This window comes from Elaeis guineensis, chromosome 2, assembly GCF_000442705.2.
Source record: "Elaeis guineensis isolate ETL-2024a chromosome 2, EG11, whole genome shotgun sequence".
In the NCBI taxonomy this organism is placed as follows: domain Eukaryota; kingdom Viridiplantae; phylum Streptophyta; class Magnoliopsida; order Arecales; family Arecaceae; genus Elaeis; species Elaeis guineensis.
This window is the reverse complement of record NC_025994.2, coordinates 81,069,958-81,214,136: the sequence shown is the minus strand read 5'-3', so window position 1 is coordinate 81,214,136 and position 144,179 is coordinate 81,069,958. Positions and strand designations below refer to the sequence as shown.

The 144,179-nt window shown below is 38.3% G+C and overlaps 8 protein-coding genes across 16 annotated transcripts; 3 read left to right on the top strand and 5 right to left on the bottom strand.

Moving 5' to 3' along the window:
• Positions 1-11,970: 11,970 nt before the first annotated feature.
• On the bottom strand, positions 11,971-15,831 carry LOC105057578 (PI-PLC X domain-containing protein At5g67130). Its single transcript, XM_019848760.2, has 5 exons — positions 15,602-15,831; positions 15,363-15,485; positions 13,079-13,216; positions 12,879-12,977; positions 11,971-12,490 (listed from the first exon to the last, which is right to left on the bottom strand). Exons 1-5 carry the CDS (start codon positions 15,671-15,673, stop codon positions 12,104-12,106), a joined length of 819 nt encoding a protein of 272 aa, XP_019704319.2. The 5' UTR covers positions 15,674-15,831; the 3' UTR covers positions 11,971-12,103.
• Positions 15,832-31,480: 15,649 nt separating this feature from the next.
• On the top strand, positions 31,481-36,779 carry LOC105057106 (cytochrome b5). The gene is made up of 3 exons (XM_010939573.3): positions 31,481-31,738; positions 36,190-36,256; positions 36,421-36,779. Exons 1-3 carry the CDS (start codon positions 31,652-31,654, stop codon positions 36,666-36,668), a joined length of 402 nt encoding a protein of 133 aa, XP_010937875.1. The 5' UTR covers positions 31,481-31,651; the 3' UTR covers positions 36,669-36,779.
• On the bottom strand, positions 36,666-39,782 carry LOC105057112 (uncharacterized). Its single transcript, XM_010939584.3, has 3 exons — positions 39,634-39,782; positions 39,405-39,493; positions 36,666-37,018 (listed from the first exon to the last, which is right to left on the bottom strand). The coding sequence occupies exons 1-3, from the start codon at positions 39,655-39,657 to the stop codon at positions 36,868-36,870; spliced, it is 264 nt and encodes an 87-aa protein (XP_010937886.1). The 5' UTR covers positions 39,658-39,782; the 3' UTR covers positions 36,666-36,867.
• A 19,715-nt stretch (positions 39,783-59,497) lies between these two features.
• LOC105057101 (uncharacterized) lies at positions 59,498-62,081 on the top strand. 2 transcript variants are annotated; one of them, XM_010939560.4, is made up of 3 exons: positions 59,498-59,666; positions 59,795-60,058; positions 61,634-62,081. In XM_010939560.4, the coding sequence occupies exons 1-3, from the start codon at positions 59,513-59,515 to the stop codon at positions 61,849-61,851; spliced, it is 636 nt and encodes a 211-aa protein (XP_010937862.2). In that variant the 5' UTR covers positions 59,498-59,512; the 3' UTR covers positions 61,852-62,081. The 2 variants fall into 2 exon arrangements, with proteins under 2 accessions (XP_010937862.2, XP_073108051.1); XM_073251950.1 differs by having other exon boundaries at positions 59,588-59,666; positions 59,769-60,058.
• Positions 62,082-63,779: 1,698 nt separating this feature from the next.
• Positions 63,780-68,536, bottom strand: LOC105057090 (COBRA-like protein 1). The gene is made up of 6 exons (XM_010939548.4): positions 68,154-68,536; positions 66,600-66,679; positions 65,843-66,299; positions 65,004-65,163; positions 64,643-64,920; positions 63,780-64,446 (listed from the first exon to the last, which is right to left on the bottom strand). Exons 1-6 carry the CDS (start codon positions 68,266-68,268, stop codon positions 64,154-64,156), a joined length of 1,383 nt encoding a protein of 460 aa, XP_010937850.1. The 5' UTR covers positions 68,269-68,536; the 3' UTR covers positions 63,780-64,153.
• Positions 68,537-71,332: 2,796 nt separating this feature from the next.
• Positions 71,333-74,925, bottom strand: LOC105057066 (folate synthesis bifunctional protein, mitochondrial). Of its 5 annotated transcripts, none has more exons than XM_073251949.1 (5): positions 74,840-74,925; positions 74,622-74,749; positions 73,721-73,808; positions 73,406-73,636; positions 71,333-73,325 (listed from the first exon to the last, which is right to left on the bottom strand). In XM_073251949.1, the coding sequence occupies exons 4-5, from the start codon at positions 73,488-73,490 to the stop codon at positions 71,797-71,799; spliced, it is 1,614 nt and encodes a 537-aa protein (XP_073108050.1). In that variant the 5' UTR covers positions 73,491-73,636; positions 73,721-73,808; positions 74,622-74,749; positions 74,840-74,925; the 3' UTR covers positions 71,333-71,796. The 5 variants fall into 5 exon arrangements, with proteins under 5 accessions (XP_073108050.1, XP_010937823.1, XP_010937840.1 ...); XM_010939521.4 differs by having other exon boundaries at positions 73,742-73,808; XM_010939538.4 differs by having other exon boundaries at positions 71,333-73,316; positions 73,742-73,808.
• Positions 74,926-75,060: 135 nt separating this feature from the next.
• Positions 75,061-94,814, top strand: LOC105057042 (fructokinase-like 2, chloroplastic). Of its 2 annotated transcripts, XR_012138611.1 has the most exons (6): positions 75,061-75,237; positions 76,495-76,820; positions 77,010-77,641; positions 92,894-93,365; positions 93,677-94,056; positions 94,680-94,814. XR_012138611.1 is itself a non-coding variant. In XM_010939485.3 (5 exons), exons 1-5 carry the CDS (start codon positions 75,197-75,199, stop codon positions 93,883-93,885), a joined length of 1,680 nt encoding a protein of 559 aa, XP_010937787.1. In that variant the 5' UTR covers positions 75,061-75,196; the 3' UTR covers positions 93,886-94,152. The 2 variants fall into 2 exon arrangements, 1 of the variants encoding a protein (XP_010937787.1); XM_010939485.3 differs by lacking the exon at positions 94,680-94,814 and having other exon boundaries at positions 93,677-94,152.
• LOC105057053 (probable 6-phosphogluconolactonase 2) lies at positions 94,496-102,256 on the bottom strand. 3 transcript variants are annotated; one of them, XM_073251947.1, is made up of 5 exons: positions 102,057-102,256; positions 101,745-101,898; positions 99,536-99,748; positions 99,312-99,447; positions 94,496-95,372 (listed from the first exon to the last, which is right to left on the bottom strand). In XM_073251947.1, the coding sequence occupies exons 3-5, from the start codon at positions 99,709-99,711 to the stop codon at positions 94,863-94,865; spliced, it is 822 nt and encodes a 273-aa protein (XP_073108048.1). In that variant the 5' UTR covers positions 99,712-99,748; positions 101,745-101,898; positions 102,057-102,256; the 3' UTR covers positions 94,496-94,862. The 3 variants fall into 3 exon arrangements, with proteins under 3 accessions (XP_073108048.1, XP_010937798.1, XP_073108049.1); XM_010939496.4 differs by lacking the exon at positions 101,745-101,898 and having other exon boundaries at positions 102,057-102,255; XM_073251948.1 differs by lacking the exons at positions 101,745-101,898; positions 102,057-102,256 and adding an exon at positions 101,353-101,702.
• Between the last annotated feature and the right edge of the window lie 41,923 nt (positions 102,257-144,179).

Here is a 144,179-nt window from a genome sequence, read left to right as displayed (position 1 = left end):
TAAAACGTTTACTGTAGAAGTTTAAATTTCAAATTTAAATGTATGCTATATATATCATATTTAGATCTTTATGTAGGATTAATATATATTAATTAATTAGATTAATTAATAATTTTTACAATAAAATTATAATTTTAAAAAAGTTTTAAAATTATCGTTTTACCCCTGTACTGAAATTCACTACATGAAGAAGGATCAGAACAGTACTAGCATACTGTGCTATTTTCTGGACCAAGACTTTTGATCGTGATTCGTGGGCTCATGTGGATGACTCCTAGAGGTCGGATGTGTGTGCGGCTCACAACATCATCCTCAAGCCCGGATCAGCAAGGTAATAGATCTGATCTATTATATTTTATATACATTAGATGTAGTATAGAAACATATTGATATGATCAACATGTAGTTCTTGCTCTTTATATTTTAATTTTTGATTTAATATCATGTAATAATCATATAATAGGATCTTAGATCTAGGGATTCTCTGATTTTATAAGATAAATTTTGATTTATTTTAGTCTTTCGTTACCTGATGTTGAAAAAGTTTCAAGATCTAACCCTGAAACCCTAGATTTGGTTCCTTCAATTGGTATTAGAGCCTAGGTTGTTTATTACATGATTATTTATACATGCTTAGATTATTTCTTAGATTAGATCTAATTTATAATCTGATTATTAAATCTAAAATTAAAATTTTTAGATCAATCACGAACTATAGGTTGTCCTATTGTAAGGTTTACCCCTTATAGTGTGAAGATTGTCCTAGTTCGTATAGATATATCTTTAATCATAAATTTGTTAGATGTGATCTAGATTAAATTTATGATTTATTAGATTTAAAATATGTTTAAATCTAAAATAAGATCTCTTTGTTAATAATTCCCACGCAAAGAACCATCATATATTTGTCTAAAAAATTTGTGCAGTTTAAAGTTGAAATTATTTTAATTATATGAACCTGTTTAGATTAGATCTAAAGTAGTTTCATGCTTATTTCACTTGTATTTTGATTATGAATCAAATATGCAACTTGGTTGGTGGAACCATATTGTAAAAATATTTTACAAATATGAAAATTATTTTCGAAAAGCCGAATCCCAACCCTCAGCCCAAAACTTAATTGAGAATTATGAAGTTGTTTGATTAGGTTCTAAGATTGTGAATTGAAGAACTTAAGACACAAACCATAACACATTGGGTTAATGGATTAGTGAGAATTAGGTCCATTAATTGGGTTAGACCTAAGGTTAGATTAAAGATGGACTTAATTAGAGAATTGACTAAATCTAATCAATTGTTGTCTTAGATTAGGTCAAGGATTCTCTAGATCAATTATAATAGTTATAGTTGGTCAAGTCCATGTCTTTAATGAGAACCAAATGGACTTGATTCTTAGCTAAGCGGTCTAGCACGAACTGTTAGATTGATCTAATTGAAACTAATTAAACCAGTTGGTGACTAAGGTAAACCAGATCGGTGGTTTTTAATTAGCAGTCCGCTTACTTGGCCATATCTGATGGTGTCTAAGGCAAGCTTTGGCAGATCCTCCCATCGATCGAACTTATCTGATCTCTTGATGAAATTATATTTTGATCGGATCACTTGACTATTCGAGCTGACTCATGTCGACTAGGTAAATCAGTGTGACTGATTTAGGTGCTCCTAGACCAGCCCTTTTAATGGTCTCCCTTAAGTTGACTTGGTAAAGCCAGTAGGAGGATCATGATAAGCTGGTTCATCTGACCTCTTCCTCTAAATCAATTAAATCTTCTAAAATTATTAGATTCTTAAAATAAAATAGTTATGGTGATAACTAGAACATAGCCTTCCATTAAGTAGATGATAATGGGTCTATCAGTTGGATAATCATTGGAGGCCCAAAGGCCTGGTGCTTATCGGCTGATGGAATTGTCATTCATAATATGATTTCTTGACTGTATCTTTCTAAATGGTGGTTAGCTTAGCCAACCAAAATTGGGCCTAATCATTCATTGGCTAGATGGGCCAAGTATGGTTATGTTAATGGTTGGACCTAACTACACCTTTTCAGTGGAGGCCAAAGCCTACTGATTAGGGACTGGGGCAAAATTAAAATTACTAAAAATTATTTAGAAAAATAATTGGTTATGAACCTATCCTTAGATGTACATGGGTTGGCCAACCAAAGTTGGGCTTGTGTGCAATCTAAGTGGATTCTAGTACCCTCTAAGGAATTAGGGTAATTCTTCGAATTGGAGGTAGAGGCTACCAATTCGAATAAAATAGTGGGAGAAACCTTTTGATTAAAGTTCAAATATTTAGATTTAATGAATCAATTACTAATTAGGTTATGATTTTTCTTTGTGCAGATATGGCCACTTTTCTATCGCTCCGATCATTGTTGGACAATGATAAGTTGGTGGGACCCAACTTCGGTAGCTGGTACCGAAAGTTGAAGATAGTCCTGGAGCATGAACGGATCCTATATGTGATAACGGATCCTGCACTTGAAGAGCCAGCTGCCAATACACGTGGAATAGTCAGAGACACTTACCAGAAGTATCTCAGTGATCAAATCATGGTGCACTGCATCTTGCTGGCTGCCATGAGCAACGAGTTCAATCACAGATTTGAGACGGCTCAGCCAAAGGACATGCTTCAAGTGTTGGAGGATGCCTTTGGCACACCCGATGATATGGAGAGGCACAAGACTAGTTGTGCCATCTTCAATACTAAAATGCGGGATGGTACCTCTGTCACTGATCATGTATTGTACATGATCGAGCTGATGGAGCATTTGAGCAAGCTCGACTTTCTCTTACATGAGTAGCTTGGAAAAGATGCAATACTGAACTTGCTGCCGCCCAAGTCTTATCTCCCATTCCTCACTCATTATAGAACGACAAAGCCTAAAGTAAACTTTCATAGGTTACTGGGGTTGCTTTAGAACTTTGAGAAGGATCACCAACTCCACAAGGAGTCGGTGAACTTAGTGGGAGGTTCATCTTCTGATTCTCGACCCTTTAAGAAAGAGAAGAAGAACAAGAAGAAAAAAGTGAAGAAGGTGCAAGTTCAGGCTGGGACATCAGTGCAGGGTCAGACTAGAAAGATCAAGTCCGATAAGAGTCAAGCTGAATGCTTCTTTTGTAAGAAGCGGGGACACTGGAAGAGGAACTGTCCTCAGTACATTGCCTCTTTGGATCCGAACAGGCAGAGAAAGAAGCAAGCTGTTGCTGGGCAAGGTATTTATATGATAACTCCTTATAATTTCTCTATTTGTGATATAACTGACTGGATATTGGATACCGATAGTTCTTACCATATCTGCAATTCGTTGCAGGGGTTGCAGGTTAGTAGGAGATTTGAGCAAGATGAGAGGTTCCTAAACGTTGGAGATGGAAGACCAGTTCCAGATCTAGCATTAAGAATCTTGAAACTTGTATTTGAGTTCCATACCGTTGTTCTTAATGATTGTCATTTCTGTTCTAATTTTTTTTTTAAATGTTATTTCTGTAGGCCTTCTGGCCAAAAATGATTATGAAATTTTAATAAAGAAATAAGTTTGTAATATCATTATGAATGGTGTTACTATTTTTTGTGGACATTTGAGCAATGGTGTGTATATGTTATCACAACTTGTTAATGTAGTCTATTCTACTGGCAAGCACCCTACATTAGATAGTGTATCAGATATCTACTTATGGCACTATAGGCTAGGTCATATAAACAAGAACAGGATAAACAGGTTGACTCAAGAGGAAATCCTCGAAGTCAGTAATTGTGAATCACTTCCAACCTGTGAGTCCAGTCTTCTTGGTAAAATGACCAAGTCACCTTTTACTGAAAAAGATGAGAGAGCTACTGAGCTCTTGTGCCTAGTACATACTGATGTATGCAGGTCCATGAGCACAAGTGCTAGAGGTGGATATTTCTACTTCATCACTTTCATGGATGATCTATCCAGATATGGATATGTCTATCTGATGAAACATAAGTCGGATTCATTTGAAATATTCAAACGATTCTGAAGTGAAGTAGAAAAATAAACTGGAAAGAGTATTGAAACTCTTCGGTCTAACCGAGGAGGAGAATACCTTTCTGATGAGTTTCTCACATATCTAGGAGAGAATGAGATTCTCTCTCAATGAACTCCTCCAGGAACACTACAACATAATGGTGTGTCTAAAAGAAGAAATCAGACTCTATTAGACATGGTCCGATCCATGATGGATTTTGCTAGCTTGCCAATATCCTTCTGGGGATATGCACTCGAATCAACCTATTATCTGTTAAATAGGGTTCCAAGTAAGTCTGTAATTAAGATTTCATATGAGATATGGATAGGGCATAAGCCAGCACTTTCACACCTTAGGGTCTGGGGGTACTCGACCTATGTCAAATGGTTAGTTATAGATAAACTTGGACTTAGGTCTGATAAATACACATTCATAGGATACTCCAAAGAGACCAAAGGATATTTTTTCTACCATACTGATGAATAAAAGGTGTTCGTCAACCTTAAGGTAATCTTTTTAAAAAAGGAGTTCCTTGGTGAAGGAATTGTTGCCTCTAAGGTTGAACTTGATGAAGTTCAACAGGTAGAAGGATCGACACCAATAGCTGAACCTAGGTCAGATTTGATTAGATCAGATCTGGAGCCCAATGTACCTACACCATTAAGGCGATCCAATAGAATATCGTGTCAGTCGAACAGATACTATAATTTTTTGGTTCGGAACGGTGATCCCATCGAACTCGATGAGAACGATGAGGATCTGATCACCTATATGGATGCAATGCAGAGATCTGATTTCAAGAAATGGCTTGAAGCCATGAAATCCGAAATGGAGTCCATGAAGGTCAACGATGTATGGACATTAGTTGATCCACCTGAAGGGGTTAAACCCATTGGGTGTAAATGGGTCTTCAAAAGGAAGAGGGGCGCAAATGAAAAGATGGAGACCTATAAAGTCTGTTTAGTTGTCAAGGGGTATCGTCAACATTATGGTATTGACTATAATGAGACGTTCTCCCCTGTGGCAATGCTCAAATCTATTTGGATGATACTTGCAATAGCTGTCCATCTGAATTATGAGATCTGACAGATGGATGTAAAGACAACTTTCCTGAATGGAGAACTGACCGAAGATGTGTATATGATACAACCTGAGGGGTTTACATCCACAGATGAGTTCAAGGTGTGCAAGCTTCAGAGATCCATTTATAGATTGAAGCAAGCTTCTCGGAGTTGGAACATGCATTTTGATAAGGTGATCGAAACGTATGGCTTCGTTAAGAACAGAGAGAGCCTTGCATCTATAAATGGGTAAATGGTCTAGTTGTGGTATTTCTTATCTTGTACGTGGATGACATTCTCTTAATCGGAAATGATATCCCCGCACTATAGAAAATAAAAATTTGATTGTCATCATAGTTCTCTATGAAGGACTTGGGTGAAGCATCCTACATCCTAGGGATGAAGATCTATAGGGATAGATCTAAAAAGATGCTTGGATTATCCAAGTCCATGTACATAGACACTGTGCTGAAAAGGTTCAGCATGAAGAATTTCAAGAAGGGCTATCTACTGATAGGCTATGAAATTTCTCTCTCTAAGAAAGATTGTCCGACAACTCCTGAAGAGAGAGAACGTATGAGTAGAGTCCCATATGCTTCGATTGTGGGATCTATCATATATGCCATGACATGTACAAGGCTAGATGTGACATACTCACTAGGAGTAGTGAGTAGATACCAATCTGATCCTGAAAAAAATCATTAAAAAGTGGTTAAAGCCATCCTTAAGTATTTGAAAAATACTAAAGATCAATGGTTGGTTTATGACGAGTTAGATCTGAAACTTGTGGGGTTCACAGACTCCAGCTTTCAATCTGACCATGATGACAGCAGAAGTATGTCGGATTATATCTTTACTCTGAATGGTGGAGCCATCTACTAAAAGAGTTTCAAGCAGCATACTGTGGTAGACTCTGTTTGTGAGGCAGAGTACATCGCAGTATCAGATGCCACGAAGAAAGCCATGTGGCTGAGAAAATTCATCACCAAGCTCGAAGTATCACCCTCCCTCGATGGTCTGGTCCTGCTCTACTGCGACAGCACTGGTGCCGTAGCCCACTCTTTCTTATTTTGTGTGACAAAATCTTCTCTCCTAGGCCTTTACACATGTCCAAAACTTTTCACTCTTTCTCTCTTACATGGAATGTGGTTGTGGACCAAGTCAAAGTAGGAATTAGTTTGGATTTCAAATTTTATGAGATAGAATTTTAAGAAACCAAAACTCTTTCCTTATGGTACTGATTTTATCCAGATTTTTTTTGAAATTTTCATGAGTTTTATGGCACATATTGTGCGCCCTTTGCTGGTGGTCCATGGTAGAAAAAGAAGAAGGGGGCACCCAAGAGTTGGGCATCACTTGTCTTGCTCTGTTTGGATTTTTCTTGACTAGGTATTTGACCTAGACAAAGATTCTTCATATCTCTTTATTTAAGATAAATTTTTTATTGAGATTTTTGTAAATTATAGAGCATTGAGAGACTTTTGGGGCATGTGAAAATTAGAAAGAAAGAGTGTTGGGGCGTGGAGATATAATAGACACAAAACTAAGTGTCTGGGTTAGAGCAAAGAGAAGAAAAAGAGGGTCTTCTTCTAGGGTTGCTGAGTTCACCTTTTTTCTTCCTCCATCTGTGAGTTTTCTGAGAGTATCTCATATCTAAAACTCCTTCTACTTCTCATCTTTGGAAGAGTCCAAATCAAGAAGAAGGAGGCATCTGATCGATCATCGAAGAAGGATCAGCACAGTACTAGCATATTATGCTGATTTCCTGGACCATAACTTCTGATTGTGATTCATGGGCTCGTGTGGATGACTTCTAGAGGTCAGACGTATGTACGGCTTGCAACATCATCCTCAAGTTCGGATCAGCAAAGTTAGAATGTCTAACTTGCAAGGTAATAGATCTGATCTATTATATTTTACATACATTAGATGTAGTATAGAAGCATGTTGATATGATCAACATGTAGTTCTTGCTTTTTATATTTTAATTTTTGATTTAATGCCATGTAATAATCATGTAATAGGATCTTAGATCTAGGGATTCTCTGATTTTATAAGATAAATTTTGATTTATTTTAGTCTTCCACTGCCTGATCTTGAAAAAATTTCAAACCCTGAAATCCTAGATCTGGTTCCTTCATGACACGGTTCATATCTCTGAATGAGGTCAGCTGCATCTTTCTTTATGGTGGACCAATAATATCCTGATCGTTAAACTTTATAAGCCAATGATTTGCCCTCCAAGTGATTTTCGCAAATCTCATCATAAACTTCTCGGAGAGCATAGTCGGTGTCTGTAGGTCTCAAACATTTCAGTAGTGAAAGGTGTTATGATCCAAGTGGTGTGCCCAAGGCCCAGGAGACCAAGGCTAAGGCCAAGGTCCATCATTCATGAGGGCTTCATGGAGGCTCTAGGGCTAGTTGGGCCCTAGGTTGAAAGGCTGTGGGCCTTTTAGATTCTTGAGGTCTAGGTTATGTGGGCCTCAAGGGACCAACTCTTTATGGGATAGGTCTGGGCCCAGGATAGGTGAGATTAGGTCGAGTCATGGGTGTACATGGGCTTGGGTTAACCTAATCTTCCATAGAGTTGGTCAAGGAAGTTTTGGGTTTGGGTCACTTGACCCGGTGTTTATATATACATATACATGTATAGGTTTGATCAAGCCAAGAAAATACAAGACTCTTTCTCCCAAGTCTCTCTCTCTCTTCTCCCTCACTCTCCAGCAATTCTCCATGCCCCAGGAGCAAGAAACCCTAGGGTTTCTTGCCGCCAGTCCATAAAAGGAAAGAGAAGAAGGGGAGGCGCTAGCCCCTTCCCCCTTGCAGCCGCCTATCAGATCTGCTCTCCCCCTCTTGCAGGCACCCAAACACTAGGTCCAGAACCTAGAATCTCTTGAGAAGAGGTTGGTACAAGTCTCTCTCAGATCTGGAGTTGATCTGAGGTCGTTTGAGGCGTGGGTGAGATCTCCATCAACAGATCTACAAGAAAGACTGCAGCAGGACAGATCTGTGAGGTCTATCTCCATCTATCTTTTTCTCTATCTAAAATACCCTGATTTGAGATCTATGAATTGGAGGACCTCGATCCAGGTCTGATCTGGTTGGGTACCAGATCTTGGATTTTTTAGAGGTAGTTTCAGAGGCATTCTTCATCTGGAACGAAAGGCTGACGAAGAAGACAGCAACCAGGCTGATTTCGTCAAGGGCCTTGGATCGTATCCAGACGACTCCAGATCTATTCGTTGCTGATTTTGCTACACCCAAGGTCCGTGGGAGGAACCAAGATCATGCTCCAATAGTTGGTATTAGAGCTACGATGGTGAGGAAGCGGTTTCAAGCACGAGAAGTTGAAGATCCCAAGTGTTAAAAATTTTCAGTAAGGTACCATCAAGGTATATTCTATACTTCTTGATTTTATATTGCTTGTTTGGCTTGGATCCAGTCATGGACAGCAATATGAAGGTCTATTTTGATAAGTTTGATGGCAAAGAGAATTTTTCCATGTGAAAAATCTGGGTGGAGGATCTTCTGGTGCAAGCAGATCTGGATCAGGCTTTGGATGAGAAGCCTGAGGGAATGACAGATAGACAGTGGGCATTGTTGGAGAAGAAAGCATGCTCGATGATCAGAGGATGTTTGGCGGATGCGGTATTGTATTCGGTGCTGGAAGAAAAGACCCCGAAGGGCCTTTGGTCGAAGTTGCACACCATGTATATGGGGAAGAATATGTGCAACAAGCTGATGCTGAAGAAGAGGTTGTACAGTCTTCGGATGTAGGAGGGATCTGATGTGATTGGCCACATTCAGAGGTTCGACCAGTTGTGCATGGAGTTGGTGAATATCGGGGTAAAGCTGGATGAGGAGGACAAGTCCCTGTTGCTTTTGTGTTCGCTGTCAAGATCATATGATTCTTTGGTGACTACACTGCTCTACGGCAAGGAGACTCTGGAATATGAGGACATGGTCTCAGTGCCGAGGTTTAATGAGCAGAGAAAAAAGTTGACCAGAGATCGGGCTCTCCAAGAGGGTTTGGCAGTAGGGGAGAGGACAGGTAGAGGCAGAGGCAGAAGCAAGTCCAGGGGGCAGTCCAAGTCCAGGAAGGGAAAGAAAGAGGTGAAATGCTTCAAGTGCAACGAGTTCGGGCACTTCAAGCGAGAATGTCCACTATGGAAGAGCAAGAAGGGAGAAAGAAGTGGCTCAGAATCAGTGACTGCAGTTGCTGGGCAGCAGGTGGAGGATGATCTACTTGTGGTATCAGATGGTCATAGGCAGTACATAGATGAGTGGACACTAGACTCTACGTGCTCACATCACTACACACCACACAGGTCTTGATTTGCTACATACATCAAGACAGATGAGGGATCAGTGACTCTAGGCGACAATCATCCTTACAAGGTGGCTGGGATAGGGACAGTCAGGGTGAGGATGTTTGATGGGATTGTGAGGACATTGACAAATATAAAGCACATCCCGGAGCTGGAAAAGAATCTGGTGTCACTTGGCTACTTGGAGCGCAGTGGATACAGCTTCAGCAGTAGAGCTAGAAGCGGAGTACTGAACATCTCCAATGGAGCTATGATGGTAATGAGAGGCAGGAGGTTGGACAATAACCTTTATCGCATGGAGGGATCTGTGGTGACCAGAGAGTCTGATGCAGCAGCTGCAGCACAGGACCAGGATGGGGCTTACAGGATGTGGCACTACCGCCTAGGCCACATGGGTGACATGGGGCTGAGAGAGTTGAGCAGGAGAGGACTCATCTCTAATCTGGAGGATGGGGCTACAGGAGAGATCTGTGAGCCTTGCTAGATGGGAAAGCAGAGGAGAGTTCAGTTCACCATCAGTACAGCCCACAGTGCAGCCCCTCTGGAGTTAGTACCCATGGATGTGTGGGGACCAACCCCAGTTTTAGCTAGGAATGGGCCCAGATACTTCATGACCCTGATTGATGATTTCTCAAGGAAACTCTGGATTTACTTCATGAGAGAGAAGTCAGAGATATTCACCAAGTTCAAGATCTAGAAAGCTGAGGTGGAGAAGGAGCAGGGGAGGAGTGTGAAGTGTCTGAGGTCAGACAATGACGAGGAGTATACCAGCAGAGAGTTTCAGGATTATTGTGAGGAGTGTGGGATCAGGAGACACTTCTCAGTTAAGGAGACTCCACAGCAGAATGGGGTGGCCGAGAGGATGAACAGAACACTTTTGGAAAAGGCACGGTGCATGAGGCTGCAAGCAGGGCTTCCAAAGGAGTTTTGGGTTGACACAGTTGACGCAGCAGGTTACTTGGTCAATCGGTCACTTTACACCAGGTTGGATGGCAGGCTTCCAGAGGAAGTATGGTCTGGGAGGACAGTTGGGCTGGGCCATCTACGGGTATTTGGGTGCACGGCCTATGTGCACATTGGAGCTGGTGAGCGGAGCAAGCTAGATGCTAGATCACTCAAGACGGTGTTTCTAGGCTATCCGCGAGGAGTCAAGGGATACAGGCTATGGGATCCCTTAGAAAAGAAGGTCATCATTAGTCGGGATGTGACTTTTGATGAGGAGTCAGTCCTACGGAGACGAGCAGACATGGAGGAGCAGTAGGAGCAGGAGGAGGTACAGCAGGGCGCTGCTGGACAACTTACCTCTTTTATTTTGCCTCTTGCAGGTACTACGGGAGGATATGACATTCAGGTGGAGAACCTACCTAAGGTGTCTTCACAGGTGGAGAGGACTCGAATGGATGATCGAGGCGGAGAGGTCCAGCAGGAGCGAACTGGACCAAGAACTGATATCGGTGTTGCCCTACACAAGCCCAAGAGGACCATCAGGCAACCGGACCGATATGGCTTCGAGGAGATGCTGTCATATGCCCTGGTGATAGCAAACGGAGATCCATATATGTATCAGGAGGCTATTGAGAGCCAGGACAGAGAGTGGTGGGTCCAGGCGATGTCCGAAGAGATGCAGTCTCTCCACAAGAATCAAACGTGGCGATTGGTGCAGTTGCCACAGGGGAAGAGGCCCATTGGCTGTAAATGGGTCTACAGTCGCAAGGAAGGGCCTTCAGAACAGGGAGGTATCAGATTCAAGGCGAGGTTAGTGGCCAAGGGATACTCCCAGAAGGAAGGCATCGACTTCAGCGAGGTCTTCTCTCCCGTCATCAGACATACTTCCATCAGAGTGTTGCTGAGCATTGTAGCAACTCAGGATTTAGAGCTGGAGCAGATGGATGTCAAGACGGCATTCCTCCATGGGCATTTGGAGGAGATGATTTATATGGAGCAGCCATCCGATTTTAGGGATCCAAGATCAGAGGAAAAGGTTTGTCTGTTGCAGAAGTCGCTGTACGGGCTGAAGCAGTCGCCGAGGCAATGGTATAAGCGGTTCGACTCCTATGTGCGTAGTATTGGACTTTTCAGGTACGAGTTTGATCCCTGTGTTTATGTTCAGTCTCTTGAGGATGGTTCTAGATTGTTTCTACTCTTGTATGTGGATGACATGCTTATAGCATGCAAGAGTAGGAAGGTTGTGCAGGATCTGAAGGCATCCTTATCTCGGGAGTTTGAGATGAAGGATTTGGGCCCTGCAAGGAAGATCCTAGGTATGGAGATTTTCAGAGATCGAGCCTGGAAGGTGCTGCATCTATCTCAGGGGGGCTACATACAGAAGGTCTTAGAGAGGTTCGGGATGAAGGGAGCAAAGCCGGCGGAGCTGCCACTTGCCGGTCACTTCAGACTCTCGAAGACCATGGTGCCACAGACTGAGGTGGAGGCTCAGGAGATGGAGAAGGTTCCTTATGCTTCAGGAGTTGGGAGCTTGATGTATGTGATGGTCTGTTGTAGGCCAGACATCGCTCATGCAGTGAGTCAGGTTAGAAGGTCATTTGAAACACCAGTAACAACCTTTGGATTTTTGCCAACTGAGAGTTTGGGCAGTGGTGCCATTATAAGATGATACACCCTAGTAGCAGGTCACCCTAACTCATCAAAAAAAATATTTTTGATTAAGTGTATTGACCTTTCGACTGGAGGTCCTATTCCATGAGTATTGAAGAACTATCTACATGACAAAATGTGCACTATATGGCACTACTGACACAAGAGAACATGCATCAAAGAAGAGGAGGATTTTTTTTTGCTTACACTGGTTTTCAACCATGTAGTTCCATTGATAGGCAATCCCTTCTGTATCTTGTTTGGATTTGATAGATGTGAAGACGATAAGGCGGTGGTTGTTAGAAACCATGTCACGTACAAGGGGCCAGTCCTCACCATTCTGGGGCATGTTTGAGACTGGAAACCAGTACTCTAACAAACCTGATTCATTGAAGACCTTTGTTAATCCATTTGGAGCCTGAACATAATCTTCTAAGATCAATGTGACAATCTCAGAAGGATTTGTAGATAGGAACGCTTCAATCTCCTTCATAGTATCAATGGCTGGTTCCTAACATATTAGATCACTTCAGTTGGCTGACAAAATGAAGTAGCTATGCTCTTTATTACTTAACTATCCAAGTAAGAAAAATTACTTAATAGCTAATAAAGGAGGTAGTAGAACAAATAAATAATGCAATGATGAATTAAGAAAGCAAAAGGCATTTAACAAGGCAATACTTTGGTGGGAACAGAACAATGAATCATCCTGAAAATTTCTTCTGACAACATAGGCATATGATGACAGCCTAATTTATTAGCAAGCCAGCTACTGAAGATGACAAACCAGATTTACTATCTACAAATGGAGTTGAATATATGGAAAAATAAAAATAAAAAAAATTTAAGATAAGTTAAATACATATGATAGAGAACTGTATATGTAAGAGTATACTCACGAATGCTGTTATGTCATAGCATTTCCCTCCACTTGAGTGGCACAACCACACATCATCTTTTAAGTCATAAGTATCCAGCATCAGGGCTCGGACACCATTCTAGACATCAAAGAATTAAACAAGAGAATGATGCTTTTCTTTTGAAAACAAACTTTAACAAAAAAAAAAAAAAAAAAATTGCATATGAGAGAAGGAACTACATTTAATTGCTGGGTAACAGTGTCCTCTTGGTTTGTGATAGTTACTCGCGGAACTCCAGTATGAGATGGTTCCCCATCAATTGCAAAAGAGTTGTGTGTGGTGAGATATGCATACTTATTGAAAGGCAATGAGTTATTCTGCGGCAAAGATACAGAAAGAACATAACTGTCACCATGTGGGGACATGATAAAATTATGAACCAAATTCTCTAAGGCAGACAAAAATAAAGATGAAAGTCCTTCTTTTAGCATGTAAGATTGCAATTGGAGATTTGATATGAACAATGGTGAGATGAAAGGATATTTCATCATCTGATGGGAGGATCCAGTACCATGACTGAGCACATTGGGGTATGACTAATCATAAAGGTTTTTATGAAAATTCATGCATAACATAATATTTGCAAACAAGTTTATTGGAAACAGAGTCTTTGTTCCATAGGAAATGAAATGAATATCTGATTCAGACTTTTGTCTAATAAATGCAAGAAATTGAGCATAAAAAAGAGTCTAGCTAATATACCTAAGAAGGTCCTTTGAGATTATGAAAAGGAGCAAGGGGCGATCATATTGTTACATAATGGAATTATATGCTCTCTAATTATCTAATGGCCACAATAAAAGAGAGAGAGAGAGATTGAGATGTGGCTACCAAATTGGCATGACAAAGTCATTCGATAGGGTTCAAGGGAGATTACTTCCATTAGTTTAAGAGATAATTTCTTGCCCAGTTAAGGTCCTACCTTTTGTCATCAATACGGTTACTGGTCCTAGAGAATGGAAAGCCAATGTTTATCTTTTAGCAAACAAAAATTTTGTCGGCAGATTTTACAGCCAATACTCAATGGTGAAAAAAATTGTGGTTCTTTCATTAGGGAACAGCACACCTTGCTAAACTTTTACCTCTCATATTTACCGGTACTAAACATGCAAAATTAGCTTGTGGTGGAGATTCATGGGAACATTCTGACAGAATTGCTTCTTTCTTTCCTACCAGAATAATTCTTTTTTGGGGAAATACTTCTCAATCTATGAAACACAAAAAGCTTCCACATCAGGGGGGCTTCTAGTCCAAAAAAACAGGCAGATTTAGATTATTCTTATATGGTTGTCTGGGAAAATATTGAAAAAAGGGGTTGAACAGGAATTACAGGAAATTTTCTCGTACTATGGGATTTTTTTTCGGAGAAGGCACTGCAGAGGAAACAAGACCAACCGACGATGAGAAAAAGTTAAATATAACTGTCAGAGGAATTGAATATGAATAAAACAAACTTACAGAAGTTGACATGATATTAGAAAGTATGGACTGCCTTTCTTACACTGAGATTCAAAAGGGAGCCGGATTGAATTGCAGAAGCCTTAAAAAACTGACAGAAATGAACAAGGTTTCATACATTCAACAAAATGGTTGGTGGCAGTTCTTTGTATGTGCGCATGTACGAGGATGTGCATGAGAAAGAAGAGGGGGGAGGAGAGAGAGAGACATGTAGAGAAATCATCGAAGGTAATTTCATATATAACATCAAATCAAAATTTAAGATACAAGCAACAAGGCTACAGTGCAATCTGATGACATACTAGAAGGATCAGTAATTCAAACCCCATGCGGCTCGCAACCTTGATTTGGTTGCATGTTGTGTAATCCTAAAGAAAGTCCATGGCATCAATTGTATTTGTAAGAGGAATAGAAATCTGTGCAACCTTTTGTCAGCAAAAAGTAGTAAAAAAGTAGCAGAATCAAGATGTGATACAATTTGTTTAGAGTAAGTTGCATTCTTGTTTGCTAACCATGCATACCAAGACAGACAATCCAACCCCATTCGTTTGTTTGCCCTAAGTTGATAAGTCAAATAAAATCCAATCGTTCTTCAAATTATGACCTAAATCTGCGGTAACAATACTAACATAAGATAGTAGGAGAAATATCACAAGTACCTGAGGCGAAATTTTCCAATGATGCACCCATATGAAATTAAGATATTGAAAAATCATTTTTAAGCGAAAAAAAAACTTTAGCAAACTCAAAACTATATACGTTTAGTTGCATAGAAAGGAAACCAAGGTTAAAAGGACAACTTCAAACATCTAGAATATGATATCCTTTTCTAATACTCATTCTGACATAATCATCATATTCTTATACTATAAAGATCATCACACATCAAATTCTCATTCACTTTGCGACAGGCAATCAAAGGAGGAAGAAAGTTTACTTTGTTTGAGACAAGAAACAAGGAAGAGATAAGCAGAATTAAGCTACATGAGTGGGAAAAAAGAGTACCAATAACTTGAATTGGTCTGTGATTGCTGACCGAACACACCTTGAACCTGAGAACCCTTGGGAGCAGGAGAAGCAATACAATCCAGCTTCACAATCACTGTCTGAAGAGCACTCATCAAGAAGCTACATAATGGAATTTTTCTTCAAGATCAACAAAAATATTGCAGCAACTTCCTTCTTAAGATCCAGAGGCAAGCAAGTATTAGTGTATTACAACTGAAATGCTAAGGAATTCTAACCTTGCACTCTCCATTGAAGCAGCCAAGAAAAGCCACCAACATGAGTACAAACATGCTCTTGAGAAGATCCATCTGAGAAGTGGGAGAAACTCCAGGATGCTGCAGGAAATATGGAGCCAAAGCGGCAGGACGTAAATCTTATATCAAATGCCGGCGGAGAAGCCAAGCCAAATACCATGTGACGTGCCGTGGTACCATGGATGGTATCTTTTCTTTCTCTTTACATCCAACAATTATTGGCCTACCATGTATGGTGAAAAATTGGCAACATATTAAAATCGAAAGAGGAGGATGGATGGGGCCATGAGAAGGGGATAGATAGAATTGAATGGATGAATTATCTTCATCTATTATTTAATTTAAAAAAAAATTAAAAATAATAATTGAAAAGAATGGATTGTCTATCCATCTAAATCCATCAATTTATATTTTGAGAGATGTAAAAAAAGAATAGATAGAGCACATTAGGAATAAATTTCTGCACTAACAGTATTATCTCTCATTGATTTGCTAACAAAACTATAATATTTTTTTACCCTTTCATTCATTCGTTATATATATATATATATATATATATATATATATATATATATATATATATATATATATATATATATATATATATATATATATAATTTTATCTATATCATCAATCCTATACTAATAAATTTTATTATTAGTTATTCTAACTTCAATACATAATTTTTATAATTATAATTTAATTATTAGATTATTTTTTATTTTTCATTTATATTTACAATTTTTAGTTAACTATTTGTATAAATTTAATTAACTATTTGAATTAAATTATAAATTAATTAATTATTTTATATATAATTAATTAATCCATATAATTAATTTATAAAATCATCTATTAAAGTTCATTAAATTAAAATTAGATATTTATATAATGTTTCTAGAATTATAAATTAAAAGATTATAAGTTTATATATTGTATTATTTTTATAATATAAATAAGTATTATAAATTAGTAATAATATTTTTAATCAAAAAATAGTTTAGTAAAAATGTTTCACAATTATTAGCCATCTTTTCTTTCATTCTTCTTATGTCTAAAAAAGAAAGAAATTATTTTCATTAATGCTTCAATATTTTATCAAATACATAAGATCTATTCATTTTCTTCTTTGTTCATCTTTTCTCTTCTATCTATCCTTTCTATAATCCATCTTTCATCTTTTATATCAGATAGAAAGTTGTTCTCTCTATTAAAATTTTGGCTCCATGGACTAAAGAACAAACACATCGATCCAGTCCCTCGAAATGGACAGGGCCTACTGGTCCACAAATGTGGAGCAGAGTAGAAGGTAAGGAGGGGTTCAATGTTAATCTTGAATTTTTCTAGAGGCTGGGACCCATGACTTGCTCCTCTTCAGGAAATAAGGAAGAGAAGGGAAAAATGTGGGAAGGCGAAGGTCTCACATGATCTTGGGGAGTAGTTGCTAGATATTTTACATAGAGCAGGTACGGGCAGAAGTGGGAAGAAAATGACAGCAGATTTGTTTTTAATATGCGCATCAAACAAGTGATTGGCGGTCTCTTATGATACGGTTTAACATTGATAATAATACACTAGGCTTAATATTTGCAAATATTATGTCTCAATGAAGATTTTTTTTTTTTGATAAAATAGGGAGATTCTCCATCCAAAGAGTTTATTAATGTATTAAATTGTCATACGTATGGTAGCCATATTATAGACCATGGAACTTGATCAATGGAGATAACAAACTTTATTTAGCAAAAATTATATTTAGAATTAATCGAAATCATATATATATATATATATATATATATATATATATATATTAAAATGGTGCAAACTGCATTTCTGTCCGCCATGGGTGAGGGCTTGCAAATATTCGAAACTAAAAAGAAAAAAAACAAGCAATGAAGAGGCGAAGGTTGTCGCTTGCCGGATTCGAGATATATCGGGAATAGGAAAGATGCTGGATTGGGACTGCATGGCTTAGCTGATCTGAAGTTTGAGAAAAATGAAGGTTGTGGTGGCATGAGCCGCAAAGGGAGGAAGCGGAGAGGGGCGGTTGGGAGGGAGGGACTGGAGCTCTTGCATGGAAGAAAAATTGCCCACCCACGGAGATCGAAGGGGTTTTTTAGGTTTCGATTGGGATTTTTTCTGAGCATACAGGTTTTTGTACGCATTGTGGAGATGTGAGCGGTAGAGGGAGCAAGCCGAGGGGGGTGGTTGGGAGGGAGGTGTCGGTGTTTGGAGGATTTGAGGTGGAGGTCAGTGGCAACGATGGAGGTGGTGCAGGTTCGGGCCTAGGAGAGAGAGGCAAGGGCGTGGGCATCCTCATTCATAGTGGAGAGAGGTGGAGACAGTGGTGGGTTCGATCGTGGCTTCAGTCGGGGCAGCGGCAACTGTGGCCGCGGTGATCATTGCGGTAGCCGTCGGGGAGGATGGCGTGATGAGGAAGAGAAGTTGGTTCCCGTGAAGAAGAAGAAAGAAAAGAGTTAGGTGGGTTCGGCTGTAGCTTCAGATGGGGTAGCAGCGTCTGCAGTTACGGCGATCGTTGCGATGGCTGTTGGGGCAGGCGGCACGATGAGGCAGAGAAGTGGTTCCCGTAAAGAAGAAGGAAGAAAGAAAATGAAAGACAAAAAAAAAAGAGAAAAGAGAAGAAAAGAAAGGAATTTTTTTTTTTTAAAAAGAAAAAGAGAAAAGATAAGAGAAAACAAAAGAAAGGAAAGAAAAAAAGATTAAAAAAATAAAAGAAAAAAAAAAAGAAAAAAAGATTTCATGAGGTCCTTGATTATTCTAAAAAAGAGGATATGGATTATTATCAAGAAAAGAAAGAAAGAAATAAAAAAGTAAAAAAATAAGAAAAAAGATTTTAAAAGTTTAAATTTTTATTTTTTTTAAATGAAAGATTTTTAAAATTTAGATCTTCAAAATTTCAATACCAAACAAATAATTTTTTTTTCTATTTCTAAAATTTAAATATCTTGCTAGCCATCAGTTGGTAACTAAATTCTTTTTTGCATATTGAAGTAGATGAGGATGAAATTCTTGATATTGATATGACTATGAAAAAAAAAGATGTGCATGGGATGCAAATAATTATGATGAGGATTTGAAATAACTGATGTTAAAAATCATGGAGCAAACATATTCATGTGTCTCCATCTGTCACGTGGGCATGTCTCTATCTGCCATGTAGAAGAGAAAAAACTCGGGAGGAGGTGGGTGAGGGCTCGTGAATGTTTGAAACTAAAAAGAACAAAAACAAATAATGGAGAGGTGGAGGCCACCGCCCGTTGGATCCGAGATATGCCAGGAACGATGAAGGTGCTGGGCCGGGGCTGCATAGCTTGGGTGATCTGAAGTTTGAGGAAAATGAGGGTTGTGGCAGCATGAGCAACAGAGGGAGGAAGCGGAGGGGGGCGGCTGAGAGGGAGGTGCAGGAGCTCTCATGCGGAAGAAAAATCGCCCATCCACAGAGATCGGAGAGATTTTCTGAGGTTTCGATTGGCATTTTTTCTGAGCATATAGGTTTTTGTGCTAATTGTGGTGGTGTGAGCGGCAAAGGGAGGGAGCCGAGGGGGGCGGCGGGGAGGGATGTGCTGGAGTTTGGAGGACTTTAGATGGAGGTCGGCGGCAACGATGGAGGCAGTGCGGGTTCGGACCTAGGAGAGAGAGGCAAGGGCGTAGACATTTCTCATTCATGGTAGAGAGAGGCGGAGATAGGAATGGGTTCGGTCACGGCTTCAGCTGGGGCAACAGTGACCATGGCCGTGGTGATCATTGCGGTGGCCGTCGGGGAGGGTGGTGCAACGAGGAGGAGAAGTCGGTGCCCTTGAAGAAGAAGGAAGAAAGAAAAGAGTTGGATGGGTTTGGTTGTGGCTTTAGGTGGGGTAGCAACAACCGCAATTGTGGCGATTGTTGCTGTGATTGTCGGGACGGGCGGCGCAATGAGAAGGAGAAGTGGGTTCTCGTGAAGAAGGAAGAAGAAAAAAAAATAAAAGAAAAAAGAAAAAGAGAAAAGAGAAAATAAAAGAAAGGAAAGGAAAGGAAAAATGATTTTTAAAAAAAGTAAAGAGAAAAAAAAGAAAAAAAAGATTTCATGAGATCCTTGATTATTCTAAAAAAGAGGATATAGATCGTTATGAAGAAAAAAAGAAGAAAGAAAAAAAATAAGAAAAAAATTTTAAAAATTTAAATTTTTATTTTTGTAAATGAAAAGTTTTTAAAGTTTAGATCTTCAAAATTTTAATATAAAAAAATAATTTTTTTTTATTTTTAAAATTTAAATATCTTGTCAGCCACCCATTGATAACTAAATTCTTTTTTATAGATTGAAATAGATGAGAATGAAATTTTTAATATTGATACGACTATGAAAAAAAGAGATATGCATGGGATGCTAATGAGAATTTCGAAACAACTGATGCTAAAAATATTGATTCAAGCAATGATTTCTCTGTTAGTAAAAGATAAAAATGATTATGTTACTTCTTACTATTATATTATTTAAACAATCTGACTTTATATTTCTATTTAGAATATTTGATATCATTTATGATATTTTTATATTATATTAAATTTTTAATTTATAAAAATATTATTTTAAACTATCTGATTTTATATTTCTATTTAGAATATTTGATATCACCCATAATGTCTTTTATATTATATTAAATTTTTAATTTATAAAAATATTATTTAAAAAAAATAATTACATATCGTGCATCATACGGGATTCTAAATCAATTGATAATATAATACACTAGACTATCAAGGCTATTTTTTTAAGATATGATGATTTATGTAATATATAATGTATTCTTATTGTTCTATATATTTTATCAAAAAGATAATTTTTAAAAATTTTGAAATATTCCTGTTGGGTATAAAATACCCCCCGGCCGAAGTTTGTAAAAGATCGATCCTTCCAGGGCTCTTCCGGCTCCCGACCTTACATGTGGTGTCTCTCCAAACCTCCTCGACCGTCTGGACTTTTTCGACAATGAACTTCTGCACTCATCCACTGGGCCACCCCAAAGGCCCTTTGGGCCCCACTGTTAGCCGACTTTCTACAGCAACCAACAATTTTCTGAACTTCTTCCGGACTTCGTCTGCATCCGAGCTTCCCTGACAGCGAGATTTCTACGGTAACCAGACTCCATCTAAGTTTCTACGGCGGTTGACCGCCTTCCGGATCCCGATCGAGCTCCCATAAGAGCCGAACTTCTACTACGAACGGTCTACTCCGAACTCCTACAGTGGGCTGTCTATCCCAGACATCTACTGTAAGCAAATTTCATTCAAGCCTCTACTGTAAACGAATTTCCTCCGAACTTCTATTACAGGTAGACTTCAGCCGAGCTACTTCTCCGGCGGATGGGTTCCGAACGAGTTCCAGCAGCTAGGTCCCTATGATAGCCGATTGCCTCCGATGTCTGCCGAGCCTCTCTAGCGCTATCCGAAATCCATCGCCGGCTGACCTCTTACCAGGCTTCCCATAAAACTGGACTTCCCCGACGGACGATCTTCGGATGAGCTTCCACATTAGATAAATCCCAGATGGACTTCTCTAGCGATCAGACTTCCCCGGACTTCGTCAACAGAAAATCTCCATCCGAGCTCCTACAGCAGGTGACTCCCGCCTGAGATGTCAGCACCCGAAGCATCCGACAATAGTAGATTCGTCAGCGACCTTAGAACATCCGAGCCTCTCCTAGAACGACGAAGTAAAGGGCCATTCTGCTCCATCAGGCATCCCAGCCGAGCTTCAGCCGACGGGTCCAAGCTCTCTAGCAAGCCACAACAAGGGCCACTACCTTGCTCCACTCGCTACAACGGATTCCACGTGGCTCCACCACTTTCTGACAAGCCATGACAAGAACCGCCACCCTGCTCCACTCTCTGCAATGAATTCCATGCAGCTCCACCACTCCCTGGCAAGTCACGACAACAGATACCACTCCACTCTCCGCAACAAGCTCCACGTGGCCCTGAACGACCTCTGACGCCACTACTCTCCGTAACAAACTCCGCACGGTTTTAAACGGCCCACTACCAAACGGTTACAGACGTCGCTGTCAGTCAGTTGCGCTCTCCATCTATAAATAAGGATCTCCAGATACCTTCTTTTCTAAGCTCAAAAATTCTATCTCGAAACTCTGCCAAAATTTCTGCTCGAGCACTCTATTTCTGTTGAAGCAGAGTACTGACTTGAGCATCGGAGGATCTTGCCGGAGCATCCCCAACTCTGATTTAGACTTTTCTTACAGGTCCCGACGGCGGCCACGGTCTTCTCGACTCCAGCAACTCCGGCTTCGGCAAAATTCTGCACCAACAGAATTGGAGCTAGAGGAAGGGGCCTGTGTCTTCGCAGTACCCTTGTTCTAAAAGGAGTGCTCAATGGGACTGATTTCGATCATCTTCTCCGACATCCTCTTCTCCTTCTCCTACTAGATCTTCACCCGATGCCTCCCCGCAAAGCATCCACCAGGCGATCCACGGCATCCGCGGTCAGATCTCAGGCTTCGGCCTCACCTTCAGTTTCCCAGGCTCCCCCTCCTCCTCCGGCAACGGCGGTCGGTGCGGAGCAATTCGACCTGCTGGTTCAGTAAGTCAGAGGCCTCACTGAAGCGGTGCAGGCCATGCAACAGCAACAACAGCTGCAGGCGTCAGTGCGGTTGGAGAGAATGTCGTCGGAATTCCAAAATTCAGTGGTAGGGCGGGCCACTTGGGCCAGTCGCTCCGTTTTTTATTAAAAGACAAATCCGAGGGTGGAGAGCCCTCAGTCCGATCACGATTCTACTCCCGGAGGATCTCTACCTCCATTCTGTCCAAAGACCCTCAAGACCCGCAGTCGAGAGGACTTCCTGGATCGAAGGCTCGAGGAGATGCATCGGTGGATCGAAGACTCCGTCATGCTCCCCCTGCTTATAGTGAGGACATCTGTACTGACCCACCCTTCTCTCAAATGATCATGTAGGAACCGATCCCGTCTAACTTCAAGCTCCCCCAATTTGAAAGCTATGACGGGACCTCGGACCCGGTTGACCACCTGGAGGCCTTCCAGACAATAATGCTGCTCCATGGAGCACCAGACGCCATTCTGTGCCGAGCTTTTTCATCCACCCTGAAGGGAGCAGCAAGGAACTGGTATTCGGCGTTGAAGCTGGGTACCATCTTTTCCTTTGACCAGATGAGCCATCAGTTTGTGGCTCATTTTGGTAGCAGCCGGTATCTCCGGAGAGGTTCGGAGTCCCTCATCAACATCAAGTAAAGGGAGGGGGAATCCATCCGGGCTTACGTCAACCATTTCAACGTCGTTGTGTTGGAGGTCCGAAACTTGGACCAATCGGTCACAATGGCCACTCTGAAAGGCGGCCTTCAGAAGAATGACCTTCTGTTCTCTTTGGAAAAGAAGTACCCCAGAGATTTTATCGATTTGCTGGCTCGGGCCGAAGGATATGCCTGAGCAAAAGAAGCCTTCAAGATGAAAGACGAGGAGACTGCGAGAGAGTGGCAGGCGGGAGACTCGAGCAAGCCCGCAGTTGAAAAAGGGCCGAGTGAAGCTCGGCCGCATTCTCGAACCCCTCCCGGACATAGGCACGTCCGGACTCCTCCCCGAGCTCGTAAGCAGAGAAGCCCAGACCGTCGAGTTCGGTGAGGCTCTCCTCTCGGAAGGTTCCACAGCTACGTCCCTCTCAACACCTCGAAAGCTCAAGTGCTGATGGAGGTTAGGGAGCAGCTCCCAAGGCCGGAGAGGATGTGCTCGCATCTTGGGAAGTGCAACCCAAACAAATTCTGCCTCTATCATCGTGACCATGGCCACGATACGGATGAGTATATTCAGCTCCGAGACGAGATCGAGGAGCTCATTAAACGAGGTCGGCTCGATAGATTCATTCGATGCTGACCTGAAGGAAGGGAAGATCGGTCTAGGGCCCTACCGCAGCCGGAACCGCCAAGGAGGGAGGAGCAGCCTGAAGATCGACCTCTGATTGGGATTATCAACTCCATCTCAGGGGGACCCCGACGGGGAGCAGACCTTCCGCGGTTATAAGGTTCAAAAAATCTACGAATGTATTACCGATAACTTTGTCCTGAATAAAAATTCTTTTCATATTCGCGCATTTTTCTTTTGGTATGAGCTTATAATGATAGGAGATAACTCCTCCATACAAACGGAATTAAGCGCGTTAGGAACAGGAGGAGAACCTCGTCCTAACATGAGCAAAGTCGAAGGCCCGATTTCTTAAAGACCGGATGGAGGGAGAGGCCCTTACAACGGCCCTTATGTGCCCCCACAGCCTTGTTTGGAACAGGAGGAGAACCTCATCCTAGCATGAGCAAAGTCGAAGGCCCGATTTTCTAAAGATCGGATGGGAGGAGAGGTCCTTACAACGGCCCTTATGTGCTCCCACAGTCTTGTTAGAAACAAGAGGAGAACCTCGTCCTAGCATGAGCAAAGTCGAAGGTCTGATTTTCTAAAGACCGGATGGGGGGAGAGGTTCTTACAATGGCCCTTATGTGCCCCCACAGTCTTGTTAGGAACAGGAGGAGAACCTCGTCCTAGCATGAGCAAAGTCGAAGGCCCAGTTTTCTAAAGACCGGATGGGGGGAGAGGCCCTTACAACGGCCCTTATGTGCCCCCACAGTCTTGTTAGGAACAGGAGGAGAATCTCGTCCTAACATGAGCAAAGTTGAAGGCCCAATTTTCTAAAGATCGGATAGGGGGAGAGGCCCTCACAACGGCCCTTGTGTGCCTCCACAGCCTTGTTAGGAATAGGAGGAGAATCTCGTCCTAATATGAGCTGAAACCGACTATCGGGAATAAGGGGAGGACCTCATCCCGATGCAAACAAAGACTCGATTGATCGACAAGGAGGAAAGCTTCCTCAGTGACTCCTCTACACTCTCACGACCCCGTCAAGAGCAGAGGGAAGATCCTCACTCGAACATAGAAGAAAAAGGGAGATGAAAAAGAAAAGGGACGAACTACACCGACGATAGGTGAAAAACAAACTACATCAAAGGCACCAAGGACCTCGTCTCGACGAGAGAGAATACCCTTGGCGAAAATCTCCAGTCCCTAAGGACGAATCGACACGGCGACGGCCAGAAACCTTCAGACAACTTTGGCGTCGAACAAGACGGAAGACAAATAGAGTTTGGTAAACAACCATTTAATACCAGAATGGACAAGGTAATAGACAATTTTATTTCATTTCGTTGGTGAAGTACACGTTACAAAGCCTTAAAGGCCAAAAACAAAAAGAAAAAAAAAAGAGAAGAAGAGGAGGCTCTAAGGAAGCCCAGTTTCTTCTGACTTTGAGCTCTCAGTTTCGGCCCTTACTATGGATCGCCTTAAATTTTCGACTTCCTCTTCTAGTTCCATCTTTTTCAGCAGCATATCCTGGTACATCCGGTGGAACCGTCGGTGCTTGTCCTCCGACTCTCGAAGCCTCCTCCTCAAGACCTCGGACTCTGCCTCGGCAACCTTGACTGCCTGCTGCTCGTGGACCAACTGAACTTTCAGCCACCGTAATTTGACTTCCTTCTGCCTAAGGGCTACAGACAGTTTCGCCATAGTCCCCCTCAAGGAGCAAAGCTCGTCAGAACCTTGTGCAGAGACAGGCTGGACTCGCTCGGACAGCCGCCTCTGAAGGCGGGCAACTTCGTCAGTCGCCGTCTGGAGCCTCCTTCGGTAGTCCTCTACTTGTCTGCTCCAACCGACTCGGTAGGCGTCGTAATTCGTCTCGACGTCCTGCAGCTGCTTTTGAAAGTCAGAGAACTTCTTCGACCAGTCTTGGTCGCAGTCAGTCTGTAAGCTGGGACGAGCTCCCTTCCAGCCGGCCAATCTTCTCCCGTGCGGCCGCCAGCTCGACTTTAAGGGAGCTGATCTTGGAAGCCTGAGTCCAAGACCGGTCGCTGGCACGTTTCTGGAGTTCGTCAAGCTTCGTAATGAAGTCGGCTTTCCTTTTGGTGTATTCCATGAAACTTTTCTTGTGGAGGTCCCGAAAGCGAGTAGCCTCCGCGGTGATCTCTGAATGGCTCTCCTTCAGCCGGTGAAGTTCGTCTTCCAGCTTCTTGGATTTTCTTGTCAACTGACGAACTTCCCTTTGAAGGTTTTGTATCATCGACTTCAAGGGAATACCCTCCGACAGGGGCAGAGCTTCGGTAGGATACTGTCGTTGGAGGACAAGAGCGCCACGACTCAAATTAATGCAAGAAGACAAAAAGAAGGAAAAGAATACAAAAAACAAAGGGAGACCCTCCGTAAAGACGAATCTGACTTCATTGATCAAATAAATTTCAAGTATAAGAGAATAAGAAAAAAATCACCACAAAAGAAAAATATAAAACTAGAGGTTTCGGACCTCTTGGGCAAAAGTAGAGGGGGTCGGCGTCCCCGGAAGATCGTCAGTGGCGGCCACGGCAGTCGACGAGGTCTCGATTGGAAGAGGATCGGCAGCGACTTCAGATGGTCCGGCTTCATCATCGGACGCCTCGTTCAGGAAGCCGAGATCTAATTCGGGAAACCTCCCAGCCACCTTCTCTTGGTAGAGCTCAAACCCCTTGATGAAGGCATCTTGACCAAACTGGACCTTTAGATCCTCCATCTCGGAGGAGGCTTTGAACTCCTACACTGCTTGAGCCCTTGCCTCCGAGACCAGAGATGGAATCCGCACTTTCAGCTCGAAAATCTGCTCCTTCAACTTGGAAGCCTGCTCCTTCCACTCAGAAACCTGTGCCCTTAATGCGGAGACCTCGGCCTCAGCCTTCCCTCTCTCCTCCTCCAAGATGGTCCTCAGATCGGATGAGGTTTGTCCCTCCTTTTCCAACGCCTTCTGGAGACTTAAGACCTCGGCAATTTTCTCCTCAAGGCGGGCGGCCCCAGCTAGGCGACCTTCTTCTGCCCGAGCTGCCTCCCTCTTGGCGATCTTCGTCGCCTAGACGTTGGTGACGAGCTGGTGCCCAATCTGCAAGAAAGGTCGGAGAGTCGACATAAGGGCTGAAGAATAAATTAAAGAAGCGGGAAGGAGGAAAAGGATGAGTTAACCTACTTCGAGGAAAGATCCCAGAGAGTCCCAGACCCGCAGCTCGGGATCGGCGAGGACGATCTTCTCGACTACCTCGGGCAGAATGCACCCTTCGACCAGCCTCTTTATTAAGTCCCTGTTCTTGAAGGAATTTTTCCCCAGATCTTCCTCGGAGCCGCCGGCCCCCTCGGCGGCAGCCCTGCGACTGCGACTCCTCCGGGCCAGGGTCTTCTTTCTCCTCCTCCCTTCGGCCTCGGGTGCCCCGTCGGGACGAACATCTGAAATAGGACCCTCAGCCGGGGGGCTCTGTGAAGGGGCTTAGGGGACTTCAGATTCGGCGTCAGAAGGGGCTTCGACGGCGATGGGCATCGGAGTAGGCGCGGCCGAGCTTGTCCCTTCTGTCCTGGCTTTCTTCATCGACCCCGAAGTTGAGGCGTCTTTTCTCTTGTGGGTCTTGAGACCCTGGGCTAACCTCCGAGCCACGCTTGCGTCCATGTCTGCGATAAAAGAAAATCAGCATGGCTCCAAATTAGAGCAAGAAGAAGTGGAAGCAAAAAAAAAAAAAAGAGAGAGGGAGAGATACCGGCAGGGTTAAGGGGGCTTAAGCCGATGTTGAATAAAAGTTGTTCTCTCAGAAGTTCGGGAGGAGGGGGGCTCGATAGGCCTCGAGCTTTTTTGAGGCTTCGAGGTCGTCCCTTTTCAGGCTAGAGGCCCGACAGGCGGATTCCCTCAGAGAACCCCAAGGGGGTAATCCTAGCTCTAAGGTTGGGCATCGGACGTAGAAGAACTTCTCCTTCTAGTTATGGACAGAAGAGGGGGCACCTTTCAACAACCCCTTTCTACCGAACTGGGGGGAGAAGTACCACCAATCCTTTATCGAGGGATGGCGCTTGAAGGTGTAAAAGTTTCTAAACAAAGAAAGAGTCGGACGAACTTCGGCTAAACTACAAAGAGAAAGAAATCCTATTAAGAACCTAAAGGAGTTCGGCACGACGAAAACTAGAGAAATATTCAGAAAACGAAAGAGAGCAACGACAAAGGACGGCAGTGGAAGCCAAAGTCCGGCACGGAAGGCCTTCTGGTACAGACAGAAGCAGTCGGGAGGAGGGGCGCTAGCCCGGTCAGATGGCCCGGGAAGCTCCAGCTCGTACTCCAGAGGAACTCCATACTGAATCCTTATCAGTGAGAGTTCATCCGGAGTCAAGGAGCCGGGGATGGTGTCCGGCGCAAAGGCCAGACAAGGTTCGGTCCTAGCTACAGATTCATCTACGGTACTAGTACTGTGGGGAATCGAGGCTGACAAACTCCTAGAACTGCTAGAAGAGGAGATATCAGAGGACATTTTGGATCAAATGGAAGCCACAAAAATCTTGAAAAATCAGAAAAAATAGCAAACAGGCCCCCGAGAAAGCTAAATAAACAAAATACGAAGAAGAAAGGATGGAAAAATGACAGGAAGTTCCGAAACTAACCTAGATTGACCCCAGGAGTATAGGGAGATGGCGAGGACGATGGAGGTCGACCCGGAGGACGCCTAAGGCCGGAAAGGATGCTAGAGGAAGCCGGAGCTCTCGGAAAAGAGGAGGGGAACCGAGGGATTCTCTCAAGCAAAGTGAAACCCTTGAAGGAGGAGAATATGTTTAAATAGACCCCGGAATCCGACGCAATAATGATTGTGGATCTCTTCTAGCCGGTCTGCATTCGCCGCGTGTCCCACCCACCTTGACAGACTGTTGGAAACGGCAAGCAGCTGACAAAGCCATTATCACGCCGTACCTAGAGCCACGCCCTGGCGGGAATTCCGAAAAGAAGAAATCTTTTCCGAAAAGGCTCCGGTACCAGCGTGCCGGACGTCAAAATATCTGGCAATCGCCGAGTGCGGAAATCGAGGGGAGCAGCTTCAGCCGTGAGAATTTCTCTGTACTTCATTTGAAACCCGAACTCGGAAGTAGGGGGACTGGTGGTGGGTATAAAATATCCCCCGATCGAAGTTTGTAAAGACCGATCCTTCCAGGGCTCTTCCGGCTCTCGACCTTACGTGTGGCGTCTCTCTGAACCCCCTCGACCGTTCGGACTTCTCCGACAATGAACTTCTGCACTCATCCACTGGGCCACCCCAAAGGCCCTCTGGGCCCCACTGTTAGCCGACCTTCTACAGCAACCAACTATTTTCTGAACTTCTTTCGGACTTCGTCTGCATCCGAGCTTCCCCGACAGCGAGATTTCTACAGTAACCAGACTCCATCCAAGTTTCCACGACGGTCGACCGCCTTCCGGATCCCGATTGAGCTCCCACGAGAGCCGAACTTCTACTATGAACGGTCTACTCCGAACTCCTACAGCGGGCTGTCTATCCCAGACATCTACTGTAAGCAAATTCCATTCAAGCCTCTACTGTAAACGAATTCCCTCCGAACTTCTATTACAGGTAGACTTCAGTCGAGCTACTTCTCCGGCAGATGGGTTCCGGACGAGCTCCAGCAGCTGGGTCCTTGCGATAGTCGATTGCCTTCGATGTTTGCCGAGCCTCCCCAGCGCTATCCGAAGTCCATCGCCGGCCGACCTCCTATCAGGCTTCCCATAAAATCGGACTTCTCCGACGGACGATCTTCGGATGAGCTTCCACATCAGATAAATCCCAGACGGACTTCTCTAGCGATCGAACTTCCCCGGACTTCACCAACAGAAAATCTCCGTCCGAGCTCCTACAGCAGGTGACTCCCGCCTGAGATGTCAGCACCCGAAGCGTCCGACAACAGTAGATTCGTCAGCGATCTCGAAACATCTGAGCCTTTCCTAGAACGACGATGTAAAGGGCCATTCTGCTCCATCAGGCATCCCAGCTGAGCTTCAGCCGACGGGTCCAAGCTCTCTAGCAAGCCACAATAAGGGCCACTACCTTGCTCCACTCGCTGCAACGAATTCCACGCGGCTCCACCACTTTCTGACAAGCCACGACAAGAACCGCCACCCTGTTTCACTCTCTGCAATGGATTCCATGCAGCTCCACCACTCCCTGACAAGTCACGACAACAGACACCACTCCACTCTCCGCAACAAGCTTCACGTGGCCCTGAACGACCTCTGACGCCACTACTCTCCGTAACAAACTCCGTACGGCTCTGAACGTACCACTACCAGATGGTTACAGACGTCGTTGTCAGTCAGTTGTGCTCTCCGTTTATAAATAAGGATCCCCAGATATGTTCTTTTTTAAGCTCAAAAACTCTATCTCGAAATTCTGTCAAAATTTTCGCTCGAGCACTCCATTTCTGTTGAAGCAGAGTACTGACTTGAGCGTCGGAGGGTCTTGTCGGAGCACCCCCAACTCCGGTTTAGACTTTCCTTGCAGGTCCCGATGGCGGCCACGGTCTTCTCGACTCCAGCAACTCCGACTTCGACGGAATTTTGCACCAACAATTTCATTTCTCACGGACCTGTAGAAAAATCATAAATGATACTTTAAAGATATCATTAATAAAATATTTTTATGGATATCAAAAAATATTTTTTATGCTATAAAGAGATTTTATTTTCCTTAACAAAAAGCAGTGGACTTGGACTGAACCCATATGGTACCCGATACAAACATGACAAGGATCAAGTAAAATAATGAGATTTGGCGCGTTTGAATCAGACCCCATGTTCAAATGGGACTTGAACTGGGCAATTGCCCTGCCAGGGTATGATTTCCAATAGCTAGAAACCATGCTTTAATAGCCGTGCCCAGCCCCAAAAAATGGCCAAATCTATTGGATGATTCGCGGCTCTGGTGCCCAGTAAACCCAAATCTAATGAGAGATCACGGCCGCGTTGAGTTGGATCGGATATTAAGATTTTTTTTTTAAATATATATTTTTTTAATATTTATTTTGTAATTTATCTATTTTTAAAAAAAAAAATTATAAAAATAATTTTTTTTTGACTCATAACCGATGTGCGACTATTGATGCTTTCTACGTTATTAGAACCACAACAAGTACGTTGAACATACTGTTTTTGTTTGAAGCTGCATATTGAACAGAAATCGCATGTTCAATATGCGGCTTCAGATAAGATGGATAAAAAATTTAAAATTTAAATTTAATTATAAAATTTAAAATTAAAACTGCACGTTGAACACGTGATATCATTTTTTCGAATGAAATCTCATCTTCAAGATACGGTTTTTTTTTTTTTTTTTCCATTCCTATCTCCTTATTATTATTATTTTTTCATATCCAGAGACGTGGATGGGAGCTTCATCCGGACCTTATTATTTATTACTAAACAAAAAATAATATTTTTATTAATTAAATAATAATATTTTTATTAATAAAATAATAATATTTATTATGAATTAAATATTTAAATATTAATAAAATAATAATAATTTATTATTAATCAAATAATAATAAAGAGCCTCCATCTCCTCCTTCAGAAATGAAAAAAAAAGAGTATGAAAAAAAAAAATTTAAAATATAATTTAAATATAATTTTATTCGAAAAAAATAACATGCTGAACATGCGGTTTTAATTTTAAATTTATATTTAAATTTAAATTTTAAAATTTTTATTTATTTTATCTAAAATTATATATTAAACATACGATTTCAAACAAAAATTATACGTTCAGTATGCGATTTCGTCGCGTCTGCATCGTCTTATCTAAACTACAATATTTTGGGTTTGAAACTGCATATTTAGCATGCGGTTTTGCAACGCACGCACCATCCTATCCAAGCTATGGTATTTTGAAAAATAAATTAGGAAGGGAGTAGATTGGAAAATAAGTATTAAAAAAATAATATTAAAAAAAAAAATCCCGGCTCTTAGAGTCCACGGTCTGACTGGGGGCCGGGGCGCAGCCCTAGGCGGTTCCTCGACCTTTTAAGCTCTGGTGGCTGCACCAGACTTTTCTTCCTCCGAGACGAGAAAGGGAGAAACTTCTTGTCATCTCACCTCGTGTTGCTTGGGTTGTTTGGGAGGAGAACTTCTCACGGGTTCGGGAAGAGAGAAGAAATCGAAGCGATGCCGACCATCACGAAGCTTTACTCGATGAAAGAAGCCTCCCAGCACAACACCCAGGAGGATTGCTGGGTCGTCATCGACGGCAAGGTACCCTCTTTCTCTCTCGCTCTCTACCTTATTAGATGCGTAATCCGTTCTTTTTTGGATGAATATGATGTTTTTTTGTTCTTTTTTTTTTGATGAACCCGGGACTGTAACCTTTTCTGCTTGCTATTGATCGCAAAAGGGAGCTTTTTGCATCTTTTTGATATCCGTATGTTACCTTTTCTTGATGGGCAACGGCGTTGGATTTCTTTTTTAGCTGTTGATGTTTTTAATCCAATCAGGGGAGGGCCATGAACTCTTATTGTTGTCAGTTTGCTATCATCTCTCTCGTCCTTTTTGTTCTATTATATATTTGTTTGCTTTGTTCTTGATGAGCTGACGTTAAATTTTAACCATGATCAGATTGCGAGTTTTTTCCTTCTTGTGAGAATTTCAGCTTATATTGAGATTATTGTTTCCTTTGTCCTTTCCCTTGTTTCTTTCTGAAATCAAAAACATGAGGTGAGAGTCGTGTGGATTTGCTTATTTTAATTGTCGTTAGAAAGTTTGAGGTGTACCATGTAATCGGTGTTGTCTGGCTAAGATTGGCGATATTTGAGCAAATGGCTAGATTTTAGGGTAGTGAGAAATCTTAGATTGTGGAATGTGGAAACCACAGCTTACAAGTTTTTAAGGTTCAAAGATGTGATTTTGGATCAATTGATGGATGATTTAAATGGTTAAGATAACAGCTAATTTGCAGGTTAGTGACATCTGACGGGTATGTGGATGTATATTATAGTATAAACAACAGATTTTATTGTGGTATAATATACATGGTGGTGGCATATTCCGGCTCCCAGTCATTGGTCCGGTGATATTGGAGGGCATGGAGGTAATTGTTTAGGGGTTTGCCTGAATGGAGAGCTTTTGTATAAAACAATGAAAGCAAATCGTCAGAATTTGAGTTTTGTTATAGGTTCGCTGACAAGTCTGTAGTGGACAGGGGTGCAAAAATAAAGTGCAGAGAGATGCTCTGTGTATTTGAATGTCTTTGTTCTTTGTTTATTTTACTGAAGTGTATCTTTATCTCAAGGAGAATCCAATGGTAAAAAATTTCTTATTTCTTTCATTTTACAACTGCCATATTGAACTAGTTAATGCAGTTAAGAACCTAGAAAAAGGGGCATCCATTGATTTAACGCTTCTGGTTGTAATGCTTCTTTTTTTTTTTTAGGCTTAATTACTTCTAAAATCTTAAACTTTTTGGGGGTTTTCATTTTTATCCTAAACTTTGATTCATTACAATTAGATCCTTAAATTTTTATAATGTTCGAATTTCTCCCCTTGAGTGCTATTTCCGTCCGACGACTATGACAGAAATGTCATGTGCTATTACATGATACGTAATGAAAACTGATGTAGAATCCTACACGCCTTCTTTCTTGTTTCTTCCTTTTAGCTAGGGTTTCTACTTTCAATTTCATCACTTTCTCTCTATCGCTATCTCTTCTAAAACTCCACCACCTCCTACACCACCATCAGCACCTCCGTCTGTACCATCACTATCTCTAAACCCTTCTCCATAGAGGTCAACCACTACCAAGACTGCTTCCATCACCATTCTTTTTATCAAGTGTTGAAAATTTGAACTTTGAGGTCACAAAAATCTTAGTTGTCTCCTTTTTTTTTTTTTTGTTATTTACATTTGCTTGGGAAATTATGTGATTAATGGAGTTTCTGGGGTTATAATGATTCGAATTATTGGTTCGTTTAATCTTTAGCTAATCTTATAAACTTACAAAGCTAACCTTGAAGAACCCAAATTTCAAAAGAAGCTAAGAAGAAGATGAGAACAACCAATCCTAATCCTCCATGCTTTATTCTTCCATCTTCTTCTTACGTCAGTCATGCTCGAAAAAGATAGAGGAGAAATTATGAAATGGAAAGTAAAAACCATAGCTAGAAGGAAGAAATGGGGAAAAAAAGAAGTTTAGGGTTCTACGTCAGTTAATTCTATGCCACATCAACTTTCACTGTGTCGCATGATAGCACATGATATTTTCGTCATAGTTGTCAGATAGAAATAGCACTCGGAGAGATTGCAACATGATAAAAGTCTGAGGATCTGATTACGAATCAAAGTTCAAGATAAAAATAAAAACCTCCAAAAAATTTAAGATTTTAAAATAATTAAACTTTTTTTTTTAAATTCATTTAAACGGTTTGTTGAGTATTGCAAAAAAAACCAGTTGGAGTCTAGTTCGTCGGATATTTGGGGAACCTACTGTATTTCTCAAAAAAATGCTTTCTCGAATACCTACATTATCCCAATCAGATATTGGTAATGCATTGTGTCTGATATAGTGTTTTGGTAAAAACCGCATGTTTTTTGATTGGCTTTGTAAGACATGCTATGGTAGACTGTTGTCAATGTACTTCATTGGTTCAAAACTTCAACATTAAAATGCTTGATTAGATTAACTTAACACTATTTGAAATTACTGTAGACAATCCTAATAAGGCCTGCTAGTTAGCATGTCTTATGACAAATTCAATGTATCATTAACCAGAGTGAGTAGTGTAGTAAGGCAACAGGGAAACATATTCCAACTAGCTTGGGATTCTTACCTAAGAGGGAAGGAGAACCAAGCATTCTTGGGCTAAAGAAAGAATTAAATTCTTGCAAATGGCTGTAGGTTTAAGCAGCTAAAATGATAGTTTTTGGATAGAGGTTATTCATGGTTATGGATTAGAGATAGGTGAGCAAGAGTCTAGGAAAAATAGCAAAGGTTTACAGTTTAATGTTGTAGTTACATCTGTTAGTCTAATCTCTTTTAAGTTTTTCTTCCCATCTTGTGGAAGGAGTGGTGGGGGCATGCACGCATGCACACACTCGCACGGGAAGGGTCATACCAATTCAAGTATATCCATGATTTTCATGATGAATAGATTGAGGAGCAAGATTGTTGGATGAGTAGCAAATATAAAGAATCTAACCTTTGGAATTGCATCTACTAACCTCCTAAATTATTCCAAATTGGTGATTGACAGAGAGAAAGCTGCTTTGAGAAGGCTAGTTAATTGGGATTCTAAGATGTTAAAAAGAATAATTTTCATGTCATTCTATCATAATTTTTTTTTTTAAATATAAATGATTCTGTCAACACTTGAACTATCTTAGTGACAAAAGGAAGAAAAACTTGGTCTCATTATGAGTTACATACCACTCTTTTATTTCTTCATTCTGTTTCAATATGGAGTGATCTGTCTAAAGCTTGCTTTGCAGAGACTATTTTTATTGCTTCAATATGGAGAAGTATCTATAAGTTGTTTGAGTGAACACCATTAGAATGGATTTTTCCCTCTCCTCGGACAGCAGTGACTCCAACAGTGAATAACTCTGATATGCTTCAAAAGCAAAATAGCTAAAAATGTTTGAAGTTATCATCCAACTTATGGCACACACATGAAGAGGTTTTGGGAATCTTCTTTCTCATTTATTTTTCCCCCAGTCAGGCGGATAACATAGTGCATAATGACTGTTACCAAAGCTTGCATATACCATATAAAGGATAGGGGTAACTTGAATAAGGTAACATCCTTGAAAAATTGTGCAAAGCATGCTCTGTTGCAGTCTTTGGCCTTTTATAGATGATTTTGTAGTTGTTTTTTACCATGCATTTTGGCCTTCAATAGTTGCGAGCAAGCAAAGCTACTAGAAGTTGATGCAAGTTTTGAGAGAACCTAGACACAATGTTCCAGTGTCAAATGAGTAGTTATCCAGATGCGTTGCTATCTTATTGCTAGGGGCCCAAATCCCAAACAAAAACTCTGAAAGCTTCTTTATAAATGAGAATTTTCAGAAGCTTCTTACCCATCTATTTGTTGATTTGATTGTGTCCATCGCTACCTTCAAGTCACTAGAAACCATATTTTTGTAGATAAATCTGGCATACATGGTAGAAAACATTCTGATTAAAATTGTTTCGGCTATAGTAACGATCACCAGATTCATCGGCAAAGGACAGACCATAATGATGTTTATTTAACTATTTTCCAGGAAGTCAATTGCATAGCAGATGATGTATGTAGAGAGAAATCAATATTTGCCACCTTGTTGCGATTTTATAACCCTTGGTTCTCCTCTTTGATCAGTAAAATTTACTACTTTGGAAGAAGGGTTCCTTTTTTTTTGGGGGGGGGTGGTTTTTGTTGGGGGGTGGGGGGGGGGGTTGTGGTTGCAGGGTGGGGGGTGTTCTTCTTCTTCTTCTTCCTCCTCCTCCTTTAGTATATAGGTTGCACAGACTTGCATAATTTATCTGTACCTTCATTGCAAAAAGAGAACATCACATTAACAAAAAAAAAAAAGAAAAAAAAATAAAAATCAAGTATCAAGGATGAGAGCTGGATAAGAAACCTATCTTTTTCTTTTCCACAATCTCTATTATGAAAATTCACAAAGGCAGTTCGTTATCCAAGCTTTGTATTTATATCTTTGTGGTTTACGGCAGGTATACGACGTGACAAAGTATTTGGACGACCACCCTGGAGGAGATGATGTTCTCCTATCAGCAGCTGGTATTCTGATCTCTTCTGAATGTCAAGTTTTCTTTAATATAAAATTAGATGAAATTATATCCAAGTCTCCCCATTATTGCTGTTGGTAGCATGGCATACATACAACTTCAAATTAAATTAATGCCTTATTGCCAAATCTTATGCTCTTCAACTTTGTTTTAAAGGGAAGAACTCAACTGAAGAGTTCGAAGATGCAGGCCACAGCAAAAGTGCTAGAGAGCTCATGCAAGATTATTGTATTGGAGAATTAGATCCAACACCTGCTATCCCAGAGCTCGAAATCGTTAGGAAGGACCAACCTTCCAACCTCATTACCAAGCTTTCAAGCAAGACATTGCAGTATTGGGCTGTCCCAGCAACCATCATTGGGATCTCAGTAGTGACTGCCATTTTGTACTCACGCAAGAAGTAACACGGTCAAAAAAATTACCACCTTATCTTATTCAACTTCTGAAATTCAAACACACCATTCCTTTATTCTAAAATGGATGCATCATCCTAATACAAACTCTGAATTGAGAGAGATTCTGTCTTCAAAGTTCATGCATCATTCTTGATAAAACATGAGTATTCATACCGATATATAACAGACATTGCATTGGTGAATTGCTTTATTTGTCACTGTCGGTGGATAAGCCATCGAAAGATGGCAGGACTGAAGGACGGAGCCGGTAGAGGAACTTGCGGAAGCTGTGTTGGCTGTACATTTCCCCCTCCTCTGCATTGTCAAGGATTGCAGTCGATCGGCGAGTCTTGTTGATTCTGCAAGGGGAAGGTCGTTCTTGTTAAGTTGTACTCTTTTATACACAGGATCATCTACATAATTATCAAGTCCACCATCTACTTAGCATGCGAAACATCACAGTTTAACTTTTTCTGAACTGCTATTCTCTGATTTGAATTGATGATCTTTCCATTTCTTAGAGATCCCTTGGGCTCTGAAATTTGATTTGGAGCAGCAGGCCTTTGAGACCACATTGGAAATTATCTTCAGGTGAAGAAAGGGAATGATAAAATTGCTGTGTATTTTACTGGGTTAAAGTGGAACAAATAGGATAAAGGGATCTCTATTCTATTTTAAGTCTGAAGTGAACACAACTTATAAGAAAAGGGAGGAGGTGCTGCTGCCAGCTTCATGCCTGGTTCAAACCCAGTAACAATCTCATGTCGATAGAGATGCCAACTAGCCAAGTGTGGTCGATGCTTTTGTAGAAAGCTAGTGACCTTTTTTTCTATTTGTTTGTTGCAATATTAGCATATTTTTTATTTACTTATTTTTTCTATCAACTAAATTTTTCTAGTTTTGACCAGCAATAGTGATATAGCCAAAATCTTATCGAGTTCCTAACAAGGTTTTAAATTTGGCGGCATGATATGTAAAGTATGGGCATTAAATTTTGTCCATACAAAATATCACTTGATATGATGTAAATATTGGCTGAATTTTCTTTGGTTTTATTTTGCAATCTAATTGTGGTTTTTTGATAACAAGAAATTTAAATTAACGTATGTCACTGCAGTGTTCAAGCCTGGTTAAACCTAGAACCGTTTTTACATAGATAGACATGCCAACGAGCTAAGCTAAGTTTTGTTGGTGCTCTTGCATGAAACTAGTCACTATTTTTGTTTGTCACAGTATTAGAACAATTTTTTTAGTTATTTATTTTATTTTCAAAAAGTGTTTCAACTCTCCTCCTAGAACCTTCCTCCAATCCCATGGACAATTATGTATTGTTTCTTGCATCCAACCAGCCAGCCTACTGATTTTTGATTATTTTGGGTTGATGCGACAAAAATCTGATCGAGATCTTAACTCGGTTTTCATCTCACAAACATAGCATAGAAAAAATTAGCAACAAATTTTGTCCATTCTAAATGTCACCTGATATGATGTAACTATATCGGCTGAATTTTCTTTGATCTTATTTTGCAATCTAATTATGGGTTTAAATTATAGAAATTTAAATTGACATGTGACACTGCCAGGTTGACACCTATTTAAAACCCAAGGCCACTCTTATATGGATAAAGATGCCAACTAGCTGAGCTAAGCTTGGTCTGTGCTTTTCTATATGGCTGCTCAATCTAATTATAGGTTTTCAATAACCAGAAATTTAAATTAATGTATGCCACTGCCAGTTCATGCCTACTTCGAACCCAAGTTCACTTTTTTTTTTAAATGAATAAAGAAGTTACCTAGCTAGGTTAACTTTGGTCACTTTTCTATGAAGCTAGTCACGGTTTTTTTTTTTTTTTTTTTTTTTTTTTTTTTTTTATCAAAATGTGAGCATGATTTTTTTATTTATTTATTTGATTTATGAAAATGTTTCCACTCCTCTCTTCAAAGCTTCCTCCAACCGCATAGCTAATCATCTATTTTCTCACATCCAACCAGCCAAAATATGGATTTTTCAGTTTTGTCAAGCAATAGTGATGCAACAAAAATCTAATTATTTTTAATTTGATTTTTTTCATCTCACATACATAGTCTATCAATATATAATTATGTCCATCTCAAATATACCATCTGAATTTTCTTTGTCTAGTTTTCTCATCTAATTACAGATTTTTCACAATAAAAAAAAATTAAATTGATGATGTAGATATTTCTAGCCATCATGTTGGCAAGACATCTAGATATCTCGATTTTTGTCAAAAATTTCTTTGTCTAGATTGTGATGCATGTATCATAATACATCAAGGTGTCAATCATCCACCATCTTGATTTTAAGATTTTTGATAAGTTGATTTTTTTTTTTTCCGAGTAATACTAAGGAATTGAATGGAACCTTTTGAAGGGCAAGCACTTGGGTATAAGGTGCCAACAAACTATGCTAGCAGTTATTGACCTCAACCTTTTTACCTGTCAGTTAGATTGAAAAGCTGAAGCTTTTTAATCTAATGATTGGTAAGAGACGATTTTCTTACTTTTTAATTAAAAATTTCATGTCCTCCCTTAAAGAACCAAGAAAACTATATTAAAAAAAAAAAAACCTCAGCTTTGAGTTCACGTACGAATAAAACTAAGCACATAAACAAACACCCAAAAACACACCCAAAAAAAAAAAAAAAAAAAATCCATGAACTGATACAGCAAGGAACTTCCATCACGTAAACATCCTTTATAGAAGAAGAGACGGCATCTCACCTGACATCAGGATTCAAGATCATGTTCCTTGTCAGCTGGAACACGCACATCCCTGTCACCAAGGTCATGGCTGCCATCAGCGGGTACACCTGATAGACGCCATGCACAAAGATCACACCACCATCTCAAATGATCATAAAACTCTCTCTATATGCATACACATGGACATCTCTTTCTCAATTGCAACAAAACAAAAAAGATTAGAAGAGCCGAGACAAGGAAGGCTAACCTCTGGTTTCACCCAACGACCCATTTGGATATGAGATGACTAAGAACTCTTCCAAGGACGTTAAGATGGATGCCTGAATTTTTATGAAGGAAAAGAAGGATCCCTATACCCAATCTTTCTAGAGAATTGCCCTCTCGTGGATGGACGTAGGAACCTGCATGCGAAGGTATATATAGAAGAAGAGAGGTTAAGGTTGGGAGAGCAGTAAAGGTCGTGGTGCGACGGAACTGTGGGCCGGAGTTGACGTTGGAATCATGGGCCGGCCAAAACCAGGTGCTCCGCCACCAGTTTCACTCCATTTAAATTTGGTTAGATTCAATATTATCCTTCCCTTCCTTGGCTTGGTCATACCCTAGAAGACCAGCTAATTATCTATTGGGAACATAACAAAAGTCTTCTTCTGTTCCCATGGAGACCGTTGTTACATTTGCGTGTGGTGATAGGCCTGGTTCTCGAGAAATCCTGTAACTTTTCTCTGGCATGTGGGTCCCAAGCCTACAAGGCATCGATACGATATGGACTTTATGTGTTGAGTCAATGCAATATCATGGATATTCTCATACAGAAGATTCGATGTTTGTGCGCTGACGATGTTGCTGCATATTTCTGTCATTATGTTAAAGATTAAAAACATGATTACATGATCAGGAAATGGTACATTGGTCTGGTTTGTAACAAAAGATAGAAACTATAACTATTATTATGGAAGCAATTGATGAACGCAATATGAATCATTGAACTCGTGAGAGGTATATTAGACATCTTTACAGCTGGCACTATATGATCTGTTCTTATCTAATTTTATCTCGAGCCACTTGTGCACCTCCAGTGACCCCGAAGCTACCTTATCTGGATCTCTGTCAAAATATTATTGTTTGGTCCCAGAGCTCATGGTTTAATATTTTTCTTTTGTTTATCTTTTTGACATAGTTTGAGAAACAATTTATGACTTACAAGTTAAGCTGGAACTTGCTTGGGCGGGACCCAAGCCTGTGTCCAGCTGGATTGACTTCAAGTTAGACTTTGGATTAGGCTTGAGGCTACTGGAGTCGGACTTGGATCTACAATAAGGATCCAAATAAATTTTGGACCTAGCTCGGGTTGAAACCCTAGCCCGACTTCTAGCTCAAAATGCTAGCTTGGAACCCGGCCTGATACTATTCTGAATTCATCATTAGTACCTTCTACTGGGAGCCTTTGTTGTTGGATCTGGGCCAATTATATGCCCAAAATATTATGCTGATGGATCAATTTGGGTTGGCCATCCCAATAGGCTTATTTGGATTTGGATCCAATTAGACTTCAGATTAAGCTTAGGCTTAGGCTCAGGCTCATGCTGGAATTTGGGAAAATATTTAAGGCATAACAAAAATGCTTTTCAAGTAGACATGTGGCCCAACTCTACCCATGTCCAGCCTTACTTATTAGCAGTTACGATCAAAAAGTGCCACTTCAAGTTTATAACAATTTATGACTTACAATCAAGATTATTCATGTACTTTATTTTGTAAATCACCTAAAGCCAATTTTTTTTTTTTCAATTTAATCAGGGATGTACTTCTTCTTCTTTCCATATCAGGCTCCTATAAATTTTCAATGATTTAATATTCTACAAAATTTATGATTTATCTATTTTAAAAATATCTGTAGTATTTAAAAATATTTTTAATCTTTTTCTCCAACTAAATATGATAAAATTTATTTTCTTCTCTAATTATTTTTTAAATAAATAATTTTCAAAAATTACCGTATCATCTTGTAACCTGACATACTTCAATCAAACAAACTATAAGAATAAAGGATTGTTAGTATGCCTTATCTATTGCATTACCGTTAGTCATGCAAATATGGTTTGGTGTATAGGCTAATTGTGTACATGTTACAAAGGGCAAATCTCCCTGACAAGAGAAAGTGCACTCATTTATAATTGACTAGGATCGGACCATGATGACTTCTCGTGAGCCCTTTCATATCTCTAATCGTATTCTCTTCTCTCCTCCTTTTTCACCTACCACCCCCTCTTCTCTCTCTATAAAAGAAAAAGAAGGGGTTGTTTTGTAATCCCATCCAATTTATCTACTAAATTTGAATCACAAATCTATCATGTATGATAGTCTCTTCCAATATTTTTTAGACTTTTGCACTCATAATTGTTTAGTAGTACCAACAACTAAAAATCTAATAGATCGTTTAGAGAAAGAAAGGCTATATGAGTGAGAAAGGGAAAGCTGTGGCTAGGGTTCCGTCGGATCTTGCCATTGGTGGGATGAGAGGGGACCTTGAGTGGAAGAAGGTGTAGATCGACTACCAAAAGGGGGGTTTCTCCTCTAGGCCAGTCGAGTCGGGTGGAAGGAGTGAGCAAGGCATCTAGTTATGAGCGACATCGGTGGCGAAAGGTGTTCCGATGGCTGAGATCAAGAGGTCATGGGCCCAGGTTGACTAACGAACTCACTGGTTTTGCTAGAAAACTTCACATGCAACAATAGAGGATATCATATTGTTGGAAGAGAGATTCAACTATGTGATCGCTTCAGAGGAGGATATCAGTCAAGTAGTATCGAAATAGAGTACGGCTCTTTTGGGTAAATTTTTGAGGAAGGATTTTCTGTTAGATTTTATCCAAAGGGAGCTCAGGCTTCAATGGAATGTAGAAGGAGAGATCCAAATTTTTTCCTCGTCTGAAGGAATTATGATATTCAAGTTCCCTTCAAAAGAGATCAAGAACCGGATTCTTGCTAGGAGACCTTGGTTCCTAGTGGGACAGCTCTTAGCAATGGAGGATTACAGGCCGAATTTCAAATCTAGTAAAGATATTATAAAATAAGCTAAGATTTGGGTTATGCTTCTAGATTTACCTCTTGAACTTTGAGAAAAAGATAAGATTTTGCGAATTAATTATGGCAGTCATGGGAAAATTTTTGTTTTTGGATGAGTGGATAGAGGCCCCTACAAAGATCGGTTATGTAAGAGTGTGTATTTGATCAATACTATCCAAGTTATATGCCCCAGGTGCAAAGGTTAAAGTGAATGACATGGTTCTTTGGTAGGAGTTCATCTATGAGGATTTGTTGGAGATACGCTATACTTGTGGCCAGATAACTATAGGCTTAGCGGAGTGTAGTTATGCTGAACTACTAGAAGATCTAAGATTTTACAAGTTTAAGGTTCTTAGATCTGAGCATCAAGAGTTCCATGGCTAACCAATTATCCAAAAAGAATAGAAGGATGACTTTCAACCTTACTAGGAGAAACAAGGTGGGGCATGGAAACAACAGAAGTGACAATCCAGGAGAACCTCTCCAGCCAAGCAAAAGAATACTAAATCTGTAGTTGATAGAGAGATGGGATCTTGGTTTGCACTATTGTTGAAGAAAATGGAAGAGTCTACTGTTCAGCCCATAGATATTACTTCTTCAACTTCATCCAGGGTTGAATCCTTGGTGATAGGTAATGTGAAAGAGAAGAGAAAATGGTCACCTACCAAGCAAGGGTCTAAAACTTGCTCTCCTGGGTCGAATCTCCACCACAAACTAAGGTCATAGTTAGATAAGAAGGCCAAGGAAGCAGTGAGCAAGGGAAACAATTAGTACTGTACGTTGGGCTACAAGGAAGTGCTAAGTAGGCTACTAATGTGAAGGAAATATGGAGGCCAGTGGATGATTGGAAGGGGATCATATCTCAGCAACTATCTGGTAACATCAAACCATCGACTGGGCCAATATTGGATGAATCTTCAACTAATGATTCAGATAACCATAAGGCTTATATATCAAAATTAAAATCTATTTTGTCTTCTCACACACCATAAAGAGATAAATTTTTAGCCTCAAAATAGCAAATAGATGCCCAACCTCAGGTTCGGGGAGGGCATGAGAATGTTGGGCAATGGATAATGTGTATGCTGAGGAGGTTTTGGGAAAGACATCCTCTCTAACACTTTCTTAATGAAAGTCTTAGCATGAAATTATAGGGGTGCTGCTAAGCCATCTTTTATCAATTATTTTAAAAAGTTGGTGAGACAGCATAACCCTAATATATGTTGTCTATTAGAAACAAGATTATCTGGAGATTATCTAGGCTATTTTTTAAGAATTATGGGTCTGGCTTGGGGAATATATATGGTTCCTTCTAGAGGATTATCGAGAGGTATTATGGTGGTATAGAAAAGGGTGTTGGAGGATGTAGATTTTGATCATTCTAATAGGCAAATTACTTTTGATATTATTAGCCTATGGCCCAGTGTGGATGATGGGAGTTGTTTATGCTAGTACTTATGAAGTTGAGAGGAGGCAGGTATAGGATCAGGTGGAGGCTATCAAAAATTTGGGACTTCTTCTTCTTCTCATTAGGAATTTTCATTATATTTTTAATGCTGAAGACAAAAAAGAAGAAAAATCATTTAAGGATGATAGAGCTATTAGATAATTTAGAGATTTTCTCAGATAAACTGAATTGTTGGATATGGGCTATGAGGGTCTACTTTATATTTGGTGCAACAATAGACTGGATAGGGCATATGTGTCTGATTAATGGTTGGATTTGTTTTCAGACTCAAGCATTCAGTACTTGATCAGATTTATATTTGATCATTCCCCATTATTATTATCCATTATAGACAAGAGGAAGTAAGGAGCAAGTCATTTCCATTTTGAGAAAATGTGGATGTATTGTGAGGGTATGAATCAAGTTGTTGAGGAGGCTTGGAGCTATGGTGGTTCACACTCACTGGGGGTTAACCTCACTTTATTATTAAGCAATACCAAGAAGGCTCTGCTAAAATGGAAGAAATCTATAGGTAATATTTTCAAAAGAGGTGAATGACTATATGAAACCATCTATAAGCTTCAGCTCAAGGAGATGCAACCAAAGGGGATTTCTTTAGCAGAATATCAAAGATTTTACACCTTTTGCAGCAATACCATAAGAATTTATATATTCAAGAAATATTTTGGTGGTAGGTCTCGTCTGTTATGGCTAAAAGATGGGGATATAGATTTAAAAATTTTCCATCATTCCACCATTCTAAGGTGAAGACAAAATAGAATCACTAATATATTAGACCAAAGTGGTATGAGAACTATAGAACAGGAGGATATTAGAAAAATTCTAACAGAGCATTTTCAACAAAGATGGTAGGTTCAAGATGATATTGGTGAGACAGAGCTACCTTCAGGATTTTTTAAGGTCTCTTCTCTTCAAAATGACTCTCTAATTCAAGCAATTACAGTTGAAGAGATTGAGAAAGTTATAAAATATATGCCTTCTCAAAAAGCCTTTGGAACTAGCAGATTCCAAGATCTTCTTTTAGAATTTTTGGCACATATTTGTCAGGAGGTCATTGATGCGGTCAAATATATTTTTCAACATACTTGTTTATCAAGTATTTAAAAATAAACTTATGTCACTCTTATCCCTAAAAAGTTGAATCCTGCTGTCTCTAATGACTTTCGGCCCATTAGTCTAACTAATACTATATATAAATTAGTAGCAAAATTTTTAGCAAATAGGCTGAGGCCTTTGTTACCATCTTTAATCTTTGTTGAATAGGAGGTCTTTATTCTAGGAAGGAGTATCAAGAAAAATATTTTGTTGGGGCATGAGGTTATGCACTAATTAATGTGGGCACCTCATGCTAGAAGTCTTATAGTTCTCAAAGTTGATATGAAAAAGGTTTATGATAGAGTTCATTGGCTTTATCTATTGAAGGTGCTCCACAACTATGGATTTCACTCAAAATTTATTAAGTGGGTTAGAATGTGTACTACTGACTATCAATTTGGCCTATTGATTAATGAATCATGTACTGAGTGGTTCCAGTCTTCAAGAAGGATGCGATAAGAGTGTCCTTTGTCATGCTATTTATTTATCTTGTGCTCTAAATTTTTATCTTTACTCTTAAAAGCTGCTGTTTAATCTCGGATCCTAAGAATATATAGACTGGGTAGGGGGGGTCTATGACTGTCTTATATGTTACTTACTGATGATATAATGCTAATTGCTAAGGCTACATTATCTAATACAGTCTGTCTTAAAGCAATCTTATAAACCTATTACAGGTATTTCAGAATAAGCAATTAATATTAATAAATTATATATTATTTTTAGTCCTGCCTTGTCTAGAGATAGAAAGCATCACATTTGTGCTAGTTTCAATATAGAGGTATGTACATCTAGCTAAAAGTATTTGGGTGTGCCAATTTCTAGAAGAAGATTACATATTTTTAATTTTTCATATTTGATTGAGGTAGTTACTGCTAGAATGGATGATTAGAAATGGAGGCCATTGTCGTTTGCAGATAGAACTACTTTATTATAATCTATTCTAACCATAGTTCCAATATATTGTATGTCCTCTTCACATGTCCCATTGACTATATTGACAAAAATTGAGAAGGCATATAAAATATTTCTTTTGGGCCATTCGATTGAACACAAAGGCCTTCATTTGATCTCATGGGATAAGATTTGTGCTCCAAAGAAAGATGGGGGCATAGGGATTATTTTTCTATGTCAGAAGAGACAAGCTTTAATTGGCAAGATGGCTGCTCAACTAATTCTTAAGCCTCAATCACTTTAAGTTCAGATAGTCTGTGCTAAATATAAATTTTCAGAATCTTGGCATGATTATAAAAAACCTACTAACTGTTTAATGTGTTGGGCAAAGAAAGTGAAATATGATGTAGAGATTCAATTCTTGATCAGTGGGCAATGGTGAATCTACAAAGCTGATTTATGATCCATAGTTGTCCCTATTACCCATTGTAAAGTGGTGAACTTATCTAAATATGGTTAAGGATCTGACAAATATGAACCTACAGGAAGTAATTTCACAAAATAGAACTTGAGACCGAGATAGACTATTGACTCTATTTTCGATGGAGATAGTGGATCAAATTTATCACATTCTCATATCCCAAGGTTTATGGCAAGACCAGATTTGATGGAGTAAGGGTGGGGTTAATGAGATAACTTTGAGAGACATCTATCCTTTCTTTAGAATAGCTAATTTATCTCAAGAAGATCAGGAGTTGGAAATTAGACATATGGATGAGTATCAAAACTTTTTAGTGGAGGATAGTATGGCAAAAATTATCCTGTAAGAATTTGCTATGTCGAAGAAATATTATCCCAACTGAACTCTCTCTTTGTGATATATGTATAAATATGATTGAGGACTATCATCATGTAATTTTTGGGTATTCTTTTGCAGTCTTCTGTTAGAGAAAATTGGAGGAAGTGTTTGGTATTCAATTTCAGTTTACTTCTTTATCAGTTGTAAAGAATTTTATATCTGAAGTCAAGATAGAAAAGGGGTTGAAAATTATTGTTATTCTATTACCGTAGTATCTTTGGAGGACTCGTAATGATAGGTTATTCTAAAATCTCTCTATTACGTTCGATCAATTAATTAGGGATGCCATTCATATGATGCCTTTCTATAGCTATACTATACTGAAATTTAAGTTTGAGAGCTAGTTATGGCACTGAAAAATTAGTATTGCTATTATATACTATCAGCTAAGGCCTGAGCAAATGAGATAGTTTCCTCCTCCCATGGGAGTTCTCAAATTGAATTTTGATACATCCGTGTCTTTAGAAGGGGTGGCAGTGGCTTGTGTTATTCGAAATCATTTGGGATATCTGCTAAGAGCTGTAGGAAAGAAATTACCATTTTGTTTTGTTGTACTTGTTGAAATGACTGCAGCATGGCTTGGAGTTAGAGTAGCATTGTGTGAGATGAATATTCAGCAACTTATAGTAGAAGAAGATTCTATGACTATAATCCAATAGTTATCCAATGATTATTCTAATATTAAATTGGTGCACCCTCTATTAAGAGACTTAATGGTATGAAAGCAGGACAATAAAATTCTCAAAATTTGCCATACTTCAGGAAGCAAATCGAGTTGCTAATTGGTTAGCTAATACTGCTTAACAGAAGAACTTTGTTATTATATCTAATGATTTAGTCAGCCTTAAGCTTAATGTTTTACTAGTGGCTGATGCTTATGGGGTTACTGTTGAATAATGATGATGCTTATCCTAATGTGTGGGTTCCTATTTATAAAGTTTGATGCCTATCAACTATGGCTTGATTTCTATCCTATAATGGGTATTGATATGTCACACCTGCTAGGACATATCGTGATGTTGGTTGCATTATACTACCATAGAAGCTCTGAGATTACAGTAACCTATGGGCTCATGAACTTTCTTCTTGCTATTACTATTATTGTTTTTTCTTATATGTGTATATCAAGTAGGATATTCTTTCGATAGGGAAATTGATGTCCACGTGCTGAATGGGGGGATGAAAATAGAGGTTATTATGCTATTATTGTGCTGTCTTGTTGTATCTACTAGGTGCCTCATTGGATTTGCCATCTCCTGAGATTTGTGCTTGAACTATGATGATGCTGAACCTAAATTAGCCATTATGATTGACCTTATTTTCATGACCAAGCAATTTTATTGTGAGGTTGAATGCTACCGCACTGAGTTCATTGATATAGAAAATTCTATGAATAATCTTATCTCCCAAACAGTTCGTAGCAACAGTCATGCTAATTTAATCTGTCGTGGGATTGCCTTTAGGCTTTGATTTCTATGATTTCCTCTTGATCGATGTGGCAGGGCAGTGTTGATCCTTTTATTAGCTCAGAGTGTAATTTATAGTGCCTCCTTATCCTTTATATATGTTGAAAGATGTTTTATTCTCTTTAAGTATATTTCTGTTGGTTGGTATAAGTAGAGAAGGGTTATATATTTTTGAGTTGTCAAGAAGATATTATGAGGTCTGAGACACCACCTTCATGAATATTGGAGATTTGATTTTATGGTCTGTAACTATCATGCTTATATTTACTGAGTCTACTATTTTTTGGGATTTATGGTGGAACTATGATGATGCTGTTGCCAAACAAGCCACTATGATTGACTTTAATTTCATAACTGAGCAACTTCGCTATGAGATTGAATAGCATAGCACTAAGTTCCTTTTAAAAAAGAAGGTTATGAATAATTTAACCTCTCAAGAAGCTTGCTGTAATATTCACATTATTTTAATTTGCCGTAGGGATGGGTTAAGGTTTTGATTTGTGCGATTACCTTATGGTAGAAGGGGCAGGCTAATGCTGCTACTATTATTAGTTGAGAGTGTAATTTATAGTGCCTTCCCATCCTCTATGTTAGAAGTTGTTTTATATTATCTAGCTATATGTTTACTAATTATTGTAAACAGGAAGGACTGTATATTTTTGAGTTGTCAGGATAGTACTATTAGCCTTTGGACAACACTCTCCTGATTATTAGGATGTTAGTTTTATGGTATATATTTATCATAATTATATTTTAATTTCATCTCTTAGCTCCTCTTGCTTACCAAAGAAACTAAAAATCTAATAATTTTTAATCATAGAATTTCTACTTATAATCAACTACTTCGTAGATTTATTATATTTTTTACTGCTAATTTTTTACTTTATAAGATATGTTTAAGTGTCCTATCAATGCATTAAGAGAGTACTTCCTCTTCTTATAAGTAAGTGGTAACTTCGCCTCTTTAGGTTTCGTGGCTACCTCCATCCATTGGTGCACTTAAGATAAATTTCGATGCATCTATGAAATATGATAGAGCTGTTGCTTATATTATAAAAAATCATGATGCTCAACTTATTCAAGCTGGTGGTAAGCTCCTACCTCTCACCTTTGTTCCTTATGCCGAGCTAACAGCGGCTTGTTTGGGAGTTCAAGTTATTGTACTGGAGCATAGAGCCACATATATCTAGCTAGAAGATGATGCTTTTATGATAATTCGATGGCTTATTGGTTTCCATTCTAATGTTCGGTTGCATGATCCGTTAATTCAAGATCTACGGTACTAGAAATTGACTATTACATCTTTCATCATCACTCATACATATCGTGAGGATAACTAGACGATAGATTATTTAGCTAATTTAGCATGCTTTGAAAATTTTACTTCGGATACTATGTTAGCAATTAAAGGTCGATGTTATCAACTTCTTCAAGCTGATGGATATGGGATATAATATATATGGTTCTAATAACTTCTTTCATATTAGGATGGCAAAATGTTCGGGTTATATTCGATTTTCACTAAATCTTGATAAATCACAATTTTGCTTGCTATTGTATATGGTTGCTAGGGTGTCCAAAGTTTCTATCTGCATTTTCGTAACTATTTGATATGCTTTCCACTTACATGACCTCAAGGAATTGCTTGCCCTTCCATTTGCCTATATTGATGCTTGCATGGTTGGCATCCTATCATTACCTACATCTCTTATGCTATTCCTTCTATCCCGTGCTCTTCCACTATATATCACTTCATCAATCTGCACTAATTTATTCAGCCTCCTTACTTTGATCCCTCAGCATAATACACATATTATTTATTTGAAATGCTTTCTACATGGAGACTACATGGATGCTAAGCTTATGAACTTTCACAGTGAAATTTATCAATTTCAGTTCTGCATTTAAAGAAATTAAAAAAAGAGTGTTTCAAGGAAAAAAAAAAGAAGTTTGAGATTCATGGGGTGGATGAAAATAAAAGTAAAAATGAAAAAAATATAACAAAAAGGGAAAAATTGATTATGCTAACATCTCACTTATTTATTTTTACAGGGTGTTGAGCTTCTTAACCATTATACATGACTCATTTCATATGGTATAGTTGTTAATATTATTTTCTATGCCTTGTTGCTGCTATACAAATTTGCTACTATTGATATACATACACAAAAGTTACGACGGCTGCTTTCTTCATAAGCTTGGCTTTCCTCATGCTCTCACATAACTGAGGCAACTATTAACATCATAGCTGCTGATTTCAAGATGTATGATGAGTATCTGCTGCTCTTCTCTACTGACAACTATGTTGATTATCATTCATACTGCTTACCTACACAACTTAGATATTACTTTGTAGCATCATAGTTTCTGTTATCATTGTTAATATTTTATCAGATTTCTGCAATAATTTTTTCATTTTGTGTTCCTCAAAACCACGATGACTGCATTCCTTTATCAAGGTTACAAACAAACTACTGCAAAATTGTTTGGGATTATATACCATTCTCCAAACTTTTTATTCGCCTATTATACTTTGGCCTTCTACTGATCTGGCTTCTGATTGCAAGTTTGGATTGTCATATAATTAGTAGGGTCCCTGCACATATCTTCATGTTATCCTATTCTACTTCTGGTTTGCTACTCTTTTACTTCTGTCATACTATTATAGGGATCATTACTGTAAAGCTGTATCTTTTCCATGTTTCTTCTCGGGTTTGGGTCTCATTTTGGAATTTTTCTGTACTTGGTTGGGCCAATCCTGAATATATGGTCTTTTTTTTTTGTTTGCATAGTTTGTATACTATTACGTGTTATTATTAATATAATATTTATTATCAAAAAAAAATTAAAAATCTATACAATGTATGAAGGGAGAGTTTGGAGCTCCTCTGATGTGCTACATGTCGAGCTCTGAACTCTCCACAATTTTTTTTTGAAGCAATTTTTTTCTTTTTTCTTCAATCCATTCTCGAGCTATCTAGAACCTTCTCAAATCCTTCGGAACCCTCACGGATGCCCACCTCCTCCCCACTCTCCTCGCCACCACCTCTCGCCAATCGCTGTCATTGCCTTCTTCTCCATCATCACTAGCATCAACCTTTTTCCTTCAATCTCCCTCATGATGCCGACGTCCTTTCTGCTCTCCTTGCTGTCACCTTCCGTTAGTTTCTATTGTCACTTTCCTCTCGATCTTCACCAGCATCGGGCTTGCCCCTCCAATCTCCCGTACATGCTTTGCTTTCCACAGATCTCTACTTTTTTTCTTTTTTTTTTTGCTTCCAACCCTTCTAGAGCCCTTGCAGATGTCCACCTCCTCCTCGCTCTCCTTGCCACCACCTGCTGCCGATCTCTACCGTCACCTTCCTTCCCATCATCACTGGATTAGCTCTCTCGTCTAATCTTCCTTAGGTGGTTTTTTTCTCGCATATCTCTGAAAAAGAGAGGCCAGCATCTTCCTTGCTCTCCTCGCTGCCACATCCCATCGATCTCTGCTATCACTTTCGTCCCCATCATCACCGTTGTCAAATTTCTCCTCTGATCTCCCTCAGGTGTTTTACCTCCTAAATCCGGCAAAGATCCACAGTGGATCCATATTTTTTCCTCTCCTCCGTAATCTTCATATCCACTACAGAACTGTTCATCTTTGGCCCCCTCTTCCACTGATCTCTCTCTACTCCGACGGTCCAACCCCTCTCTCTTTCCGATCTCTCTTCACTCTGATAGTTCACTTTGATGATATGCTCTTCTCTCTCTCTGATCTATCTTCCCTCAGACGCTCCACTCCCCCTCTCTCCAATCTCTCCCTACTCCGACAGTCCACTCTGATGGATGGGGTTGTATCTTTCTTGTGAAAGAATCACGACGTCAATTTTCCAATAGCCTCTGAGATATCTGGGAAGAGGATAATGGAGTGGAGATGGATGTAGTGGACTTGGTGTGATGGTTTGATCACCTTTAATATTTTCGTGGCTGATCTTGAAAGGAGAAGCCCTCCATCCTCATTGGCCCTCCTCTATCCCTCCGATGGCTCATCTTCATGGAAAGCTCTCTCTCATCTCAAATAGATAAGTTTTTTGTTTTTGGATTTCTTTTTTCTTCTTCTTTTTCGGCTGCTCCTATCTAATTTCTCTCCATGTTTCATGTTGACCTCCTTTGCCCATTCTCCATCAGTGATGCTGATCGAGTATAGATCTTGCCTCTCACCTTTCATAGGTAACATCTCCCACTTTTTTTTTATTTTTTTTCAATTCTCCGACAACCGAATGAACCCTACCCTAACCCCAAATCTAACCTAACCCTAACCTTATCCTAACTCTAACCCCCTAACAAACCTCAACTCAACCCACTGCTAACACTCCTGGGAACTCAAAATCTAACCAAACTCTCACCCTAATTCCTCTGTAACCCTTAATCGAATCTTACTGCCAACCCTCATCGAAACCCTAAACTTAACCGAACCCTAACCCTAATTCTTCTCTAAGCCTTACCCCAAGCTAAACTCTAACCTGACTCTTAAAGGATGTCGCATATCTGGGATATACATACAAAGATCAAAACACACAGATTTTTAATTTTTAAAAATCATGAATGTAATAAAATTTGAATTTGATCTAGATTTAAAATAATTTTAAATCTAACATGCATAAAATATAGATCTAATCTACACATGCTAGGAATGTTCACATGCTGAAATTAAGATGCTGAAAAATAAAATCAGATTTAGAGTTAGACCTTTATCTTTATGCAGGTAGATCTTCACCATGATCTGATGGTCTGTGGTAATCTGATGAGGTTCCTACAGAGTCACACACGCATCCGACCTCTACAGATATCTACCGAGACTGATCTGATCAGGAAAACTCGATCTCACTAGGGTGCTAGCTTCCTTACAGAGATCACTCCCTAGATTGTCGAATTGGTTGGATCTTTTGATTCTCTTCTCAAGTGAATCAAATAGATCTATAGAAGGATGATGAAATCAGATCATATTTAATTTTTTTTCACTTTTCTCTTCTCAAAAAAAAAAATCTAAGATCTACTAAAGAAGATAAGTGATCTAATCTCTTTCTTCTTTTTCTGTCCAACCGTTGGATTAGATCTAGAAAAGGTAGAGAACAGTCCATCTCATAGAGTAAAAAAATTAAATTAGATCAAATCTGATTTAATCATGTCCAACTTTTGGATATCTTTGGGAGAGAGGAAGAGAGAGACATGTCCAACTCTTAGACAAGAAGAGAGGAAGAGAGGTTATCTTTAACAACCAACTTTTGGTTATAAGAATTAAAGGATAAGAAGGAAGAGGGGTGCCCACTTTTTCCTCATGTAGAAAAAACTCCACGCCAAAGAGCCTTGGGTGTCCATCCTTCATCTCCATGCCAATCTCCCTTGATCTCATGCCTCAAGCCACCATGCCCTCTTTTTTCTTGCATGAAAACATCATGGGGCATCCCTTTTCATAGGTGGGGCATTGGGGCACAAAAGGATTTGGATAAGGATCCAATCTTTGTCCAATTTAAAATCTGATTTGAGTTCTATTTGGTTTGAATTTTATTATAATTCAAGTACAATCCCATTAGACTAATGAAACTTAATCCAAGTCAAATTAGAACCATATCTAATTGGATTAAATCTGATTTAATTTGATTAAGATCCAATTCAAATCAAATATGGATAAAGATTAGGTCAAACCTAATCTAAATAGGTTTGGATCAAGTATTCATTAGATCTAATCCCATTAGATTAATGAAATCTAATTTGAATCAAACTCAAATCAAAACTAATCAAATTAAATCTGATTTAATTTATTAGGATCCAATTCTAATAATTGATCTCATCAAATAATATATAATAATTATAATTTAATCATCGTATAACTTACTAACTCTTAGTAAATCCTCGTATAACTTACTAACTCTTAGTAAGTCCTCAATGTAACTTTTACAACTTAGTCAAATCATTAATTAAATTGATAATTAAGATTATTTATGATTTATGATTTAAAATTATGATTCAACAATCCGATCAATCAGGACCTCTTTTATGTGTGACCCTATAGATTCTATTCTGCCTGATAGTGAGAAATATTTTGATCTCCATCAAAATATCATTGAAACTTTTTTAATGGATTCGAACAATTCTAACTTCCTAATCGAGAATTATTAACCATCAAAATAATTTTTGTTGGTCACACAATCTACCAATGATGCCTATCAACATGTAATGGCAATCCAACAGAATAGAAGGATGAACTTCTAGGTGAGTTTTCATGTAATTCAGTTTTTCTTTCGTGAGTTCTGACAAGATGAGGGTTATAAAAAACTCATCAAATCCTATTATATATCATATATAAGATTTATTCGATTTGAGTTTATTTATGAAATCTGATGGAAACTTCTTTCCATCGTTCATTTTATCCTAATCAAGATCTTCCGAACTCAATCTCATAAATTATATTGGACTACTCCTTTACTATTAAGATTGATAGACCCCATCTAGATACATATCCTATTCCTACAATGAATTTACTGCAGCCAACATACACTTTAAGACTTCGTATGGCTAGAAAATCGAGTTATGGTGTAGTCAAACTACAGTAATCTCATTGTAAACAGTCGAGACACCGCAGGTCAAAGAACTAGTCACACTACTATAGTATCGAGAAAGTCACTGACAAGTGAGTAGACATCCAAATAACTTCTCATGTTGGTCACACTTAATACTGTTATTTTCTAACAACTATCTGTACTTTTGTTCCAATATCTCTATACTGTAGATTCGAGATTCGTCTATCTTAAGAGAAGCAATCCGTGCACCAATCTTATTGGATCAATCACCGTTCTCATGATGATTCTTCGATCGAAAGTAATTTAAGAATTAACCAACAATAACACATGTCTCAAATTTTCAACTCTTGAGAATATGTATCATCATCTATTAATTTTTTAGATGATTCATGGACACATACACTACATGAATAGAATAACTGCCCTAGTTAATTAGATCAAGTATAAAATTATATCCTAGAAAGAATTAATATATCGATCTAATTGACTTCTGGGATATACATCTAATAATTCTAACCCTAATTGAACCCACTATTAACCCTAACCCAACCTAATCCCAGCCCTACCACTAACCAAATCCCAGCCCTACCATGATCTATCGACCCAATAACCTGAAATCCACTAACCCATCTCGCTAACCCATTAACCAATAATCCAATCATGTAACGGATCAACCTATTAACCTATTAACCCAAAATCTAATATCCAAATTTGATAACTCGAAACCCAAAATAAAGAGCAAAAATCTGTTACTCGCCAGTACAGACCCGAAAACCAAAGCCAATCTATCCATTAAAAAAAATTGCTATCGAAACCTATCAAAATGGTGAACTATTTTTTTCCTCTTTTTTCTTTATATTTCATCCACTATCTTGCTGCATCAATATTTTCCAAAGATCAGAGAAGGTTGCTGCATTTGAAACATCAATTTTTCAAAAATACTTTCTCAAATGATTGTTTCCTCTAGGATTGGAATGCTGTGATCTTACAAATAGCAACCTCCTAAGAACCTGACGAGAAAAAATCAAATGCAAAATTTTTCAAATACTTTTCAACCAAACCCTCCTAACTTACTCAAGCTTTTATATCCATTAAATAATTTATAAATAAAAGTGGAGGGCTGCTGCAAATGTAACAACAACCTTTTCAAAACCTCCTCAGATGATGCTTGTAGACTACTAAACTGATGAGAGTTTCTCTCAAACACATTCTAATTATCCTTTAAATGTAGTCTAACTAAAAAATAAAAGGGAGAGTGAAGGACTACTGCATCTGCAGTAGCAACCCTTTCAAGCTACTTAGAAATGATGTTAGAAAACTTAGAAAACTGATGAAAGAATAAACAAAGGAGAAGAAAAATCTTAGATCTACCCTGTTTGAACCCTTCTCGAGCCATCCCTTGCTTTTCTTACTGCCACCTTCCATCGGTCTCCATCATCGCCTTCCTCTCCATCGTCACCGATACGCATTCCCTCTTTAATCTTCATCAGGTATTCTCTTAGATGTATGTCGATCTCCTTCTTGCTCTCCTTGTCGCCACATTCTATTAGTCTCCATCGTCACCTTTCCCCTATTGTCACCGATATTGACCTTCCCTTCTGATCTCCCTCAGGTGCTTTTCTTCCCATAGATCTTTGAAAAAGAGAAAGAAATCGATCACCCTATGCGGAAAAAGGTCTGGCCTTTTAATTTTTCCACATTTTCTTTGTTTTTGTTGATTTTTCCTATGTCTTTCTCAATTTTTTCCTTTGCTTTTTCTATTCATAGGAGTCTCAATCAGGTGGGAGGCTCGGAGTGGCCGAATAGAAAAATTTAAATCTATCTCAATCAGGTGGGAGGTTTGGAGCAAAAGAGGTAATTCTTTCTCTCCCTCTCAATAAAATTTATTAAAATCTATTATTTTTTATTAATTATATTTTACTATTATTTGGTAGTTTAAAAAAATTATTATTGTCTTGATGTTAATTTGATTTCAAGATTAGACAACTTGAAGATAATTAAATGATGGTAAAAAAATTATCGATATAAATTTAATATAAAAATTATTTATTTTTCTACTATCTCAATGGACTTTTCAATAATAAAAATAATATATATGGTATAGATATATTTTTTTATTAGAAAAAGAAGTGAGTTATAGTTACCTATTTTTTGTGGATGATTTTATTGTCTTGGATCCATCTATTGAGTTAATTTCTTTAAGAAGGTATTCAAATTATATTTTGCCATATTAGTTTATTGATAAATAAAAAATTATAAGACTTTTAAATTTTATTTTATTAAAATTTATTTTATTATATTATTTATAATTAGAGTAAGTTATTAAGTAATTTTTTTATATATTTTTATATAATTTTATTTATTTAGTTATATTTGCTCATATCACTTAACTATGGAGTATTTGATCATTTAGATGGTTATTCTTTTCTTATTATATTTAGTATTTCAAATTAAATTAAATAAACTTTTAGATCAAGATAAAAATATTATTCTAAAAAAATATGATGTGTATGATGTTTGTAGATTTAAGAAAAAAATATTAAATTTTAGAATTTTTAATCAAATATTTTTAATGATTCTAGCTTTGTAGCCCTAACCATAGGCGTCCATCCTATAAATATTTTAAAATATATTTAGAATTTATATTCAATTAATTTTTTAAATTTTTTTTATAAATATTTGATTTTTCTCTTAATTATAATAGCATAAATGAATATTGTTGAAATTTTATTAAAAAAATTTTAAAAAAATTATCATGAAATCAGAATTGTTTAAATTAATATATGAACTTAAGGTTCAATACAATATAACAAAGTTATCAATCGCACTCAGTAGATAAGACTGTAAATCTCATTGTCATTTTTTTTGTTATTAACTTTTTATTATATTTCAAGAATATATTACTATTTTTATAGCTTTTGATTCATAAAAAAAAATAAATTTTAAATCTATGTGAAAAAATATCTTGCCTTTTAATTTTTTCACCTTTTTTTGTTTTCATTGATTTTCTCTATATTTTTTTCTGATCTTTTCTTTACTTTTTCTATTTGTAGGAATCTTAATTGGATGGGAGATTCAGAGTGGTTGAATAGAAAATTTTAGATCCATCTCAATTGGATAGGAGGCTTGGAGCATACAAGGTAACTCTTTCTCCCCCTCCTAATAAAATTTATTGAAATCTATTATTTTTTAATATTATTTGATAATTTAAAATTTTATTATTATTTTGATGTTAATTTGATTTCAAGATTGGACAGCTTGAAGATAATTAAATATTAATAGAAAAATTTATTAGTATAAATTTAATTTAAAAATTATAATTTTTTTTACTATCTCAATAGACTTTTCAATAATGAAAATAATATTTATAGTATAAATATTTTTTTATTAGAAAAAGAAGTGAGTTACAACTATCTTTTTTTATGGAAGATTTTATAGTTTCAAATCTATCTATTGAGTAGATATCTTTAAGAATGTATTCATTGTATTTTACTTTATATTAATTTATTAATAAATAAAAAAATTACATGACTTTTAATGATTCTAATTTTATAGCCCTAATTATGGACCTCCATTCTATAAATATTTTAAAATATATTTAAGATTTATTTTTAATTAATTATTTAAATTTTTTTATAAATATTTGATTTTCTCTTAATTATAATTATATGAATGAATATTGTTGAAATTTTATAGAAAGAAAATTTGAAAAAATTTATCAAGAAACCAGAATTGCTTAAATCAATATACGAACTTGGGTTCAATACAATATAATAAAATTATTGACCGCACTCAGCATGTAAGACTATGAATCTCATTGTCATTTTATTTATTATTAATTTTTTATTATGTTTCAAAAATATATTTTTATTTTTATAGATTTTGTTTAGTAGAAAAAATAAATTTTAAATCGATGTAGAAAAAAGTCTTATCTTTTAATTTTTTCATCTTTTCTTTATTTTTATTGATTTTTTGTGTATTTTTTTCTAATTATTTCTTTACTTTTTTTATTCGCAGGAGTCTCAATTAGATGAAAGGCTTTAGATCCATCTTAATCAGATGGGAAACTTGAAATAGCTAAGGTAATTCTATCTTTCTCTTTTAATAAAATTTATTAAAATATATTATTTTTTATAAATTATTTTTTACTATTACTTGGTAGTTTAAAAAATTTATTATTGTCTTTATACTAGTTTAAAATAGAATTTTAAAACTAAAGATGAAGTTCTAGATAGAAATAATATTTAATATCTTATACATGATGTATGTAGTTGTTTGTTGTATCACTATTAAGTATCAATTATTTTGTATTGAATGATTATATGTTTCTGAAGAATAGAAATAGGATTAAAATAATTTTTTAAAAATATAAATTATATATTTTAAAAAAATATTATTTTTTTATTATTTTTTATTATTATTTACATAAAATTTGTTCCATAATATGGGTTACTTGCTAGTCTAATACGAAGGAAAAATAAATAAGATGCTTTATGTAAAAAATTAAAAAAATCTGAAGAGCAATTGTGTCAAAGACCATGCGCGCGCACGTTCACAGATCATTGGAGAGAGATTCTAAATCTATACATCATTGCTTTTTTTTTTTCTTTTTGGTAGAATACATCATTGTTCATTCAACGGCTATAACCTTCTCAACGTGGATACTCGATCACCGTTGGTACCTTGGGGATCCATCCTCCGGTCTTTGAATCACGTGCATGCCACTCGAAGTATCCCAAACGCACTCTACGTCACGTGCACCTCACGTGTCGCCGCTTTATATGCGAAGAAACGGGAGTCCGCGGAACAACGAGAAGAGGAACAAGTGCACTGCCATGAACCTCCAGGTGCAGAAGAACACTCTCTACGTAGGTAAGCCGTTCGATGATATGCCTCTGTGATAGAATACATTCATCGTTTTATTCTTGTTCTGTTCATTCCTGAATGAAATTAAATTTTTTTTTTAAAAAAAAGAAAAATTAACAAACCTACACCGACAGGAGGGCTGGCGGAGGAGGTGAACGAGTCGATCCTGCACTCGGCATTCATCCCGTTCGGGGACATAAAGGACGTCAAGACCCCGCTGGACCAGGCCACCCAGAAGCACCGCTCCTTCGGCTTCGTCACCTTCCTCGAGCGCGAGGACGCCGCCGCCGCCATGGACAACATGGATGGCGCCGAGCTCTACGGCCGCGTCCTCACCGTCAACTACGCCTTCCCCGAGCGCATCAAGGGAGGCGAGCAGGGCTGGGCCGCCCAACCCAGTGCGTTCCTTACTCCTTTCTCCCTTTTTCCTTTTTGTTTTTCCTGTTACAATTGGACTTCTTTCGTTATTTGGATTCAACTCTGTTGATAAGTTGTCCGATTGCCATGCCTCATTGCTTATTCGATTGCTCTTCTATATTTTTTTAAGGAAAAAAAGAGAAAAAAGCCAGAAAACTAAAAAACCTCACCAATCTGACGCTAAACCCTAAATTGGTTGTTACTTTCCCTTCTCACCCTTTCTTCAAAATTGTGGGCGAGGTTTATATTGGTGGTCTTCAGAGTTTTTGCATAGGAATCGAGCTGAAATCTTTGTCGTTCCCGTAAATTGTATTGTCTATAGGAGAATGATTATAACAAATGTTAGGCTGGTTGTTGTAGAAATTAGCCATCATTTTTTAGCCAAGCAAGAAATAATGCATTATAGAAGAAATTTTAGTGAGAGTGCGGGAGAGAGAGAGTGGCAAAGCCAATTTGGCTAGGATCAAGGAGATACAGTGTTGCTGGGGTCAGGATTTCCTAGTGAACTGAGGCAGATTGCTCAACAACATGTTCTAGTCTTTTGAAAGAGTGGTGTGATCCTTGTATGCTTGCATCAGTTATTTGGCTCAAATGAAAGAACAAGAAGAAAAAGTGAGAACCATACATAGCTAAAGCTTAATTTTGATATTGATTTTCTGATTTTATGGGACTATCATTTGTCACGTTCTGTAGCATCCAATTTTAGCATTTCTATTTTTTGGATTGCTTTTCTTGTAGTTCATATTGCGATACCATTTAGCCACCACTTGGTGTTTTCATGAAACTGATGCAAGGATGATGTTTTGGAAATACTGCAATGAGTTAATTATAAAGATTTTATACCACTAGCCATAATGCCATTGCAAATGCATGTGGTTGCTACAAAAGATTTTAGATATTCGTTTATTATGTTCTTAATTTAGATTAGTGTTTCTATGACCAATATGTCACTATGTATTGGGATTTGGAGAATGTGCTTCTTATTATGCATTGAATCATTGAAATTCTTACCTAAGAATAGAGTTTTCCTCTTAAACTCCTTCCAAGAGTCTAGAAATGTTAGAATCCTTTTTCATAAAAGTTTAGCATAGCATAGATTTTGGAGGGAGAAATCTAATTGGGGTTGCAATGGAAATTTAAAAGCCAGGAAATAAACTGCTTTTACATAGTGTTTGGATTAATTTGATACTCGTGGCAGTGCTGGTTATGTGAGTTCTGAACTAGGATAACTATGCTGGTACATGAGGCAGTGCTGGTTATGTGAGTTATGAACTAGGATAACTATACTAGATACCGTATTCTGAGCCAGCACTCTGTGCCTGACCTGACAGTATATTTCTACTTTACATGATGGTATGTTCATGTCCATCAACAATTTACAAACTGTAACACACTTACCTAGCATAACATTACCAACACCATCTCGGTTTCTGGTGGCAATGCTCTGTCCCTGCAACTTTGGATGTAATCATTTGATCGAAATGATTTTAGACTTCTTAGAAGGAAGTGATTCTCCTATTCCAGGTGAGTCTAATTGACATCTTTGTCTTGTTCAGTTTGGGCGGATGCTGATACATGGTTTGAGAGGCAACAACAGGAGGAGGAAATGCAGCGTCTGCAGGCAGAACAGCAAGCTGCCATGAAAGCAGCAGAGGAGCTGCATAGGAAGAAGTTGGCTGAAGAGCGAGAAGGAGAGAAGGAAGAAGAAACGGAAACAAAGGCTGATCCTATGGCTGCAGCTGAAGCAGAGGCCTTGAAACAACAGAATGCTTGAACCATCTACACTCTAGAATTCACACTGAAGAAGACCGTGTTTAAAAGTGACTTTTGTGTGCTGTCTGTTTGTTAGACTATAAAAAATTAAGGTTCTGTTGTGTTTTCTTTCAGAGTATTCAGTTGTCATTACTCATATTGTAACTTCCGTGACAATGGTTGTTTAGAACTGGAAAAGTAAATCAGTTGACTTTTTGCCAAAAAAATATTTGGGTAACATTGTTTATGTTCGGTAACACTGTTAGTGGTGTTTGGAACTTGGTGAGAAAAATAAAATCAAAGAAAGCTTATTACGATAGATTACATGGTCTGAAAGAGAATATTCTAATGTGGTCTTCTGTGGATTGGACGAATTACTGTTGAAGGCCAATGCCACAGTTGTATGAACAAATTGGCTGCTTTGTCTGGTAGCCAATTGTGATACCTAGGCACCTCGAATGGCTTCAGATCAGAAGGAATGCTTATTATGATATTGGAAGAAATCTCTCTGTTGACCCCAAATCTCTAACTCATCCGAAATTGTATCGGACACACACACACACGTATGACCAATGCAGCCCCTGTAAAATTTTCATTTCTCTGAGGGTTAGAAATTCAGTTGATAATCTTTGGATGGGGCTTGCTTGCTTGGTCCAACTCTTCCTTTCCAAACTACATCATCAGACTATTGTGACAACAATAAAATGTATCTCTTTCATATCAAATTGACATTGACGAGAAAAGTTCTTTAGTAAAACATTGCAACCACTTCATGGGAAACAGCTTGCTCTCCTATCAAGAGAGGGGAATGTAATCTATAACTAAATCAATTCAACAGACCAAATTTACCACAAAATAGACTGATCATTCTTCCTTTTTATCCCTTAGTTATGCACTTCCGATCGACCAATTGCCAGAAAACATGCAACTTCATTATGCACCATACCAGGTGGCATGCCATAAAGGACCATACTACTCGGTACCGGGCATTTTGTACGGTACCTAAAATGATCTCATACTTGGTACGGGAGGCATACTGAATTTCGGTACCATTCACCGACTTGTACCTATGCTTTATCAGCGTAGTACCAATAAGGGTACCAAAACCATCATTGCAAACTATACTTTCAAGTAATGCCCAGATTAGAGATAAACAAACATAACAAGCCAAACCTTGAAAGCTCTAAGAAAACCAAACATTTTATTGCTCCATCAGCAGCTTTGGTGTTGTTAGCCAAGAAAATGAAGCATTCCTCTCTCCATGCAATTTGTTTTTCTGGGTTCTGTTAGCCCCCATCCATCACGTTGTTGTTAGTGATTCCCTATTTATACTTACCATTTTGGTGGTCTTAGCGGGCAATCTTGGTTCTTGAATCTGCATCTTATAATCTGCTGGAATCAACCAACAGTATCAAGTCAAGTAGGAGCTAATATCTGGAAATATGTTCGAAGGACTTACTTATGTCAGTATGAAAGTATTTATGTTGTTTCAGGAGAATCTAGAGCCAAAAAACGAAAAAATAGGTGGACCATCAAATATTTACTCTTTAAAGCATTTCAGAAAATCAGAGGAAACCACTCGAGAATTCTTCATGATCTCTTCTTTGGATGATTACATTAATCCTAGGTGTATAATTTCCATGACAGTTCTACACGAAGAGCATGCTTCCTCCATGCTGGTCATATGAGTTATGTGTGATCTGATATGAGTCGAAAAAAGAAACTGTCAGATGGAGCAATTAATAGACAACTCTAACTCTCACTGAAGTGTACAGTCTTCTACCATCTATTTTATGCTGTATTGTTTCTATTGGCAGCAAATTAACATCATCCCACATATTCCTGCAAATGAAAGGGGCATATGAAATACGGTAGACCCCAACAAGCTAAAACTCAACCACCAACTGCAGCAAATAAGGTACATTGGACTCACATTAGCAAATTATCGACGTTCAGCTTTCCTTCTTTGGCCATAAATAACTCCTTTTCCTGGTTACAAAATCTTCTAAGACAACTAAAACCAGACTCCTTTTTCCTACAACTAAGGTAGTTGCATAAGCAAACTGAATTATAAGAAGCTAGGCTCAATTGGAATAACTGATTACAGTATCTAAGTTTGTACTGAAATGAAATCATCGATATACATCTATTCTGCCATACATCCCAAACACTGGACTTCTGCATTGGTGAAGCTCCATGTTTCCACAACTGTGTCCCATGAATACACATGCCATGCTCCAGTGACAGTAAAACTTATTTTTAAGAGATTTCAGACATTCATGTGAGGATAACCTAGAATATCACCATAAGTTAAATGTACCAAACTAGACATAGACTAGAAAGCAAGCCAGAACAGTCCAGAAGACTATGATTGAGACAATTGAGGGACTCTTTGATAGAGGACTTGCATTCGGCAACCATGGATATGCATCTGGAGGTGGCATGACGCAGTTTTCACCATTGAAGTATACGCGACGTGGAAAGGCCCATCCCTTCCCAAAAGTGAAGGTTAACGGGTCTTTCTGGAATAGAAGCTCTGACTGTACATTTCCCATTGGACCAGCTACCATAAGCAATTCATTGTAGAACTTTATGCCCCACATCATCGCCGTATCATCTGAAGACCAAATCCAAAATGCTTTGTGTTATTGAGGAAGTTGGGTGCTATGTATCCACTCCCAGAAAGAACCAGGATGGATAAATAAGGTACTCCTGATGCTTCTATACAACCTATTGCATATCTAGTGCACACTTTGCCAATTAGATCAGCAAGACAAGCAATCGCGCTAGGGGATATTGCAATGATAACTTACTTATTGTTCCATAAGGGGTCAGTGCCTTGTAATTGAAGCTGAAGGTTCGAGTGAGATTATTGAAATTAGGGTGCTGCATGACCAAGTTCCATTGTGTGTAATTCATCCGATAGTTGAAATTTGTGACTGAGATCTTTGCACGCCAATATTCTTTATAGTTAAGTTTAACATGCCAGTGCACTCTAATGGGGCACATGTGAGAAGTGCACTGGACCAAAGGAGTGAAGCTGCTTTTGCCAAGGCCATTGACAGCAGAAGCCAGGTAAGGTGAATTCCCCCTGTCAAAGTGTACAGAACCACATATCAGAATTGAGCATAGCTTGCAAGTGAATATAATTCAAATACTAGGGTTAGAACTAACTCCACACAGCTTCCTGGTTTGGTAAGGTTATTTGGGCAGCCACAAGTGCATGCTGGGCAATTGACTATGGTGTCATTGTAGAAAGATGAAAGGGAGACACAGCATGTCGGAGTCTTCTGGGAGAGGAACTGAGAATATGTGCATGTAACTTTCCATGTCACTGCAATTAGATGGTCACAAAAACTTAAGCTTTATGAAGGACTTTTAAATTTCTTCAGCTGCTGAACCAATCCACAACTTCAGTGTTAAAATAACTTAAACTGACAAGCTACCAATAGAACTGATGATGAGATCTTAATCAGCTCTGCTTGTTGCATGAAATTTGAAAATACCTAATTTACAGTTTTATAGTTGCAACTAAGAAACATTTATAATCAAGAAGTTTCATAGTTACAAAGGGGCTGATGATCATCAAGCTTGTGGCTCTGTCATCAAGAAAACACACAAATACCATTATCTTGTAGGCATTACTGGTTACCAGCATAAATGCGGTATAAGTTTTTTCAAGTTTCATGAGAATTTTTGGTTGATTATATAATAATGCATTTTCTGATTGGGCTTATTAGGATAATCAAAGATGGCCATAAGCAAAGGGTATTATAAACCGATAACTTGAAACCTCAGAGAAAGATGATTAGAATAAGAGCCATAGCAAAAACAATCCAGAGCTTGAAAGAGGACCAGGTCAACTCATCTGAACCATGTGATCTCTTCTTTTCTTACAGTTCTTATTCTACTATTATTGAAATCGACTATAAAGCTAAACTTAAGCAAAACTCTTTCGAGCAAGATTCTCCATCAAGTAGAACACTGAAGAAAATTTTAAGTTTGTAACTTACTCAGAGCTTGTGTTTTTCTCCTTCCATCCTTTGAAACAAATTTACTAGGTTCGACAGTCTCTGTGTTTGCGCATGTATATCCAGGCCCTGGAACTCTAAATGTGAAGTTTTTGGGTGCTTTTGCGGTCTTGATGCTCGTCCCTGCTAAGCCTACGCTAAGCTGGAAGGAACTAGCAGCTTTGCCTGGATCTTGAACTACTGAACTCATCACTCCTCCTTTGCAGCAATTAGCTATCTGCAAGCCAAACGGAGTTTCTGGAAGCAGATCAACTACTGTGGGATCCTTCTTGCAACAATGTGGGATGTTCTCTTTAAATTTTGAGCAATCACCCTGCTCGGTAGTTTGTGCCCCGACCATTGACCAGATGACCTCCTTCTTTGCCCAAGTCCATCCTAACGTCCATCCTGGTGCTTCGATATGACGGTATTGTTGGTAATTATATACCATAACAACAGCCTGAGGAAACATGTTATTCGTAAATATTTTTAGCTGGTATCCTAGATATTGGCATCATAACAAGTGAAAACTGCATGTCTGCTACCCCTTTGCAAAGATTGATGACATCACTTTGTTAAATTGGCACGCCACTGATTCAGAAGGATTTTAAAAGAATTAAGAGAACAGATCTCCTAGTCTCAGCATTGTCATATGTAACTGGTGTTGGATCGATACTAGATGAAAGATCAATGTTATGTCATAGAGAAAATATTGGGCATTCAGAAGATTTTTCATGACATCCGATTGCAGTATACTTACAACATAGCCATCAGTAGTCCACTGCATAATATCCCATTTAATTGTTATATTTCCATTTGGGTCAAGTGCATCATAAGCTTCTGTAAAGGCAAAAGAGGAGGCACGTTAAAGTGAAACCACTTCATAAATGAACAAAGAATTGCACATCAAAGTCCAAACTCTGTGTCTTTTTTTAAGAAAAATTGAATGGAAGAAAATTTCACAAGAGCTGTAACTCATTAACATTCTGAAATAATGGAGCTCTCATAACTAAAATAGGAACCTGTTGTGATTTAAAATTTTAGATCTGTATCATAAAGCAGAACTCCTAATCTGGAAAGATAAAGCGGTCTTTGTAACAAAAAGCATATTTTAATTAGCAAATTGACCACTTGTTTAAATAAATGCTCCCCTCAATCTGAAAGGTGAAAGTTCTGACAGCAACTGAGCATGATTCTCTTTGAAACCCAACATCCAAGTTTGCCACAAAAAATAAAAAATAAAAAAAAATCAGTGATTGGCAATTTAAAGTGGACCTCCTATCTTATTTTCAGAATCAAATAGTCTTTTCAGCCAAAATAATATTCATCTGAAAGCCCTTTCATTGAAGAAATATATGTTGCAGAAAAATGTGGTATGTATCATGCTCTTGACCATTAACAAATATATATCCCAATCTGTCTCAATTAATTAAAGAACTGCAATTCTTTGTCATCTGTGATACTTCAAAAGTAAATTATTACATCACATTAGTCTGAAATACTTTGATAGTGAGCACCTGGATACCAGATCAACCAAATGCATTGATTTCTAAATACTGATATGTCAAAATATTAAATGCTTAAATCTGTGCCGGTGTGTGCACACCTGCACTTGCTATTAGAATACACAAAAGATGCGTGAAGAAAATTTTACACTCACTGTAAGATCCAATGTTGATGACCGGAAATTGGAAATTTAAACCATTGGATGTGATTTACAAGGCATACGATAGCTATTTTCAAATGTTCATATATTTTTGAAAACCCTTAACCTATGAATCTTATCACTGTGAAATCTACATATTGTATTGTGTCACTAGAACTATACATTTGGCACGACATGTGAGTTTTTGCACACAGGTATTTTAGACCTTATAGATCATGTCCAATGGTTTTGGTCTTCATTTTACAAGCCTGGGCATCAAATCAGGTAATGTGTCTTATACCCTATATTTGTTATAATCACACACACATGCATATGCATACGCCAAATAGAATTCCTTCCTCAATTCTCTTTTATTTCCAGTTCAATAATAATACATTTTACAGGAATTATATAATCTTTCTCCTTACATTGAACAAATTGCTGAAACTGATTTAGATTGATATGTCGCAAAAAATAAGAGGAGAGAGAAACTCCTATTCTTGATTTTTCTCCGATGTCAACAACCATATAACTGAAATGCCATCATCGCATTTCCACAATGACACATTTAACAGAAAGAGCAATGCAGGATCCAAAAGATCGTATTTTTAGAAGAGTAGTGAAGCATATGAGAAGAATGAAAACTAAAAATGCAAAATTGGTGCTGACCTGTTGAGATTAGAGTAGAGGAGAGAACAAAGACCACAAGAAAAATGGCCAAAGGTCTAAGCTTTGTGATTGGTCTAGCATTGGCAAAGAAGGAAGGTGCAAGACTCATTTCCATTGCAGTTTGTGTAAAGAGCTCTAGATCTGCACTTCTGTAGAAATGCAGGATGGAGACCAATAACTCGTTAGGACGGCAATGACAGAAGAGACAAGCTTTCCTTCTTTACTCGTGTCAGTGGGCGTTAGTTTTAGCCTTAGGACTAGTAGGCCGGCATTTGAACGAGTGTCTAACAAACTCCTTAAGTAAGTTCATAGCTAGAGCTGGACACGTACAGTACCATGCACACGAGAGGTTACGTGGATGGCTGTGATCTTTCGATGCCTTCCAAGTTACAACCACCTCAAGTCCAGCTGGAGGTGGGGGGAAGAGAGAGAGAGAATGGAAGGTCCTACTTTTGGGAGGTAATTAAAGAGACTTTCTAAATGTCTCCATTATAGTTGTAGAGGTCATAGACATTAAATAATAAAATTTAGAATTAACATGTATTATATATGTTTCCGTGTCAGAAAAAACAAGGGGAAGTGCTTCAAGAGTTGGAGATGAAAAGGCATTAAAACATACAGTACAAAGGTACAAGGAAAAAGAGTGAGAGGAAGGAACTATTGGGCGCTGACAATTTATTCAGTGGCAACAAGATGGTTGTACGTGTCATTTCAAAGAGATGATGGAAAGAATAGTTTTATCACCACCAGGTGATGCAAATAATTCTCATGATAAATGACATTGATGTCTCAGCAATGTCGTATCTTGGATACGTTATGAAGTATAAGCGGTTTGAATCAGGTTGTCTCAGGTGATTCATGTATGATTTAGTTAAATTTTGGACTGGGAATTTGTCCAACCTAGCTTTTGGCTAGGAAAAGGATCTCCTTAAGTTCCAGTCCCCATCCAAATAGATTAAAAAGTGACAAAGTATGCATATAGTTCTGGAATACTCAACTAGACATAAATCCATAGCCTATGAACAGAGAAGTAACAATTCTGTGAGCTAAGCGCCTGTCACTGGCCTATACGATTTAATAGAATTTTGACTGAACTGCATGTTACTATTCTGTCACCAGGATGATTAGCAAAGCTCTGTTTCACTCACACCATCCAAAAATTACCGTGATAAGTGAAACTAGAGTTCTGCAGTTGTGACGAATGGGAGCTAAACTAAGGAGAGGAAACAAGTAGGAAAAAGATAGGGAAAAGGAGTTGCAACCCCCAAGCTCTGGCGTTACAATAGTGGAGATTTGGTAGCTCAAGCATCAGCGTGTCATCAATTTTATCCTTTCTTTCTTTCTTTTTTTCTTTCTTTCTTTCTTTCTTTCTTTTTCTTGATATATACAGGCATTTACACCAATCTAATATAAGTACAATCCATAAAATTAAAAAATAAAATATCTTTCAAAGCTCATGAGCATGTCTAACCCCAATGCAAAGTTCAGTCATCAGTGTACTAAGCCATATAAGGGCAGTCCAATCAACAGCATTGTTTGTTTTCCGAAGGACATGCTGAGTAGATACCACGATAAAATCACGAAAACACGTTCAGATGTCATGAAGGAGTGGATGGATCTCTAACTATCTCATATCATCCTGGATCCAACCGATGATGGTGGCAAATTTTTCCCCGATGAGAATTTTTTCTGTCCACAGCTCTTACCTAGTACAGATAATGCTTATGCAAATAGCACGAAGCTTAGCTTCTCGGAAGAAAGGTTGGAAGAGATGTAAGCCCACTGCCACCAGCAATATGAAGTCCAGTCCTTGAATGATAAAAACAACGCCGCCCTCTGCATCCTTTTCTTCTTTTCGACGGGGCTTTGCATGTCAATTGGTCCATGTTTCATTGTTATACTCACTTATTACTAGTTCCATAAATTAGAATTTTCCTTCATGAGCTTGGTTATGTAATTACATATACTGTCATGTATGGCCCAAAATTGGGATAATATTTGCTAAATTACTTTGCCGAACTGAAGTGCACAATGTTGGTGGGTGACACTTGGTTTGGTAAAGTCACCGAGAGTGTTAATAGCATGGACCAAGTTTCTGATTTTGCCCACAGCATTACTCCGCCATTAATGGGCGGAAAATGTAGCAATGATTGTCTCGACATATTCGAGGTCAGCTAGGGAAGAGGCATCAAATTATTTTCACCAAGGGAAATGGTTCTCCCGCGCGTCAATGCAGCATACGTAAATAGGCTCCGCCAACTCAAAGTCCTCGAAGTTTAAATGAAGAAAAGCCATGCAGACAATGATATAAGGACCACTAAAACAATTGATGCATTAAAGTCCGGTTAAAGAATTGGAAGCAGATCCTAGAACCTCATAAAACTCAGGTTTCAGATAGGCAAAAAAATCTCAAACAAAATTATACAAGTTTGCATTCCCTCATCACAAAGGAATTAAATATATAAAATATAATACTTTGTGAATCCGGTTTAATTTTGCACATTAGTCAGTGTTTGGAGACACTAATTGTCATGTATCTTTTACCATATGATGAAAAAAGTTGGACAACTTTCATGAAACAGGATGCTTAACAGCTCTCGTAGTAGACAAGGCACTGCATAATTTGGGATTCTGATTTCTGAATTCAGAAATCATTCTCAATCATTCTCAACTTCTCAATATATAAAATTATGCAACATTTAAAAAAAAAAAAGAATATTGCAGGACAAACAGTAACTTCCATCTTCTACTATATGCAACATATAATGAACCTACAACTAGCAATTGCAATCCATATCTTTCTTTTTTTTTTTTGAAAGGGGAGGGGGGAGCAATCCATATCTTTCAATTCGAGATAGGGACAAAAATAGAAGGCTCAGAAGTTGCTCCAATGTCTCAGGAAAACACTAGGTCCTGAAAATGCAGATTTTTTTGCACAGTTCCACATAAAAATGAAGATAAGAAAACTACTTATGATTGGTAAAAAGAGTTGTCATCCACGAGACCCATTAGGAGCGGTAGTCGGGTTGAGTCGAATACAATATATATAAAAAATCAGACAATCCGAATCCGATCTAGTTATTAAACAGGACAAAATCTGGACCCAAATCTGACCACTTTATTAAACAGTTAATGTAAGCCGATTTATAATGATTTGAATCAAGTTAAACAGTGAAGCATTGCCACCCTTAAAGTTAATATTATGAGACAAAATAATTCATCTTTATAACAATAGAATATTTAAGCAAAAAGGAAATATAGAATCAAAAGAACTGAAACCATATTTTACTTCCAAACAACAAAAATTATCACCATGTTAAGCAATAACCACAAAATTGGGTCGTCACTGTAGGCACTAGACAATCACCCACTCCAGCTGCCCATCCAAGGTGCAGGTGCCAACTCCCTCCACAGGATAAGCAACAGGAGAAACTATCCATTTTCATCATTATTGAATAACCCTGATAAACTATCATACATCAGATTTATCAGAGGGTTTCCTGGGAGTGTTCTTAGAACTTTGAACTCATATTTTCCCATTAAGACAACTATTATTTAGAACCTGAATATACTGCATGCTCATCGCTACTCTTACATTAGAACCCTCAATCCAATATGGTATTTAGGTTGATAATTTCTCTTGCTAAACATATATCCCACTGGTTTTTCTTTGTTTAAGCAGCGCATCACAGAACTTAGCAGCATCCAAATTAAAGCCAACATTGTGCACTCTAATGATATTAGCACCACCCAAAATCCCTGCTGTGACAGCTGCAATGGTGGCAGGATCTCTCTCAACAGGATCAGTACGATCACATATCTCACCAAGAAATCTTTTTCTGGAGGGTCCAACCAAGATTGGTGCATATGAAGCAGCCAAGCTCTTTTTGCCCATCTCTCTTCGAATGGATGACAAGCCCATTAGAAGTTTCAAGTTATGTTCGGTTTTCTTTGAAAACCCAACACCAGGGTCAATTATTATTCTCCACAATGGGATCCCCGATAATTCTGCTCTATTCACCCTTGCATAAAGCTCAGAAGCCACTTGCTTGCAAACATCTTCATACTGTAAATTTTCATTACTTTGCATTGTAGTTGGATCTCCTCTCATGTGCATCACAACATAAGGCACACCAAGTTCTCCTACTACAGTAAGAATTTTAGGGTCAAGCTGTCCTCCAGAGACATCATTAACAATATGAACCCCTCTCTTCACTGCCTCCAATGCGACATCTGCATAGAAGGTGTCCACTGATAATAACTTCCCTTTTACCTCAGGAATTTGTATAATTGCTTCCAATATAGGAATCAGCCTCTGAAGTTCTTCATCAGCAGCCAGCCTACTTGCAAATGGGCGTGTGGATTGGGCACCAATATCAATAATATCTGCCCCTTCTGAGATCAACAACCTGACCTGAGAAATTGCAGCTTCCACTGCTTGAAACTTCCCTCCATCACTAAAACTGTCAGGGGTCACATTGAGCACACCCATGACATGGGTTCTCTTTGACCAGTCCCATAGGACACTTCCTATTGGTAAAACTCTTCTTAATCCTTCCCTTCCAATTGAGGATTCACCACCAAGGTGCTCCCATAATTCAAATAGGCCACCACTTTTTCTTGAAAAAGAATGCCAACTTGCTACAGTGTCACTATCAATTGATGATCCTAGCAAATCCATAAGAGGAGCCACTACAAACGGCCTCTCCCATATGCGTTCATGAGGCACAGTAAGAGCCTCAGACTCGATCTTGAGCTTCCCGTAAAAAAGAATGTCTAGGTCAATTGGTCTTGGACCATATCTTATTCCATCAGTACGTCCCAGATCCTTCTCGATTTGCTTAAGTACTTTCAGTAACTCATGGGGTCCTAGTTTTGTAGTACCTCTAATTGCAGAATTTAGAAAAAGGGGCTGGTCTGTGACATAAGCAGGCTCTGTCTCATATAAGCAGCTGTGTCTAGTGATGTTTATGCCTGATTTCTTCATCAAACATAGGGCTTCATTGAAATTTTGTATTCTGTCACCCACATTGCTGCCTAAAGCAATCACTATTTCCTGTTCTGGAGAATGAACACCTTGCAAACATTCTGCAGATGAATGGATCCAAGAACGATGTGTAGTTGTATAAATTGAGGTGTGACAACAGGTTTTCAGGTTCAATCCTGCAACAGCTAAATAAATATTGATCAAGAAGAGTTTTCGGTATCATCACAAAATGCAAAGAGAACACCTAGAAAAGGTAGAAACTTACCAGCAGAAATATTTTTAAAGGAGAATCCTTTAAACCCAAGCAAAGGCTTAAACATTCCCATGCCAGGAAACATTACTAATGACATCAAGATGCCAGATCCATACAAAACCACAAGACTTGCAAAACAAGGGCTTTTATTGGTATCAAGTAATTGAAATGAGAGACTCCATGCGCCCTTCAAGTCCTCCAAAAGTGTCCTACTCTTATGCTTATTCTACAGCTCCATAAATTCTGCATTTTTGCAAAGGAAATAAGTTTAAATGCTTTGAAATTTGAAGTTCTATGGTAAAACTAGCAACTAGCCCCAGCTCTCACAATAAGCTAAATGATACGAACTTTGGAGTCAGCAAGCACAGGTGATGCACAAAGAACAGGCAAACAGACAAGCGAATCGCCCAAAGGTCTGCATGCATGAGAATTAATGAGTTGGAGAAGCATGAATATACATTTATAGAGAAAGAAGATAATTCTACCAGACAAAACTCTGAAAAAGACAGTTATTGTATAGAAATTTCCGTATTTAGATAATGTAAAAACTAATCTCTCTCACCATGACTGTCGAAACCCTTAACACAACAATTGCTCATATAAGGAAGGCAGTCTATCATGAGGCCACGGATTTCTATTTTACTTCTTTGTAATATGAGCAATAATTAGAGAAAATGGAATCTGACATGTAACACTTTGGGAAAACTAGCATATAAGAAATAACTTCAAGCAATTGTCATTAATTTTGGTTTTTTCCATGGAATTCTTTTTATCAGCTGTGGCCTTGCAAGAGGGAACAATTCTGAAATAGATATAGACGGGCAGAACCAGGATCTTTCTTGGATGGCAATGAATTGAACTTCACTATAGTGATAAAAACATAGTTCTCATTTATTGTGCTGTCCGATTGCCCACCTATATTGAAAACACTTGATCCGTTGTCATAGGATGAAGCATTGACATAAACAACAATTTTCTTGTATATGCTAAAATAGCAATTAGCGTGTTTTCATAAATTTGCTATTAATCACAACATGATGGTTAAATAATTTAAACTTTGGGTTTCCAGTGTTACAATGAGATTATTCAGAATTGGTGCAAACACTTCGATTAGAATCAAAAAATCAAAAATTAAGAAATACATAAAGAAGTTAATTTGCAATGTAAAAAATATTATCATTAAGAATCTTATCACCCTTGCTAAAAAATAAAAAGGAAAATAATTTACCAGCCTCACTCAATGAGAGAGAGAGAGAGAGAGGGGTAGATTAAAAAAGTCTCAGCGAATAGAACCACGAATCCGATCAGCTTCCCCCGGTTCCACCCGCATAGGTCAAGAAAAAAAGGGAGAGAATACTGATTGCGAGAAGAGAAAACTGTAATCAGAAGTGAGTAGGGAAACACCGCTGATATTATTACAAAAAAAATGTACCAAAAAAAACGTACCTTTTGTTGGATAAAACGAGCACGGCGTCCTCTGGATTTTCTCCGCAAGAGAGATTGGTTTAGGGGGAAGTCTTTAGAGAGCAGCGATGGTGAAAAAGTTGCACTAGTTTACCGTTTTAGCCTTCCATATTTAAAGGAAAAGCGCGGAACTTAGAACAACCGCCTAAGGGTATTTTGGTAATTCCACTCTAAAGCTATCTCCTGCTGGATTTTTGATGGATCTTTTGTCCGGCCTTCGCTGGGAGAAAAATTTCGGGGTTTGAACTCCGCAGTAGCTCGAGAGGAACCCCATCAATTGTGGTTCCGAGAAGGCTCAGATTGGTCCTTTTGAGATCCAAAGGCGGAGCTTTTGGAGCAATGGCGTCTCTCTTCTTCACTTGCCCTCTCCCTGTGCTCAGGTCTTCTTCTTTTCTCGCCCTCGATATTTTCTAAGCTTTTGGTTTGGAGATGCTTGCTGTAAATATATTCCTTTTGGAGACGGGATAAATATTTTTTAGTGTCTGGATTAACAACCGCCTTCTTGCGTGAATCTCTTTGAGGTGTATACTAAATGAGGAATTTGAATAGGAATGCTGGCATGTTGCGTATGAAAGATTGCAACTTTTTCAGTTGGTGTATATTTTTTGTGTAAATATTGTGTTAACAGAAATAGATAAATAGTGGGTTAATTTACTTTTAAATTCGGCAATTCAAAAAAATATCTGTTCATGTGTAAGTATATGTTTTAGTGAAGATAAAATTTGGTTAAAAACTGGCTTCATAACTATATTGTTTTATGGAGGATTTAGTTGCAGAGTTATGGGATTGAGGATGTAAAAAGTTGCACATATTTGAAGGTTCTCCATGGAGGGCAATTTTGCATTGGAATCTTTGCACTTTATTGCTGCAATGGCTATGTATTTCCATGCTATGGATTTCAATTCTACCAAAAAAAAAAAAAAAAAGAAAAAGAAAAAAAACTAATGTAGATTTTAGACTGAGATCCTCCTTGGATGTTTAATACAAAACATTAAGGATGGGGCTTTGTTGCATGCAATCTCATATGTGTTTTTGTGCTAAAATTAGATAATCTTGTGCAATGTCAATATCATTGCATTTAGAAGAAGGATCTGGCATTTCTTTCATCATCTATTGCTCAAGAAGGTTTTTCTAGTAAGGTTTTGCGTTTGTTAAGCGATAATGGTCAGCTACGTTCAGGAATGCCATATGAGAATCTTGTATCATGTTAGTAATTTTCATGAATTGCCCAAGCCCATTGGTTGAAATCTGCTGGAAGCAATTCATTCTTAGCTCGTTTCTTAAGATGATGGATGAGTGATCTACGGACTACAGAACAGAGAGCTGTTCAAGGTTAGCACGAGAATTTCTTTTGCCACTCAGTTATCTTGCTTGGTTAGTGCTAGCAAAGTTCAGTCCAGATATGACATGATAATTCACAAGGTTCTGATAGCTAAAGAATGAAAATAATATGTGGGTATGAGATGCATTATGTGAAGAAGTCTAAAGTTTATTTCCATCAGGTTTTCTTGTTGTTCTTCTTGATTTTTCTCTATGTGATACAATTCATAACAGGATAACTTTCCTTTCATCAAAACTGTATACAGTGCATGTCTTTGGACTCAGGTGCATCTGTTATGGTTGCTTAAATTGTACAGGGTGCAGTCAAATCACCAGAAAAACTTTTCTAGGCAAAGTGTTATTCAACTTAATGATTTGAAGCTGCAGAAGTGGTATGATAGAGCAGTGACCAAGAGAAGTGCTTCACAAGTTGATGCAGAAGATGCCTTGAGCGGCGAAAGTGCTGACAAAGCTTTCAAGAATCCTCAACAAACTCCTAGACATAGCAGAAAGAAACTGAGTGCACAGACTTCAGAAGAGAGCACTGAGGTGATGGCTAGTAGTGTCAACAGGGAAGAAAAAGGTGCTCCAGAGGCACCTGCTGAAAACTCCAACAAGGTTACAAGAAAAGGCAGGAAGAAAGGTACAAGTCTTTGTTATTTTAGAGTTTTCTCATATTTTCCTTCCAGTTAGCTTGCATTAGTTGTAATTTTCAGTTTCTTCAAATCATATCCCTGCCCAATACCATTTATTGTGAAGAAACATTTAGGTGCTTGTACTTCTGCCTTGAACATCTTTAACAAATCATGATTCTTAAATTTGAGATGTGCAGTTACTCCATTGCCTAGTCCAGAGGCAGAGAGCAATAAGAAGAAAGCAACAAAGAGAAGGACTAGGAAAAAGGTTGACACCATGAAGGACCAGAGCATGAGTGAAAAACTTGATAATCTCAAGCCCACATCCACAAATATTCTTGATAGTAAACATGAGGAGATGCAATTAATAGAAGATGAGGGAGAGGACATTAGTTTTACCTATAGATGGCCACCACTAGTTTGTTGTTTTGGAGCAGCACAACATTTATTCATACCTTCTGGAAGACCAGCTAATAGATTGATAGATCACGAGATTCATGATTCAAAGAAGGATATGTTCTGGTCTCCAACTAAATTTATTAGAGCACCTGGAGGGCCATCATCCAGTGTGGCAGTTGCGCTTGCTAAGATAGGTGGTCGAGTTGAATTCATGGGGAAACTTGGGGATGATGAATATGGTCAAACCATGCTCTATTATCTAAATGAAAACAAAGTACAAACTCGATCGGTAAAGCTTGATGGTTCAAAGCCAACAGCAGTATCTCACATGAAGATTGCTAAAAGGGGTAGATTAAGAGTGAGTTGTGTCGAACCCTGTGCTGAAGACAGTTTTTTAAGCTCTGAGATCAACATTGATGTTTTAAAAGAGGTAAATACCACTTTATCAAACATGCACTGTTCTTATGTTGATGGCATTTGTTCACGTTGTTATTATTTTCTTCTGCTTAGATGTGTGACATCTAATCAGATTATGCTTGAAGTTTTTCTGATTAAACTTTTGTTATTAGCAGCTGCCATGCTGCTTGTTAACTTGATTTGATTGTCTGTGGGCTTGGCTGCAAACGTATTTAGCATGAACCTTTGCTATTGCTGTTCCATTTTCTCTGTCCATTCTCTAAATTTCTTACAAACTGTTAACTTTGACAGTAATAAGCTCTGATCCATGATTTGCATTGTGGGTGAGTTTAAATCTTAAAGTATCAACAATATATAGCATTTTGAGATATATAAGTTATTCTTGAGATTCTTCCTAAGATCTCTGCAATGAATTTCAATCACATGAAAATTTTTGCATGGATTGCTAGTGATAGTGAGTTTTGTTCAGCTACGAGATCTACCATTGGACATCAATTTCTATAAGTAGTATAACCAGACAACTATCTCTAATTTTACAATAATGATTTCTATGAAATATTAACATTTAGCAGTATTATCAAACATCAAAACAACAACAAATGCTGCATTGGTATCATTCATCTACATGAAATATAGTATTTTATGATATACATCGATGGAATGATATATGAGTGTGATGATTGGCTTCAACACATGTTATATTGAGGGCTATTTGGTTGCCTGTATTTCTAGATGCAGCTGCAACTAGAAATGCTATATTTATATTTGCAGGTGTCTGTTTGGTTTGGTTGCATCTGAAAATTGCGTGGCTAATTTCTGTGTTTGGTAGTTTAATTCGGAGAGAGTATTATCGCCCTACAACTACCATGGTAAGATTATCTCCACTAACATTATTATCTCATTGTCATATTATCACATTACATAATCATTGTGATATTATACTACAAAATAATAACAATCTTATTACAGTATGATATTAATAATATTATTATATAATATTTTACGAACAGAAATAATATGATATAACATAACATATTATAATAAATAGTATAATATCATATTACACTATTATATATTTAATATAGTACACTATATAACTCTATAATATAGCATATTATATTATATAATGTAATGATGTTATGATATAATATCAAGTCATATAATCATCCTGTTATCTTGATTTAATAATTAATCAATTTTATCAACATAATTTATTATAATTATTGTTGGGTATAAAATACCCACAGCCGAAATCCTCAGCAGGACAGCTTCGCCCGGACTCCTACGGGAGCCGGGCTCCGCCATCGACAGCAGAACAGCTTCGCCCGGACTCCTACGGGAGCCGGGCTCCGCCATCGACAGCAGAACAGCTTCGCCCGGACTCCTACGGGAGCCGGGCTCCGCCATCGACAGCAGGACAGCTTCGCCCGGACTCCTACGGGAGCCGGGCTCCGCCATCGACAGCAGAACAGCTTCGCCCGGACTCCTACGGGAGCCGGGCTCCGCCATCGACAGCAGGACAGCTTCGCCCGGACTCCTACGGGAGCCGGGCTCCGCCATCGACAGCAGAACAGCTTCGCCCGGACTCCTACGGGAGCCGGGCTCCGCCATCGACAGCGGGACAGCTCCGCCCGGACTCCTACGGGAGCCCGGACTCCTACGGGAGCCGGGCTCCGCCATCGACAGCAGGACGGCTCCGCCCGGACTCCTACGGGAGCCGGGCGCCGCCCTCAGTCTCCGACCTCAGTATCAGCTACTGGAGCCGGACTCCACCCACGACCTCAACCGAAAGGAGGACCCCTCCCGGACTCCTACAAAGGCCAAACTCCGACCACTGCCGAGCCTCGATCAACAGATCCGCGCCCCTTGGCAGATCACAATAACAACCATGATCCTGTTCCACTTCCTGTAGCGGATTCCGTGCGGCTCCATCACCCCCTGCGGCGGACCCATTACTCTCTGACAGGCTGTGTCAACGGCCACGATGCTGCTCCATTCCCTGCGGCAGGTGCTGCACGATCCCACTACTCGCTGACAACTAGCGGCAACGGACGCCGCTCCACTACTTGCAACAGGCCCTACGTGGCGGGCTATGACGATAGCCACGGGTCTACCCCATTATCTTTCGCAATCAATTCCCCTGACCATGGGCGGCCCACTACCAGGCGGTTACAAACGTCGCCATCAATCCGTTGCCTCCTCCGCCTATAAAAGGGGGACCAGATACGTTATTCTTTAAGCTCATTTTCCTTATCTCAAAACTCTGCTAAATTTTCCGTTCGAGCACTCCATTCTTGTTGAGGTAGAGAACTGACTTGAGCGTCGGAGGGTCTTGCCGGAGCAACCTCACCTCCGGTTTAGACTCCCCTTGCAGGTCCCGGCGGCGACCGCGGCTTCCCCGACTCCAGCTTCTCCGGCGCAAGCGGATTTTTGCACCAACAGGATTGGCGCTAGAAGGAGGGGCGTGTGTCTTCGCAGCACCCTTGTTCTTGAAGGAGCGCTCAACGGACCCGCTTCCGGCCATCTTTTCCGGTACCCAATCCTCTTTTCCCCGTCCGATGCCCTCTCGCGAGGTTTCTGTGCGACTACCTCCGGCTTTGGTCGCCGACAAAGGGTGGCCAGGCGACCAGTCCCCGCCGGATTCCATCAATGTCGTCTCGGGGGAATCCCGGCAGGAGGCAATCAGCACATCAGCTGCGCCCCCCAAGCGGCAAAAAGTTGAAGAACCCATAGCCTTCACTGAAGAAGACGCCCAGGGAGTCCAATTCCCTCATAACGATGCGGTCGTAGTTTCCTTGAACATAGCAAATTATGACGTCCGTCGCATTCTCGTCGACAACGGAAGTTCGGCCGACATCTTATTCTACAGTGCCTTTTCGAGAATGGCCACTCTTGGCGGTCATTTAAGGCCGATTTGCTCCCCCTTGATAGGGTTTACTGGTGACGCCGTTCCAACGGAAGGAATGATAGCTCTAACTGTGACCGCGGGTCAGCATCCAAAGCAGTCCAGAGCCCTGGTGAATTTCCTGGTGGTAAAGGCGCCATCTGCCTACAATGCAATTCTTGGCCGACCCGGCCTCAATGCCCTCAGAGCCGTTGTTTCGACCTACCATTTGAAATTGAAGTTCCCCACCGACAAGGGGATCGGTGAAGTCCGGGGAGACCAAGCGCTGGCCAGGCACTGCTACAACATCGCCCTGCAAAGGAGCGATCAAGCGGACCTCTGTCCGGTCGACGGGTTGGATGCGCGCGATGACCTCACTGAAGAGAGGGGCGGTCCGATCGAGGACCTAATACCAATTCCTTTGAATGATGGGAATGCGGAGCATGTGGTGTTAATTGGATCCAACCTGGAGGAGGAAGTGCGGACGCGTCTCGTGGATTTCCTCCGAAGGAATGCGGACGTTTTCGCATGGGTCCCGACGGATATGCCGGGGATTGACACAGAGGTCATGGAACATCATCTGGCGGTCGACCCTAAACATCGGCCGACAAAAGAAAAAATCCGGAGTCATGCCCCGGAGAGGCAGAGGGCAATAGCCGAGGAAGTAGATAAACTTCTCAAGGCCGGATTTATCAAGGAGGTCAATTATCCTGAGTGGATCTCCAATGTTGTCTTGGTCAAGAAAGCAAACGGCAAGTGGAGGATGTGCATCGACTTCAAAAAGCTGAATAAGGCTTGCCCAAAAGACAGCTACCCCCTTCCCAGGATCGACCAACTGGTGGACGCTACCTCGGGCCATGAGCTTCTCACTTTTATGGACGTGTTCTCCGACTATAACCAGATTAGAATGGCATCGGAAGATGAAGAAAAGACAGCTTTTATCACTAATCGCGGCCTTTACTGCTACAGAGTTATGCCGTTCGGCCTCAAGAACGCGGGCGCAACCTATCAACGACTGGTGAACAAAATCTTCAAGGAGCAGATCGGCCGAAACATGGAGGTTTATGTGGACGATATGCTCGTGAAAAGCAGGTCTTCCGAAAATCATGTCGCCGACCTCGAGGAAACCTTTGGCACTCTTCGAAAGTATAGAATGAAGCTGAACCCGACCAAATGCGCCTTTGGGGTAACCTCAGGAAAGTTCCTGGGCTTCATGGTATCGGGGTGCGGGATCGAGGCCAATCCGGAGAAAATTCGCGCCATCCAAAATATGACTGCCCCAAGGTCGATCAAGGAGGTTCAGTGCCTCACGGGAAGAGTTGCGGCTCTTAATCGCTTTGTCGCGAGGTCGGCCGAACGATGTTTGCCCTTTTTTCAAACCCTCAAGCAACCGAAGAACTTCTGTTGGACCTCTGAATGCCAACAGGCATTCGAAGAATTAAAGAGCTACCTTAGCTCGCCCCCACTGCTGGCGAAGCCCGAGTCTAAGGAGGAACTATTTTTGTACCTGGCAGTCTCTCCCACAGCTCTTGCAGCTGTCCTTGTTAAAGAGGAAATGAAAGTCCAGCGACCGGTCTACTACATTAGTCGCGTATTGAGGGACGCCGAGACCAGGTATACTAAATTAGAAAAACTGACCTACGCCTTGTTAATTGCAGCTCGGAGACTCCGGCCTTACTTTCAAGGGCACACGGTGACGTTACTCACCGACCAACCGATCAAGGCGGTTTTACACCGAGCTGACACCTCTGGAAGAATGGCGAAATGGGCAATCGAGCTCACAGAATTCGACATCAACTACAAACCTAGACCGGCAATAAAGGCCCAAATATTGGCGGATTTCATAGTAGAATGCACCATCCCCGAGGAGGCCGAACCTGAGCAAAGCAAAATTGACGGCCTAAAGACTCAACCGAACTCCCCCGACGAAGAAGCCAGTTCCTCCGATAGCTTTTGGACCCTCCATGTGGACGGATCTTCCAACATGGCAGGCGCGGGTGCAGGCCTGATCTTGACCAGTCCGGAGGGAGTCATCGCGGAGTACGCTCTGCGTTTCGAATTCCCCGCAACAAACAATGGAGCGGAATATGAAGCTCTGATCGCAGGATTGAGGATCGCCAGGGAGCTTGGAATAGGTCAACTCCGGGTGTACAGCGATTCCCAACTTGTGGTGGGGCAAGTCAGCGGGAGCTTTGAAGCGCGGGAGGACAGTATGGCCAAATATCTTGAGAAGGTGAAGGAGTTCACCCCCGCCTTCGGCAATTTCGACATCAGGCAAATTCCAAGGTCGGAGAATACCAGAGCCGATCTTCTCTCCAAGCTGGCGACATCGGCTCCGGCCGAATTGCCCAAAGGCGTCCTCTTTGAAGTTTTAAAACATCCGAGTACGGAAGAACCGCGACTCGTAATGGAGATCGACCACGAGCCCAGCTGGGTCGACCCACTGATAACCTATCTTAGAGATGAGATTCTCCCCCAGGACGCAAAAGAGGCCCGGAAACTCCGAAATCAAGCCTCCCGGTACATCCTTTATGAGGGCAAATTGTACAAAAGATCGTACTCCTTGCCTCTCTTGAGATGCCTCCGACCCTCAGAAGCTGACTACGCTTTATGGGAAGTACATGAGGGAGCTTGCGGAAGCCATTTGGGTGCCAGATCTCTATCCCACAAGCTACTCCGCCAAGGGTACTACTGGCCAACAATGCATCGTGATTCAATCGAATATGTCAAAAAGTGTGATCGATGCCAGAGATACGCCAACGTCCAGAGACAACCTGCTACCGAGCTCACACGCTTGAGTGCCCCATGGCCTTTTGCGCAATGGGGGATGGATATTCTTGGCCCCTTTCCCATGGCGCCTGGTCAAAGGAAATTCCTCCTTGTAGCAATCGACTACTTCACCAAATGGGTCGAGGCCGAGCCACTAGCAAAAATCACAGAGGCGAAAGTGCAGGATTTCGTCTGGAAATCAATCGTATGCAGGTTCGGTTTGCCTAGGACCCTAATCACTGATAATGGACGGCAATTTGCAGGAGCCAGATTTGCTGAATTCTGCGAAGATCTAAACATCTCCCGCAACTTCACATCAGTGGCCCATCCTCAGGCGAACGGCGAAGCTGAGGTAACGAACAGAACCCTTTTGCAGGGGATTAAGACCAGGCTCGAAAAAGCAAAAGGAACTTGAGAGGACGAACTTTATCATGTGCTATGGGCGTATCGAACCACCCAGAGGTTGCCTACAGGGGAGACTCCCTTTGCTTTAGCCTTTGGTACGGAAGCCGTCATCCCGATCGAGCTTAAACTCCCGTCGGCACGAGTCGTGGCATTCGACGAACCCCAAAACGCGCAAAGTCTCAGAGCCAACCTCGACCTACTGGAAGAAAGGCGGGAGGTTGCTCAGGTTCGAATGGCGGCCTACAGACAGAAAGTTGCCCGATATTACAACACCCGAGTCAAGAACAAGGCATTTAAAGCAGGGGACCTAGTGCTCCGACGAGCTGCTGTCTCACAACCACAGGGCCAGGGGAAGCTTGCCCCAAACTGGGAGGGACCTTATGAGGTCAAAGAAGTAGTCCGGCCTGGAACTTATTATCTTAAGGAGCTCGGAGGAGCCGACCTCCCGCGACCTTGGAGCTCAGAAAACTTACGGATGTACTACCAGTAATTTCGTCCTAATCAAAAAATGCGTGCCCATTTGTCTTAGGGCAATTCAAGCAGACTGTATCAAAAACGAGAGGGCAACCTTATAAAAGTCGAAGGCCCGGTTCTTTTAGATCGGATGGGGGGAGAGGCCTCGCAAAGCCCATATGTGCCCCCACAGCCCTGTTAGGGACAGGAGGAGAACCTCGCCCTAACTTGAGCAAAGTCGAAGGCTCGGTTCTTTTAGACCGGATGGGGGGAGAGGCCTTGCAACGCCCTAATGTGCCCCCACAGCCCTGTTAGGGACAGGAGGAGAACCTCGCCCTAACTTGAGCAAAGTCGAAGGTCCGGTTCTTTTAGACCGGATAGGGGGAGAGGCCTTGCAACGCCCTAATGTGCCCCCACAGCTCTGTTAGGGACAGGAGGAGAACCTCGCCCTAACTTGAGCAAAGTCGAAGGTCCGGTTCTTTTAGACCGGATGGGGGGAGAGGTCTGGCAACGCCCTGATGTGCCCCCACAGCCCTGTCAGGAACAGAAGGAGAACCTCGTCCTGATATGAGCAAAGTCGAAGGTCCGGTTCTTTTAGACCGGATGGGGGGAGGGGCCCGGCAATGCCCTAATGTGCCCCCACAGCCCTGTCAGGAACAGAAGGAGAACCTCGTCCTGACATGAGCAAAGTGGAAGGCCCAGACTCCTACGGGAGCCGGGTTTCTACGCAAAAGAAGACTTCATCCGGACTCCTACGGGAGCCGGGTTTCTACGCCAAAGAAGACTTCATCCGGACTCCCACGGGAGCCAGGTTTCTACGCCAAAGAAGACTTCACCCGGACTCCTGCGGGAGCCGGGTTCCAACAACAAAAAAGACTTCACCCGGACTCCTACGGGAGCCGGGCTCCATCGCCAACATCAGCTACAGGACAACTCCACCCGGACTTCTACGGAAGCCGGACTTTGCTTATGATTTCGATTGCAGAAAAACTTTGCCCTGACTCTTACGGGAGCCGAGCTACTCCAACTTCAGGAGGGCTTCTCCGTTCGGATTATCAAGGGAGCCGAACTTAGCCCCGACTTCAGTGGAGAGAAATCCAAGCAAACCTGACAAGTGGGTATCTCCGAACGGCATAAAAGCCGAAAAGGAGCTCGGCGAGTGACGACCCCACATGAACTGAAGAGGTCGCCGACGACCTTGGGACGACGTAACACAGACAAAGAGAAGGAAAGGAAAATGATGAAGTTCGGCAGACAACTATTTAACACAAGATACAAACAAGGTGCCAAAATCACTTTTTCATTTAACAGAAGTACACGTTACAGGATCCGGTGGGTCAGGAAAAAAGAAGATGAAAAAGAAGATACACGTCATCGCAAGTCTCGCGAGCACGGTTCGGGCAGGACGAACCGGAGGCCGCTCCGAGCTACGAACTCCGTCTCTATCCTTCTCAGTCGCATTCTCCAGTGCGTGTAACAGCTCTCGCCCCATCTCGCCTCATTCTGTTCCCCAAAGTCCCAACCTTAGCGGGAAAGGGGTGGGATAGATCTCCGGAGGCGGTGAGGGCAACGGCGGCAGTAGCGAAGACCTGTTTCAAGAAGAACCGTAGCCACTTCAGGAGCGGTTGCGACACCAGAGATGTGCCTCATCTTCGAATGCACCACGACGGCCGCCACCCGAGACGCTCCGGCAAGGTCAGCATGCGTTACTTACACCGCCCCCGCAACAAGTTCTACTGCCCCACCGTCGACGCCGACCGCCTCTGGTCTCTCGGCCCCGACGGCGTCAAGGATCCCGTCATGGCTTATGACGACTGCTCTGCCCTCTTGACCGGTATCACCCCGCCTTGCCACTCCGAAATTCGCGGGCAGAATAACTTCACCGACAGCCCCCGTTATTAAACCTCTGTTGTTGAAGGAATTCTTCCTTGGGCTCCCTTTAAAACGACGGAGATTCTCACCGGCCGCCGTTCTCCTCCTCACCTTCCTCCAAGCCCTAAAAATTCCCTCAAGAACAGCCTTCCGAGTAGAGGACATGGTACGAGGGAAGGAGACAAGGACTGGGGCGAGAGAAGCAAAACTCTCAGACGAAAAGAAAGTGCCAGGATGAAGCCACGAAGGGACTGAGGGGTTTAAATAGCCGACGGATCCTGGCGCAGTTATGGCCGCGTGTATTCCCGGGCCAGCTGGTGTGTGCCACGTGTCGCGCTTATCCCCTTCATCGCCATCGAGGGTTGATCGCTCACAAATTCCCGCGGCACGACGCTTGGGATCGCGTTTCAACGGGGATTCCGAAAAGACTCTTCAGATCGCCTTCACCGAAAAGCAGACTCTGACATGCGCGCATTAAATGTCAAAATATCTGGGGGCGGCAGTGCGCAGAATTCGAAGGGGCGATTCCGGCTGTGCGCATCTCTCTCTGTGTGTACTTCCTTCGCTTGAAATTTAAACTCGGAAGTAGGGGGACTGGTGTTGGGTATAAAATACCCACAGCCGAAATCCTCAGCAGGACAGCTTCGCCCGGACTCCTACGGGAGCCGGGCTCTGCCATCGACAGCAGAACAGCTTCGTCCGGACTCCTACGGGAGCCGGGCTCCGCCATCGACAGCAGAACAGCTTCGCCCGGACTCCTACAGGAGCCGGGCTCCGCCATCGACAGCAGAACAGCTTCGCCCAGACTCCTACGGGAGCCGGGCTCCGCCATCGACAGCAGGACAGCTTCGCCCGGACTCCTACGGGAGCCGGGCTCCGCCATCGACAGCAAGACAGCTTCGTCCGGACTCCTACGGGAGCCGGGCTCCGCCATCGACAGCAGCACAGCTTCGCCCGGACTCCTATGGGAGCCGGGCTCCGCCATCGACAGCAGAACAGCTTCGCCCGGACTCCTACGGGAGCCGGGCTCCGCCATCGACAGCAGGACGGCTCCGCCCGGACTCCTACGGGAGCCGGGAGCCGGGCGCCGCCCTCAGTCTCCGACCTCAGTATCAGCTACTGGAGCCGGACTCCACCCACGACCTCAACCGAAAGGAGGACCCCTCCCGGACTCCTACAAAGGCCAAACTCCGACCACTGCCGAGCCTCGATCAACAGATCCGCGTCCCTTGGCAGATCACAATAACAACCATGATCCTGTTCCACTTCCTGTAGCGGATTCCGTGCGGCTCCATCACCCCCTGCGGCGGACCCATTACTCTCTGACAGGCTGTGTCAACGGCCACGATGCTGCTCCATTCCCTGCGGCAGGTGCTGCACGATCCCACTACTCGCTGACAACTAGCGGCAACGGACGCCGCTCCACTACTTGCAACAGGCCCTACGTGGCGGGCTATGACGATAGCCACGGGTCTACCCCACTATCTTTCGCAATCAATTCCCCTGACCATGGGCGGCCCACTACCAGGCGGTTACAAACGTCGCCATCAATCCGTTGCCTCCTCCGCCTATAAAAGGGGGACCAGATACGTTATTCTTTAAGCTCATTTTCCTTATCTCAAAACTCTGCTAAATTTTTCGTTCGAGCACTCCATTCTTGTTGAGGCAGAGAACTGACTTGAGCGTCGGAGGGTCTTGCCGGAGCAACCCCACCTCCGGTTTAGACTTCCCTTGCAGGTCCCGGCGGCGACCGCGGCTTCCCCGACTCCAGCTTCTCCGGCGCAAGCGGATTTTTGCACCAACAATTATTATCATATTATTGTAATAATAATCATTATATTTGTGTATCTTCATATAATAAATATATTATACAATATTATTATGATCATATATAATATGTTCGGGTATATGATTTTATGATATCAATATTTATTCATCATATAAAAACCAATACAATAAGAATGATGATAATATTATAATAACTTATTATTCTAATCCTAGTAATATTATTTTCTTATGATTATTGGAGAGAATGGGAAGTCATAATATTATTAGCTAGAGCCCGCATTTGGGGAAGCGGTCATATTGGGCTACATCTCTAGATGCAGTAAAAGGGCCTTTAGATGCATTTCAGTTTGCATCCGGCCCAATTACAGGAAACCAAATACTTGCTTGATGCATCTGTCCAATTACAGTTGGGATGCATCATCTGAGGCCCAGATGGAGGCAACCAAGCAGGCTCCTAAGAGTTTGAGTGTCTGCCAAAATATTCAAAAGCTACAGCAGATCACTTCAATTAGAAAATCTGAACCTAGTTGAAATGGTTGCAATATTTGGTTGCTAGAATCTGTTGGAAGTTGGTGGTATAAATTAAGGGACGAGTCGGACCTCCAACTTGTGATGGGGTGGTTTCTTTACAATGATATAATTTGAATTTCAATGAGAAATCAAGCACTGTCTGGTGTGCGGTAGAACTTGTGACTTATAAGTGAAGATATCATCCATTAAGAGACCAGCTATGATGAAGATCAAAGCATATATAACAAAGGACTTATTCTGCAAGTGCTAGGAGATCCTCAGTAATCACAGATGCAATATGCAAGACTCCTCCAGTTTATGGATAATGCCGCTAAACATATATCTTTTGGAGAACATGTTTACAAAATTTAAATGGTCAAACCACAAAATCAAATAGAAGCAGACATTCGATGTTTAGAAGGCCAGGTTTCAGCATAAGGACTTGGCAGCCAAAGTGGTTTGAAGAGCTAGTGAGACCAGTAAAATGTTGATCCTTGAAATCAAAAATGGAAACCAGGATTCTGTCTGTTATTATATAGAAGTATCATCTGCCGGTATTGCTGCAAGTGTGAGGAGCAATTTCACTTATTCTAATGTTTGCTCTAAGTTTTGTGGTTCTGGTTGTGTAAAAGCTAGAAATAAAAGGATGATACATTATACTTTTTCTCATCTTTGCTAGGTTTTAGAGTTGTCTCATAGGTTTAGTTCATGGATGAAATGTTCCTTCTTCTGGAATGGACTAGTTATGATTTGAGTCAGGGGATTTATTATGGCGCATGAACTTGTTGCTTTATCACTAGTATTATGATAGCCAGTTGGTTCAACAGCAAACAACCAGCTTTACAGCCATGGAGCATCTCTCAATACCAGTGAGCATATGGATCTCATGTTTAAGTTTTAAAGCTGTCAGTTTCCAAGATTTCTTATTTTGAGGAATTAGTATTCTTGAAAAAAGAAATTTGCCAGGCTGAAGGTTTAGCGAGGGGGAAACATGAAAGTCCAGATATTGAAATATATTAGAAATTTTTCTCTTTTACTTTTTGCTTTGTTATGGATAAGATCCCCATTACTAGCTTCCTTTCAGGAACAAAGGGATTGAGGTGAAGAATAAATGTGGTGATGAAACAAATGAGTAGGATGGAGCTATCATTGTTAATTTGGTTGAAGCAAATGAGAATATTTTGTTCTAATTGTACTTGACACAGTTTATTGGCATTTTTACAAAGGGATTAACTAATAAAGATGCTTAGGTGATTTATGATGGTGGTTTTCATGGAGATGGAAGTTTTCTACCTTTTTTAGTCCTTACAAACTTTCCTATAAGATAGTAATTAATATCATTATAGCCTCTGGGATCTTTTGCTGCTTTATACGTTCATAGGATTCTAGCCATTGTTTGGTTAGATTCCTGTAGTTAATTGTCAACCTAGGAAAAACACAGGAACTCAGATCTCTCTTGTAAGCACTGGTAGGGAGTAGGAAAAAATCTTCAATATTTGAAACTAGGGTAGTTAGGATTATTTCTTCTATGTCATCTTCTTTTCTGAAATGTTTTATTGCATCTCAGAGTTAGCTCTGTTCTGGAGGAGAGCTAACAACATGATATCTGTTTCCTCTAGTTGTGCTGAAGTATGGACTAATAGAAGAAATAGAATTTGTGGAGAAAGGGAGAATTTTCTTATGGAAAATGGAAGACATACAAAACAAAGCTCCCGAGCCGCTTTTGATCATATAGAAATCTGCAATTTTTAAAAGGATGCTAGAAAAGATTTTAGGATTTAATTCAACTTGGCTAGATTGTTAAAAGACTGGCATTGGAACTAAAGCTTTAATCTTTTTGCTTATGTCACAATAAAAAGGACAAAAGAAAGAGTCCATACATGTGCTAAACACATGAAAAGCATGATTAAAGAGAATTATTTCATGAAACGACATCTTTCTTTATGTGAATCCTTCCCAAAAAGCGGATCTGAGCATGCATTCTGTTCCTTGGCCTGCTCTTGGGCAAGGGCAGAGTAGTAGTGTTGATCATGCATACATGCATCAGTGAATAGATGGAAGACTGTTAGTGTCAGCAGCACATGTTTGCGATTCATGGAAAACAAAGGACCATGTCATTTAATTGCAGGACATGGTTTTTTTCTCATAATGAGTAGGATTTTTTGGTTGGGGTTTTTATTTTATTTCAATGCAGGTATTAGAGTCCTATTCTGGAGTGATTTTCAAAGCAATAGATATCATGTAGTGACTCCTGTCTCCTATGTAAAATACAACTTGGTTTTAGGAGAGGTTGGGTAGGTTGGTTGGTTTTTAGGCTTTAATTTCTGCATAATAGGATAGTTAAAGTATCTGGCTGGGAGTTTTAGCTTCCCTAGATGGTGATTGGTTTTGTTTCTTGATATTGGATATATAAAAAGGTGGTGCGCAATAGTAAAGAGCAAAAAACAGCAAGTAATCCGGATAAGCTTTTTTTTTTTCTTCTTTTTTTTGTTAAAGAAAAAGCATGCTTTGACGGGGCTTTCTTGGAATCATGCTTCATGCCCTTCCTATAGTGAAATAAGACCTCAACTCCTCAAGTATGTTCATGTTTGGAAACATAAGATAATAGAGACAGAAAGCAGATACTGACTTCTCCTTTTTATCTTCTTTGTTCCTTTTGTTTGGTGGGGGATAAGTCCGACCAAATACCAAATTGATGGTGGAAATGAACTCTGGCTTCTTGTAATAGAACAAGAGACTTTACCAACTTGGCCAGTGGGCACCCTCAACTCCATTGTTTTTTTTTTTTTTTGTCATTTTTCAGTCTTAAACAGTTCGAGGAAAACCCTAATAGCTAATGGCAAGTGAATGGAAATTACCTCTGCCATGTTGGCAGGTGACTATTTAATGGGATTGCCATCTAAGCTAAGTATTAAGAATAAACATTTTTCCTGAGGTTAGCCATTTTTATGGTTATGTTATCTTTTTTTGGGGGAAAAATTATAGACACCCTCTCAACTTAGGGCCTATCCCAGAGACACCTCGACTTTAAAAAGTTCCAAATGGATCCTTTAAGTTTCCAAACTATTTCAAACTAGTCCTTTGTCTTGCTGACAAGTAGACGGCTTTAGCTTGCTATTACGTATGACCAAAATCCCCTCACCCTCTTCAGAGTGCGAGCGAATGGACTTAGGAGTTATTTAAGATATGTGTGGTGGGTTATCCTTAACTATATGCCATATACTAAGGGTGCTTTGAGATTTATGTAGGTGGATGAATGTAGTTCAGAGTGTTTTGAGATCTGTGCGATGGATAATCCTTAACTATAAGCCATATACTAAGAGTGTTTTGAGATTTGTGCAAGCAGATGAAAGAAGGGGTTTGGCATGCTTTAAGATTTGGATGATGGGTGGTCCTTAATTATGGGTCATATAATAAGGGTGCTTTTAGATCTGTGTAGGAGGATGAATGAAGAGTTTCCGAATGCTTCGAGATCTATTAGGTGGATGATCCTTCACTATAGGCCAAATATTAAGGATGCCTTGAGATTTGTGCAGACAGATGAATGAAGGGTCGGAGTGCTTTGAGATCTGCATGGCGGGTGATCCTTAACTATGGGCTATATTACTAAGGATGCTTTGAGATCTATGCAAGTGGAAATGAAGGGATTCGGTGTGCTTTGAGATTTGCATGGGGGGTGATCCTTAATATGGGTCATTAGTAAGGGTGCTTTAAGAGCCATGTCAGGACTTCACCCCATAAACAACCAATATGAAGGGCATTTTGGTCATAATACAATTTTATGCTATGATGTGATAATGGCAAGATCTATTTGGAACAATTTAGAAACTTGAAAAGGATCTGTTTGAACTCTTTGAAGTTTAGGGGGTGTCTTTGGGATAGGCCCTAACCCGAGGGGGTGTCCCTCTAGTTCCTTTATTCCCAAGAACTAGGTTAGAAATATTAGGAATTAAACCTTATTTTACTTCTTGAAATGAACATGGGAGCAACTTTTTGAAACTCCTATTCTTCGAAGTCCACCATACAATGTTCCTGAACTTAATAAAGTGCACCCCCGGTCAGTCACATCCTATCTATCCTATAAGATTCTTCCTTTTCTCTTCAATTAGTGAAAATATGTTCTCAACTAAACTTATCTTCATAATATAAGTTCATGTACAAAAGAAGGAACCAAAGCATTTTCTTTTCTTATGCCAGAACATTTTTGGTATTCATGGTAGGGTTTATTCAAATCAATCTGAGATGGAGCCAAGCTATGAAACTGTATATGGTAGCTATGATGCCAGCGAAATGGTTATCTTGGAGTGCAAAGGCCTATTCTGGTAATTGAACGGGAGGCAAATGTTTAGCGAACTAGCTTGCAGCAGGTTTGAGTATGGTGTGTGTGTTCCAAAACCTAGTATATTCGGTATGTCATATTTGGGAATAAGGTCAATGGACTGCAGCAACTAGTGATAAGCACGGTAAAATTTCACTGCTACCCATAGATTATGCTTAGTAAGCTGTCTCATTATCAAATTTTTGATCTCAAGTTCTTGCAAAGTAAAAAATCACGGTCCTTGTCTAATCTGATCCTGTTTGCAGGCAAAGATGTTTTATTTTAATTCCTCATCCCTGCTCAATCAGAGCCTGAGATCAACAGCAATGCAAGCTATCAAGATTTCCAAGAAATTAGGAGGGGTCATATTTTTTGATCTGAACCTCCCACTGCCGCTGTGGAAGTCCAGTGAGGAAACCAAGGCATTCATCCAGGAAGTATGGAATATCGCTGACATCATTGAAGTGACCAAACAGGAACTTGAGTTTCTATGTGGCATGGAACCTTCAGAGAAATTTGATACCAAGGATAATGATAAATCAAAATTCATCCATCACAAACCTGAAGTGGTCATGCAGCTATGGCATGAAAATCTGAAGGTCCTGTTTGTGACAAATGGAACATCTAAAATACACTATTACACACAGAAGGATAATGGATGGGTTCATGGAATGGAAGACCCACCTATCACACCATTTACTGGTGACATGTCAATATCAGGCGATGCCATCATTGCAGGTACATGATTTCAGGCACATGGCCTTACTAGATGGCATAGGTATTTTGTTTTCATATAAAATTTAATGAGCATGAGGGAAAGAACATGTTTGCCACAGGCAGCAATAGATGGAAGATCTCTATAGTTCGGTTCTGGGATAGTATAGAGCTGTCTACAGAACTGAATGATCCGCTTGGGTTCAATTTATAATATCAAGGAACTTTCATAAGTTCATGAAACATTAATCCTGTTAGAAATATTACATTTAGTAACATTTTAACTTGAATGGTGATAAAATACTCTCTTTTTTTTTGTATTTTTGGTGTTTCAGCGCTCATAAGAATGTTGACAGTTCAACCACATCTGGCTACTGACAAGGGGTACTTGGAGCACATGATCAAGTATGCAATAAATTGTGGTGTCATTGACCAGTGGTTGCATGCACGAGAGTGTGGTTTCCCTCCTAAAGAAGGGATGGATTTCACTGTCAGGTCCATTACGGAGAGAGAATATCGTACGGTTGAAGAACCTGCTGCCTGATTCGAACATGTTGGCACCTTTTTGTCCTTTTTTTTTTTTTTCCTCTGGATCAACGTCTTCCAGTCCGGCTTATCATGGGCATTTACGAGAGGCTTCACTGGGATTTTGAATTTCCTGAGTTGATAGTAACGGTGGCAGGAACTCAAAAGGAGCTATACTAACAGCATGGAGGTACCATAAGTGTTTGGAATTCGTGTCATGATGTAAATGTTAACTTAAACAACAACATGCATTCTGCATTAAATATGTTCATCAGCACCTTTTTTTTATATCTTACGCGTCTTTTAGCATTATAATTCATAAATGAAGTGGTCTGTTCAATTTCAAACACCCAAAGATATGATTTGAACGTTGCAGCAGACCACAAACTCTTGAACCAGAGCCAGCATAACCATTCATGACCCTCTATTGATGCTCTTGCAAGAAAGGTTCTGATATGAAAATCTATGGGTACGTGTTGTTAAAGTGCCATATAATTAATATGCGAATGTGCAACACCATGTATGTCAAGATTAATCTATCGCAACCAATAAGAACTGCAGCAGTTCATCTTTTCCAAACCAACCTGGCAATGACTTGTATCACAAAAATTCACAATCTTGCACAGAGGTGAGCAAAAAATCCAAAATGTGCCGTCCCTCAACATGTTGGAAAAAATTGGTCACTCTCGGTTCTATCACAAAACCTGCTTGCTTTCAATCTCTCTTTACATCATATTCCTGTCAGTTTCTTAGCGCAAGGAGGCTTTAAAAGCCCCATCCCATGGGCCATATATTAATCCCCTATTCTTGCAGGCCATACAAATCAAAATTCCCCCAACAACCACAGGAGCAAAAAGAGTCGAGGGACAGAGTAAAAGAACATCCGTGAATTCCCATACCTATCACACAAAAATGCTCAAACATTGCAAAAGGTGATCACCAACTGCATTCAGTCAGACTTCTTTGGACCATCATCACCAACTGCATTCGGTCAGACTATTTTGGACCATCATCCCCAGGACAAAGCTTTGAGGCAGCTGCAGCATCCAAGAACCACACCAAGTTGCCATCTGTTGGATTAACCATATGAGCAGGTGATGAAGTTACATCAAAGCTGTCACCCGCCTCCTCACTGACAGGAACTGCCTGGTGCACTGCATCAGCCTTATCTTCACCTGTTGCTACAATCACCACATTGCATGCCGAGTTGATCACCGGAAGTGTAAAAGTGATCCTCTCAGGTGGGTGCTCCGGGGAATCGATAATGTAGACAACCCAATTTGTCTTCTCTCGAAGGGCCTCGTTTTTAGGGAATAGTGAGGCCACATGCCCATCGGCACCCATCTCAAGGAGAATAAGATCAAACTTGGGACAGTCAGCATGCACATCAACATTGATTATATGAGCCTTTACCAGCTGGCGAATGTCAAATTCATACCGCAATGCAGCCTCCCCAATCGAGATGTTGTCATTGATGGAGATGATATGCTTGCTGGGCACAGGCACCTGACAAGTTCATTTGCATGCAGATGCTTGTTTCAGAATAGGAAAACCATGATGCATTGGCAATACAGAAGCCTTTGTAGGCGATAAAGATAACTGCTTGGTAAAATAAACAGCCCTGAAACATTGAACTAGATCTAAGATGCATACTTTTTCAGTTTAAGAATAGTGTTGATAGTTATCTGAACTGCTATGGAGTGTTGATAGAACAATGGTTGCACTATAAAATCTTACTGTTGTGACATTTCAATCACACAACTGTCAAAATAGAATAAAAGAAAATCGATAAAAGGTGCAGATGCTTGGCTTTTCTGCATATGGTAGAGCTAGACAAAGGCATTTCACTTGATTGAACCTGAGACTATATCCTATAAAAAGGACAGGTATTGTGAACTATGGAAAAAGATAAATCCAGCCAATCAGCAGGGATTTCTCAGCAAATTACCAAGAACTATACTGAAATTATAATTTGACATAATTGCTATATGATTCCTATTTGGAAATGAACCTGCATCTTAGGTTTTATAAAAAAGGCAGCAATGATGAACAAAAGTAGAATTGAATTTTGAGGTAAAATTTAAATTAATAAAGACATACTAGTTGATCTACCAACTGAAAATTTTAAGACAAACTGTAACTGTAGCTTATATACTGCCACAGGCCAAGCAAAGGCTTTCCAAAAATCATAGCCCTCGTAACAGATAGAAATTACTTTGGAGATCCAATCTTCACATCAATCCAAGTCAACAAGCAAAAGAACCAAAACATCGACCAATAAATTAGAAGCACGGTTTGAAACCAAACTTTAATCTGGCGATCTATGAATCCTAAGCCCTAAAGAAGCAAAATTAAAAAGAAACAAACAGACAAAACAAAACAAAGGCCACACTGGAATATCATACCAAGGTAAATCAACATAACCAAAATTCACCGCACAATTGGTCTCTGTTTTTATCTATATATAGATAAAAAGAGCCACAAATGTGGGGTTATGACAGACCTCCTGTCACTTTTGATGGCCAATGGAGTCAAGAGGATAGTTTTGTGGATGGAAGATAACAAATAGTAGGTAATGGTAGCACAAAATGACTTCAGCTACAAAAAGGCCCAAGATTAGTTGTCATCACATCCATTGTAACCAAGCTATCCACCAAGGTGAAAGGCCCCTTCACACTGGATGAATACAAATGAATCTAATAAGTTATATGTATGCATATGTATCCTTTTGCCAGTCTGCAGAAACAATTGAATACCAAAAATTTCACCTGAGTCAATAGTTTAAGAAACTGAGGCCAATCACCTCATATCTCCACAAATTATCATACCATTAAAAACAAAATATCAACTTGCTGCCACAATCCACTTGGATATGCTTTCCTGCAATCCATGTTAGTTCAGGCATATGCTAGAGTTACACTCAAACTGTAAAAGAAGTTGTGTAAATACCAAACCACTTTCTGGTAACTGGCATAAAATCAATCGTTGAAACAAGTCACAGCAAGCAACTCATAATTTATTATGGACTTAGATATCTCTTTGTTTTTTAGTTAGAATAACAGAGGCAGCACAACCAAAATAAGGTTTTCCTACACACAAAAAACTAGGTTACCTGATCAGAGCATGAATGCGTATTTCTGGATAATGATTTAGAGAGGCTTTGGAGATCAAAATTGAAGAGGAAGATGCTCTTTTATATTCAACACTGGAGGCATGGATGCGAAACTTATACACATTTGCAGAAAGGAATCTTCCGAAGCTTGATAGAAAACTAAAGAGAGAAATTACTGGCCTATAAAGGATAGTTCACTCCTTCATGAAAGTGTAACAAGTCAGTGATTCCAAAACTCCCAAGATTTTGAGAATTGAGAAAATTCTAACCTTTGAAATGCTCCTCTCTAGCCCGAGATGGGAATGCACCAGATCTATTTGACCATGATTCAGCGGTCCTACTACTTAGACACACAATGCAGAATGGGCTGGGCCAGCTCATGGTCCATCTGACACTGTCAACCTCATGGGTAGGTGGGGGTAGGTGGGTCAAGGAATCGAGAGACAGGTTGACCTCAAGCCTGGTATATATGGCCTGGGCTTAAATCTGGTTGGATTCAGCAAAAAGTTTGCAAGCACAATAATGCAGCCCATAAATGTTTTCTTGCAATATATATGTATACATTATTATACATTAACACATACTAATCTACTTACAACCGAGAACCCACCAAAGCATTAGTTTTTAGGGATTTAGCTTTGAAAATCCAGCTTTTACTAAGAATCGAAGTGCTCAGGCCCTGAAGCACGAAAACATGTGTTGAGGCCAGAAGTTAACAGAAATTAGTGTGGAGGGAATTTAGTGAAGGTACCAAGCTATGTCCAACTCTCATCAGACCATTTGATCATGTCATGCAATTCCTGGTTCACATCACACGTGAAGATGCACAAGATGCACAGCAACATGTACACATTGTAGGCACTAATGTCACTGCATATCTCGTGCAACTTGATGCATTGTGTTTGGCCAGCTATGCAATTGAGAATCAACCATCATATTTACAATGAGCATTGTATTTGCTTGTCCCTTTAGAGATAATGTGGTCATGGCATCTGTTGATTCTGCTTTTGGACAGCAATCTGGATATGTATCATATGGTAAACGCACTGTTAAATTAAAGATGCAAAGAACTGTTCCTCACATTAACATGGTGCCAGAATGGATATGTCATAAGCACACCTGCAAAGTGTGCTCGAGTGTTTCAAGTGTTCCAATATTTTTTAACTCAAAAAGGAAAAAGCAAAGAAACAGGGTACATTCAAATGCAAAGGTTACATTTGGTTATTTCAGACCTCTGGATTAGTGCAGAATATCATAATAATTTTATGGAACAAATTGTCCAAAAATAATTGACCAGCATATGTCCATAGATACTTTTATAGATTCACATAATCCAAACTTTATGATTTCTATCATGTTAATGCATGCCAAAAAAAACAAAAAAAAAAAAATCATGATCAATTTATTTATAAAATTTAAGCTATAAACAACATTTCAGCATTCCTGAAAACTGAAGTGAATGCCATGTCATGTACTTAACTGTTCAAATTACTGCCAGTACAGACTTCATACAATTAAAGCATCTTTTAAATGGTTATAAAATGGAGGTGAATATGATCACTAAAGCACTAAGAAACTTAAAATATAGTGCACATAAAAATGAAGAAGATGTGAGAACCAAAATGATACTCGGATTAACAGTCACCCTGATTCTTTCAACTAAATCAGTGAATCATTGTCTTCCCTCAAAGATCCTCCTGTTGTTTCCTTAAGATAATCCCACATTCAGTACTAGTTCGGTCCCAAATCAATAGTAGCATTGTCTCTCTGTCAAGATTCACCAATGTGTACCCGAGTCCCTGACAATCCAAACTCCCTTAACTATCCTGGTTGATAAGGCAAGAAAAAGAAACACACGTCAGATGTTCTCATCAAACCTAACACAAAATTAAGACCCCATTTCTTTATGATTCTACAGATACAGACTCAAACAAAGTACTTGACCGGAGATTTTTCAGCACTTTGCACAAGCAACAAGGTACCTAGCAACAGTAAGCAAAATTCTTGTACAAGTACATTTATAACTTATAAGTCTTTTAGAAGTTTTTAAGAACACTTCAAGATCCAAGGTGTTAAAACTGATGCTCAGATCGTACCAACTAGGAGCACATCCTTTTACATCTGCTGGATGGAATTATCTACAGTTTCAATGATTTCACCAGAAAACTTGTAGATGCAAACATTTGGTAATCTCAATCCAATGATCGCAAGCTATATTTTATTCTATTCCCTATGACTGGAAGTAGATTTCTGCATAAGAACATATGGCTTGACTCTGACATTAAGTATTGACAGAGTTTGTAGCAAAAGAAAAGATGGTCTTAAACATATACCCTGGAAAGAAACCCATCCTTCGTTAGCTTATAATTGCTGTCAACGTGATCCTTTGCCACTCCACGCTCATCAGCCCAGAAGAAATACCAGTTTCTCCAATCAACAGTCCTGATATAAGGAACTTCACAGAGTTTCCTACAACCCACCCACACACCATTAATCCTTATTATTACTGAAAGCAGATGCCAATATCCAAAAGTCTTTGAGCAAAAAGTGTTTATACCCTATTAAGTCAATGAGGGACCTTCCAGACACAGCAATAGTGAAGCAAGCCTTCTCCTTTACTGAATTTTCAGATAGCTGAGCAATGTACTCCACCAAATGAGTGGCAAGTTCATCCATACTGTCACTTATTCTTAATTCACCTTTCATTTTAGGATGGTTGGAAGAAGCAGCCATGTTTTCTCAGATTGCTATTTGACAGACAGAAAGAGTCCTGTACCAACAGAACAGGTGAAGTCTTACTTAAAACGACATGAAACAGAAAAGTAATGCAAATTCATCCCCTTCAAAATGACATAAATTAGATATCACCAATAATAAAAAATGAGGATTATGAAACTCTCTAGGGAGTTGATATTCCATATACAAACTTCAATATGGGTGTGTATAAAGGAGATAGATCTTTTGACCAATGAAACTTCAAATTGGTTATGCCTAAAAGTATTCACCATGCATGAACATGTCATCCATGGTCAAGGGTTGGAACCAAAGATCTTAACAAAGTAAACCAAAAATAAGAGAAACAGATCTATGATGTTTACATTCAAACATTAAAGAATAGTAAGAATAACAGAAATAGCAAGAGACTGCCATCTTTAACAGGTCTGTGAGTCAACTGTAAATGATGAGTTTGACATATTTTTTATAACAAAATACAGCATGTCGTATGAACAAAATCTAAGGCTTTTCATCTTCTGGCCTTCCCATCAGGAAAAAGGAAAGGCAGGTTTCTGCTTAATTGCAGAGGAAAAATGAAAGCAAGTTAATCTGTTAATCAACTGCATTTTTCAGAACAAGTGCAATAAACAGATCAGTAAACCATCTTGAGTCTAGAAGGCCTAGTCAAAAATTTCTTGCAACTCATCTTTGATCAACTTCCAGTTCAAAGATAATGATACAAATTGTAAACCCAAAACTAAAAATCAAAATCATCCTAGAAGCAGAAAACAAGAAACAAGAAGACCAACTCCATCACTAATATAGGTTATGTAACAAGACCACCAAGAAAGGAACTACAGAAAAATCATTCTTCACTTATCAGACAAGCAAAAATCTAGACTAAAAGGACAATCATATCTATTAGTTGATAAGACAAATTATAGATAGAAATAAAAAGACTCAAAAATAAGCACAGTTTCTGAGATGATATTACCAAAAAAAAGTAAAGAAATGAAATCTTTTACAGTAAATCTGACTGGTAATATATTCCAACACAATGATCTTTTACAGGACAAGATGCAGGCAAATGATAAACACGGGAACAACCCAAAAGAATTCCGATCCGATGTAGCTTTTTTCCCCAGAAGATGATGAACAAAGTTAAATCCAACTCAACTTTCAAAAACAAACACTGTAACAACCCAGCATAAAAGAATACAATGGTAAAATAACAACTAAAGTTTCCAAAAGAAAGTTACAAAAAACAAGAAAAAATAAATAAATTTCTCTACTCTCGTCACGCAAAACAAGCCCATTCTATTTCAACCTTGCACTAAGCGAATAAAATAAATAATAATAATAATAATAATAAAAAGATAAGCATCTCAGAACATTGTCGTTAAATCTTTCAGTTAAAGAAGCCATATCAAATTGATATAATCCAATTAATCGGAGCAATTCCAAAACCATATGAGCTGTAGAGAATTCTCCATATCAAGAAATGGCCAGAACGGTAGCGGAAATTTAAAAACAAAAAAATAAACCTATCGTATCACAAAAACCTAAGAATCTTGAAATAGTTTATATTATAAAGAAGGCATGTCAAGGAAAAGACCAAACAGCCATTATTTCACAGCAGAGAATTCCTAGATTCCAAACCTGTTAGCTACAGAATCTCCAAGAAACTCCAAAAATATTCTAATATATGAAACGATTCCGCAACTTCTCCGATCCACAACTCATTAAAAACTAAAATCATTAAAGAAACCCTTTCAAAAGGAATCAAGAATCCATCACAAAAATAACTTCGAACAGAAGCAAAACTGACACAAAGAACAATGCTCACAAATAAAGAACCTCGAAACAGTCACTTATAGAAGAAAATCAGAAGGATTAGAAACATACCTCCGATTCAACCAAAACAGAAGGAACAAAAAGATTCAAAACCTTTCAGCTAAAGAACCAAAACAAGTCAACAAAAAACCGAAAAAAAAAAAAAAAAGAAAGAAACCACTAAAACATATCACTCCATGGAAACACAGATCACTGACAGGAGCCAGCTGTCGATCTCCAAATGAAGTTTTCCATCCAAGAACTAGCAACTCCACCGGCGCGAGTCAAGAAAAGAAAACCAGCACACGACTCCGGCCATTGTTTTCAAAATCGATGAATCCATCGTGAAAACAAACAACAATGCCTCGTAACCTAAGAATTTCAAAGACAAGAAAAACCATTCAGAATTCCGCCAAAACAAAAAAAAAAAAGGAAAAAATAAAACGAGATCGCTTAAGAGACAAACTCCACATTTTCGAACGAAAAAAGAAAGAAAGATCGGAGGAGCAAGGAAGACGCCAGGAACTCACCACACGTTCTACCCTCTATCTCTCTCTCTCTCTCGCTATCCTTCTGTTAAAAAATTACGGAATTCCTAAATCCTCCCATCTAATGTCAGCAAAGCGAGGTTATAACTCCGGAGCCCGGCTATTTAGTATTTATATCGGCACGACTTAGAGAGAGAGAAGGGCGGGGTTAGAAGCAATCTTTTTCTTTATTTGTTTCTCTCTCTCTCTCCCGAGCTTGCTTGAAAGAGAAGGGGTGGAGGGAGGAGGGAGGGAGGGAGGGACTACCACACCTGTTCAAATGGGAAGATGACACGTGGACGAATTAGCTTCCGTCGTCCAGAAACCCCCGCACCCCACAATTTTTTAAGATTCCAAGGGGCCGGGACGCCACCCTTTTTTTTCTAATTAGCATTTGTTTATCTATTTATTTATTTGTTTGGTAAACAATCTATCTATTATTTATTATTTATTTTTGTTTTCTGTTGTGTGTCTTGATACCAACTTTTGGCATTGGAGCAGCATTATTTCTATAAATTCCTGCTGTTGGAGTATATACAGACACGCAATATTCCATGTTTCATGGAATCTTAATTTATAATCAATCAGGGGTATTAGACACCGAAAAAGGGAGATATTTAACACGCACATCTTGCTTTGCAAGGTTTATCACGATTAGCAATGCACATGGAAATAAAAGCTGGGTTGCTACATATTAATTCTCAACTGGCTAATTTTGTTATACATGGAAGAGAATCTATCGTGATATATTACAATGATTAGGGTAGTCTACAAATAAAAATAAAGTTATAAATCATGTGACGAATATTGTAAGCTGCAAAGTGATTTCTCATAGATACAACGGACACATATCATGAAAATATTGAACTCATTCATTGAGGCACAAAATAAATAAATTAATTAAATTATAGGAGTGAAATAATGATAAATAATTTTATCCCTTCCATTATAGGGGATGGTTGATTGACGTTAGTATTGGATCATGGCAAAATTGCATAAATATTTGTCTATTTTTTTTTTTACTTGTTCTAAGTAAAAAATTTGAATTTGATCGTGTGGCTTCAACTACTAAAGTGCCCCTACTTATATACATATTTGTGCGTTCTGCTTTTAAAAGGAGGTTTGTTTTTAGAAAAATTAATGAGAAATTTGATCTAACCATCCCCAAATGAAGAATATAATTTCGTTTTAATCTATATTCTAATATTTATTCAAATCTAAGATAATATAATGTTGATGTAAGGTGAAAAAAATGCATCTAGCCTACTTCTACAGGTTGTCCGCCTACATGTGGGGGGATCATGACCTACTTGTTGTTTTAGGAACTAACAAAATATAGTATTATAGGTTGCCAAAAAAAAAAACAAAATGTAGTATTAACATTATATTTTTAGTTTATAGATCTAATCTATTTAAATCTCTTGCAATCCACACCTACCGCCCCTCCTCTCTCTTGTGCCCCACTTCTTTTATCGCATTTTTTTTCCTTTGAACAAGTCTAGATTATTTATTGTCTTTCCCGTACCCATCTAAGTTTTCAATTTTATACTAACTACGTTGCCTGGTAGATAACTGGCATAAGCAAGAAGATAGACGAGAGAGGCAAGATTCTCTTGGAAAAGAGATGAGTTGACAATAATAATATGAAACATCGTGAGGAGAATAAAAAAGTTCAATCGACATCATAATTTGGCAAAGGAACATGTTCTCCTCTCACCAACTAAAAGTGACCCTTTCAACTCGAAAACCTGAGGCGACTCCTCTACTCCTGCAGTGCCTCACAAGATCTTTATATCCTACGAGTCTTTATCCCTGATCTGGTTCAAGATTAACTTTGATGATAATATAATTGATAGTCATGGCAATTGACTTTATGATTCGAAGCTCTGACTCAGAGTTCATTTCAGCCAAAGAAATCCATCTCTTTGAACCCATTGTTCCTGGTGAGGAAATATGGGCTGCCTGGGAGGGCATCAGGTATGCTCAGCTAGAGCTTTTGATTGATAGATTTGTTGTTGAAGAAGACTCTACCATAATGGTCGGCTAATTATGGGATAGATGGGGCCCCACCTCGTAACACCTACTTGTTTTCGACACCAAGAGATTGCTGGGGACTGTGCCTCTATGGACGTCAGGCATATACACTGTGAGGCGAACAATGTTGTGAATTGGGTTGGATTCATGGTTGAGCATTCTGTAGAAGCTCTATAGATGGCTATGATGCATGTCATAGCACATCAAAATTAATTCTACTCACTATTATGTAGATAGGGTGAGTTGGGATTATATTCACAGGGATCTTAGTTGATTGTTTCAAAAATGCAAAAGAAAAAAATAATTGATTGCAAGAAACTAAGAAAGGAGTATGGAAATTGCAATAAAATCACTTTTTATTAATCAAATAAAGAAGCATATATAAAGAAAAAGAAATAAAATTATGATACAAAACAACTAAACCAAGTTGATCTTTTAATTGTACCCGATGATGATGTGCTTCGTTAAATCTTTTTATCTTCCTCTATGTAGACAGCGGCAGGATGGCTGGAAGGCTTGGTACAGAAACTCCAAGGAAGAAAGATAGATGATAGTATGAGAATATGAAAAAGAAAGATAGTAGCACTAGAATTTGGACGTCTCCTAGATTTAATGGAAGGCATGCTAGGGTTAGTACCTCTCCTAGACTTATGGAGAAGAAAGAAGGAGAGATGGGGGTAGCAGCTTGGAGAGAAAGGGAGGAGCTTTGATGGAGAAGAGAAAGAGGAGATGATCTCCACAAAGGGACTGATGGATTGAGAAAGGAGGGCTGGAGTGTATTTATAGAGAGGAGGCTAGGTTTTCAGAAAAAGAGAGATGGGAACATAAATAAGAATCCTTGGATCTTCATATTGCTTCTCCTTCATTGATCAATAAGTCGCATTCACACTTGGATTTTCATAAAGAGTGATTTTTTAATCTGAGCCTTTGAGATTTAAGTCATGTTCACACTTTATTCCATTTATCTCCTAATCTGGATCTTTGATTAGAGAGGTTGCTTTTTGACCCTTGATCTTTAAGTCGCATTTACACTAAAATAAGAGCTCGTTATCTAGTTCACTCAAAGCTGATCCGATTTGAGTCCAATTTGAATCGTATAAATCCAAACTCCCAATTACCTGCAAAGTAGACTAGAGAGCATCAAATTCTTAATAAATAAAATATAATTAAATAAAATTATATACTTTTAGTGACTTAATTCAAGTATTCATCACACCCTCCAACTTAAACTTTACTCGTCCTCGAGTAAAATAAATACATTAGCATTGTACACCAAATTATCCTTGAATCGAAAGTTATCTTAGGCATTCCTAACTGTAGTGGATATCGACAAGATCATTAAAAAGGTACTTCAGTAGATTATCAATTCGACCCAATTAGTGATTGAGTATTAGCCATAAAAATTTTTAGAGATCTTCTTTCATCAACTTTCCACTTTACTCTTTAAGTCCTCTAACTTACAGTGGATTTGGTGTAGTATCTTTTTATAGTTTATTCTCCTTATTCTCTCTCTCTTTTTTTTATTTTTTTGAAAAAAAAAATTCATATACAATCGGTGCAATGTCCTAACCCCTTAAGCTTTCTAATTGACTCTTATAGCGAGCTTTAGGCCAATGACTTCCAAACTAGTTGATTTTAGGGCATTAGATGTAAAACATCCCTCAGACTTACTACTCAAGTCAAAAAGACTACAAGTTAAAACTGACTTTACAAAATATTTTTTCATATTCTCACTTTTTGACGTGAATAACAACGCTTAATTAGGCGAAGAGGCCCGGTTACTCAGTGAGAAATACTAAAAACCTATTTTATTAAGGTAGACTTTTTGCATACTTTGATATTTACATCCATACCCCCATGAAGCAGATTTTTCATCGAGATAGGCAAGAAGAGGGTTCTAGAATTACTCTAAAATTTATTTTGATCTAAATCCTATCATTTATTGGGTGTTCTTAATAATTTTTTTCTCGATATCTCTAAAATTATTTAGACCATCAATTACTCATTGCATAGGATACTTGATTAACTTCAAATCGAGATAAAATTTAGATAATAAAGCTAATTATTTCTGACCATACTCGAGGGCTTAATTAAATTTATTATTCTCTCTCCAACTTAATTTTTATTGTCCCCAATGAAAGAAGAGAATTATAACATAATAGAAAAGGATACCACCTGAGTTCAATGTATGCATTCATTGTTGAGAGATCCTTCATTGTTGGGTATGGTGTGTTCTTGATTTCAGCTGATGTGAATGTGGCTTTCCCCCCAACTTGGCTATTAGCATCACTTATCCACTCGATGATAAAGATCCAACTTGGGTAATTATCTTTCTCAGAGATTCCTACGAAATGAAAATAAACAAAAAAAAATTTATAAGCTAGGTTGCCTCTCAATAAGTACTAAGTTTAATATCTTTAGCCGAACGCTATAAAAGAGTCTCACCTATAACTAATTTGGGTACATCCCTTAAAGAGTCAAAAGGACAGGGCCAATCAGGAGGCCTTGTCATCATGGCAGAAAAACATCAGTAGAGTGTTCTACGACAACTAGCCCAGACCAATAAAATATACTGGGCAAGCATGCAATGCCAGAGACTAACTATATTCTCATAATTTTTTTAATGATTAGGAAGGAATTGTGTTTGTTGAATTGAGATTAGGGTTGGTAGTTTAAGAGTTTCTTCAATTAGAACCTGATCTACTCTAATCTTTATCTCAGGTATGATATGTTTCTGCATCATCTCTTTCCAATCAATAGCATGGCACTTTTTTCAATTTAATATTAAATCTATCTTCATACATCGTTTTAACATCATAGAAAGATTTTAGAGACAATCCTCGAAAGTAATGCCAAAAATAGAGAAATCAGTCATAAAAATCTCAATATAATATAATTGTTTCTCATTTCGAAGATATCCCATTTAATAGCTTCTTTATGTACTTTTAGAATACCTACAAATTGAACTTCCTGATTAGGGTTCACTAGAAGGGTGTCAGTAGGTGAGTCAAGAAGTGACTTCAGTTTTAGAGCAGGTGGTGATTCTAACAAGAGAGCTATTGAGGGGTTAGATGATAGCTCATATTTTTTGATCCAAAGTAGGATGATTTTAGGATAGGACGTATCGACTAGATTATTTATTTTTGTGATATACCCATCAACATCAAAATCATCCACCCCGAAGTGAGCTAAACAAGGATCTAAAAAATCCTGAGAGAGAATTGTGGGTGTAACTTTCTCTATTATATTATTCATTTATGGTCCTTGGAAAGTCTCAATTAATTTTATTTCATCAATTTATCCTCTTTTTTTATTATAAGGAATGGATGATTCTAGAACACTTGGGAATGGGACCATAGGTAAGTAGGATGATAATGGAATTGGTTCGTCCCACTATTTAAATTTTTCTCTAGATATTTTTATTTTAGTTAAATTATTTATATTGATTGTTTTGGTTGTGCAGGGTTGTTCTAGGATCATTTCATTCTCGAGAGTCATAATCGATTGTTCAGAAAAAATTATAGAGATATTAAAATTTTTAGTCAGGTATTGTCTCTCTGGATTACTCTTAGGCTGACTAAGCATCTCTCCTTTCTCCTCTCTACTGATTGCAATTACTGATTGATCGATTTGAATTTTTAGTTTGGCTAAGGATTGCATAGAGGAGTGAAAGAGCTGATTAGTGCTTCAATCCTATCTAGTGCTTGCAGAACCTTCTCTTCAAATGATGGGCTATAGGTAATTGGAGAAGGTTGAAATTGTGAATAGGGCATATCGTAATAGGATGCTTCTACAAATGTAGATCGTTGTGTTGTTGGGGTAACCATTGATTGTGGTTTTCACAAAAAATTTGGTTGAACCCCCCAACTTGGATTGTAGTAGTTAAAGAATGGATTATTTTCTGATTCGTAGGCTATTTGGATTTGATCTTGATGAATTTACTCATACCTAAACTCAAAAAATTGATGCACGATTGGGCATTCAACTTGTTGTGCAGGAAGAAAAGATGTAGAGAGAATGTGTCTAATAGCCAGTAAGCGATCTAATTTATGAGACAGCTCATTCTCTTTACTGTAGAAATCCATATTCCTAGCACAAATCTAATTTATCGGATTATTCTGATTGATTTTAAGAGGTCTAGATTAAAACAGTCCCCTTCTGATTTTTTTTTTAAAGAAAGAGGGAGAGAAGAAGAAAAAGAAAAGAGGAAGAAAGAGAGAAGTTCTAAAGATAAGAATCCAAAGAGAGTCCTAGACCTAGAAATAATAGATGCGAAGATTATTTTTAATTATTTTTATTTTTTTATTTTTCAAACAAGTGATGTAATCAAATCAACTCTATCCTAGGGTTAACCTAGATCTAGACAACTCCTAATTGTCAAGGTCATCTTCAAGCACTCCAAGTAAAAGGCTAGCTACTCAATTGGCCAGGTAAGTGTAAGGTTGGTGGGGGTCCTCCCGTTGTTTTTCTTAGACATCAATTAAGTTGGTCAGGTTAATGAACGGAACCAATTAATGAATCATTTTTTTCGGGATGTAATCTCTGAACTACGTTTCTAGACACCAATCAAACTGACCAACCTTAATCCAATCCAACTCATAGGATTTTTTATCCTATTGAGCTTGAGAGTCCTTAAAGGCCAATGTCTAATTAATTTTAAGTTAGAGACTTAGGTCAATACAAATGCAGAATTATGATTTGTGAGTCAAGAAAGGATGATCAAATCTCCACCTTATCTTATTTAATCAAGTTAAGTGCCCTTAAAGTATTTTATAAAAATATACAATGTAAAAAAAAAGATGTCCAAACATGTTAAGTAACTTTTAAGATTTAATTAGTTTATTTATATTAGTCAAGTGTTATGTGGTGTCTTTGTATTCTTTTTATTTTATGTTATCTCTAAGCAAGAAGGAATAAGAAGTAAGTTTTAAATTAGGTTAATTAGGTATGAAAAAATCTAGTAAATCTAACTAAATAAAAAGTAAATAATGTTAAGATTAAAAAATAATTAGATAACCTATAAATAAAATAATAAATTAAATCTACTTTCAGGATAATAAATTATTCTAAGCTATGAAAAGCAGTAAATCACTATGAATAATGAGTAGTAATAAATAAGATAACTACTTAACTATACAAATAAGATAATCTCATAGTTAAGAATAAAAGATAACTACATATCTAAATAAAAGAAAAATAGTCTAATCTACTTAGAAAATAGAAAATCACTAATTATATAAAGTAATAAATTATTCTAAACTGTAGAATACAGTAAATCACTAGGCTATAGAAAGCTAAATTATATATATATATATGTAAATAAAAAAATTTAGATATAAAGTAGTAAATCTAGCATATACGAAAAGCAATATGAGGTAAAAATTTAAAAAAAAATAAATAAAAGATAATTAAGCAATTAAAGTAAATTAACTAATAATAAAAGGTAAATTACTAATTAGTAAAGTAAAGTATGAAAAGTAAGAATGCAAGACAAGAAAATAATCAACTAGAAATATAAAGCAGTAAAGTATATAAGGCAGTTAAGTAATCTAAAGTAAGAAATAAAAGTTTAGAAAGCAGTAAAATATTTTTTTATTATTTTATAATTTTTTTATTTTTTTTCAAAACAATCGCATCAAGATCTCCGACCATGATGTCAAAATTTGATGCATGTCATGGCACACCAAAATTAACCCTACTCACTACTATGTAGATAGGATAAGTCAGGATTGTATCCACAGGAATCTTGGTTGATTATTTTTAAAATATCAAAGAAAAAAATAATAGATTGCAAGAAACTAAGAAAGAAGTATAAAAATTATAATAAAATTATTTTTTATTAATCAAATAAAAAAATATACATAAAAAAAAAGAAATAAAATTATGATACAAGATAACTAAACTAAGTTGATCTTCTAACTGTGCTCGATGGTGATGTGCTTTCTTAAATCTTTTCATCTTTCTCCGTACAGATAGCGGTAGGATGGCTAGAAGGCTTGATAATTCTAAGGAAGAAAGTAGATGGTAGAATAAAAATATGAAAAAGAAAGATAGTGGCACTAGGATTAGGACCTCTCTTAGATTTGATGGAAGACGTGCTAGGATTAGTACCTCCCTTAGATTTATAAAGAAGAAAGAAAGAGAGATGGGGGCAATAGCTTGGAGAGAAACTTAGACATTGCTTGATGGAAAGAAAGAAAGGGAGGAGCTTTGATGGAGGAGAGGAGGAGATGATCCCCACAAAAGGACTGATGGATTGAGAAAGGAGGACTGGGGTGTATTTATAGAGAGGAGGCTAGGGTTTTATGAAAAGAGAGGTGGGAGCATGAATAAAAATCCTTGGATCTTCATATTGCTTCTCCTCCGTTGATCAATAAGTTGCATTCACACTTGAATCTTGATAAAAAATGATCTTTTTATCTGAGCCTTTGAGATTTAAGTCGTGTTCACACTTGGTTTCATTTATCTTCTAATCTGGACCTTTGATTAGAGAAGTTGCTTCTTGATCCTTGATCTTTAAGTAACATTCACGTTAAAATGAGAGTTGGTTATCTAGTTCACTCAAATCTAATCTGATTTGAGTCTAATTTGAATCGTATAAATCCAAACTCTCAATTACCTACAAAATAGATTAGAGAGCATCAAATTTTTAATAAATAAAGTATAATTAAATAGAATTATATGCCACTAGTGACTTAATTCAAGTATTCATCAGGCTGCTGTTGCTGTTCGTTTCGATTAGGTTAGAAGGTGGACGTTGTTAGAATCTATGTCCTAAAATCAATCATTTAAGTTGTAAATGATTGTGCTCATTGTATGTATATAAATTATAAAATAATAAAAGTTTTTTTGATAAATTCATCATAAGGTGTACATCTTCTTTAATGAACTGCAATATTATGATAAAGTCCTTAGAACTACTTACTATCGATAAAGAAAGATTTATCATGTAGTTCTTAAATTTATTCACGATCAAAATATACATTATTACTAGGATGATAATGTTTATCAAGTGTAGGTTGTTGTATACCATATGGATTGGTTGTCCTTGTAACAAAAAATTATAGAGATACTAGTATGGCATACAGATGAGATATAGGAGTACATTATCATTGAACAGTAACCAAATTGCGGAGCACTCTGCTATCAAGAGTAGCTCATGAAGGATATGGGCATAAGTATTTTTTCGATCTGAGATCATCATGGTGACTTGCAAGCAAATCACTATGCTTTGATACCAGACTATCTATATTTCTAATATAATGACAGAAGGCTATTGGGTACGATCAAGTACTTATGAAGTTGGTGTATAAGTGAAGATGAGATTGACCCCTCCATATTAAAGTAGTTAATGCATCATTATATTTCAATTGAGCAAAATCTTGACCAGGATAATCCTTATAAGGAGTTACGGGATTTGAAAAAGATTGAGATACAATGTGGATGACTATTTCAGGGTTGATAGTTAAACCCTCGGTCACCTTGAGCATTAAGATCAAATGGATGAATTATGTGGTAACCATATTCTACGTTCTTAAATATTGCTTTGCAATCATTCGATCTATCCGGACGTCAGATATCATTATTAGATAATCACTTCAATTAGTATAAAAATTTGATCCTGTACTACCAGCTTAGGTTCGAACCTATGAGATCACATATATTAGAAGTTTCAATCTGATCAGATAATTGATCGATGATTATGAATCATTGAAGGGTATAATTATTAATGTGATTGATGATTAACCCTATACAAAAGCTGCAATAAATAATTTAATAAAGATTAGTAAATTATAAGAAGATTAATTAATAATTAGATTATTAATTAGCTCAATTTGATTGAGTATTGAGGACTGGATGAAGGTTAATTGAATTGGATTCAATTAAGTTCGATTTGATTGGTTATTAGATGATCCAATCACTAAGGGAGATTAGTTCCTAATTTGATCAAGACTTGAATTTAATTAATTCATTATTTAATTAAAATTTAATTGAGGGGCTTTGGGTTCTTATTTGAAATAGAAATTCTCTTCTAATTGGGTGCAATTAAATCTTAACTAAATTAGATTTGGTTAGGATTTGATCCAAGCAATAAGAGAGAGTCCAAGTTGATTGGGACTCTCTCTCCCCCTTGGCTGCCCATCACACCACGCCGCCCATTAAGAAATGCGCCATTCCTTTTTGCGTGAAGAATATTTTGTGCAACAAAAATATCTCTACGCTCTCCCCTTTTCTCATCGCCCCATATAGATTAGGTAAGGTAGATTTTAAATTTGATTTAAAACTTCCTTATCTAGTTATATTTGATATCATCTACTTCCTTATCTAGGAGAGATTGGATCTCATCCTAACTACTTTCATGCCAACCATAAAGGGCTTCTTTTTATGCAATAAAGAAGCGTGGATTCACCATGAGAACCCTTTTTTCTCACCGTGAATAAGGTTGTAAGGGCGTGTGAAAAAAATAAATATGGGGCACACGATTTTCTTTTGGTATGTAAGAAACAAGAGAAGTGTCTCTAGGGCGTGGGTTTCATGTTTTGTGGTGCCTCCTCCTAAACCCTAGTCCCCTCTTCTCTATAAGTGGGGTCCAATAGTTGGACTTCCTATGTATGAGTGGAAAATTAGAGGAGAATGTCTCCTCTGTTGGGCATGGGTTCCTCTTCCTTGGAGCTAGGGTTTGGGTGAGAGATAAATCAAGAGAGAATGAGTTCTCCCTTGCCTTCTTCCACCAACCACTTCTTCCTGTATTGATTAGCCACAAAGGGCCTCTACAAAGAGCTAGCACTCTAGGGAGGTCAATCTAATCGTACTTTCTGTGGATATCTGTAGAGATCGAACACGCATGCGGCTAGGAGTAACATACAATCCCTCGATCTTCAGCTGCAGTGATCTTCAACCCGTGCTCAGATATAGAGATCCGATCTCTATTAATAATTAGATTAGATCTAATTTTTAGATGTTATTTTCAGATTAAGCATGCATGATTACATCATAAGATCCTGACTTAGGTAATTATAAATTAGATCTAATGTATGGTAGATTAAATAGTTTAATCTAGATTGCTTTTGCTGTATGAAAATTTTTAAAATCTATGCATGAACTGTCATAGCCTTCCTTCAATTGGTATCAGAGCATAGGTTCTTTTTGACATGATCATGTATGTATATAGATCTAAAAATAATTAATTTAGATCACACATACTGGTTAGTTGTCCAGCTGTAAGGAGTTACAATATAACGGTTGTCCTAGTACGTGCTGATCTAGATACTTAAATTATAAATAAGTTTAGATGAGATCTAAAGAAATTTATATTTTATTTTTTGATTTAATATCTTATTTTGATCTGATATTAGAAAAGCATGAGATGTTTGTGATCTGATTTAGATGAAATCTAAAGTAGTGATTAGATCTGAAGTAATTTAGATTAGATCTAAATTTTTGCATGTTGCATATATGATATGTAAGATTAGATATCCTAGTAGTCTAGTACTCAGATTGTGCATCACTAAACCATCCGATCATAAGAGCAAGTAAGGTTTAAAGACCCTCTCTTCCCATTCGATGGGATTTTCTTATGACGTATAGGGGTGCCACTGTGATGTTTCATGAAGAAGGACTATGAACAGAAGTTGTATGTGATTCATATTTTAGATTTAGATCCTATGATACATATGTTAGATATGTGTTTTTAATTTATTTTGAATCTAGAATTTATATATGTGATATATATGTCTTGTAGAATTTACATCTGAATCTCACTTTCTGCAAAACCCCAGATTCGAAACCCTAGGATCTGATCTAAAATATTAAAACCATTTATGCAAAGTATTTTGATCTGAAATTTAGTAAGGAGTTACTGGTTAGCCTATTAAGTCAACTCAATTTGATTGGAGTCAACTCGAGACCTTTTCGAGCTGGCTCGATTTGTGATGAGCCGACTCGATTTTACAGGTCAAAAAATTGGTTTCTCTGTTGAGCTGACTTAAATTATGCAAGTTCAAGAATTTATTTTCTGTTTGTCTCAGGGTGAGTCGACTCAAACTTCTAGATAGAATTATTTTGCATAAATATTAATGTAAAGAAATTTATATTTGAAATTATTTTATCTTTCTACAGTTAATTAAGAATTAAGAGTTGAAATTTTGGATCTAGAATTATAATTTAAAGATCTAAAGATATTGTATAAATTATTAGACTATGGGTTAGCTTGAATCAAGTCATTTAATCATGTTAGACCTAGGGTTAGATTCAAATATGGACTAAATTGAGAAATTGACTAAATCTAAGTAAGAATTGAATTAGATTAGGTCAAGTCTTCTCTTGATTAGACTCAATAGTTATAGTTGATCAAAGTCCATGATTTTGATTATACCAAATAGACCTAATCATTGCTTAGTGGTCGGATCCGAGTCTTTTGACATACCAAATTAAAACTGATAAATCAATTAGTATCTAAAGTAAGTTTGGCAATATTACTATGTTAATATGATCGGTAATTTTTAATTGACAATCCACTTATCTGATCATTTCAATAGTGTCTAAGGTAAGCCTCAGTAGATCCTCCCACCGATCTCACTTACCTGACCAATATGATCAATCAGCTCTTGATTAGGCTGCTTATTGATTCGAGCTAACCAATGTCACCTAGGTTAGTTAGTCATATGATTGAGCTGACTAATTAAGGTGTGACTTGAACCCACTTTGTCTTCTCATGACTTGATAAAGTCAGCGAGAGGATCTTAGGTTAATCATATGACTGATTTAGGTGCCTCTTAACCAACTTAGTCTCTAATCCTCTTCAAAGACTTGGTGAAGTCAGTGGAAGGATTATTGATTACTGGTTAATTTTTTTTTTAAACACATAACTTAATCCTTTAAATTATTAGGTCCTTAAAGTGAATGAGTTATGGGGATAACAAATTTATAGCCTCTTATTAAGGTGCATGATAATAGGTCCAATATTTTAAATAGGCATTGGAGATGCCACACGTCTGATGTCTATTAGGTATTGAAATTATCATTCATCATATGACCACCTTGTTGTGCCTTTCAGATCAATGGTCAGGTTGGCTGAGCCATACTTGGACCTAGACATTCATTTGTTGGATGTACTTGATGGAGTCATATTAATGATTAGACATAACCAGGATTTTCAGTGAAGGCACCACACACCTACTGAAGATATGCTTGGGATAAAATCTAATTGCTAGAAATTATTTGGAGAAATAATTGATTGAGAACCTACCCATAGATACATTAGGGTTGGTCGAGCGACACTCGGGCCCGAATGCAATCTGTGTGGCTTTTAGTACTTACTAAGAGATTAATGTAATTTCTCAAATTGGAGGTAGAGACTATCAATTCATATAAAATAATAGAAAAATCTTTAGACTAAAATCTAAATCTTTAGGATTAAATAATTTATATATAATAGATCTTATGTTCTTTTTCGATAATGGCTAGTAAATTATCGCTCTCCTCACTATTAGACAGTGACATGCTTATGGACCCAACTTTGATAGGTAGTATCAGAAGTTGAATAGTGTTCTTTGGCTAGAACTAGCCAAAAAGCTTAAAGTAGATCAGAGTCAGGTAGAGTACTTTTTTTTGTAAGAAACTGGATCATTGGAAGAGGAATTATCCTCAATGTCTTAGTTTCCTTGATCCAAACAGGCTAAGAAGAGAAATCAATAAATGATTGCTGGTCAAAAAAATTATATGATAACTCCTTATAATTTTTTTATTTGTGATACTACTACCTAAGTATTGGATACTGAAAGTCTAATTTGTAATATGTTGTAAAGACTTCAGGTTAGTAGAAGGTTTGAAAAATGATGAGAGATTTCTGAATATGGAAGATGAAAGTTATATTCCAGTCCTGGCTTTAAGAATTATTAAGCTTATTTTCAACTTCATTATTATCATTTTAAGTGATTGTCACTATTGTCCAAATTTTTTGATGAATATAATCATTATAGTTTATCAATAAAAAATAATTATTGTGATATCATTGTGAATGATACTACAATAATGTGTGGATAATAGAGAAATGATATTTATATACTATCACAATCTGTTAGTGTAATATACACATCTAGCAAATATCCTAAATTAGATAATGTCATAGATGTCTCCCTTTGGTATTGTAGGCTCTATTATATAATCAAGAATAGGATGAACAGGTTAGATAAAGAAAAAATTTTCGAAGTCAATGATTGTGAATCATTGCCGATCTGTGAATCCTGTCTTCTTTGAAAGATGATCAAGTCACCGTTTATTGAAAAGGATGAGTGAGCCAGTAATGTTCTAAGTCCAGTATATACTGATGTATGTAGATTTATAAACTCAAGTGCCAGAAGAGGATATAGCTACTTCATTACATTCATTAATGACCTATATAGTTATAGGTACATCTATTTTGTGAAGTATAAGTCTGAATCATTTGAAATATTCAAACGATTCTGTAATGAGGTAGAAAAATTGACTGAAAATAGTATTAAAACTCTTTGATCTGATCGAAGAGATGAATATCTTTCTAATGAGTTTATAACATATCTAAAAGAGAATGAAATTCTTTTGCAATGGATACCTCTTGGGAGGAGGAATCGAATCTTGTTAGACATAATTCGGTGTATGATGGAGTTTGCAAGTCTGCTAGTCTCTCTTTGAGATTATGCTCTTGAGATTACTTGCAATGTGCTCAACAAGGTTCCAAGTAAGTCAGTCGCAATCACTCCATATAAGATATGGACTGGGTGTAGATCGATACTCTCTTATCTTAGAATTTGGGGTTATCCGACTTATATAAAATATTCATAGACTGATAAGCTTAGACCCAGATCTGATAAGTATAATTTCATAGGATATCCCAAAGAAACTAAGGGATATTACTTCTACCTTTCTAATGAATAAATTATGTTTATGGGTCTTGAGGCATTCTTTTTCAAAAAGGAGTTCATTGGGTAAGGAACTGATGCCACTAAGATTGAGCTTGGTAAAATTCGACAGGTAGAAGAACCAACATAGATAAGTAAAAATATAAAATCAGATTTGATCAGATCAAATCCAGAGCCCATTGTAAAGGCATCCTTGAGGAGATTAGGTAGAGTACCGCATCAACCGGACAGATACTATGATTTTTTGATTCAGGACGATGATCCTATTGAACTTGATGAAAACAACAAGGATCCGATCACCTACATAGATGTCATACAGAGATCCGACTCTGATAAGTGGTTTGGAGCCATGAAGTTTGAAATAGAGTCCATGAAGATCAATGATGTATAGGCATTAGTTGATCCACCTGAAGGGGTAAGACCTATAGGGTGTAAGTAAATTTTCAAAATGATAAGAGGTGCAGACGAAAAGGTAGAGACCCATAAAGTCTGTTTGGTTGTCAAGAGATATCGTCAATGTTATGGTAGTGACTATGACGAGATATTTTTCTCTGTGGCAATACTCAAATCCATTCGGATCTTGCATGCAAAAGCGGCATACCTAGATTATGAAATCTAAAAAATGGATGAAGAGATGTATATGATACAACCTGAAGAGTCCATATCCATAGATGAGTCTAAGGTGTGCTAGCTTCAAAGATCTATTTATAGATTGAAGCAAGTTTTTTAGTTGGAACATATATCTTGAACGTATGGCTTCGTTAGGAATGGGAAGAACCCTGAATCTATAAGTGGGCTAATACTTCTGTAGTGATTTTTGTTATACTTTATGAGGAGAACATTCTCTTAATTGAGGACCTCCCAGCTTTACAAAGTGTAAAGCTATTGCTATCATCTTGGTACTCTATGCAAGATTTGGGAGAAGCTTCCTACAACCTAGGGATGAAGATCTATGAGAATAGATCTAAGAGGTTGCTTGAATTGTCCCAATCAATACACATAGACACCGTGCTGCAATGGTTCAATATGGAAAATTTCTAAAATGGCTATTTTCTGATAGGTTATAAAAATTTTTTCTCTAAAAAAGATTATCCGACAACTCCTCAAAAGAAAGAGCATATGAGTAGAATCCCGTATGCTTCGATAGTAAAATCTATCATGTACACCATGATATATACAAGACCGAATATGATATACTTACTAGGGGTAGTGAGTAGGTACCTATTTGATCCGATAAGAATCATTGGAAGGTTGTAAGAACTATCCTTAAGTATTTGAGAAATACTAAGGACCAATGGCTCATTTATAAAGAATCTAATTTAAAACTTATGGGATATCAATTCTAATTTTCAGTAGAATTAAGATGATAGTAAATGTGTGTCAGGTTGTGTTTTGTCCTAAATAGAAGAGCAATATGCTGACAAAGTTTCAAGCATATATTGGAGCCGATTATATTTGTGAGGCAGAAAAGATTGCAACATGTGATGTTGTAAAGAAAATTGTTTGGTTGCGGTAGTTCATTAGCGAGCTTGGAGTGGTATCCTCCGTTGATGATCCAGTCCTTGTGTATTGACAACACTGAAGCTATAGCATAAGCTAAAGAATCATAATCCCACTAGAGAACCAAACACATTCTGTATTGCTATTACTTTGTACAAAAAATTATGGATCGAAGTGACGTCGAACGTCAGAAGATCGACAGAAAAGAGAACTTGATCAATCTATTTACTAGAGCCATCGGATTCAAGGAGTTTTGATGAACATAATTGGGAGATGGATATTCGATACCGTTCTGATTGGCTTTAATCCGAGTGGGAGTTATTAAAAAATATGTCCTAAAGTTAATCATCTAAGTTATAGATGATTGTGCTCATTGTATGTATATGAATTATAAAATAATAAAATTTTTTTGATAAATTCATCGTAAGGTGTACATCTTTTTTAATGAACTCCATTGTTATGATGAAGTCCTTAGAACTACTTACTATCGATAAAAGAAGATTTATCGTATAGTTTTTAAACTTATTCGTGATCAAAAGATATGTTATTACTAGGATGATAATGTTTATCAAGTGTAGGTTATTGTGTGCCATATGGATTAGTTGTCCTTATAATCAAGAAATGTGAAGATATTGGTATGGCATATAGATGAAATATAGAAGTACATCATCACTAAATAGTAATCAAACTATGGAGCACTCTACTGTCAAGAGTAGCTCACGAAGGATATGGACATAAATGACCCTATCCAAGATCACCATGGTGACTTGTAAGCAACTCACTGTGCTTTGATATCAGACTATCTATATTTTTAATACAGTGATGGAAGGCTATTGGGCATAGACAAATACTTGTAAAGTTGATGTATGAGTCAAGATGAAATTGATCCTTCCGTATTAAAGAAGTTAATGTATCACTGTGTTTCAATTAAACAAAATCTTGATCAGGATAATCTTTGTAAGGAATTATGGGATTTGAAAAAGATTGAGATACAATGTGGATGACTATTTCAAGATTGACAGTTAAACTCTCGATGATCTTGAGCATTAAGATCAAAGGGATGAATTATGCGGTAACTATATTCTAGGTTCTTGAATATTACTTTGCAATCATTTGGTCTATCCGGACATTGGATATCATTGCTAGATGGTTATTTCGATTAGTACAAAAATTTATTCTTGTGCTACCGACTTAAGTTCGAACCTATAGGATCATACATATTAAAAATTTCAGTCTGATCTGATGGCTGATCGACGATTATGAATCGTTGAAGGATATAATTATCAATGTGATTGATGATTAATCCTGTATAAATAAATAATTTACTAAAGATTAGTAAATTATAAGAATATTAATTAATAATTAGATTATTAATTAACTCAATTTAATTGAGTATTGATGACTAGATTAAGATATTGAATTAGATTCAATTAGGTTCGATTCGATAAGGTTATTAGATGATCTAATTATTAAGGGAGATTAATTTCTTATTTGATCAAGACTTGAATTCAATTAATTTTTGATTTGATTAGGATTTAATTAAGAAGTTTTGGGTTCCTATTTGGATTAGGAATCCTCTTCTAATTGGGTGCAATTAAATTTTAACTGAATTAGATTTGGTTAGGGTTTGATCCAAGCAATAAGAGAGAGTCCAAGTTGACTGGGACTCTCTCTCCCTTGGCCGCCCATCACACCATGCCGCCACTAAGAAATGCGCCTTTCTTTTTTGTGTGAAGAATATTTTGTGTGGCAAAAACATCTCCATGCTCTCCCTTTTTCTCATCGCCCCACATGGATTAGATAATGTAGGTTTTAAATTTGATTTAAAACTTCCTTATCTAGATATATTTGATATCATCTAACTTCCTTATCTAGGAGAGATTGGATCTCATTTTAATTACTTTCATACCAACTATAAAGGGCTTCTTTTTGTGCGATAAAGAAGTGTGGATTCACCATGAGAACCCTATTTTCTCATAGTGAATAAGGTTGTTAGGGTGCATGAAAAAATAAATATGGGGCACACGATTTTCTTTTGGCATGTAAGAAACTAAAGAAGTGTCTCTAGGGCGTGGGTTTCATGTTTTGTGGCACCTCCTTCTAAACCCTAGTCCCCTCTTCTCTATAAGAGGGGTCCAATAGTTGGACTTCCTATGTATGAGTGGAAAATTAGAGGAGAAGGTCTCCTCTCTTGGGCGTGGGTTCCTCCTCCTTGGAGCTAGGGTTTGGGTGAGAGAAAAATCAAGAGAGAATGAGTTCTCCCTTGCCTTCTTCCACCCTCTTCTTCCTGGATTAATCAGCCACAAAGGGCTTCAATAAGGAGCAAGCACTCTAGAGATGTCAATCTGATCATACTTCGTGTGGATATCTGTAGAGGCTGGATACGTGTGCAGTTAGGAGCAACATACAACCCCTCGATCTTCGACTGCGGTGGTCTTCAACCTGCACTCAGATGTAGAGATCCGATCTCTATCAATAATTAGATTAGATCTAATTTTTAGATGTTATTTTCAAATTATGCATGTATGATTACGTCATAAGATCCTGACTTAGGCAGTTGTAGGTTAGATCTATTGCATGGTAGATTAAATAATTTAATCTAGATTGCTTCTGCTGCATGAAAATTTTTGAAATCCATGCATGAACTGCCCTAGCCTTCCTTCAGATGCCTGGTCTTTGCACAAAAAGTGCTGGAGTGATCTGCAAAAGAAGTCCGAACAGGAGATTTTCGCTCCTACAAAGATCCTCCGATACTCAAGTCAGATTCAGAGAACAAAGAAAGCAGCAACGAATTTTTTTAGAGAGATAACTTATCTTGGTCCTCGAGACTTTGGTCATTTATATAGATATTCATCGAACAGCTAGTCGAATAGCTGTAAGATTGTGCGATCTCGAGATTGCAGTGCTGTTGAACATGTTATTGCGGGCTTGATATTTTAGTCCTTAATAGCTCTCGCAAAATCAAGAGAAACGGTTATCTCTGAGCCTATCCACTTGGGGTGGACAGCTATTGCACATGTTAGAAAATAAGTGGATCGAGGTAACGCAGGTAGCTCACATGTTAGGCAAACCATGCAGCAGGTAATAAGTTAGTAGCTCGGCTCTGCATGCCTTAGCTCTATTCTTTGATTGGCAGCCACTACAATAGCTCAACGGCCTGAGGTATCCCATGATAACAGGCTTATTTGAGATACTCATGATACCACCATAACACTACCCCTTACTCCTGAGTCTGAGAATCAGATGAAAAGAGTACTTCAAAAATTATACCTCAGATCAGGGGATGCATGTACTCATACTTTCATACGTGCCCCCAGTATTTAAAGTTGATATCATCAGCCTGACAAACTGAAGCATGCGGTAGATGATCACGACTGATGGGACCACAAAAAATTAATTTCTCTAGGTGGCGGCTTTTTGTCTTCACCCTTGTTCTCTTTTAAATTTGTCTCTCAGATGTATGAAGGAGACAATCGTAAGGCTTTTTTGCTCCAAATTTTTGCTGCAACTCGTGACGATCCTCAAAGACAAGATGGATTCAAAGCACTTGAGGAAGCTTGAGTTGGTACTGGCTAGAAGGAGGCAGATTAAAGTTTCATTTGCCGATCCTTCGATCCCATTAGATAGTGATATGAGGTTTCCGACCATTGAATCAACTACTGCGGCGATGAGAGATGAAAATCCTCAATCATGGAGCCAACGGCTGTCCCATCGAAAGTCATGGTGAAAGCTCCACTAGAAGGGGTTCCGACAGAAGAGAGACCGGTGGAGAAGATGCAAGTGATGGACTCAGTCGGCCATCCTAAGGAGGTCTCGATGAAGGCCATATAGGTAAAGGACACAGGTGGTCGTGTTGAGGAGGCTCTGGTGATGGTGATAGAGATTGGTGGAGCCTTCGGAGCAGACGCTCTCACTCCAATGCCTTCCCCCAGCCATAACTTAGGCAAAAACTTCGCAGCCGATGCTTTCTACTCTGTCTGCGGTGGAGAATCTCAAGTCCATGGTAGAATTTTTGGAAAGCTTTTTCTCTCCTATTGAGAAGCGGTACATAGATGAGTAAGGGGCCCAACAAAAGATGATGGGTGCTCTGAGATCTCTTGCTTAGGTAGAGTGTCTTCGGATCTCTTCTTTTAATCTTTCGCAACTCCCAGTACCTAACGATTGCATACCCATTTGTACAAGTTGGGCATTACTTAGCCAATTTCATTGGCTTTACCCCCGAAGCCTCAATGTTAGAGTTTGCTACAACAAGAGAGGAGATAGACTCATTGAAATATTGCTTGGAGCAGGCAGAGTCAACCAACTCCGAGTTGGTCAAAGAAACCAACTCTTTGGAAGAGACTCTCCAAGAAGCTCGAGAGATGATTGATCGTCGGGATGACGAGTTGAGGAGAGCCAAGAAGAAGATTAAAGATCTTGAGCGCAGAGATCTAGAACTAAAAAGAAGATCGAAGATCTCGAGAGACAGAGATCTGAGGCTGAAAGAGACTGCCGCTGAATCCATGATGACGTAGAGCATCTGAGGAGGATACTCGAAGAAAAAAAGAGCTGAGATTATATCCCCTTCGAGGTTCATTCTTGAAGGAGTCCTATCGAGGGCTCAACTAAGAGGGCCAAGACCTCAAAAAGAGTGGGGTGTAAGAAGAGAACACCTCCAAGGGGTGAGAGATCTACTTCCAAAGGGATCCAGACATCCCCAAAGCCATCTGCCGAATTTTAGGTGGCTTCGTCAGAAATGGAGCGCTTGAAGAAGAAACTGGAGAAGAAAAGAGAGAGCCAAAATATGCTCTGGCATCGAATCATAGATCAAGAGCTCCTAACCAAAAATACTGAAAGAAGAAAAAGTTGGCTGATGAAAAGAAAGCTAAAATCATAAATCAGGTCTGCAAGACGGCATTCTTTGTGGACTTTGAGAGATGCAAAATAATGGCCCGAGCGCATCTCCCTGGTGACAGTATCAAGCTTCTTCAAGCCGACCTTTTAGATGAAAGTTTGCTGGCCGTGGTGGTGGATAGTGCAGAGAAATTTATGAGGGCATCTCACTATTCTGCTGAAGCAAATAAAATTGACATGGCCATCCAGACTGAAGAGGCTACCGGCACCGAGGAAGGCTATGCTGGAGCAAGTCATCCTGGTGGTATTCCAAAGCAGTGATTTGTATCTCTTTTTTTTTCTTCTATAATTTGAACTTTGTAACCATTTTGATGTAAATGAATGAAATTTATTTATGTTATTGGTGTTCATGGTGTTTGAATGGATTGGTACAAATCACATTCTGAGCTGAATTGATTAGATTTCGATCTATATTAACTAAAAATTTAGCTATAATCAAAATCATAAAATATGATCCCAGCTATAATGTAGTAAATGCGCAATCTAAGCCATATTTCAATCAAAGTACGGCTCGAGTCATAGTCTGGGTCGAAATCCAAGCCGTACACAACTCGCACCCATTGTGCAGGCATTTAAAAGAATTGAAATACAAATTGCCTCTACATGGCAAGTACCATTGCATGTTCTTGCACGTCTCTTCAAAAGTGGTGCAAGGTATGATTCGTCTGTCACTGGCATTAACTACCATATCGATGGCAGAAGTTACATCTCATTAAAAGTTGCCATGCGTTGAGTGTCCACTATCGCTCTGTCAATTCACATCTACAATAATCAATGCTCTGAAAAGAAGCATCACTTGGAGATGATTTGAACTCTGGGGCTATTTAAATCCTTAAATGAGATTGGGCATAAGCTTTTAGGTTTTGTCCTTCTCTCTTCATTGTGAGTCTTCCTCTTCTTCTGACTGTTGCTTCCAAATTTTTTTTTTGTCAGGGAGATGGCCTCTGGAGGCTCCGATTTCATCCCATTGGGATTGCAGTCTGAGTTGATGGAACGGGATGTGGTACTGCTTCATGAGTAGTTTCAAATTCCTCCAGAATTTCAATTGAAAATTTTAGGACTGAATGATCGAGTTTGCCGCCCTCTCCTAGGCCGGATGAGCATCTATGAGGAATGCTTTTGGCCTGGGCTGAGGCTTCATCTCTATCCCTTTTTCATGACTCTCCTCCAATATCTCGAGATGTCATCATGTTTAATAGTTTCGAATTTCTGACGATATATCTGCAGCTTTACTACAGTATGTGTGCTGGCTGGGATTGATCCCAGCATTGCACTCTTTTTTTTTTCTTCAACCTCAAGAGGCATTTGGATTCACATGAGTGGTAGTACATGACAATGCGAAGGAAGAAGAACATCTATCCACTGATACAAGATGCTCCTACCACAGTCCATGGCCGAAAGGAGTGATTCCTCTTCATCTCCCAGTCATCCGATGAGGACTGAGGGTTCGTTGCTTGGGACGAATCCCAAGAGACCATGCTAAAAGAGCCTGTACTGGATCAATGCCTGAGGTAGGAAGTGGAGACCTTGCGTAACTTCAAGGTTTTGATGCTAAAGGAACTTCTGTTGGCACAAATGCTGTTCAATGCTGGCATCAGCCAAACTGCTCCCTAAGGTACGTTTAGGTTTCTTATCTGAAAGCCATGTGTTCCTTGATTTTTGCTTCACTTTCACACTAACTATTCAATTTTTACCTTGCCGAGATGGTTGCAAAGACAGACCTAAATTTGATGAAAAAATTGGAGAAGCAGACCTGTCAGAAAAGGATGGCTGAACCTATGACTGGCCGGAGCACCTGAATTAAGATTAGACATCCCCCTATGCTACTGGCTTTTGGGTCTGAGAGTCCTAAGCCTCCTCGCACCAACAACCTCAGAGTTGTAAGGATTGGCTCGACTTCTTCAACTTTTCATAAAGATCAAAAAAGCCAAACGAGCCAAGCTTTTGAAGAGGCAATCTTGAGTCTGCCGACCCCTAAAGAGACAATTTTGAGCTTGCCGGCTCCTCCTGTCATTGCATTCTCTCCGGAGGATGAGCCAGCTGGAGAGGCTGAGACTTTCAAGACTATGCCAGCTACACTAAGGCTCGAGGTTTCAGCCTTAGAAGACTATCAACTAGCACATGAGCTATTCATTGGTATGCTCCTCCCAGCTGATGCAATCAAGCTGCTAGCTGAGTCACATAGGGAGGTGAGGAGAAAAGTCATGGAGAGCTTCATCCAGGTAAGTTGAGGTTTCTACAACTATTTATTTTAAACATACATTAATCGCATTCACTGTTAAGAGATTTTTCTTGATAGCTCACCCATTATCTGAATGGATATATGGAGAGTTGCCACCAGCTCTCAATTGAGGCAAGGAAGCACCGAGCCGATGTCAAGATGCTCAAGGGTACAAAAGACAAGACTGAGAAGGAGGCCGCAGAGGCCTTCATGAGGGCCGATGCTGTCAAAAGAAGAGCTGAAGATGCTGAAGTGGCACTAAGAGGAGCTGTCGAGGAGAACTTTCGATTGCAAGAAAAAATAAAGTAGCTTGAAGCTTAGCTGGAGGCAGTAGAGGGCACCTCCAGGGCTGTTGCAAACTTTCTAACGTCGGTAGAATACGAGGATAAGAAAATCAAATTTTTTACTAATACCTATATCGATGGAAAGCAGCTGGTCTAAGATAGGGTTGCCGCCAAGTATCTAAAACTAAATTTGAATTTTTTGGATGAGCTCTGAGAATCCACTGCAGCCGATGTACCTACGATGGGCATCCTAGCTCTAGGCACCACCTCTTAGACTTTTTTCTCCTTTTCTGCTTTGTACCCAGACCTTTTAAGATCATTGTAAAAACTCTCATTATAAATATTTTATAGAAAATGAATGAATAAAGTTTGTTTCCCTTTTTATTTTCTGCTTTTCACTTGTGATTGCACACTCTTATTTAGCACGCAAGCTGATTTAGGACACTAGGATCTATAGTGAACTTAGATCCAATCATAGAAAGTAGAAGTGTTCCGAGCAAAAAAATATTAATGGTAGCTAAGTTGGTTTTAAATTAGGATTGATCAAAGGTCGCTGAGACTTGGGTCGATCAAAGGTCGCTAAGACTTAGGTCGATCAAAGATAATTGCTCACTCATATCGATCAGAAACAGTTGTTCGCATTTGCCAATCTAAGACAATTATTTGTATTTGTCGATCTGAGGCAATTATTTAGGCAATGTCTTTATCTCGCACTTTTCAATGTGAGTAGTCATGAGAAACGACTCCTACTAACTCTTCCGATAGGATAACATCTAAAAAAGAATATAGGACTTGTAAGCATACACCACGTGGTCACATACGTTGATCCACAAAGCATCGCTTGGATTTATTCCTGGTAGTGGAAAAACATATCATTTATTGCATGATGGACGGCTGTATTCTTTCAAACTATCGATTGATGGTTGATGTAGGCACTGATATTTATAAATAGGGGTCAAAGGCTAGTTGAACCCTACCTTTCATCTTTCTCTCCTTGCAGAAATTTTTTCTTCCCTTCATCTTGATGGCACCACCTCGGTATCCATCCTTGTTAGCATCAAGGCCAGAGTAAAGGAATGGAGGGCCTTTGTGAGAGTGGCCTGTGAGAAAGGACTAGGCATAGGTACATAATAGCAATCTTTTAAAATTAAACTAACTCCCAACGATAATCATAGAAGGTAGGTTCCGACGGCCACAGCAGTAATTCTTGCTCTATTGCCGACCTGGAGAGTGATCTCGCCTTCTCTCAGCCTTCTTACTTCTTCAAGATCCTATATAGAAGTGCACAAATGAGTGCTTGAACTAGAATCAAGAACCCAACTAGAAGAAGAGAAAATTGTTAGATTAGTTTCAATAATGAACATATCAAACGTATCTTCGAAAGGCCCATCTTTCTTCTTATTCTTGACAGTCGCTAGGTAGGCCGAATAGTTTCTTCTCTAGTGGCCTTCGATGTTGCAATGAAAATACTTTCCTTTATCGTCAACCTTCTTCAAAACCTGCTTCTTGGGTTTAGCCTTGTTCTTTTGCTTCTTCGCAGACTTCTTCATTTTGAAAAAGATTTTCTCTTAGAGGAAGTCCGCTCCACAATCAGAACTATATCTCTTGAACTTTTCAAGGTGCCTTTTACTGTTACTAGCATGTTCAGTAATTCAAACAAAGTGCTATCAAGTTTATTCATATGGTAGTTCATAATGAACTACCCATATGAATCAGGAAGAGACTGAAGGATCAAATCTACCTGTAATTCTTTGTTCATATTTACGTCGAGCTTTTGAAGCACCTCAATATCCTTGATCATTGTCAAATAATAATCATTGATGAACTATCCATCATACATTTTCACTCTGAATAGTCTCTGGAAGATCTCAAAGCGAGCTGTGTGATTTTACTCACTGTATAACTCTTGCAGGTGAGTCAGCATCTCTTTGACAGTCCTCATGTCTTCATGCTATCACTGAAGATCATTGGACATGAATGTTAAAATATAACACTTCACTTTATTATCTTCATCCATCTACTTCTCAAGTGTGACTCGTTGATCAGAGGATGGACGAACTGATAACACAGGCGCATCCTGATCAAGGACATGGGTAAGTTTCTCGAAATTGAGAACGATTCTCAAATTTTGGAGTCAGTCTTTGTAGTTTGTACCGGACAATCTATTGATATTGAGGATACGAGCTAAAAAGTTAGAATTCGATATGGTTATCTGCAAAGAGAACAGTTTCTAGTTAGACGCGTGTATTGGGATGTGCAAGGATTTCATACATACATTTCAAAAATTTTTTAACGGAAGAACATCAGATTAAACTATTTAATCTACAAATACATACATAAGATCTAATATTAAAACTCCTACAAATGAATCTATGACATAAATTTATATGCATAAAAATCTGAATCTAAAATGATATGCATGTGAACCAAAAATAGTATTTAGTAATAAATCTAATCTACTACTTCTGGAGTTTCGAACCCAAAACCTAAGCGTGGGTAGTCGAACTTTTCGATCAAGAATGTAGATCTAAAAATTTTTTTTGATCGATCGCAGCTGCACAAGCATCCAACCTCTACAGATGGTCCACATGAAGTCTTCGGACCGATCAGTCCTTCGTGGGAGTGCTATCTCGTATAGTCGACTTTTGATGGCAGATCGGATTTGATCTACTTCTTTGATCATCTCGGATCTTTTCGATGTTGAAGATGGATTAAAGGAGGATGCTGGATGATGGAGAAAAATTTGATGAAGACTCTCTTCTCTTTGATTTTTTTCTCATCCAGAAATCCTAGAACAGTTCTAGGTCTCTCACCCGAGAGGAGATTGGTCTCCTCCTTTGTTCATGCCAAGGAAGATAGAAGCCCCCCCAAACCTCACACTCCAAAGAAGATTTTTGGCCCCTCTTTTCTACTAATATCTCATGATGAAAATCTTTCTCTTTTTGGTGCACAAAATTGTGGCTATTTTATGGTTGTCACATAAATCAGGTTAGATGGGATAAGAGTTGGAGTTTATTGCAATTCAAACCATTTTGAGTTTCAATTTGACTCCAACATTTTCTCACCCTTATCTGACTTAAAAGAAAGACTTATCAGAGAAATTAGGCATGAAAAACAATGAAAAATATTTCTTTTTCTCGCACACAATCGGCACCTTCACAGGAAGCCATCGTGTGGAAAGATAGGGATAGGGTTTTAGGTTGAAATTCAAATCATTTGAATTTAATTCAAAACCAACCAAATCCTATCCTTAATGGATGACAAAAGAAGGGTTAGCTTTTAGTTTTCTCATGCATAAATTGATTTTATGTGGTGAGAAAAGGTATGAGACCTTTTGGATGGCGCAAGGGAGAGAGTCCCATTCATCTGGGACTCTAGAGTTTAACCAATTGGATTTCTTTTAAACCCAATTCAATTAGATCCAAATAAAATATGATGAACCTAATTAATTAGGCTCCTATAATCTTAATTAAATTTGATCAAATCAATAAATTAATTGAGCCATAGACTCGATTAAATCAGGATCATTTTTTTTACTGATTAGATCATCTCATAACCTAATCAGACCTGATCTGATTGAATCTAATTCAATCAGACTTGATCCAGACTTTAATGCTTAATCAAATTGAGTTAATTAGTGATCTAATCACTAACTAATTCTGTATTAATGATAGAGTCAAGTCCAATGGGATTCTTCAGTAGAGTCTCCATCCAGTGGGACTCTTCAGATTAGTCATGTGATCGGAGAGAAACTTCTAATGTGTGTGACCCCATAGGTTCGAACCTAATTCGATAGCACAGAAACAGATTTCTGTACTAACTGAAGCAATCATCTAGCAATGGTACCTAACATTCGGATAGGCCAAATGTATGTAAAGCAATACTAAAGAACCTATTTCGATATAGTTACCGTATAATTCATTCCTTTGACCCTTGATGCTAGGATGACTTAGAATTTAAACTGCCAATTCTTAACAGTACATTTATTATGTGTCTCAACCTAATAAATTCTATAACTCCTCATAAGAATTGCCCGGACCAAGATCTTACTAAATTAAAATACAAAGCATTCTCTTCAATCTCTTGAAGTGGTCAATTCCATCTTGACTCATGCATTGACTTCACAAGTATTTGACTATGCCCAGAATCTTTCAATCCTGAATTAAAAATTTAGATAGTCCAGCATCAAAGTACAGTGAGTTACTTGCAAGTCATCGTGATGATCTCAGATCAGAGAGATACTTGTACCTATATCCATTTGGAGTGACTCTTGACAGCAGAGTGCTCCAGAGTTGATTACGTTTAGTAAAATATACTCTGATATTTCACCTGCATGCCATACCAACATCTCCATGCTCTTTGATTAAGAGGACAAACAATCTATATGGTACACAATGATCTACACTTGATATATCTATCGTCCTAGTAATAGCATATCATTTGGTCGCGAACTCATTTAAGGACTAAATGATAAATCTTCCTTTATCGATTTAAAATAGTCCTAAGAATTTTCATCATAACACAGAAGTTCGATATAGAAAATATATAAGCTTATGATGAAAATTATTAAATAAATATTTTATTAATTGATTCATATACAATTACATCAAATAGCACAAGCATCAATAGACTGACGATTGGCTTTGAGACATATTTCTCAATAACTCCCACTTATACTAAAGCCAATCGGTATAGTATCATATACCCATCTTCATTTTATGATCTTCGAACTCTTTTATCACAACGACTTTAGTTAATGGATCGGTCAGGTTCTCTTTTTCATCGATGTTCTGAAGGTCGACGTCACCTTGATCCACGATCTTTCGATTAAGATGGTAGCGATACAGAATATGCTTTGTTTGCTGATGTGCCTTCAATTCCTTTGCCTGAGCAATGGCTCTAGTACTATTGTAATAAAGTAGAACTGGACCATAGATGGAGGGTGTCACTCCAAGCTCGATGATGAACTTCCTCAGCCACACAGCTTTCTTTGCAGCATCGGATGTCGCGATATATTCCGCCTCGCAAATTGAATCGGCTGTAATATGTTGCTTGAAACTTTTCAGCAGACAGCTCCATCATTTAGGATAAAAATGTATCCTGACACGTTCTTGCTATCATCACGATCTAACTGAAAATTAAAATCAGTATATCCCAGGAGTTTCATATCAGATATCCCATAAACGAGCCACTGATCCTTAGTATTTCTCAAATACTTAAGGATGATTTTTACAACCTTTCAATAGTTCTCACCCAGATCTGATTGATATCTGCTTACTACTCTTAGTGAGTATACCACATCCGATCTCGTATATGTCATGGCGTACATTATAGAATCCACTGTCGAGGTATATGAAATTCTATTCATACGCTCTCTCTCTTGAGGGGTTGTCGGACAATCCTTCTTTGAGAGAGAAATTTCATGGCCTATCGAAAGATAGCTTTTCTTAAAATTTTTCATGCTAAATCGTTTCAACATGGTATCTATGTACGTTGATTGGAAGAGTCCGAGCAGCCTCTTAGATCTATCCCTATAGATTTTTATCCCTAGGATGTAGGCTGCTTCTTCCAGATCTTTCATAGAGAATTATGACGATAGCCACACTTTTATTCTTCGTAATACAGGGACATCATTTTTGATTAAAAGAATATCATCCACATACAGAATAAAAAATATAATTACTGAACCATTAATCCACTTATATATACAGGGTTCCTCTTCGTTCTTAACGAAGCCATACGTTCTGATCACCTTATCAAAACATATGTTCCAACTCCGAGATACTTGGTTTAATTCATAAATGAATCTCTGAAGCTTGCACACTTTGGATTCGTCTGTGGATGTGAACCCTTCAGGTTGTATCATATATATCTCTTCGTTTAGCTCTCCATTTAGGAAAGCTATCTTCACATCCATTTGCCAGACTTCATAGTCAAGTATACCGCTATTGCAAGCATAATCTGAATGGATTTGAGCATTGCCACAAGAGAGAATGTCTTATCATAGTCAACACCATAATGTTGATGATACCCCTCAGTAGGCAGATGGACTTTATAGGTCTCCACCTTTCTGTCTGTGCCCTTTTTTCTTTTGAAAATCTATTTATATCCTATGGGTTTTACCCCTTCAGATGGATCAACCAATATCCATACATTGTTGATCTTCATGGACTCTATTTTAGATTTTATGGCTTCAATTATTTTTCAGAGTTAGATCTTTGCATTGCATCCATGTAGGTGACTGGATCTTCATTATTCTCATCGAGCTCAACAGGATCCCTATCCCGGATCAAGAAACCTAGATAGCTGTCTGACTAATGCGGTACTCTACCAGATCATCTAAGGATGTTTGTATATCAGGCTCCGGGTTTGATCTTATCAAATTCGGTTCATATTCAGTCACTGGTGTCAGTTCTTCTACTTGTCGAACTTCATCAAGCTCGACTTTAGAGGCACTTATTCCTTTACTAAGGAATTCCTTTTTCAAAAAATATGTCTTACTGCTGACAAATACCTTTTGTTTAGTAGAAAGATAAGAATAATATTTTTTTGTTTCCTTGGAGTATCCTACAAAATTATATTTATCGGATCTAGGTTTGAGCTTGTCAGTTTGTAATTGTTTGACATAAGCTGGAAACCCCCAAACCTTAAGGTAAGTGAGGTTCAGCCTATGCCCTAACCATATCTCATATGGTGTCTTACTAACTGACTTGCTCAGATTATTATTGAGCACAAAACAGGCTGTCTCAAGTGCATATTCTCAAAAGAAGATCAGCAGACTTGCAAACCCCATCATGGACCGAACCATGTCCAACAAAGTTCGATTTCTCCTTTCTAAGACATCATTATGCTGTGGTGTCTCTGAAGGAGTCGACTGTGAGAGAATCTCATTTTCTTCAAGATATGTCAGATTTTCACTGAAATGTATTCACCCCCTCGATCAGACCGAAGAGTGTTAATATTTTTTCTAGTTTGTTTCTCTACTTCATTACGAAATCGTTTGAACATTTCAAACGATTCAGACTTATATTTTATCAAGTAGACATACCCATACCTACATAGATTATCTATGAATATAATGAAATAGCTATACTCTTCTTTGGCACTAATGTTCATAGATCCACAAACATCATTATGTATTAGACCTAGAATTTTACTAGCTCGTTCATCTTTTTTAGTAAAAGATGATTTAGTCATCTTTTCAAGAAGATAAGACTCACAGATCGACTATGATTCATAATCATTGATATTGAGGATATCCTCTTGTGCTCATCTGTTTATCCTGCTTTTGTTAATGTGATCGAATCTGCAATGCTAAAGGTAGGCATCTATGATATTATCTAACTTTGGATATTTATTTGGAGTGTACATTACACTCACAGACTGTGATAAAATATAAATATCATTTCTTAATTATCCTCACATTATTGTAACATCATTCATAATGATATCACAATAATCATTCTTTATTGATAAACTATAACCATTTTTGACCAAAAGACCAATAGAGATTATATTCATCAAGAAAAATGAACAATAGTGACAATCACTTAAAATGACATTATTAGACTTGAAAACAAGCTCGACGACTCCTAAAGTCCGGATTGAAACTTGTCTTTCATCTTCCATATTTAGGAATTTCTCGTCATTCTCAAATTTTTTACTGACTTGAAGTCCTTGCAATGAATTGCATATGTGAACTGAACTTTCGATATCCAATACCCAGGTAGTAGTGTCACATATAGAGAAATTATAAGGTGTTATCATATAAGCATCTTGACTAGCAACTAATTGCTCATTTCTCTTTAGCCTAATTGGGTTATAGTTTGCTTGACTCGGTTCAACCCTAAACTTTTTAGCTAGATTAGGCTCAAGACCATTATTCAACTTCTGATATTGGCTATCAAAGTTGGATCCAATAAGCTCATCACAGTCAAACAATGAGTGAAACGATAAATTACTAGTCATTTCTGAAAAGAAAGAAAAACACAGACTTAATTAGTATATAAATTAATCAAATCTAAAGATATGAACTTTAGTCTAAAGGTTCTTTCACTATTTTATATGAATTGATAGCATCTATCTCTAATTCGAGAAATTACCTTAATTCCTTAGTAGATACTAGAATCTGCACAGACTGCACACAGGCCCGAGTATGGCTCGACCAATCCATACGCATCTATAGGTAGATTCTTCACTAATTATTTTTTTTAATAATTTTTAGTAATTAATTTCATCCTAGATTTTATTTTAGTAGGCGATGGACCTCCACTGAAAGTCCTGGTTAGGTCCAACCATTAACATGAACCTACTCAGTGATTCTAATTAATGAATAATCAGACCCGAGTATGGCTCCGTCAACCAAATCATTCATCAAATAGTACAACAGAATCATCATATGATGAATAATAATTTTATCATTCAGAGAAACACCAGACGGATAGTGCCTGCAATGTCAATCAAAAATAATGAACCTATTATCATTCACCTTAATGGGAGACTATGATCTAGTTATCACCATAACTAGCTCATTTTATGGACCTAATAATTTAGAAGATTTGATTAACATAATTTAACAGAATTAAATACATAGACCAGCTAATCTCAATCCTCCCACTAACTTCATCAAGTCAGATCAGGGTGGACTAAAAATAAGTCGATCCTACTAACAAGTCATCAATCCTCTCACTAACTTTACTAAGTCATATCGAAGATAAAGACAAGTCGAACTAGGGGCACCTAAATCAGTCAAACTGATTTTCTAGTAAGCATGGGTCAATTCTAATCATTAAGTGATCTGATCAAAACTTAATTCACCATATTGGCCAGATAAGTGAGATCGATGGGAGGGATATGTCATTAACTCGTCATAGACTCAATCTATGTGAGTAGCTCTCAATTAATGACCATCGATCAAGACTGTCAAACTTACTTTAGACACCAACTAATTAATCAATTTCAATTAGATCTACTTATGGATTTGGGTTCGACCACTGAGCTCAAGATCAAAGTCTATTTGGATCTAATCAAAGATATGGACTCGACCAACTACAATGATTGTATTGACTCTAGAGAAATTTTGATTTAATCTAATATTTTTTCTTAGTCTATTTAATTTTTGATTCTAATCCTAGGGTCTAATCCAATTAGGAGAACCTAATCAAGCTAACCCATAAATCCATCACCCACATTTTATACGAATGATATTAGATCTTTAATTCACAATTCTAGATCTAATAGGTTTAACTTAATTCTCAATTAAGTTTGAGGCTGTGGGTAGAGATTCAGTATTTAAAAATAATTTTAAATTTTATAAAATATTTTTATAATTAAATTTTTTTTATGCATGATTATTGAGATCTGAAATTTGAATCGGCTCACCCCTGGATTGAGCCGACTCATCATAATATGTTGACTAAATTTTGAGACTTAGTTGACTCATTGATGATAAATTATTAACTATAATTTTTAGCCTGTTATATTAAGTTAGCTCAATAGAAATTGAGTTGACTAACCAGGATCCTGAGTCGACCCAAATAATACTGAGTCGACTCAACCGACGTACTACAATAATTGTATTAATTTCAAATCAAAATAATTTTACATAAATAATAATAAAATTAATCATAAATTATTATACAACTATTCTAAATATACTCATGATTCTAGATTTTATTTGTAAAGATTAGATGCAACTACTTTTCATACAATATATCATATACACAATCTTAGGATTTTGAGAAAAGTAAAGTTTTCTTTTCGCATTCATCTTTATGGGATATAGTCACAATGGCATCCCTACACATCATAAGAAGTCTCAATTGAATGAAAAAAGAGAGATCTAATCTCTATTACCTCCTATGGTCGGATGGTCTAGTGACAAATCCGATCCGATTACTTCGCTACTCAAATCATCTAATCTAAATAATTTAGATCTAATCTAAATTATTTTAGATCTGATTATTATATTTTGATCATATTAAAATTAGATAATAATTATCATAAATAAATTTTACATACTTCAAATTAAAATTAAATTTTATAAATATTAGCACAAACTAGGACAACCTTTGCACTGTAAGGGATAAACCTTACAGCAGGACAATCTTATATCAGTTTGTGCGATCAGATCTATAATTAATTTTAAATCTAAATATTATATATCAGATCTAATTTAAATTAAATTATAGATCTAAATATATATAATATCATATTATATCAAACTGTGGCTCTGATACCACTGTTGGGATGCACAGAGGTTTCATGCATGCATTTCAAAAATTTTTTAATAAAAAAATATTAGATTAAACTATTTAATCTATAAATATATATAATATCTAATCTTAAAACTTCTACAAATAGATCTATGACATGAATTTATATGTATAAAAATCTGAATCTAAAATGACAAGCATGTGAACCAAAAATAGTATTTAGTAATAGATCTAATCTACTACTTCTAGGGTTTCGAATGCAATACCTGAGTATGGATAGTCGAACTCCATGATCGAAAATATAGATCTAGAAGTCTACTCTAATCTCTCACAGCTGCACAAGTGTCTGATCTTTACGGATGGTCCACACGAAGCTCTCGGATCGATCAACCCTCCGTAGGAGTGCTAGCTCGTGCAGTCAGCTTCTGATGGCAGATCTGATTTGATCTTTTTCTTCGATTACCTCAGATCTTTTTGACATCGAATATAGATTAGAGGAGTAAGCTGGATGGTGGAGAAAATTTTGATAAAAACTTTCTTCTCTTTGATTTTTTTCTCATCCTGAAATCCTAGAGTAGTTCTAGGTCTCTCACTCGAGAGGAGATTGATCTCCTCCTTTGTTTATGCCAAGAAAGATAGAAGCCCACCCAAACCTCACACCCCAAAGAAGGTTTTCGGTCTCTCTTTCCCTCTGGTATATCATGGTGAAAAGCTCTCTCTTTTTGGTGCATAAAATTATAGCTTTTTTATAGTTGTCGTACAAACCAGATTAGATAGGATAAGAGTTGGAGTTTATTATAATTTAAATTATTTTAAATTTTAATTTAACTCTAACTTTTTCTCACCCTTATCTGACTTAAAGAAGGACTTACTAAAAAAATTTAGATATAGAAAACAATCAAGAACACTTCTTTTTTTCACACACAATGGGCACGTTCACAAGAAGCCATCGTGTGGAAAGATAGAGATAGGGTTTTAGGTTGAAATTCAAATCATTTTGAATTTAATTCAAGACCAACCAAATCCTATCCTTAATGGGTGACAAAATTAGGGTTAGCTTCTAATTTTTTTATACACAAATTGATTTTGTATGGTGAGAAAAGGCGTGAGTTCTTTTGGGTGGTGCAAGGGAGAGAGTCCCATTCATTTGGGACTTTAGGGTTTAACCAATTGGATTTCTTTCAAACCCAATCCAATTAGACCCAAATAAAATATAATGAACTTAATCTAATTGGACTTCTATAATTTTAATTAAATATAATCAAATCAATAAATTTATTGAGCCATAGATCCGATCAAATCAGGATCATTTCTTCCTTACCGATTAGGTCATCTCATAACCTAATCAGACTTGACCTGATTGAATCCAATTCAATCTAATTTGATCTAGACTTTAATGCTTAATCAAATTGAGCTAATTAGTGATCTAATCACTAATTAATCTTTCATTAATGATAGAGTCTAAGTCCAATGGAACTCTTCACCAGAGTCTCCATCTAGTGGGACTCTTTAGTAGAGTCCTTATCCAGTGGGACTCTTCATCAGAATTTTCATCCACTGGGACTCTTTAGATTAGCCATGTGATCAGAGAGAAACTTTTAATGTGCATGATCCCATAGGTTCGAACCTAATCCGGTAGCATAGGAATAGATTTCTATACCAATTGGAGTAGCCATCTAGCAATAGTACCTGACGTCTGGATAGGACGAATGTATGCAAAATAACACTCAAGAATCTATTTGAATATAGTTACCATATAATTCATCCTTTTGACCTTTGATGCTAGGATGACTTAGAGTTAAAACTGTCAACTCTTAACAGTATATCCATTATATGTCTCAACCTAATAAATTCTGTGACTCCTCACAAGGATTGTCCTAGTCAAGGTCTTACTAAATTGAAACACAAAGTATTCTCTCCAATCTTTTGGAGTGATCAATTTCATCTTGACTCATACACTGACTTCACAAGTACTTGACTATGCCCAAAAACCTTTCAATCCTGAATTAAAAATTCAGGTAGTCTGGTACCAAAGCACGGTGAGTTGCTTGCAAGTCACCGTAGTGATCTCAGATCGGAGGAACACTTATACCTATATCCCTTTAGAGTAACTTTTGACAGCAAAGTGCTTAGGAGTTGGTCACGTTCAGTGAAATGTACTCCTATATTTCACCTGCATGCCATACCAGCATCTTCATATTCCTTGCTTAAGAGGATAACCAACCTATATAGCACGCAATGACCTACACTTGATATGTCTATCATCCTAGTAATAGCATATCATTTGATCGCAAACTCATTTAAGGACTAAATGATAAATTCACCTTTATCGATTTAAAATAGTCTTGAGGACTTTCATCATAACACAGAAGTTCGATGTAGAAGATGTACAAGCTTATGATAAAAATTATCAAAAAAATATTTTATTAATTATATACAATTACATCAAATAGCACAATCGTCAATAGACTGACGATTGACTTTGAGACATAATCCTGATCAAGGATATGGGTAAGTTTCTCGAAACTGAAAATGATTCTCAAATTTTGGAGCCAGTCGTTGTAGTTTGTACTAGTCAATCTATTGGGATCGAGGATACGAGCTAAGAAGTTGGAACTCGATATGATTATCTGCAAAGAAAATAATTTCTAATTAGATACTTGTACTTATAAAATATTTATTCTAAAAACTTTAAAAATAAATAAGGCTCCCACTATTTCTTCGAATCTCTCACACTTCTCGGATGGAGAAATAAAAATCTACGTGTGATCGATTTTAAGTAGATACTATAGTCTCATTAATCTATACACACCTCACCTAATAGTTATTGGTGAGTATAAACCAATAAGTGGACAATACTTTGTCTATTACTTTACTAAGCAAGATGCAGTGGGCTTGGTCTCTAAGTCCTGTGACCTCACCTAACATTTATTGGTATATTTCTTAGTTAAGTCAGACTCATCGTTCACCAACAGATGCAAAACCATCATTAGGACTCTTACCTAACAGTTATTGAGTCCAACCCCATCTCTACCCCAGGACATCAAATATCAATAGAGTGGTTATATCTTTCTAATGTAACTAAACCATTATAACCAGTCGAGAATGATCAACGTCAGAAAGACACCAGCATCTCTACAATGATGGAAGACTTCTAGACTTAATATTTAGTGAGAAGATTTAGGTTTAAGTCTCTTTTAAATCAGCAGATCTGACATCCAACTGATCAAATTCAGATCAGCACATCCACATGTCTAATCAGCCTAGTCGGCATGGATGAACTCGAGTTAACAAGCAACCTAGCATGAAATTGAATCTCCCAAAATGGCCAAATAAGTTAAGATGAGTGGGGGTCCCTCGTTACTTTTCTTAAACACCAATCAAATTGGCCAGATCAGACAACAGAACCAATTAAATAACCACCATCTAAATACTTGTCTTAGACACCAAATTGATCGATTAGAATCGATTAGGTTAACCTATTGAAATAGATCCGAAATATTGAGCCAAATTTGATCTTGAGTCAATCAACTCATATCAAAATATGAATCGATACGATCAACTATAACTAAACTCGACTTTGATCTCCTTTGACCTAATCAACCATTGATTAAGTTTAATTAACTGCTCAAAATCGATAATAGATTCTATCCTGATCTAATCAATTGATCCTAATTATAGTTTGATCACTAGACCTAATTTGTTTAACCCATACCCACATACAATAACATAATTTTTAGATCTAAAAATATTTTTTTTAGATTATGTTTCATTGTATGCATTAGTGGCTTATGATCTTGAAACTATTTTAGATCTAAACATGATGTCATATATCATATATATGTAGTTTCAGATCTAAACTAAAACATATATCATATATATATATCAAATTTTAGATCTATAACTAAAAATATATATATATCAAATATATGTATAATCAGATCTAAAATAATGATTAAAATATTTAAAAAATATTTTTTAAAAAATTGATTCACATCAAACTAGGACAATCTTTTTAATATAGAGAGTAAATCCTATACTAGACAATCTTTTTAATATAGAGAGTAAATCCTATACTAGGATAACCTTATGCCAGTTTGATGTGAACATTTAATCGTTCTAATTTTATATCTAAATATGAAATAAGATATATCATATATGTCAATTTTTAGATCTAAAAGATTGATTTAGTTATTTCAAAAATAGTTTTTAAAATTGATCAATCTTGTGCTAGGACAATCTGTTCAATATAGAGGATAAATCCTATATCAGGACAAGCTTATACCATCACAAGATCAATTTTAAATCAACAAAACTTTGAGATCTAAGATAAAAATTTGATTATATATGTCTTTAAAAATCAGTGGCTCTGATACCACTATTAAAAAATCATATAGGATGCATGCATAGATTTCAAAATACTTTTTCAAGAGCAATGAAAAATGAATCAGATTAAACCCTTTAACCCCACATGCATTAGATCTCATCTAATCCTATCCAAGATCAGGAATAAAAATATACATATAATCTAAAAATAAATTCAAAGATGAGATCAAATCTCAATACCTTTGCATGGGTAGAAATACACTACTTCCGATGATCTCAGATTCGAAGGTTCTTGAGCCACAGACGTGTCCGGCCTTTATAGGTATCCACCGAAATCAACCTTGAATCTTTCTTTTCATGGTAGATCCTTCTTCTTCAAGTAGGATCTTTGCCTCTTTGAATCTTGATCAGTAATTGATCTTGATTGCAACTTCAACCCTTGAACTGCAGCCTTCTTCTCTTTGTTCCTTGCTACAGAAGAGATTTTTTTCTACTCTTGGTGTGTGGAAGATGAACACCCAATCCTTGAGTGTGGAAAGAGAAAAGGGAGAGAGGATGAGGTGTGGAGAGGAGCGAGGAAGAGTTTTGAATTCATAAAATTCAATTGATTGAAATCCTAAGAGACTATCTCTATATATAGATCCTTTCTTGATCCAAATCAAGAATCAATCAACTTAAAAAGGCTAGTCCTTATCTTATAAAGATTTCTATCTTTTTTAATATGATTATTTTTCATTAAAATCAAACTTAATTGGTAGGATCTTAACTTCTTTTGGCAAGCAGACCTCAGTCAAAATAGGCAGACTGATTGAACGCCCCTCATCAAGGGAGGCAGGTAATTGGGGCGCCAACACTTGGCGCCCCATCTAGGGTTTTTTTCATGCAAGAGAGGGGGTGTGGCCCCCCTTTCTCTCTCCTTCCACACCAAAATAAGAGGAGGGGCAGGCCCATCTCTCTTTCTCATACCATTCTATGGGGTTGGCATCCCTTGGATCTTCCAAAAAAAGAGGATGGTGCCATCTCTTCTTTCCATCAATTCTCTACTTCAAAAAGAAAATATCAAAGAGGTAAAAAGAAGATTAGATTGCCAACTCGTTGACATGATTTAATCTTTTTGGGCTCACAACTAGGCGTCTAGCTAAATTTTAATGAATTTAGGTTAGGTTCAATGCAATGGACTTGATCCAATCGAAGTCTTGAGAAGAATTAGGTTTCGCTATATGCTAGTATGATTTTCTTAAATCCAATAGGATTTCAATAAATCCTAGCATAATTAGAACTTCATAAGCCTAATTGGTAAATTCAAAATTAAATCGCTTAATGTGTAATCCTATAGATTCTATTCTATCTGTCGTAAGATATATTGTGATCTCCATCACAATATCAGTGAAACTTCTTTCGATGGGTTGGAATAATTCTAGCTCTATCCTTCGAGGGTCATCGATCATCAAGATGATGTCCGATGAGTCCCACAATCCATCAGTGACATCTAGTAGTATGTAATGACAATTTAATAGAATAAAAGTGTAACCTCTAGGTACAGTTATCGTATGATTCAGTCTTTTATCATGAGTCCCGACTTGACGGAGGTCATGGAGAATTCGTCAGACCCCATCGTCAGTCATATGCTAGATTGGCTCAACTCGAGTTCATTTGTGAATCTCGTGAAATTTTTTTTCTAGTATTCATACTTATTTTGACTAAAGATTTTTTGAACTCAGTCTCACGAATCGTATAGGACTTCTCTTTTTCTTCTAAGATTGATAGATTTTATCTAGGTACATCCTACTCCAAACAGCGAATCTGAACCTACTGTAGTCAATATACACAGTAAGAACCCGAATAGTTAGGGACCAAAAAAATATATAGTCAAACTCAGTAACCTCGCTATGAATAGCAGATGACACCACAGGTAAAAGAACTACTCACACTACTATAGCATCGAGTCAACCACTGACGAGTGAGTAAACATCTAAGTGATTTCTCGTATTAGTCACGCTCAGTATAAGTTATTCTCAAACAACCATCCGTATCCTTATCCTAGTGTCTCTACACTGCAGATCCAAAACTCATTTGCCCACAAAGAAGGTGAACTATGCACCAATCTCGAATAGATTGATCATTATCCTCCATAACGATCTTTTAATCGAGAGTATTTAGAAACTAATCACTAATTAATGTATATCTCAAATTTTTAATACTTTGAGAATATACAAAAATCATCTTTGTTAATTTTTAAGATAAATCATGGACACATAAATATGATTGAAATGAAAAAATTTTTTATTCATAAAAATATTATAAGTATAAAATTAAGTCCTAAAATTATAAAATGTGTCAGTCAATAATTGACTTCTAGGACACAAATCTAACACACAATTCTGATCAAAAAGACTTCTCAAGTTGAAATCGATCGAAGGCGATTATTCATGCAGCACCCTTGCTCTGCTTTGCTTGTTGATGCGAGCGGCATTTGTGCTCTGCTTAAAGATGCGACGACATTTTTGTTCTTTTCGAATATGTGAGTAGCATTTTTTTTGCTTTGCTCGAAGATTGTAGATCGAGAGTCCTTTTGGTTAGTCCTCCAAAGATCCTTTTCGGTTAGCCTTCGGTTGCTGGATATTGTTTCGATCTTGTTGTAAACTGGGGGTCCTTTTAAGTAAGCCCTTCGAAGATCTTGTTTGGTTAGCCTTTATTCACCAAGTATGATTCTGTTTAAAGGAATTTTTATAGAGCTCGTTAGATAGGAGTTTTAAACTTCTCATGCCATTTCCACACATGGACCAAACTAATGAACCTGAAATTTTATGTATACAATGGCAAAATGTTACGACATCATTGATAGTATATGCGCAAGTTAGCCAAATTTCATGGCCTAGGAAGTAGAATCCCGTCGAGCTGCTTTAGTCGATAGGTCCCAGGATGCACTACCTCGTCCATTTGATAAGGGCCCTGCTAGTTAGGTGACAATTTCTCTTTCTCGATGGATTGTGAAACTTTGGCTCATTGTAGCACCAGGTCGCCAACTTGAAACTCCTTGATCTTGACTTAAGCGTTGTAGTATCTAGCTACCCTCTGACAATAGGCAGCCATTTTCATGGTAGCACACTCCCTACTTTCTTCGATCAGATCAAGGTTAGCCTGGAGCCATATTAAGTTGGTGTCTTCATTATAGTCCACCACTCTGAGGGATGGGAGCCCAAATTCTATAGTTATGACCACTTCAGTTTTAAAAGTGAGGTTGAAAGGAGTCTCACCAGTTAGGAGCCTCTGAGTGGTTCGGTATGCCTATAGCACATGGTGAAGCTCATCTACCCATAATCCCTCCGTCCGATCTATTCTGACCTTCAAGCCCCACAAAAGAGTTCTATTGATTACCTCTACCTCTCCATTTGCTGATGGGTGGCCGACTGAGGTGAAGCGGTGCTCTATTTCATGCTCTCTACAAAATTTGCAAAGTCGAGCACCACTAAACTATCTGATGTTGTTCATAATCAGTACTTTGAGAAGACCATAGTAGTAGATGATAGATTTTCAAACAAAATCTTTTACTCTTACCTTGATTATACGGGCCAGAGGCTCGACTTCGATCTACTTTGTGAAGTAGTCGATGGCCACCAGAAGAAACTTATACGGACCTGATGCAAGAGAAAAAGGACCAATAATATCCATCCCTCATTGAGCAAACGGCCATGAGGCACTGATGAGTATCAGAAGTACTACCGACTGATGCTGAATATTGAGATTTCATTGGC

Excerpts from the sequence above, each read along its gene's own strand:
- LOC105057578 (XM_019848760.2), bottom strand. The coding sequence starts at position 15,673 with ATGGATCTTCTCAAGAGCATGTTTGTACTCATGTTGGTGGCTTTTCTT. Across the intron at positions 15,486-15,601 it reads GCTTCAATGGAGAGTGCAAG|CTTCTTGATGAGTGCTCTTC; the intron begins GTTAGAATTCCT and ends TCCATTATGTAG. Across the intron at positions 12,978-13,078 it reads CTGTTACCCAGCAATTAAAT|AATGGTGTCCGAGCCCTGAT; the intron begins GTAGTTCCTTCT and ends TTTGATGTCTAG.
- LOC105057106 (XM_010939573.3), top strand. The coding sequence starts at position 31,652 with ATGCCGACCATCACGAAGCTTTACTCGATGAAAGAAGCCTCCCAGCAC. Across the intron at positions 31,739-36,189 it reads GGGTCGTCATCGACGGCAAG|GTATACGACGTGACAAAGTA; the intron begins GTACCCTCTTTC and ends GGTTTACGGCAG. Across the intron at positions 36,257-36,420 it reads TGTTCTCCTATCAGCAGCTG|GGAAGAACTCAACTGAAGAG; the intron begins GTATTCTGATCT and ends TTTGTTTTAAAG.
- LOC105057112 (XM_010939584.3), bottom strand. The coding sequence starts at position 39,657 with ATGGGTCGTTGGGTGAAACCAGAG. Across the intron at positions 39,494-39,633 it reads GTCGTTGGGTGAAACCAGAG|GTGTACCCGCTGATGGCAGC; the intron begins GTTAGCCTTCCT and ends GGCGTCTATCAG. Across the intron at positions 37,019-39,404 it reads ATCTTGAATCCTGATGTCAG|AATCAACAAGACTCGCCGAT; the intron begins GTGAGATGCCGT and ends TTCCCCTTGCAG.
- LOC105057101 (XM_010939560.4), top strand. The coding sequence starts at position 59,513 with ATGCCACTCGAAGTATCCCAAACGCACTCTACGTCACGTGCACCTCAC. Across the intron at positions 59,667-59,794 it reads GAAGAACACTCTCTACGTAG|GAGGGCTGGCGGAGGAGGTG; the intron begins GTAAGCCGTTCG and ends CTACACCGACAG. Across the intron at positions 60,059-61,633 it reads GGGCTGGGCCGCCCAACCCA|TTTGGGCGGATGCTGATACA; the intron begins GTGCGTTCCTTA and ends TGTCTTGTTCAG.
- LOC105057090 (XM_010939548.4), bottom strand. The coding sequence starts at position 68,268 with ATGGAAATGAGTCTTGCACCTTCCTTCTTTGCCAATGCTAGACCAATC. Across the intron at positions 66,300-66,599 it reads GGACTACTGATGGCTATGTT|GCTGTTGTTATGGTATATAA; the intron begins GTAAGTATACTG and ends ATGTTTCCTCAG. Across the intron at positions 64,447-64,642 it reads GACCCCTTATGGAACAATAA|ATGATACGGCGATGATGTGG; the intron begins GTAAGTTATCAT and ends TTTGGTCTTCAG.
- LOC105057066 (XM_073251949.1), bottom strand. The coding sequence starts at position 73,490 with ATGTCATTAGTAATGTTTCCTGGCATGGGAATGTTTAAGCCTTTGCTT. Across the intron at positions 73,326-73,405 it reads CTTTAAAAATATTTCTGCTG|CTGTTGCAGGATTGAACCTG; the intron begins GTAAGTTTCTAC and ends ATATTTATTTAG.
- LOC105057042 (XM_010939485.3), top strand. The coding sequence starts at position 75,197 with ATGGCGTCTCTCTTCTTCACTTGCCCTCTCCCTGTGCTCAG. Across the intron at positions 77,642-92,893 it reads ACATTGATGTTTTAAAAGAG|GCAAAGATGTTTTATTTTAA; the intron begins GTAAATACCACT and ends TCCTGTTTGCAG. Across the intron at positions 93,366-93,676 it reads AGGCGATGCCATCATTGCAG|CGCTCATAAGAATGTTGACA; the intron begins GTACATGATTTC and ends TTGGTGTTTCAG.
- LOC105057053 (XM_073251947.1), bottom strand. The coding sequence starts at position 99,711 with ATGGCTGCTTCTTCCAACCATCCTAAAATGAAAGGTGAATTAAGAATA. Across the intron at positions 99,448-99,535 it reads TCCCTCATTGACTTAATAGG|GAAACTCTGTGAAGTTCCTT; the intron begins GTATAAACACTT and ends GGTGGGTTGTAG. Across the intron at positions 95,373-99,311 it reads AGGATGGGTTTCTTTCCAGG|GTGCCTGTGCCCAGCAAGCA; the intron begins GTATATGTTTAA and ends TGAACTTGTCAG.